This window comes from Tursiops truncatus, chromosome 9 (assembly GCF_011762595.2).
Source record: "Tursiops truncatus isolate mTurTru1 chromosome 9, mTurTru1.mat.Y, whole genome shotgun sequence".
NCBI classification, from domain to species: Eukaryota; Metazoa; Chordata; class Mammalia; order Artiodactyla; family Delphinidae; genus Tursiops; species Tursiops truncatus.
The window spans coordinates 9,401,296-9,519,059 of NC_047042.1; the positions used below are offsets into that span (position 1 = coordinate 9,401,296).

The window sequence follows — 117,764 nt, forward strand, 5'->3', positions numbered from 1 at the left end:
TACAGTTATTAAATTTGTAAAGTCTGACAACAGATCGAACACACAGTGAAGGTGAGGCTAGTGACTTGGCACTTTTGGTTATTGCTGGTGTCAGTGAAAAGAGTCGCAACCCTTGGGGAATCCATGCGTGTCCACCATCTGACCCCTTCACCCGACACCAATAAGCAAGAATCTGGTAATTAGTCAAGACATCCTAGATTAGATTAGCCCAAGGGGAGAGCTGATGAACTGTGTGTACTTAGGGCTGTAGACGTGGTACTCGTCAACACTCTCATCTCATCTCTAGAATCCTGGATTAAGGAAGATAAATACAAAATAGAGGAAATACAGTTCGGCACAAAGATATCAACCAAAAACTTCTTTATTGGAAGCAGCCGACCTTTGGCACTAGGAGAGCAGGCAATCCCTCACTCTGTGGGACACAGCCCAGTGACACACACAGTAGTCAGAGTCTGAAGGAAGTGTTGAGTCTGCGCTAAATGTCAGGAGATAAAGTGGGATATGGGAGTGTACAAAAACTGTGCTCACAACAGAAGTCTGTGCCCGGGGCGTGGCCTCGGAGACCCCACACATGCCCAGGGAGCCAGGTGGTGAGATTGCGGCTGAGAGTTTTCGTCTTTTACTCAGAGCTGGATACTGCTGCTTTCCCCCTGTGTGTGTTTCGGAGAAGATCCCAGAGGCCACACATCTGGGCTCCGTCTCTGTGGGCCTCCCCTAGGGACAAACTAGGTCAAGAGGGTGTGCCCGGGGACTCCACAAGTGCCAGAGGGGCCTGGGGCTGAAGCTGCAGAGAATGTCCTCAACCAGCGACCAAAGAAGATGATGGACAAGCACACATCCTTGGGGCACGCTCCGCATCATCTTCCGGAGGTTCCCCGTGAGGCTGTGGGTACTCAAGCCGGAGCCCACTCTTTTTTTTTTTTTTTTTTTTTGTGGGCCGCGCAGCACACAATGCGGGATCTTAGATCCCCGACCAGAGACGGAACCGGTGCCCCCTGCAGTGGAAGCATGGAGACCTAACCACTGGACCACCAGGGAAGTCCAAGGAACCCACTCTTCAATGCACTCTGGTTGCTTCCTTCCATCCCCTGGCTCATCCCCACTGTCTGCTGGTGCCCTCTGGGATCACCTTCCAAATCAACTCTTTGCACTGGAATCCCTGCCTCAGCGTCTGCTTCGGGGGATAGATATCTAGGAGAGAGGACAGAGCCTATCTGGGAGACGGAGCTGGATTCCCAGCATCTGCCTGCCATGGTGTATGAGGGCGGGGCCCGGGAGGTGCCGGATGGAGGTCACTGCACACGGCAGCCCCTGGGCCGTTGGCTCTCCTCTCCACCGTGGCTGACTGGGGGCTTAGGGGTCTGCCGGCACCTGCCCTGGCATCCCCCCTTGGCGTCTGGTTCCCCCGCTCTTGGCTTCTGTCTTCCCCTGTATGTGTTGGGTGGCTCCCTCCGAGTCAGGCCAGGGTCTATGAAGCAAACACAAGACCAGGGAGACAGCAGTTTCCTTCCGGCAGCTGCCTGTGGCAGGTGGCCACATGAGAGATAGCCGCCCCCCCCGGGCTGACCTTATCTGCTCAGCCTTGGCATGGGGGCCAAGGTCTGACCCATTCTGGTGATAGGGAGAGCCCAAGGGAGGCCTCAGAGCTCCCTATCTGGAAGGAGCAGAAGGTGAATGAAGTGTAACCTGGGCCCGGGGGGGCGGGGCTGCTTGCCTGGGGCTCCCAGCGACACTCAGCTCCTCCATGGTTGGTGGGGACAGACCCGGGCACGGGACATAAGGGAGGGGCCGGGGGCGGAGGAGCAAGGCTGTGTGTACCCTTCACACCTGGGGTCTCTGTGCACTGTCAGACCCCAGTGAGCTGGTGTTTGCCCCTCCACCCAGAGGAGACTACTGTCACTGTGTCACTCCACCCCTAACTGCCCCCTCTGTTATCGGGTTGTTAATATTAATTAACAACAGTTGCTAAGGATGACAGTGCAAGGGTGTGTCCCAGCCAGAGCTGGCCTGGACCCAAGAGGGTGCTGGGGAGACTGGGGGGTCTGAGGCTGGGGCTTGGGGGCGCGAAGAGAGGTTCAGAGGGCCGGTGCCCGGGCCCAGCCACGTCTTGCACTTGTCTCTGGGCCTGGGACCTCCTGCAGCAGAGGCCGCTTGGGGAGCTCACGGGAAGTCTCTGGCTCACTCAGTCCTCTGGCCTTAGTCACTTTGGGAAGTGGATGAAGGGGACACCCCGGGAGGCTCAACTGAGAGGGTGCAGCCAAAGGTTGGAGGGAGAAGTGAGGTGGATCATTAACCAGCTGGGAGCCCTGGGAGGTGCAGGGCTCAGCCCCATTGGTCCCCAACTCAATCGGGTGACACTGTCCCGGGTGGGGAAGCTGCCTCGTAGGCCGTCCCCAGTTTTAGTATATGTACGGCCGCAGTGAGCTCTGTGTGTTGCCAGGAGCCAGCCCTTGGCTGTCCCCAAGTCCTGGCCTCACTTACCCTCTGACCCCTTCCCAGTGCCAGGATGGTGGAGGTCGGCCTGAAGGGCTGGCTGCTCTGGGCTCTGCTCCTGAAGTCGGTGAGTCCCAGGCCCTATGTCCACCCCGGGCAGGGGGCTGCTTGGCAACAGTGAGAGAGGGCCTGGGGTCTGGGGAGGGGGCAGTTTCTAAACAGATGAGGGATCCCAGGCTCCCCAGAGGAGGGGTGCAGGTCGAGGGCCCTGAGCTGCTCAAGTCTTCAGGTCGTGGAGTTAGATGGACACAAGCGTTGAGCAGGGGGTAGCTGGACTGGGTGTGACTGAGTGCCTCCCATTCCTGGTCCTCTGTGGGTGTCCTGGCCTAAGACGGTTGGTGGAAGGTTAAAGGAGGAGCCAGTCCCGGGGTGCTGATGGCATGGGTTCAGGGGGAGAATCACCTAATGAGGATTTAGCATCTAGGTTTGGGAGGAGGTCTTGCCTCGCAAGTTTCTTGCTCATTTGCACGCCTGGGAAGGTGGGTGAAGGCTCTCAGCCCCCAGCAGGTAAGGGCAGGGGAAGCTCTGCTCAGAATCTCCAAGAGGGGCCCTGGCTGCAGCTTGGGCACGGTGGCAGCCGCCAGCAATGGCAATGGTGCCCCAGGTGCACAGGGCCTGCATCCACACGGCCCCTTGGAGCAGCCCTCCGCCTGTCCAGGGGTCATCGTTTCTCAGCAGGACCACACAGTGGCTTCCAGGGGTCCCCTGGGTGACCCCGTTCTCACTACTGTCCCCTTACCCTCCGGAGTGACCTTGCTAAGGCAGATGTGCCAGGTCACCTCTCTCTCCAGTGACCCTGTTGCTCAGGGTGGAGGCCTGGCTGTTCCCATCCGCTCACCACCCTCAGACCCCACTGGGAGCCCCACGTGCTGCTTCGGCGCCCCACCTCCTCCAGCACTCCCCCAGGATCCCTGGCGTCCTGGACCTGCCTGGCGTCCACCCCTCACCCGCCCTGCTCTGCTTCCTTCTCCATGCCTGTCCTGGCTGCCCGCTGCCCCATCAGCTACCCGGAGGTGCTGGCCGGCGCTGGGGCTCGGGGTGATGCTGCCCTGTTCCACAGGCCCAGAGCGAGCTGTACACGCCCATACACCGGCCCGGATACTGCGCCTTCTACGACGAGTGCGGGAAGAACCCGGAGCTGTCTGGAAGCCTGGCTTCACTGACCAACGTGTCCTGCCTGGACAACACGCCTGCTCGCCATGTCACGGGTGACCACCTGACCCTCCTGCAGAGCATCTGTCCCCGCCTCTACACCGGCCCCAACACCACCTACGCCTGCTGCTCCCCGAAACAGCTGGTGGCCCTGGACGTGAGCCTGAGGGTCACCAAGGCCCTCCTCACCCGCTGCCCTGCCTGCTCTGACAACTTCGTGAGCCTGCATTGTCACAACACCTGCAGCTCCAACCAGAGCCTCTTCATCAACGTGACCCGAGTGGCCGGGCAGGGGGGCAGCCAGCCCCGGGCGGTGGTGGCCTATGAGGCCTACTACCAGCGCAGCTTCGCCGAGCGGACCTACGACTCCTGCAGCCGGGTGCGCATCCCTGCGGCCGCCACGTTGGTGGTGGGCTCCATGTGCGGTGTCTACGGCTCTGCCCTCTGCAATGCCCAGCGCTGGCTCAATTTCCAGGGGGACACGGGGAACGGCCTGGCACCCCTAGACATCACCTTTCACCTGTGGGAGCCTAGTCAGGCCGAGGGCAGCGTGATGCAACCTCTGAATGGTGAGGTCGTGCCCTGCAACCGGTCCCTGGGCTACGGCGCGTCGGCCTGCTCCTGCCAGGACTGCACTGCTTCCTGCCCCGTCATCGCCCGGCCCCCAGCCCTGGACCCCACCTTCTACCTGGGCCGCATGGTAGGGAGCCTGGCCCTCATCCTCATCCTCGGCTCTCTCTTCGTCTCGCTCACCGCCTTCCTCCTGTGGTCCCGCCTGGCCAAGCGGGGCCAACGCAAGACGCGCAGCCCCGAGGCGAGCATCAGCCTCGCCCACCGGCTCAGCCTCTCCACCCACACCGTCCTCAGCCAGTGCTTCCAGTGCTGGGGCACGTGGGTGGCCTCGTGGCCAGTGACCATCCTGGTGGTGTCCACTGTTGTGGTGGTGCCCATGGCAGGGGGCCTGGCTTTTCTAGAACTGACCACAGACCCCGTGGAGCTGTGGTCAGCCCCCAGCAGCCAAGCACGAAGTGAGAAGGCATTCCACGACAAGCATTTTGGCCCCTTCTTCCGAACCAACCAGGTGATCTTGACGGCACCTGGCCGGCCCCGCTACAGGTATGACTCCCTGCTGCTGGGGCCCAAGAACTTCAGTGGGATCCTGTCCTCTGACCTGCTGCTGGAGGTGCTGGAGCTGCAGGAGAGGCTGCGGCGCCTGCAGGTGTGGTCGCCAGAGGAGCAGCGAAACGTCTCCCTGCAGGACACCTGCTACGCCCCCCTCAACCCGCACAACGCCAGTCTCTCCGACTGCAGCGTCAACAGCCTCCTGCAGTATTTCCAGAACAACCGCACGCGCTTGCTGCTCACGGCCAACCAGACGCTGTCGGGGCAGACCTCCCAGGTGGACTGGAAGGACCACTTTCTCTACTGCGCCAAGTGAGTGCTCGCGGGCGTGGCTGCCGGGGTCGGCGTGGGCCCCCTGGAGCCCAGGCCAGGTACACAGCCCAAACTGAGGGGCCCCGTGTGGCTCTGGGTCTCGGTCGCAGGGGCGGCGACGTGCCATTTCTCTCCGTGCTCCCTCTCGGACCCGCACGCCCTAAGCGGGGTGCGTGCTCACTGTAGCTGGTTTGCACCCGACCATCAGAGCCTCCACGCGGTCTTTCTGCAGCACTCCTGACATAGGGCCCATCCTTGCATGTTCTTGGTCTAAGGGTCGCAGAGCAATCCGAGGGCCCTGCTCATGGGTGTGCTTCGTTATTTTCCTTTCTGCTTTTGTGCTGGGCCTGGATGCACGCCAGCAGGGCCATGGGTAGCCCGTGAGGTGCCCCGGGCCAGGGCAGGGGCCGGGGCTGGTTTTAGGTCCTGCTCGCCTGGGCCGGGTACCCTTGTGCAGGCTGCAGCTACACCCCTTCACGCTGTTTGGGGTTTTGTCCCCGGCTGTGTCCACTTTGCCGTGGTGCAAACAGGAGGCCAGTGAAGCCGCTGGGCCTTGGGACCAAGAGCGAAGGTCTGAGAGCTACCAAGCCTGGAGGGGAGCAGGTGGGTGGGCAGGCAGCCGCTGAGGCTCTCTGGGGTTGGAACGGGCAGAGGTCCTCAAAAGCCTGGTCTCAGGGTCCCTTCACGCTCTGACAAAAGACCGAGGACTCCAGAGAGCTTGGGTTTGGATAGAGGTTATATCTACTGACATTTACCACGTGAGAAAGTAGAACGGAGAAATGATGAAATATTTCTTAATTCTTTAAAAAATAATAATAGGCCCATTACATGCTGCCACAAAGAACATATTTTTATGAAAAATAATGGTACTTTCTGTACCAAAAATATCTGGAGTGATAAGAGTAGCATTGTTCTGCATCTTTGCAAATCTCGTTAGGGTCTTGCTTAGCAGAAGATGCTGGATGGATCCTGGCATCTGGTTCTGCGTTTGGCCTGTTGGTTGAAGCTCAGCGAGAATGCTTGCCCACACACTCGTGTAGCCAGAGGAGGGAGGAGTGTTGTAATAGCCTTTCCAGAGAATTGTGGATTTGCTCTGATACGTCACCAAAGCTCAGCAAGTGATCTTTGTTTTTCTTTTTTGCGTTGGGTCTTAGTTGCAGCACGTGGGCTTCTCTCTAGTTGAGGCGCGTGGGCTTAGTTGTCCCTTGGCACGTGGGATCTTAGTTCTCTGACCAGGGATCAAGCCCGCGTCCCCTGCATTGGTAGGAGGATTCTTAACCACTGGACCACCAGGGAAGTCCCCAAGTGATCTTTTCTTAAATGTTAGCGGCAATATGGAAACTAGAGCAATGTCCGTGAACTGTCTGTACTCCACAGACTCGAGATCGAAAAAGGGTAAAAATTGCAAACAGCATCTTAGTGTTATTATGGAAATAGTTTTGACCTTGCAGACCCCTGAAAGGGTCTCCAGGGCTCCCGAGGCCCCCATGCCACCCTGAGAACCTCTGGATTGGACAGGGGAGCCAGGGCTCCCACCCTTCAGGTGAGCCAAGTTTGGGCTGCTTCCCAGAGTCTGTGCTTCAGCCCCAGGGCTGGCCCTCAGAACAGGCAGGTCAGGGAGGACGCTCTGACCCCAGGTTTCCAGTCCTCGAGTTGGCTTTACTTTGGTTTTGGATGCTCACAGCAATTCTTGGGTGGCCCGATTATCCCCATTTCAGAGACATGGAAACTGAGGCTCAGAGGGGTATGGTGAGCTGCTCAAGGTCACACAGCAACCAGCACTCCCAGCCAGCTGGTGACTGACGGACGCACTTGCTCACAATGAGCGCTTCGTCCACGCACGTGTGATGTGTTCGCAGAAAGGGCTCAGTGGAGGGCATGGAGACCTGCCCAAGGTTGCAGGGCTGGTATGCTGTCCAAGGAAGGAAGGAGTTCCCACCTCTGGGCCTGGAGGCTTCTGGGCTGGTGGGAGGAGGAGGCTAAGGGCAGCGTGAGGCCTGCGTGGCTCTGTTGGTGGTTAAGACCCGGGGGGCTTGTGTGCCAGACTCCGGCCCCCACCCCAGGGGAGCGTGTGTGACGCTCACCCACCCGCCGCATCTGGGAGGACATGATGGCGGAGCCGGGAGGGTGAGGCTGGGATGAGGGGAGAGAGAGCTTGAGGCCCCGCTCAGGGAGCTCCAGTTCACTCTGGATTGGGCCCAGAAATGTTCTGACCACAGGGACAGGCAATGGCGCTGCGGGTCCGGGGTGGGGCACCCGGGCCACGGAGATGGGAGTGGGATCAGGAAAGGTGCGTTCCTCTCCCTGCAGCGCCCCCCTCACCTACAAAGATGGCACGGCCCTGGCCCTGAGCTGCATGGCTGACTACGGGGCGCCCATCTTCCCTTTCCTCGCCGTGGGGGGCTACAAAGGTAAGCTGGGTGGCCCCCGGGAGGACAGTTAGGGGACATACGGGGCAGGAGTCAAGGGCAGAAGGATGGGAGTGGCAAAGGGCTTCCTGCTGCCTGGGGCTGGCTGCAGACCCGCCCATCCTCTGTCCTTCCTCTGCCACCCCGTTCATTTTCTCCCAGCCCTGCCCAGGTTCTCTGGTTCTGTGCCTGGGCCCATAGACTTTGCCTTTGGCTGAGAGAGGGAAGCGGGGTGTAGGCATTCGACAATGACTTGGATGAGGAGGGGAGGGGGAGGGGAAACAGCGGTGCGGCTGGGGTTGGGGAGGAAAGCAGAGGTGCGCTTGGAGGGTAGCTGAGCATTTCTCCTTCCAGGGAAGGACTATTCTGAGGCGGAGGCCCTGATCATGACCTTCCCCCTCAACAATTACCCTCCTGGGGACCCCCGCCTGGCCCAGGCTAAGCTCTGGGAGGGGGCCTTCTTGGAGGAGATGCGAGCCTTCCAGCGTCGGACGGCTGGTGTGTTCCAGGTCACATTCATGGCGGAGGTAGGGTCCCCTGGCTTTGGGGAGGACAGTTCAAGTGGCTCTGGGTGGGGTCCTGTGTCCCCATCATGTCCTCGCCCCTCCTGAGTGACCTTTAGCTAGCGTCTGCCTGCCCAGGAGGATGGGGTGATGCGGCAGCTGTTCTCGCAGCCTTGCCGGGGCTCACGGTGGCTCACGCACACAGTGCCCGCTGGCCGAGCCCTTGGGTCAGTGGGGCTGGTCGGGTGTGCATCCACAGCGCTCCCTGGAGGATGAGATCAACAGCACAACAGCCGAGGACCTGCCCATCTTCGCTGTCAGCTACCTCGTCATCTTCTTGTACATCTCCCTGGCCCTGGGCAGCTACTCCAGCTGGCGCCGAGTACTGGTGAGAAGCGAGGGGAGCAGCGAGGGTGGGGATGGCCCATCGGGGTGCTTAGAACCTTTCCAACCTGCTTTCCAGAGCACTTCAAAACAGCAGAGTGGACACACCCAGAGTGGCTCCCCCAAAGGGTGGAGCTTCTTGAGGTGTTCTGTTTCAAAAGTTTTCATTCTGCTCCCTGACAATACCCCACCCCCAACTTGTGCAAATGCAAAGCTAATATTTCCATTGTCTTACAATGCATGCTTGAGGAAGAAGTGGCGGGCTCACAGGGCCTGCCCTTGGGAGGATGGCTCTGCGGAGCGGCCAAAACACAGAAGCATGGAGCAAGCCTGCCCTCTGCCCTCCTCTAACTCGGGTTGGGGGCACATCGGGCAGCCCCGCAGCCAGGAGGCTGAGCCTGATCCCATTGCAGGTGGACTCCAAGGCCACGCTGGGCCTGGGCGGGGTGGCTGTGGTGCTGGGAGCAGTCATGGCTTCCATGGGCTTCTTATCCTACCTGGGTGTCCCCTCCTCGCTGGTGATCCTGCAAGTGGTACCATTCCTGGTGCTCGCCGTGGGGGCCGACAACATCTTCATCTTCGTTCTCGAGTACCAGGTAAGGGGGCAGGAGTTCTGCATAGCCCCAGCTGCCCCTACATGCCCAGGTGCAGCCCTGCATGGGTTTGCTGGGCTTCTTACGGCCTCTTCCTAAGCGCTGATGTCCATGTGTACAATTCCTGTAGAAAACAGTGCTTTGCGTTTATTTATCTTTCACATAAATGTATTCATACCATTTGTGTCTCCTGAACTTGCTCTCTGTCAGCCCCACATACTGTCTGGTAAGAGTGTCACACAGCACATACGTTATTGAGCCCAAGCTCATACTGCTCGCTGCATGACAAGCCAATAAATCGAGAGATGAGATGTTGAGGCAAGGAATAGTGACTTTATTCGGAAAGCCAGCAGACTGAGAAGGTGGTGGACTAGTGTCCCAAAGAACCATCTTACCCGAGTTAGAATTTAGGCTTCTTTTATACTAAAAGGGGAGGGGGTGTGGCTTGTTGTGACAAACTTTTTGGTGCCAGGAATCCTTTGTTCTTGCAGCTGTCCATGTAGGTCTGGTCACAATGTTCCTATAAACCTCCAACAAGACACATGTTAGACTCTGCTCTGCAACTTTTTTTTATCTCTGTGTGAATGGAAAAGTGTTCTACCTTTAAAGGTCAGAGCCTTGAGAATGGGCCATCATGTATATTTCAGGCCATAGGCAACATTCTTGAACGAAAGATTCAGAGCCAGCATGACTAAGCACAGGCAACAGAGCACAAAGGTTAGAGATCCAATATGGAGTCAGGTTTGTTCTTCTCTGTCCCACACACAGCCACCTCTGTCTTTGTGCTACTAGGTAGCATTCCATGGAAGGACAAGTCAGGGTCCGTTTAGCCTCTCCTGTTAGTGAACATTCAGGGTTCCACGATGGGTCAGAGCAAGGATGATCCCTAGACGTGCCACGCATTTCTCTGGGCCAGACCCTGAGAAGTGGAAGATGTGGCCGAGCACAGTGTTGGCAGGGTCTGCTCGCACTGGGGAGGGTGGGGCCATTTCCTCAGGCCTGGCTGGGTCTCCAGGCGATGGCCGTGCCTGGGGGAGCGGGTGGCACGCGCCAGCTCCCTGCTGGCCTGCAAGGGACAGAGCCCTTGGCTGGATCTTGACCGTGTCCCTGCCATCCCCACACAGAGACTGCCACGGAGGCCTGGGGAGGGACGGGAGGCCCACATCGGCCGAGCCCTGGGCAGAGTGGCCCCCAGCATGCTGCTCTGCAGCCTCTCCGAGGCCATCTGCTTCTTCCTAGGTGAGCCGGGGCAGCCCCTCCCCACCAGGTACGGGGAGTTCTTGGAGGCTGGCAGCCTCCTTTCCCTTTGTACCGTCTGAGCGGGTGCTGGGCCCTGAGATTCAACCCTGGTCCCCTCCCCCACCAGGAGCTCTGACCCCCATGCCAGCTGTGCGGACCTTTGCCCTGACCTCCGGCTTTGCGTTGCTTCTCGACTTCCTGCTGCAGATGTCAGCCTTCGTGGCCCTGCTCTCCCTTGACAGCAGAAGGCAGGAGGTAGGGGAGGTGGAGAGAGCCAGGGACCCCCATCTTGGCTGGGGCTGGGGTGGCTTTACTGTGTAGAAGTAAAGCCTCAGAGTGTGGCGTTGAGCGCGGCAACAGAGTGCTGGACTGTTTGGGCCACGTAGTCCCCAACGTCCCAAAGCAACCTCGTTTTGGTAATTTGGGGGAATATGATCAAACCTTCTAAAGTACACGAGGTCATGACATAAAATATAAATGAGAGACTGACAGGGAGGGAGTTCCTGTTTCCGTGATGGTGCAAAATTCAAAGGAGTTTTATCAAGGTAGAAAATAGAGATAAAGGCAACGCACAGTGGCATGTCCCCACTGGGTGGTGCTGGCACGGGCCACCTGTGGAAGGTGGCTCTCCCACCCCATGGGAGGGAGGTGGTCCCTGGGGTCTGTTTTGGGGCCACCTTGAGTGCCTGCCTCCTTCCAGGCCTCCCGGCTGGACGTCTGCTGCTGCAAGAGCGCCCGGGAGCTGCCCCCGCCTAGCCAGGACGAGGGGCTACTGCTCCGATGCTTCCGCAAGTTCTACGTCCCGTTCCTGCTGCACCGGTTCACCCGTGTGGTCGTGGTGAGTGGGGACAGAGGGGAAGCTGGGGGGGCCTCGCACCACCCGGGGACAGGGGTCTGCTCAGCCTGGACCCTCGCCTCGCCCGTCATCTTTGGAGGGGTGTCGAGCTTGCCCAGGTCCAGGAGCTGAAGCAAGAGGGAGGCTGAGATTCAAGCCTGCCCAACTCCAGAATGTTCCCCACGAGACCCCGCCCACACCCAGCCTGGGGAGCTGCTGGGCAGGAGGCCTTCACACAGCGCTTCCCCCCGCAGCTGCTGCTCTTCCTGGCCATGTTTGGAGCAAGTCTCTATTTCATGTGCTACGTCAAAGTGGGGCTGGACCAGGAGCTGGCCCTGCCCAAGGTGAGCGGGCCCTGGGGCCACCCATGGGTGCCCTCCCTCCCCTGCCCTCGGCCCCCAGGGACGTGGGGAGGGTCAGCAGCACACAACTGGTGGGGCGGCATGGAGCAGGGGCGTGGTAGGAGTGTGGGACCGCTCATCACGTGGAGCTGGGAAGAGAAGCCACGTCATGGATGGAAAGCGCAGGAGCTCAGCGCCAGCCCCAGGCCCCGAGAGAGAGATGACCAGGCACCCGAGGGGCTGGCCATGGGAGCCGATCGAGATGATTGTCAGGGCAGGCTCGCTGAGCACCTGCCTTCTGCTGGGCACGCAACATCCTCAGACCTGGGCTCCGCAGCAGCCCATGAGGGTCGGGGGCTTCTTCCTAGGTGAGCCGGGGCAGCCCCTCCCCACCAGGTACTAGGAGTTCTTGGAGGCTGGCAGCAGAGTGGAAGGAAAGACCTCTGTGGCTTGAGGGTCCTGGGCAGAGGAGAGATCAAGGGGCATCTGAGTATGAGTGGGATTTGCAGAGGAAGGCAGCAAGGGTGATGGCACGGACCCGTGGGAGGCTGGGGCTCACCCAGGTGCATTTCCTGGGTGTGGGAGTGACTGGGTGTGGGGAGGAGTGGCGGTAGAGCCCGAGAGCGGGAGGCCGGGACTCGGGGGTGGGGAAGGGTGCTGACTGCCAGGCTGGGGCCAGCAAGCACACATGGAGAGGCTCATCTGGACGTGCAACCAGAGCACGTCCAACCAGGTGTGGGCTGGTGGCTGGGGGAAAGCAAGTCTGCGTGCCTGCGCTCCAGGGGAGGCAGAGCGTCATGAGGGCTCGGACACCCAGGGCCACCCTGGGCAGGGTGATGGGAGTCCAGTTGCTGGCAGGAGCCCTGGGATGAGTAGTCTGGGTAGCCATCTGCAGGTGGTGCTGGCCTTGGAAGCAAGATGAGGTGGGAGGAGAGCTGACAGCCAGGACGGCACCTTCGAGCCACCATAGGGAGGAAGAGGAGGCAGCAAAGCCAGCAAGGGTGCAGAATGACCCTGCCACCCATGGTGGCCCTGGGGGCTGCTCACAGGGCCGAAGAGAAGAGGGTCCCCAGTGCCCCCAGGACGGGCATCAGGGACCTGGTGGGCAGAGCCAATGAGCGAGAAGGAAGGTGGTGATGGGCTGCAAGACCCAGCTGAGGTTTTGTTTATGCCCTTTGTTTATTTTTCTTTGGGGGAGATTTGTTTGTTTTTTATGAGGTTATAAAACTTATTTCTCTCCGTTTTTTTCTTCTGGTAAAATATACGTAACATGAAATTTGCCATTTTAACCATTTTAAAGTGGCGTTAAGTACGTTCACATTGTTATGCAACACTCACCACCATCCATCTCCACGGCCCTTTCATCCTGCAAAACTGAACCTCTGTCCCTATTAACCACTGACTCCCCATCCCCTCCCCCCAGCCGCTGGCACCCACCATCCTACCCTCTGTCTCTGAAGTTGACTAATCTAGGCACCTCATGTAAGTGGAATCATACGCTATTTGTCCTTTTGTGATGGGCTTCGTTCACTTAGCATAATGTCCTCAAGGTTCAGCTATGTTGTAACACGTGTGAGAATTTCCTTCCTTTTTAAGGCTGGAGAATATTCATATGTATACGAATGCATATACCTCACAGTTTCCTTAAGCATTTTTCTGTTGATGGATATGGGTTGCTTCCACGTTTTAGCTATTGTGAAATAATGCTGCTATGAACACGGGTTTACAAGTATCCCTTTGAGACCCTGCTGTCAATTATTTTGGGTGTATACCCAGAAATGGAATTGCTAAATCGTATGGCAATTCTAGTTTTTAATTTTCTGAGGAAGCTCCATACCGTTTGCCGTAGCAGCAGCTGTACCATTTTACATTCCTACCAACAACGCACAGGGTTCCAATTTCCCCACATCCTCACCGACACTTGTTTTCTGGGTTTTTTTGGTTGGTTTGTTTGTTTCTTCTTTGATAATAGCCATCCTAATGGGTGTGAGGTGGTATCTCACTGTGGCTTTGATTCGCCTTTCCCTAACAATTAGTGATGTTAAGCATGTACTTACTGTCCATTTGTATAGCTCCTTTGGAGAAATGTCTAGTTTTGAATTGGATTGGATTTTGTTGTTGAGTTCTAAGAGTTCTCTAGGTATCCTGGATAATCAATCCCTTATCAGATATGTGATTTGCGAATATTTCCTTCATTTCTGTTGGTTGCTTTTTTACTCTATTGGTAGTGTACTTTGAGGCACCAAAGGTTTTAATTTTCATAAAGTCTAATTTGTCTATTTTTCTGTCCGTTAACTGTGCCTTTAGTGTCATATTCAAGAATAAATCTTTGCCAGGAGTTCCCTAATGGTCTAGTGGTTAGGACTCTGGGCTTTTGCTGCCAGGGCCCGGGTTCAGTCCCTGGCTGGGGAACTGAGATCCCGCAAGCCTTGTGGCATGGCCAAAAACAACAACAACAACAACAACAAACCAATAAATCATTGCCAAATCCAATGTACTGAAGTTTTCCCCCTGTTTTATTCCGAGTTTTGTAGTTTTACCTCGTAAATTTAGATCCATTTTGGGTTGATTTATATATATATTTATGTATATTTTTGAAGGTCCAACTTCATTCTTTTGCATGTAGATATCCAGTTTCCCCAGCACCATTTGTTGGTGGGAATGGTCTTGGCTCCCTTGTCAAAAATCATTTGACCATATATGTGAGGGTTTAATTCTAGGCTTTCTGTTCTATTCCATTGGTCTATGTGTCTGTCTTTGTGCCAGTACCACACTGTTTTTTTTGTTTTTTTTGTTTTTTTGCGGTACACGGGCCTCTCACTGTTGTGGCCTCTCCCGTTGTGGAGCACAGGCTCTGGACGCGCAGGCTCAGTGGCCATGGCTCACGGGCCTAGCTGCTCCGCGGCATGTGGGATCTTCCCGGACTGGGGCACGAACCCGTGTCTGCTGCATCGGCAGGCAGACTCTCAACCACTGTGCCACCAGGGAAGCCCCAAAATTTCACTTTTTTTTTTTTTTTTTTTTGCAGTCACACTGTTTTGATTATTGTATCTTTGTGGTAAATTTTGAAATCAGGAAATATGAGTCATTCAACTTTGTTCTTCTTTGCCAAGATTATTTAATATTTGGGGTCCCTTGAGATTCCAGTATGAATTTTAGGATGGAGTTTTGTATTTATGCCAAAAAATCATTGGGATTTTGAGAGGGATTTCATTGAATCTATAGGTTGCTTTTGGTACTATTGACATCTTAACAATATTAAATATTCCAGCTCATGAATATTGGATGTCTTTCAATTTCTGTCTTCTTTAATTTCTTTCAGCAATGTTTTTTAGTTTTCAGTGTATAAGTCTTTCACCTCCTCGGTGAAGTTAATTCCTAAGTATTTTATGGTGCTATAGTAAATGGAATTGTTTTCTTAATTTCCTTTTTGGATTACTCATTGCTCACGTATAGAAATACAACTGATTTTTGTGTGTTAATTTTGTAACCTACAATTCTGCTGAATTTATTAGTTCTAACGGGTTTTATCTGGTGGATCTTTAAAGTTTTATATATGTATATAAGATCATGTATTTTATGAACAGAGATAATTTTACTTGCTTTCCAGTTTAGATGCCTTTAATTTCTTTTCCTTGCCTAACTGCTCTGACTACAACTTCCAGTATTATGTTGAATAGAAGTGGTGAAAGCAGGCATCCTTATCTTGTTCTCAATCTTAGAGGAAATTCTTTCAGTTTTTCACCACTGGGTATGATATTAGCTGTGGGATTTTCATATCTATGGCTTTTATCATGTTGAGGAACTCTGCTGTACTCCTGCTTTTCTGAGTTTTTTTTTTCATAAAAGGATGTGGAATTCTTTTTTTTTTTGTCCACGCTGCATGGCTTGCAGGATATTAGTTCCTCAACCAGGGGTCGAACCCGGGCCACAGCAGTGAAAGGGCTGAGTCCTAACCACTGGACTGCCAGGGAATTCCTAGGATGTGGGATTTTGTGAAAAGTTTTTCTGCATCAGTTGAGATGATCATGTGATTTTCTCTTCATTCTATTAATGTGGTGTATTACATTGACTGATTTTCATGTGTTGAACCACTCTTGAATTCTGAGATAAATCCCATTTGGTCACAGTGTATAACCCTTTTAAAATATTGTTGAACTCAATTTGCTAGTATTTTGTTGAGGATTTTTTTTCATCAATATTCATAAGGGATATTTGTCTGTAGTCTTTCTTTTCATGTAGTGTCTTTGTCTGGCTTTGGTATTAGGGCAATGCTGGCCTTATAGAATGAGCTAAAGGTGTTTCCTCCTCTTCAATTATTTGGAAGAGTTTGAGGAGTATTGGTGTTAATTCTTCTTAAAATGTTTGGTAGAATTCACCAGTGAAGTCATCAGGTACAGGGCTTTTCTATGTTGAGTTGATTTTTGAAAATGGATTCAAACTCCTTACTAGTTATGGGTCTATTCAGATTTTCTATTTCTTCTTTTCACAGTGTTGGTAGGCTCTGTGTTTCTCGGAATTTGTCCATTTCATCTAGGTTATCCAATTTGTTTGCATACAATTGGTCATAGTACTTACTTACAATTCCTTTTATTTCTGTAGAATCAGTAGTTGTGTCCCCACTTTCAATTCAGATTTAGTAATTTGAGTCTTTTCTTTTTTTCTTAGTCGACATAAGTAAATCTTTGTTGCTTTTGTTAAACTTTTTGAAGAACCAATTCTTGGTTTCATTGATTGTCTATATTGTTTTCCTGTTCTCTATTTTATTTATCTCTGCTCCAATCTTTATTATTTCTTTTGTCTTGGCAGCTTTGTGTTTAGTCATTTTTTTTTTCTGTTTCTATAAGTTGTATAGTTAGGATGATGACTTGAGATCTTTCTTCTTTTTTACTGTGAGCATTTATAGCTATAAATTTCCTCCTTAGCACTACTTTCACTGCATCCCATAAGTGTTGGCATGTTATGTTTTCATTTTCATTCATCTGTAAATTTCTAATTTCCTTTCTGATTTGTTCTTTGACCCACTAGTTGTTTAAGAGTGTGATGTATAATTTCTACAAGTTTGTGAATTTTTCAGTTTTCCTTCTGTTATTGATTTCTAACTTCATGTAGTCGTGGTCTGAGAATATACATAATATGATAACTATCTTTTTAAATGTTGAGATCTAATATGTGGCCAAACACATGGTTTATCCTGGAGAATGTTCCATGTGTATTTGAGAGGAATATGTATTTTGTTGTTGTTGGGGAGAGTTTCTGCATATGTCTGTTAGATTTAGTTGGTTTATTGTGTTGTTCGAGCCCTCTATTTCCTTAATTGTCTTCTGTCTGTGTGTCCTACCATTATTGACACTGGAGTATTGAACTCTCCTACTATTATTGTAGAACTTTCTATTTCTCCCTTCATTTCTATCAAGTTTTGCTTCATAGATTTTGATGGTCATTCATTAGGTGTATAACTGTTTATACACACTTACTCTTGCTTTGTTGAATCTTTTATTAATATATAATGTTCTTCTTTGTCTTTCGTACCCTTTTTATTTAAAGTCTATTTTACGTGGTAGTAGGATAGCCACCTCTCCTTTGGCTACTATTTGCATGGAATATCTTTTTTCTATACTTTCACTTTCAACCTGTGGGAAACTTTGGATATCAAGTGAGTCTCTTATAGACATCATGTAGTCGGATCATGTTTTCCTTATCCATTCTGTTAACCTCTGACTTCTTTCTGGAGAGAGTCGTCTATTTACATGTAAAGTAAGTACTGATAAGGAAAGACTTACTTATGTCATTGAGCTATTTGTTTTCTATATACCTTATAGCTTTTTTGTCTCTCATTTCCTGCATTACTATCTTCTTTTTGTTTAGTTGATAGTGAAATGCTTAAATTCCTTTCCCATTTCCTTTTGTGTATATTCCATGGCTATTTTCTTTGTGGTTACCAGGGAGATTACATTAAGTATCCTAAAATTTGTTGAATGTATCCTAGTTTAACATGAATTACATAGAAAAAATCTGTTCCTATACAGTTCCTTTCCATTTCCTTTTAGTCATTGCTATCACAAAATTACATCTTTATGTACTGTGTATCCAAAAATGCAGACTAATCATTTTTTATATATTAGTCTCTTAAGTTATGTAGAAATAAAAAAATGGAGTTACAAACCAAAGTTACAATAAAACTAGCTTTTATAATTTTCGATGTATTTACCTTTACCAGTGATCCTCATTTCTTTATACGGCTTTGAGTTATACCCTAGCATCCTTTCATTTCAACTTGAAAGACTCCTTTTAGTGCTTCTTGCAGGACAGGTCTTGTGGCAACAAACTCCTTCTGCACTTGTTTATCTGGTAATGTCTTAATCTTCCCCTCATTTCTGAAGTACGGTTTTGCCAGAAGTAGGATTCTTGGTTGACAGTTTTTTCCCCTTAAGTACTTTGAGTATACAAACCCACCACCTTCTGGCCTTCAAGTTTTCTAATAAGAACTGTGCTTATAATCTTATTTGGGATCCTTTGTATATGATAAGCTTCTTCTCTTTTGTTGCTTTCAAAATTCACTTTTTGTCTTTATCTTTCAACAGCTGAATTGTAATGTGCCTTGGTGTGGGTCTCTTTGAGTTTATCCTACTTGGAGTTTGTTAAGCTTCTTGGATGTTTAGATTCATATCTTTCATCAGATTTATGAAATTTTGGCTGTTATTTCTTCAAATAATCTTTCTTCCTCTTTCTTTCTCTCTCTTCTCTTTCTGGGATTCCCATGATGCGTATGTTGGTCTGCTTGATGATGTCCCACAGGTTCATTTTTCTTTATTCTTTTTTCTTTCTCTTCTTCACTTGGTAATTTCAATTGTCCTATCTTCATGTTTGGTAATTCTTCTTCTGACTGCTCAAATATGCTTTTGAATCCCTATAGTGAATTGTTTATTTAATTATTGTACTTTTCAGCCCCAGAATTTCTTTTTGGTTCTCTTTTATGTTTTCTCTTTATTGATCATTCCATTTTGTTCATACATCGTTTTCTTGACTTTGTCCATATGTTATTTTAGCTCTTTGAGCATCTCTAAGATCGTTGTTTTAAAGTCTCTGTCTAATAAATCCATTGTCTGGTCTTTCTTAGGGATGGTGTCTGTTGATTAATTTTTGTTCCTAGGTATGGGCCATATCTCTCTGAGTCTTTGTATGTTTTATGATTTTCGTTGTTATTGTTGTTGAAAAATGGACATTTGAGAGTCCACAGTAACTCTAGAGATCAGATTCTCTTCCTTCCCCAGGGTTTGCTTATTTATTTATTTATTTTTATAAATTTATTTATTTGTTTTTATTTTTGGCTGTGTTGGGTCTTTGTTGCTGTGCATGGGCTTTCTCTAGTTGCAGTGAACGGGGGCTACTCTTCATTGCGGTGCGCGGGCTTCTTACTGTCATGGCTTCTCTTGTTGCAGAACACGGGCTCTAGGTGCATGGGCTTCAGTAGTTGTGGCACGCGGGCTCTAGAGTGCAGGCTCAGTAGTTGTGGCACATGGGCTTAGTTGCTCTGCGGCATGTGGGATCCTCCTGGGCCAGGGTCAAAGCCATATCCCCTGCATTGGCAGGCGGATTCTCCACCACTGCGCCATCAGGGAAGCCCTATTTATTTATTTTTAAAAACTTAATTGTTACTGATGTCTCTGTCATGGAGATCAGCCTGAGATGTAAAGTTAAAGTCTTTCCAGATCTTTTCTGAGCCTTCACCTTTCCCTGGGCATGAGCAGTGACTGTTTAAATTCCCCTGTATTTGTGGTTGATTTTGAGTGTCATGTTTCTTGAACGTCTGGCTCTGAAAAGGAGAAAAAGGGAGATATGAAGGGGAAAAACAATAAATCAAGCACTTGCTCTCTAAATATCTTGGAAGTAACTTCAGCTTGAGGTGAAGGTTTTAATGGTGCCTGACTCTGTGTCTGCTCTACGGATATCAGAAGCAGCAATGAGTAATCAGAACACATATCCTTGATATTTAAGAGATGGGCCTTATAGCCTACCCTGGATCCTGCAAGCTGTGTGCAAACTGTTCCTGGAATGTGTGCATGGCTGCCTGCTTCAGGCTGGGAGGATAAAGGATGAGTAGCCAGTACCATGCTAAGAACCATCCAAGCCTTTCTCTGGAAGCTTCAAGCCCTCAATCGACCCCAGAATTCCAGAATAGTTACATCAGACAGATTCTGCCAGTGCAGTTGGAGTCTAGGTGGGGAGGTGGAATCCTGGTTCTTCCTATTCCAACATCATCCCTGATGTCACTTTGAGGTTTTACGTTATAGGAGAAGGGAACAGGCCATGCAGATGCCTGGCACATGGCCTTGAGGGTGTGCACATGGGTGTTTACATGTGCGTGTCTGTGCAGTCTGTGGTCACTTGTTAGACCTGTGGCTGTACCAAACCGGAGATGATAAGAAGGGGTAAAATTATGTGTATATGTTTGTGTGTGTGTCAGAGTGTGTTCATGCAGGCTGGCATGTGATGCTCTGTGCATGTACCTCCATGAGTGTGTTCTGTGCATGTACCTGTAATTATACCTGGATGTGTGTGCCTTGGAGTGTGTACCTCCATGGGCACACCTCTGACCATGTACATCTGTAATGGAACCGTATGTGTGACTCTGTGAGCACGTATATCTGTACCCCTGTGAGCATGCACCTCTGTGTGTGTACCTCTTGAGCATTTGCTGGAGTGAGGCTCTTGGGGTGTGTCTGGCCCTGGCCTCACTGACTGTCCTCTGTTCCAGGACTCGTACCTGCTTGACTATTTCCTCTTTCTGAACCGCTACTTTGAGGTGGGGGTCCCAGTCTACTTTGTAACCACTGGGGGCTACAACTTCTCCAGTGAGGCAGGTTTGAATGCCATCTGCTCCAGCGCAGGCTGCAACAACTTCTCCTTAACCCAGAAGATCCAGTACGCCGCCGAGTTCCCTGATGAGTGAGTGCCCCAGCCCACCCCTGTCTGTCCCCCTACCCTGCTCTGCTGCCCACCTGCTGCCATGTGCCTGGGGAGGCCCAGAGTGAAGGTTGGTCCGTAGGAAGGACCCGCCGCAGCCTGCCTGTGTGGTCCTGTCCCTTGAGCTCCTCTCCCCGACCCTCAGGTCTTACCTGGCCATCCCTGCCTCCTCCTGGGTGGACGACTTCATTGACTGGCTGTCCTCACCTTCCTGCTGCCGCCTTTATGTCTTTGGCCCCAATAAAGATGAGTTCTGCCCCTCGACTGTCAGTGAGTATGGGGCCTCTGGGGGCTCAGGGCCCACTACATCTTGGGGAAACTGGGGCTAGAAAAAGGAGAGGACTGGTGGAGGATCTCTTAGCCCCTCCCGCTCTTCGGCAGGGTCAGTCGGGGCGGGGGGGTCCCGTCTTGGTGCACAGGTGTGGGGGACTGCACCCGTATGTGTGGACGCCCAGCTGGCCCACCAGGCAATCACCCCCTCATGCCCCTGCTGAGTTGTGCCCACACCCGCTGGGCAGGCTGCTGCTCACATGCCGAGGGAGTCGAGTGAGAGCTGGGGTCGGCACGTGGCCCTACCCCGGAGCAGCTGCGCTTGTAGGCGGGGCGGGGAGGCCCCGTGGTGGCTGCTTCTCTGTCCCAAACTTCTCTTCCTCACTTGCTCATAGGTACCAGCTGTTTCCATAACTGAGAGGGGAACTCCTCCCATAGTTAGAGACAAACGCAAATCTCTCCAGAAGTACCCATGCCTGTTGCGGCAGTGGCAGTGCGTGGGGATCATGATGGGAAAGGACCACAAGGTGGGCAGTGGGGGCGCTGACTGGCCTTGTGGGTGCCGCCACCTGGAGCCTCTGCTCTCTCTGCAGACTCTCTGGCCTGCTTGAAGAACTGCATGAGACACACAGCAGGGTCTGTCCGGCCATCAGTGGAGCAGTTCCACAAGTATCTTCCCTGGTTCCTGAAAGATGAGCCCAACATCAAATGTCCCAAAGGGTAGGCTGGGGTGGCGGGTCCACCAGGGAGGACAGCTGTGTGGGCGCCCAAGGCAGGGGCACAGAGGGGCAGGAGGCAGTGTGGGTTCTCTGGGAGTGGCCATAGGCCAGGCACACGGAGGGGGCCCGATCCTTGGCTAACCTGCTCTGGTCTTCTCCCTGCAGCGGCCTGGCAGCGTACAGCACCTCCGTGAATTTGGGCCCAGATGGGCAGGTCTTAGGTAAGCACGGCCTCGACTGGAGGGGAAGACCAGAGTCAGCTGCTCCAGGGGCCCCACGAGTCCCAGGGAACAGCTCCATCTCGAACCTTCTCTCCTTCCTCCTTTATGGGGGACTTCTAACTGCCCTGGCCCTATCTTCAGAGGTCACGTTGCCCAGCTCCACAGCCTCAGACTTTACCCCATTTCTGCCCTGCTTCCTTCTCCCCACCCCCAAATCCAAGGTCAGTGTGACGTTCATGGACTTTTCAGTGGCTGATGCCACACCCGGGAGCCACCCACATCCTCTTCTCTCAGGCACAAGTCACACCCAGATGTGGGCAGTGGGCAGCTGGTTAAATGAATGACTATTGACTTACCCAGTGGGTGCCCTGATGCACAGCTCTGTTAAGTCAGCTGTTTCCATTTTTCTGACTCCCTTTCTGGTCCTTTCCTATAGGAATATGTACATTGGAAAAGTAATTAAATGAATTTTAAAAATCCAATGCATGTTTTGAAACCATACAGAGCAGCGTTTGGGTTCATCTGGGAGATCCCTTCTTTTTTTTTTCTTTTCTTAATTTAATTTTATTTTTGGCTGCGTTGGGTCTTCGTTGCTGCGCACGGGCTTTCTCTAGTTGTGGTGAGAGGGGGGTACTCTTCCTTGCGGTGCTTGGGCTTCTCGTTGCAGTGGCTTCTTTTGTTGTGGAGCACAGGCTCTAGGCACGTGGGCTTCAGTAGCTGTGGTGCATGGACTCAGTAGTTGTGGCTCATAGGCTCTAGAGTGCAGGCTCAGTAGTTGTGGCACACGGGCTTAGCTGCTCTGCGGCATGTGGGATCTTCCTGGACCAGGGCTGTAACCCGTGTCCTCTGCATTGGCAGACGGATTCTTAACCACTGCGCCACCAGGAAGTCCTGGGAGATCTCTGCAAGCTCTGTCCTTCAGAGGCAGGGCTGGGACTTGAGTCTTGCACGGCAGTAGGACCAGCTGCAGAGTTTGCAGGACTGGGGCCAAACCAACATGCTGGGCCCTTTGCTCAAAATGTATTAAGAATTCCCAAATGGTGGCGGCAGAGCCCTGAACCCAGCCGGGCGCTATCCCTTGGGGGTTCTGAGGGCACCTGGCACAGGCTCTGACCTTTGCAGCCTCGCGGTTCATGGCCTACCACAAGCCGCTGAAGAACTCTCAGGATTACACGGAGGCTCTGCGGGCAGCTCGGGCGCTGGCAGCCAACATCACCGCCGACCTGCGGAAGGTGCCGGGCACCGACCCAGACTTTGAGGTCTTCCCTTACACGTGAGTCCCTGGGCACTGGGATGCAGGGAGGTGGGCCCGGGTGAGGGTGCTGGGCTGGTGAGGGCGGCTGCTGGGTGGGGATGGGCTGCAGCAGGGAGGCTCGGGCTGCACCTGGGCCCGGGCCCCCCGACACCCTCCCCTAGCTGCATGCTCATCCTGAAGTGGGCGTGGGAAGCCATGGAGCGGTGACTGTGCCCTGCGACCCGCAGGATCACCAACGTGTTCTATGAGCAGTACCTGACCGTGGTCCCTGAGGGGCTCTTCATGCTCACCGTCTGCCTGCTGCCCACCTTCGCTGTCTGCTGCTTCCTGCTGGGCATGGACATCTGCTCCGGCCTCCTCAACCTGTTCTCCATCATCATGATCCTGGTGGACACTGTGGGCTTCATGACCCTGTGGGATATCAGCTACAATGCTGTGTCCCTCATCAACCTGGTCACGGTAACCTGCTGGCCGAAGGGGCGGGGCTCCAGGGCAGGAGGGGTGCTGGCCTCATAGGACGACCCCAGCTCTTTCTAGAGTCTAGGTGCTGCCCGCTGGTCTGGGTGGAGACCCCTGCCCCCGCCCTTTTGTGGCTGAAGCCCCCTCTCTCCCCACAGGCGGTGGGCATCTCTGTGGAGTTCGTGTCCCATATCACCCGCTCCTTTGCCATCAGCACCAAGCCCACGCGGCTTGAGAGGGCCAAGGAGGCCACCATCTCCATGGGCAGCGCGGTGAGTGGATGGGCTGCCTCACCTAGCCCTCGGCCGGCTGCCCCGTGCCCAGCCTGACGCCCACCTGTGACCCCCAGGTGTTCGCAGGAGTGGCCATGACCAACCTGCCCGGCATCCTCGTCCTGGGCCTGGCCAAGGCGCAGCTCATCCAGATCTTCTTCTTCCGCCTCAACCTCCTCATCACTGTGCTGGGCCTGCTGCATGGCCTGGTCTTCCTGCCGGTCATCCTCAGCTACCTGGGTGAGCGCCTGGGCTCCTCTGACACTGCCAGGCCCCTCCCTCATGACTCCAGGCCACAGGCAAAATGCCACGAACACACACAGCCCTGCTTACTCGGGACAGTCACTGCCCAGATTGTGAGCACACAGTTCCTCCTGGCTTGGAAAAACTGGGGTCTTTCACTTAACATGTGAAAACATCTTTTTTTTTTTTTTGTCAGATGTGTGTTTCAAACACTTTCAGTGGCCGTATGGTCTGTGCTGTGTGCTGTTGAACTTTTGATCGTGACTTTCAGCAGGAAATATATTTTCACACTGAGAGGTGATGTGTACAGGCACGGACACGGACAGGCGGAGTAGAACAAGCATTTTACAAAATGACACTGCCGGAGAAGCCTTGGATATTTTCTGTTCTAGTCTATCATTGATTTTTAAAAAAATGCTGGTGTTATCTGCGAAATTGATTTCATGACTCACTCATGGGTGACTCCTTGCAGTCGAAAAACATATCCTCTCCTATGGATCAGCCACAATCCATTTAACCAGCTCCCAGCTGCTGGACATTAGACTATTTCTGACTTCCCATGTTATTGCCAATGCCGCGATGACCATCCTTGTGGCTGAATCTTTGACCTCATCCTCCAATATTTCCTGGAGAAAGTCCAGTCTGTGAATGTTGATTATTCATGCCAATGGTTAACGCCCTCCAGCACGTTTTATCATTTAAACTCCTATCAGCAACACGTGCATTTCTGTTTCCTCATTGTTGAGCACAGTCATTTACACACCCCGTCCCCCAAAAGAGATTTTTTTTTGGTCGCGCTGGGCAGCTTGCGGGACCTTCGTTCCCGAACAGGGATTGAACCCGTGCTCTCGGCAGTGAAAGCACGGAGTCCTGACCGCTGGACCACCAGGGAATTCCACCGCCCCACACCCACAGAGATTTAAACTGGGCCCGCAGGGCAAAGCGTCCCCCCTGTTACGGTGGGCAAGCTGAGAGCAGTTCAATGCTGCACCATTCCCTGACACCCGGAATAATAACAATGGTAATTTTAGAGAAAACATTTACAGAAGGGTGTGTTTGTGCTCTAATATATGTGCACTAATCGTCTTATCACCTCTGGAGGTAGGTGATGTTTTCATCCCCATTTCACCGATGAGGAAACTGAGACTCCCACCCCAGTCACAGAGCTGGTCACACGCAGTGTATCTGGAGGCCACACAGCTCCAGCACCCCTACCTAAGGCACCAGCATCTTGTAGAAACTTCCTGACCCCCTTTGGAAGAGGAGAGTGTATTGGGGATGGTGGGTGGCGAGGAGGACAGCCCCAGGGGTCACCCAGTTGGGGAGCTACAGGTCCCACAGGTCGTGGCCACCCCTTGGAGATTCCGAGTGGCCGGGAGTGAGGAAGGAGCTCGCAGGTCCTGCCCCCTCAGAGTGGCCTGGGATCTTGACAGAGAGGCGAGGGGCAGGCGCAGAGACCCCCGGGCCCCTCCCTGACCTGAGTCTGACAACAGAGTGAGGAACGGCTTCTCTCGGCAAGGAGCGCTTGCACAGGGTGTCCATGAAGAGAGGAGGGGGTGGCAGTCACAGGCCATGGGTGTCTGGGGGCTTCCCCTGCAAGATCCCCGGATGGCAGGGGTCTGCACTGGAAGGCAGGTGGGCCAGGGGCTGGGTGCAGATGGCGGCTGAAACGGCTACTGGCACTTAGGTGTAGGGTGGAGCGAGGGCTGGGGCGAGGGGCAGTGGTGGAGGTGGAGGGCTTCGGGCTTAGCTCTCGCTCTCGGGAACTTCCTTTTTAGGTCACAGCAAACGCCTGCGCCCCGCATCCAGCACACGCTTCCCTGACCGTGGTCCTCTGTACCTATCCCTCTGCAGGGCCTGATGTCAACCCAGCTCTGGTGCAGCTGCAGAAGCAGGAGGAGGAGGTGACTGCAGCCAAGGCGGCCTCCTGGTCAAAGCGCCCTGCCCCGACGAGCACGGCCAACAGTGTCCATGTCAACTACGGCTTTGAATGTCCTGACAAGAGCGAGGGTGGCCTGGGTAGCTCTCCGCCTCACAATAGGCAGAAGCTCTGATGGAGCCGGAGCCCCTGTCCAAGCTCATCGGCCCTGACCTGAGGGGCCATGAGGGCTCCTCTGTGGGGGTCCCTTGACCCCCTCAGGGCCTGGGAGAGGCTGTCCCCACAGGAGTGCCCGTGACAGGTCACCCTCTGGCCATGAGGTCTCACCCACAGGGACACACGATTGTGATGGAGGTGGCGCGCGATGGCGTGGGTGTGATCTGGTCCTGACCCACCTCTTGAATTTGACGTGTGTCCTCCTCATGCAAGTTTTAAAACTTTAGTTCTGTGTATGTAAACATATAATATTATTGCACATTTAAAAGTTTTCCTTAATCGATATACTTGACCTATCCTTTTGCAATGAGGTGGTTTTTTTTTGCACGCAACATACATTGTTTTGATTTATTCATGTTGATACGTGGAGATCTAGTCCAATCATTTGAACTGCGACACAGCATTCCATTGTGTGAACGAACACGGTGTTTTTATCCATTGCCCAGCTAGTGGGCAATCACATTGTCCCCAATTATTTTTCTGCTATAAGTCCACAGTCACTTTTGTGGAATTCAGAGCTCCCAAAGCTCTGAAAACCTACTGTGTTTGTCTCTTTTTCTCCTGTAAGTTTGGGACAAACTCATTTGGTGGCAAAAACTGATCAGACAAGATGTATCTATTTATACTTTATAAATAGGATACTTACACTGTTCAACCAACTTGTTGTGAATAGTCATATGTTTCAGTGCATTAATGAGTTTGATTTCGTGTTGCTGCCCCAGATCCTCCTGGGGTCTAATAGCTAATGTACTGTAAGCATCAAATTACCTTTCTAAAAAATGTTCTAAATCCTGAAATTCAGCTCACCTATGGGATTTCAGGTATGGAACCATGGACCTTTGTGCTGAGTACGTGCTTACACGTCTCCTGTCTATGTGTGGGGAGCTACCATCGCTGTAGCACTGAACGGCATACAGTCAAATGCCTCCCAGAGAGGTTGCCCTGTTCACACCAGCAGTGGATGAGGGTGCCTCTCTCCCTGCACCAATACCAACAAAACGCTCCACTTACTTTTGAGAGGCAGGAGGGTACGATTATGGGTGATTATCCCTTTTTTAAAAACACTTTTTTAAAAGAAGACTTTTAAATTTTAGAATAGTTTTACAGAAAAATTGCAAAGATAGTACAGAGAGTTTCTGTATGCCCCCCACCCAGTTTACCCTGCTAACATATTACATCAGTATAATACACTTGTCAGTGTACAATTAATGAACCAGTACTGATAATTACTACTAACTAAAGCCCATACTTTGTTTAGATTTCTGTAGCTTTTATCTAGTGTCCATTTTCTGGGCCAGGATCCCATCCAGGACACCACATAATACTCAGATGTTATGTCTACTTAGGCTCCTCTGGGCTGTGACAGTTTGTCAGACTCTCCTTTTCTTTGTTTTTGATGACCCGGACAGTTGAAGACTGGTCAGGCATTTTATAGAATGTCCTTCAAATGGGGTTTGTCTGGTGTTTCTCCTGATTAAACTAGGGTGATGGGCTTTTGGGAGGGAGACCACAGAGGCAGAGCACCGTTCTCAGCATATCGTGCCAAAGGTGCCTGCAGTCGCCACCACTCATCGCTGTGATGCTGACTCTGACCACCTGGCTGAGGTTGCAACGGCCAGGCGTCTTCCCTGTACAGTTATCTTGCACCTGTTTCCACGCTGTGCTCTTTGGACGGAAGTCGCTATGCACAGCCCACACTTAAGGAGGGGGGAGTTATGTTCCACTTCCTGGCAGGTGGGGTGTTTACATAACTTATTCGGAACTCTTCTGAACAGGAAAACTGTCTATTCCTCTCCATTTATTTATTTATTCGGTATGATATCTATATCAGTATGGACTCACGGATACTCATTTTGTACTTTGGGTTCTAATATACTACTTTATTTGAGGCTCAAATTGTTCCACGTTTGGCCATTGGGAGCTCTTTCAATTGGCTCCTGGGTCCCTTTGGCATACTCCCATCACTGTGGAATTTTTTCCCCTTTTTGAGCACTTCCTTACTTTCTGGCATTATAAGATGATCCAGGCTCAACTTGTATATTTCTGCCCCAGTCCTAGAGTCAGTCGTTTCTCCCAGGAGTTCTAGCCCTTCTATTGGAGATGGGATTAGAAACCAGGATCTGGGTGTTCAGTGTGTGCGTTGCTGCTGGGGCATTGTTGCTTCTGGGTCCTCTCAGCTGAGAGAGCAAGGAAACGTGTGTACACTGACCCATGTATGTACACATTTCTATAAATATTGCTATATGTAGCCATCTGTATCTATATTAAGCTAAACAGGAGTTTATGCTGATGCCTCCACCTCTAACCCATAACCACGCGAATCATTCTAGACTGCTCTCTTGCTTATCTGTAGCTTCCCATGCCAATAGTGAGAAGCCCGGCTGTACCACCCTCACCGTTTACATAATTGTTCATTTCCTCTGTACATATGTAGTAGTCTCAGAAATGATAACTCATATCCCTGTGGAAAACCACCTTAGAATGAAGTGTCTACTATGTACAGTTCCTTTAGCCTTTAGTCTTCCAGACACCATTCATTTCCAAAGTTACTTAGGTCAGCATCTTCTTCTACCACCCCTTTCAGAGAGGCTGTTTCGTACATTTTTAATACAGTTAGATTCTTGCGTCACATTCTTCCTTCCATTCTGGTGTTACAAAATCATGTGTGTAAAAAAGATTGTTGGGGGCGGGTAATCAAGAGAACACTATCCCTGGTTGACCCTCCAGCTGGACCCAGGCAATAGGAGACCCCTCACCCCTTCTGCTGTCCTTGTAATGTACGCTCTGCCTACCATTCCCACAGTGGGAGCTGTTTTCAGGGAAACAGCCTTGAGAGAGTAAGGTGTTGATGAGACCATCCAGTCAGTGTAGGTGACTGAACCCAGTTAAGGCTTCTGTATAAACTTTTAAGATTCTGGCAGAGTGGCTGCCCAGGCAAGCCTTGTAAGTTACTTCCCTTGCTTATTAAACCTGCCGCCTACCAATCTGAAGTGGTTTGCCTCTTTCTTCGGTCTCTCCTTGCCCTGGGTGTACGGGGGCTAGATTGTGAACGAACAAAGTTCCATTCAAAGTATAGGATAGACCAATGGGTATTAATGTGACAAAGTAGGAAACATTTATTGATTGGGTTTTCAGCTTCCATATTGCAACTAACCACTGAGAAACTACAATCTGTCGAATTTTGGTGTAGTTTCCAAGAATAATACTCACATTTATTTAAAAAGACAAACTACTATTTGTATGAGACTGGGTTTCTTTTTTTTTTCTTTTTTTTGCGGTACGCGGGCCTCTCACTGTCGTGGCCTCTCCCGTTGCGGAGCACAGGCTCCGGACGCGCAGGCTCAGCGGCCATGGCTCATGGGCCCAGCCGCTCCGCGGCATGTGGGATCTTCCCGGACTGGGGCACGAACCCGTGTCCCCTGCATCGGCAGGCGGACTCTCAACCACTGTGCCACCAGAGAAGCCCCAAGACTGGGTTTCTTATACTTCAATCAAAACAACATATTGCAATGCAGTGAATGCAGCAGATGAGAGAATCTTGCTGTCTTCAATTAGCTAGATAGTAAAGAGATTTGCAAAATTTAAAAGGATGCTATGTTTCTCATAAACTTTTACTGTTTTGAAGAACATTATTTCTTCATAAAAATATGTTAATATGTAATGTGTTTTTTATGGTTATTAGAATGCATAAAGAAATATTTAAAAATTTTCTCAGTTTTAATTTCCAATGTGGTAACTACCGATAAGCATAATCTACATAAAATATTGAAGACTCTCTGGAGTCTTCAATAAATCTTAAGTGTGAAAATGGGTCCTTTTTTTTTCTTTTTCTTTTGGCCGCGCCTCACGAAATGTGGGATCTTAGTTCCCTGACCAGGGATTGAACCCGGGCCCTCGGCAGTGAGAGCTCAGAGTTCTAACCACCGGACTGCCAGGGAATTCCCAATAAATGGGTCCTAAGTCCAGAAAGTTTCAAAACCACTGCTCTAGGGCAATTTATCTGTTTGCCATTATTTACAATTCATTAGCGCCCATGCACTATGAAGATATATGTTAACGTGTAGATTTTAGGCCAGTAGAGATGCAAATCATTTCTATCCACTGGAAAAGATAATCTACATCATTCTGTAGGACACCAGCCAGCTTCATATCCCACCTAGCAATCTTACTCTGTTTTCTCAAAGTGTTGATAAATATCCAGTTTCTCCAAAAGCTTCTCCAAACTAGCTTTCTCATATCACTGGTTACTTTACTTAAAATGTATAAATGTTTCACATGTGTTCATTATATATTTGTATGAGTGTTATATTTTTAGTTTAAGATTATGCTTTGACAGACACTTAGGACACGTATACACGCTGGGTGTATACTACGCATACAATGTATATACTACACACAAATACATACGTATGTGTATATTTCACAGGATGGCACGCCAGATTCTCTACTCTGCGCCTAGCTCTTTCCATTTAATATTTGTGCATGCACCCACTTTACATTCTTGTCTTTTTGTATCTATGCACTTCACCTTGCATTTCACCCACGACTCCGTCATTAACAGGACAGACACCACCCGCAAGCGCTCGCATTTCCTCTTCTGACGCGCCAGCAAAAGGCTCCCGCCGTCCCGCCTGGGGCTCGGGACACCCAGTTGGGAACACAACCCAAAGACCACGTGACAAAAGCGAGGCTCACGTAATACTTGCCCGCGCTACACGTCTTCCGTCCGTTGCCAGCATGGCCACTAGGCGCCCTCAGTCCCGCAGCTCCGGGCTTTCTTGCGTTTATGGGCCCACGTCCGCTCCTCTGCGAGACCGCTCGGGAAGCCAGGGGCGGTGGGAGCGGGGCCCGCGTCAAGTCGGCTCAAACTCAGCCCAGCCGAGCCCTACCGCTGGGGCGAACTAGCGCGGACCGGAAGTTTCACGGGCGAGCTGGCTGCCGGAGCCCTAATCACAGCGCACCGGAAGTGGGCCCAGACCGGCGTCCGGGCCGCGCCCGCCGTGAGTGAGCTTCCCTCCGGCCAGCGACGCCATGGAGCCCGGGGCGGCGGAGCTGTACGACCAGGCCCTGTTGGGCATCCTGCAGCACGTGGGCAACGTTCAGGACTTTCTGCGTGTGCTCTTCGGCTTCCTCTACCGCAAGACGGACTTCTACCGCCTGCTGCGCCACCCGTCGGATCGCATGGGCTTCCCGCCGGGGGCCGCGCAGGCTCTGGTGCTGCAGGTAATGCGCGGCCGGCGGGAAGCTCGCGGTGGGGGGAGGCCGTGGGAGCCCCGACCCCGACCCCAGCGAGCGCGCCCCCGTAGTCCCCGACTCTCCGGGAGCCCAGACTCCTGTGAGACCGCCGCTCCGTTCGCTGCCGGCCTCAGTTCATCCTCTGGCGCTGCCCCGGACCAGCCTCCTGGGGCCGCGGCTTCAGCAGACATGCTCTTGGGGTATCAGGTATCAGTTTACTCCTTCCGTGCGAGAGGGGCTGGCTCTCGAGCAGCCTGGTACGACCGGGTGCACTTGGATATCAGAAGTAGTACATCGACGCTCAGGGCCAGGGTTAGCTCCCGCAGCGTGTAACCCCCTTCGAGGTGCCGGGGCCTGCCAGTCAGAGAATAAAAATAGTGCAGGCTAGACGGGGGAACGGGCGGCAGCACGGACACCTGCACCCCAGAACTGCGACGACTGGACGTGGAAGGGAGACTGTGTGATTGATGGGTGTGGTCCCCCTGTTCGAAGTGTGACTTTTCAGGTCAAAGACAGTCATAGTAGTACTTAATAAGTTTACATTTGAACATATATCTGTACATCCCAGGTTAAGTTTATTGTCTGTTTGAGGTACTAGTAATACTTATTCACTGACGTTGACAGGGTACTTGGAATGTAATAACCAAGAGTTTATGTACTGAATGTATTTATACTCTCAGCTGCCAGAAGCATTGGAGATACACTGGTAATGCAGATGGTTAAATAATGGTCTCTCTCCTTGGGATACTTATGCTCTAGTTAAGGAGGTAAAATACAGTAACAGAGAACCATGCAAGGCCAATTATGTGACAGAGCCCACTGGAAGGAAGGGAATAGAAATGATGGTTTGGAAATGGAGAAAAGTTTTATAGAGGAGGTGGGACTTTTTTTTTTAACATCTTTATTGGAGTATAATTGCTTTACAATGTTGTGTTAGTTTCTGCTGTATAACAAAGTGAATCAGCTATATGTATACATATATCCCCATATCCCCTCCCTCCTGTGTCTCCCTCCCACCCTCCCTATCCCACCCCTCTAGGTGGTCACAAAGCACCGAGCTGATCTCCCCGTGCGATGCAGCTGCTTCCCACTAGCTCTCTATTTTACATTTGGTAGTGTATATACGTCAGTGCTACTCGAAGAGGTGGGACTTGGATGGGATTGAAAGATGGTACTCAGTCAAGCATTGAGCCTGTTTCTAGGAACCTGAGAAGGTAGAAATGCTGGTGATAACCTCCTACGGTTCTGTAGCGTTTTACAGTTTATGAAGTGATTTCAAATGTTCATCTTCTGAAGACTTGCTACAAGCTGCAGGTTGGTCAGGTATTTTCCTCAGTGCCTGCATGAAGAAACAGAAGTTTACAATGTTTAACTACCAAAGATAACATGGTCAGGTGAGGAGTGAGGGTGGTATTCAATTTCAAGACTTAAGGCTGTTCCTCACCCTTGTAGTTGTTAGGTGCCATCTGAGTGATCAGAGAGCTGTGTGTCAGAGATGGTTTTTAGGAGGCCCTTATATCAAATTAATGCTTTCATGGAAGACTGTGAAATAGATAAGGTTGAATTTTATGTGGCAGATGAGGGTGCCAGTTCAGCAAGGTTAGGTGATTTGATGAAACTCATCATAGAGCTGGAACTCAAAACTTCATTTTTCGGATTCCAGATCTTTCTGTTCTATTATTTAGCCAATCCATTGTAGGTTGGGAACACTTTTGTCTAGGGTGATTTTTTTTTTTTTTTTTTTTTTGCGGTACTCGGGCCTCTCACTGTGGCCTCTCCCGTGGTGGAGCGCAGGCTCCGGACGCGCAGGCTCAGCGGCCGTGGCTCACGGGCCCAGCTGCTCCGCGGCATGTGGGATCTTCCCGGACCGGGGCACGAACCCGCGTCCCCTGCATTGGCAGGCGGACTCTCAACCACTGCGCCACCAGGGAAGCCCCTGTCTCGGGTGATCTTTTGCAGAAAAGATGTAAAGGAGAAAGGAACATTTACTGAGCACCTAGTATGTACCAGTTGTTATGTAATTTACATTCTAGGATGTTATTTATTTCTAACACAACCTGAAAGGTTGGTCTTTTCCCTTGTTTTACAGGTGAACTGACAGGTAATTCATGTAAGACACCTACCATGTTTCAGACACCCTTAAGGTTAAGACTTGGTGAACAGTTTAATAAAGTGGAGGTGGAGAGCAGGGCAGAGAGAGGGTTGGGATGGGCCAGAGGTGATCCAGGGTTTCAAACCTGGGCACTGTAATAATGATAATGCATTCACTGAACTGTCACCTGAGTTTAGGGGAAGAAGCTTAGTTGAATTGGAGATTGCAGGCAGAAGTCCCTTCCCACAGGCTGTTGAATTGTGGGGCTGGATTTTAAGGGAGGTAGAGGAATCTGAGTGGTTTGAAGGAGAGGAACTGAAGGTGGAGGATAGCCCTTTGGGGAAGGATCCCAGAGAAGGGATGGGAGAAGGAAGAGGCTGTGTGAGTGGGAGGGGGATGGAGGGAAGTGGGCAGGGCAGTAAGTTTCAGGGAAACCAAGGGGGACAGTTTCCAGCAGATGGTTAGGAGGGGTGTAGTGTTTTTTTAAAGTGGTTCTGAATCATCAGTATTGCCCAAGGAACTTTAAAAGAGCAGATATTCCCTGGGTATTTTGGTTGGGTAGATCAGGGTAAGTCCTGGGGAGCTGTTCTTTTATCCACAGAGGCATTTGGCAGTGGGGTGCTTGGGGGTCTCTTCAGAACTCAGGCAAAGAGGGTTTGGATGGGAGTATTGGGGTACTCAGTTCTGGAACCCAAAAGTTCTCCGTTGATATTTTGGGGTATGGGCTGTTGATGAGGTTTAAGCCGTCTCAGACTTTTCCTGCTCATTCTTAGGGCTTGCACAGTCTGAATGTACAGCTTGCCAGACCCTCAGCAGGAAAGATGCATGTAGAAATTGTATTCCACTCCATGATTTATTAGTATGTTTTAAGAAAACAATAATTTTGAATGACGTTCCATTCGTATCAGTGGATCCTCTGTGTTTATCCTGGAGTCCAGTTTGGCAAGCTTAGAGGTCCCCCCATGAGAGTCAGGAAAGCTGGCTCTATCTGTTCTGAGCTTGCTGGGAAGTCTTGGGAGAATCACTCTCCTCTCTGTCAGTTGAGAAGGTTGATTGGAGGTCAGGGACATCTCTTCCAGCTCCGCAGTCCAGGATTCTGAAATGAGTGCTGAGGTCAGTGGCGACATGAGAGGTGAAGCCAGGGGGCAGGCGGGGTGCTGAGTAAGCAGGGGTGGTGGGCGCCGCAGTGTAGTGAGGAACGTGAGGCCCAGGGTCCGAGGGAGGCCCCCGGCGTTTGGAGAGAGCCCCCCGGTGTTTGGAGAGAGCCCTTGCTGTTGCTTGTTTTCTGGAGTTAAGATGAAGATGTGTGGCGTCAGGAGGATGAATGGCTCTGAGGGCAATGGGTCTGGTGTCCGGTGTCACTGACGTGAGTATAAGAGGAGTGAGTCAGGGGCTCAGGTTCTCAGAAGAAGTGGAGAGAGATATTGCTTCCAGTTTTTAGCCTTAGAGCTTTACTTATCTTCCTCTGCCTACATCTCCTTTCAGTGTTTGGTGTGTTTCCTGTATAATTTTTTACTTTCTTCTTTCACTGGCAGGACCTTGGGCAGGTTACCCTCTCCGAGCTTAGTTTTCCATTATCTTTGAAATGTCAGTGCTGTCTTCCTCATGGCGTTTTCACGAGGGTTTTGAGAGAATGTCTGTAAAAACATTGGCATAGTCAGTAACTTCTTTGGTTCTGTCTTCCTGCCCAGTGCACGCAACAGTTATTTAGCACTTGTCTGCATTCTAGCCCTTTGGAAACTGACTCCTACACACGTTAAAACATTTTTATTTTATTAAGACTGTTTTTTAGAGTAGTTTTAGGTTCAGAGCGAAATGGAAGGGAACGTACAGAGATTTCTCATGTCCCCCCTGCCCACCCCCGCCTCCCCCAGCGTCCCCTATACCAACAGCTGCCACCAGAGTGGTGCATTTCTTACAGTTGATGGACTTACATTGACATATCATAGTCACCTAAACCCACAGTTTACTTCAGGGTTCACTCTTACTGTTCATTTTACGGGGTTTGGACAAATGTGTGATGGCATGTAATCCTCATTATGGTACCACACGAAGTATTTTCACTGCCCTAAAAAAATCCTGTGCGCTCTACCTGCTGCCTCCAACCTCCCTCCCTGCATCCTCTGGCAACCACTGGTCTTTTTATTGTCTTTAAAAGTTTGCCTTTTCCACAGTGTCATAGTGTATGGAATCATACACTGTGTAGCCTTTTCAGATTGGTTTCTTTTACTAATATGCACTTAAGGTTCTTCCATGTTTTTTCATGGCTTAATAATAGCTCATTTCTTTCATCACAGAATAATATTCCATTGTCTGGATGTACCACAATTTGTTTATCCATTCACCTGCTGAAGGATATCATGGTTGCTTCCGAGTTTTGGCAATTATGAATAAAGTTGCTATACACAATCCGTGTACAGGTTTTTGGGTGGACATATTTTCAACTCCTTTGGGTAAATACCTTGGAGCGAGGTTGCTGGATTGAATGTAAGGGTCTTCTCCCACCCACTTTTCAAGGTGGATCTCCCAGCTTTCCTGTCTCCGGGAGGAGATACCATAGGATATATCTCCTGATGACCCTTCCTCCTGTCATTCCCTCTGGAAGGTGTGCCTTTCATTCAAGGTCTGATGCAGAGCGCCTTCTTCCAAGAAACTTCCTTAGCTCTCTTTCACCGGAAATGCTCGTTTGCACCCTCATTCTGATGGCATCACATGTATTCGTCACAGCCTCTTCCTGTCAGAGTTGTCACATCTGGGTCTGTCCTGGCTGCACTTCAGGGTTATGTACGCCCTTGAATGGTGCATACAAAAGGCCATTTTCTTGTGCACTTTTTGGATGGAGAGTCCCAGCACTTTTGTGGGTGTGACTGTGGCCCCGAAAAGATTAATGACTGCTCCACACACCAGAAAGTGGAGTTCTTCGAGGTTGGGAGCTGTCATTTGGATTTTGGGTGCCCCTTGCACATTGTAGGCACATCATGGATGTTTGTTGAATTCCCAGGCTAAGACCCGCACCTTCCCGCAGCTCATGCAGTGTGGGAAGATAGCAGCAGTCCAGTGAGCCGGCTTGTATTTTGTGGATTGAAATTCAACTAATTCCCATCTTCTCTTCTTTCGTCTGAGTTGTTGGTGCCTTTACAGCTCTCAGTACCAGGACAGCGTGTTCTTTGCGTTTTGAACAAGGCTCTCTGGGGCTATAAAAGTAATGACAGGTGAGACCATTTAGTTATGCATCATTTAGACTTGAAAGTTGGCCTCATAGGCGTGTAAATATTTTGAGCCTTGGCTTGTAAAGGTTTCACTTCCACTGATTTTGGAACTCCCCTTTAAAGATTGTTTTCCTAGCGGCATTTGGTGAAGTTGAAGTGCATTTCCATTTTGCCAATGGGAACATTTTTTTAGTCTACTGCTTTTTCATTCTTTATTTACCAGATTTTGCTGTATTTCTGCAGAATGTGTGGTACAGTACTGGGCGGGTGAACTCATTGCAGGATTGCTGTTTGATTTTAGGTATTCAAAACCTTTGACCGCATGGCCCGTCAGGATGATGAAAAGAGGAGGAAGGAGCTGGAGGAGAAGATCAGGAGGAAGGAAGGGGAGGAGGCCGCGGCCGAGCAGGAGCCAGTCCCAGCCCCGGTTCAGGAGGTGGAGGTTGACTCCACCACAGACTCAGGCGGCCCTCAGGAGCCCCCCGGCCCGCAGGACGCCGTGCAGGAAGTGGCCCACCGCGCCAGGGAGGCAGAGCCACCAGGAGCGGATGCTGGCGCTGCTGAAGTCCCAAGGAGCCCGCCAGCTCTTCCCAAGTAAGAATTTCTACTTTGTGGCTTCTTTCTTTTCTTTTCTTTTTTTCATCATGGTTTATGACAAGATATTGAATATAGCTCCCTGTGCTATACAGTAGGGCCTTGTTGGTTATCGATTTTATACATGGCAGTGTGTATCTGCTAATCCCAGACTCCTAACTTATCCCCACCTCCCTTTCCCCTTTGGTAACCATAAGTTTGTTTTCTGTGTCTGTGGGTCTGTTTCTGTTTTGTATATAAGTTCATTTGTATCTTCTTCTTTTTTTTTTTTAAGATTCCATATATAAGTGTTATCATATGATATTTGTTTTTCTCTGGCTTACTTCACTTAATATGATAATCTCTAGGTCCATCCATGTTGCTGCAAATGGCATTATTTTGTTCTTTTTTATGGCTGAGTAGTATTCCATTGTGTGTGTGTGTGTGTGTGTGTGTGTGTGTGTGTGTGTTTGTATCTCACATCTTCATCCATTCATCTGTTGATGGACCCTTACGTTGCTTCCATGTCTTGCCTGTTGTAAATAGTGCTGTAGTGAACACTGGGGTGCATATATATTTTCAGATTAGAGTTTTCTCTGGGTATATGCCCAGGAGTGGTATTGCTGAATCATACGGTAACTCTATTTTTAGTTGTTTAAGGAACCTCCATACTGTTCTCCATAGTGGCTGCACCAATTTACATTCACACCAGCAGTGCAAGAGGGTCCCTTTCCTCCACACCTTCTCCAGCATTTGTTATTTGTAGAGTTTTTAAATGACGGCTATTCTGACCTGTGTGAAGTGATACCTCACTGTAGTTTTGATTTGCATTTCTCTAACAATTAGTGATTTGAGCATGTTTTCACGTGCCTACTGGCCATCTGTATGTCTTCTTTGGAGAAATGTCTATTTAGGTCTTCTGCCCATTTTTCATTTGGGTTATTTGCTTTTTTATTATTGAGTTGTGTGAGTTATTTGTATATTTTGAGAATTAAGCCCTTGTTGGTTGCATTGTTCGCAAATATTTTCTCCCATTCCTTAGGTTGTCTTTTCGTTTTGTTTATGGTTTCCTTTGCTCTGAAGAAGCTTATAAGTTTGATTACGTCCTATTTGTTTATTTTGCTTTTGTTCCTTTTGCCTTGGGAGACTGACCTAAGGAAACATCGCTAGTTTTATGTCAGAGGTGGCCTCTTTCTTGCTTGACATCTGGTGGTTGGGTTTGTCCCTAAGTGGGTCTTACTTGGTAACACACTGACTCTATTTCAGCATTTAGTTAGCTCTTCATGTTTGCAAACTGCCTTACAGTGTGTAGGATGGGAGGTCAGGTGGTTTCAGTATTCTTCCTTTTTCTCTCTATAGGGTAAGGTAATAATCTGCCCACAGTCAAACAGCCAGTTAAGAGCTAGACCAGAGTTAGAGCGCTGGGCTCATAGAGTTATGCATTCCCGTGAGACCTGCCTCTCTGTGTGTCTTGACTCTGTTTTTTCCCTGCAGGAGCGACTGCTGGGACATGGGCCCACAGTCCTCTTGGTCTGACGTACACCCGAAGAGGTTGTCTGGAATGGGGGACTGCGGACCCAGAGTCCCCTCAGAGCCTGCCACTTAGTAAATGTATTACCTTGGGCAAGCTGCATCACCTCTCTGTGTCTCAGTTTTCTCCTTTGTAAAGCGGAGGTGATAATAACAGCACCTCCCTCAGAGGCTGTTGTGAATATTGAATGAGCCAAGGGTCATGCAGCTGATGAGTGGTAGGGCTTAGATCAAGCCCTGTGCTGTACTTGTCCTCACTTTTCAGGAGTTCTGCTTCCTGGTGCTTCCCTGCCCCTGTTTGGGTGAGAAGAGCTGATGCCTCCTTGTGTATGAGCTGTGGCAGTGTCTGAAAGACAGCATGCTGCTCCTGGCCTGCTCTGTTCTTAGGCGAATTTGCTGTCTTCCCTCTTTCATGGGACTGTTCCCTGCCCTCTCCTGGGTTTTCTCTCCCCCTTGGCCCTTCTCTGACTAAACTTCCCTTCTGTTCTTCCCTCTCCTTGCAGTCTCCCTCTAACCTGTTTTGGGGACTCTTTGAATGTAGTTCCTAGTTAATGAAGCAAAGTGAACAACTTGGAGTGGCATAAAATGCGGAGTAGGGGGAAAATAAACTTTGTGGAGATAGGTTGGGGCAAGGCTGCAGAGTCTCAAAGTCCAAGTTCGACTGCATGGAGGGTCGGTGCCCCTAACCCCCTGTTGTTCAAGGGGGGTTAACTGTACATGCAGAGAAAAAGCCCAGAAGGAAATACATTATGAAATAGTGGTGGAATTGTGAGTGTTTTTCATTGCCATCGTTGTCCCTTACTGTATTTTCTAATTTTTCTACAATGAACTATACACTTTGCTTTACTAATTTTTTTGCATTCTTTTTATAATTTCTAAAAACTCTATTGAAAGGGGGGATTTGTTTTTAATTCCTGAGTAATAGATTAGAGTAGCTGCCTTGTTATCTTGTAGAGACCCTATTTTTTATTCTTGGACCAATGAGTTGTATTCCAGGTTAGTATCAGCGTTAGTTTTACTAGTCCTGCCGTGGTGTAAGCATAGACTGAAGACTTGGGTGTGTTCCAGGAAACCTTAGTTTGGTGCTGCAGGCTCAACGCTTCCATGGACTGAACCTTCTCAGCCTTCAGGTATTCACTGGTTTTCTATGAACAAAACAAGAAATTGTGGTCCACATCTCTCTAGTTCCATCTGAAAGGCTGTTCTGTGGCAGATCTGAAATGGAACATGAAAGCCATCCTTATCTTTGTTGTAGCTTTTGTGGCCCCCCAAGTCGCTCCAGTCAGTGCCCAGAATTGCTTATCCTATAAACTGTAGATCTGGGGGTTCTGTTAATTAAATAACTTAAGATAGTTGTTCTTCAGGTGACCACACAGAAGCACTGCCTTTGTGGGGCACCCTGTCCAAAAACCAGTTACATACCTAGAATCTGGGTCTGACGTTGCTGACTTCTGATTACTCCTGCTTGCTACCCATTTGCTGGTGGTTCTGCCCAGGATTAGGCAGTGGTGATGGCAACTTCGCTCCATCTACAGGCAAATCACACTTTGGAGTCAACCCCCTGTCCCCAGCCTAGGCCCTGCCAACCGTGGGTTAAAGTTTTTGAAGTGTACATTTTCATTTATACATAAAATAAAGTACAGATTTTTACACATAAAGCCACATGCCACCACCCTAGTGCTCAAAGTGCCCAGTTTTATTCCTTAGAGATGAGAGAATTTGGGTACACAAAAATTTCCTTGACCATACAAGATAGCTTTGAGAGGTGCACATACTCTGCAAAGGAGCTTCACAGTTTATGAGTTATCCGTAGTGAAGATATTGTAAAAAGTGCTGCTTAGAGCCCCAGTGTTTATATTGTACTTGACCCAGTGATCTGTGCTCAAAGGACTTCTAGGGAGCTGGGAAGCTTTCAGAAATGCTGATGACATTACTAGTGCTGTGGAAGGAGAGAGGGATGCAAAACCAACAGCATCAACGTCCTAATCCCTAAGTCGGGCACCTCTCAGAGCTGTTGGTGGGGTTTGCTTCTTGGGTTCCATCTGTGTCTGGTCCCGCTTCGGTGGCCATAGGTCCTGCAGTTTCCCTCTCGATCTGCAGGTGTCGCTGTAGGCAAAACAGTGATAACTGCATTTGCTTGTGCTGGGATGCACAAGCAAAATGTACAAAAGGCTGTGCCACCTCTGGCTTTTGCCCTTGTAAATCACAAACAGGATTCTTTAAAAAGAAGGAAAGAAAGTAGCACTGAGAGTAAATTACAGTTGGCGCTGAACAACACAACCTTGAACTGCACACATCCACCTATACATGGATTTTTTCCCGTAGTAAACGGTACAATACCACAGAATCTGTGGTTGGTTGAATCGTGGATGTGGAACTGTGGATACAGAGGAGCCGCTCCTGCGCTGTCGGTGTTGAATGGTGGTACATGCCCTGAGTCCCTCCCGAGCTACCCCTCTGTCCTGCACAGGGAAGCAGACAGCAGGGCCTCGTGAGAAGGGCGTGTCATGGAACTACTTGATGTGTTGACCCATCTGGTGAAGTCCTGGTAGAACAAGGGTGTGTTAGAAAGCTGCTCAGTGCTTTCTTTTATTTTGGGTGGCATGGCCTTTGTGTCCAGCTGTTACAGGGATCTATCTTAGGAAAGGGATGGTGTAGTTTGGAAGAGAAGTTTCAGATTTCTAATAGTATCCTCAGCAAATGCTTCATCTTCATCACACCTGGTTCGTTTACCCCAAGCACAGCACTGTTCACATTCTTCAGTGCTCTTGTCCATGCAGCAAGGCCTTCCAGCGCCTCTGTCCCTCTGCTCCCTGCCACAGGTAACTGCGTCTCCTCTGAGCCTGGGTTTCATCTTACATCTGTTTATGGCTAGTTCTTACATCTTTCATTTTTGGGGCAGAGACTTACTCAGCCCCTCTCAGCTCCCAGCTGTGTGTTAGGTGAGCATCCGATGCGTGCTGAGTTCATTCCTTAGTGCCTCTCCTTTGGTTCTACTCACCCATGTCTCGTGATGTCTGTGGCTTAGATGTCCCTTAGGCAGGCTGTCACAAGAGCCAGAAAGGTGCTGCTCTCTGCTGGGGCATCCTTTCTGTGCGCAGTCATGCTGCCTGAGAGCTGGCTTCCTGGATTTGTCTCTAAATGGGGTCCTTCCTTTGTTGGTCCCTGCTTTTTCAGGTGCCCGTTGCAGGAGGCCCTTTGATAGAGTCACGTGGACATACCGGAATGCTACCCCAAATACCCACCCTGTTGGCTTATGGTGAAGATTGACTGAGGTCAGTGTGTAAGACCTGGTGAGCAGGATTCCTGGCGCATAGTGAGCCCTCAAGTAGGTACGAGCTGTTCTCAGTATTGCTTTTCTTAACTTAAACAAGAACAAACTGTTTTTCTTCCTCATTATGCTCAGTGTAGACTATTTGGAAAATAAAGATAAGTGTGTAAAGAAGAGAAAACGTCCTACCACTCCCTATTAACTTTCTGGGATATTTCTACAGTTTTTTCTATGCATATAAACATGTGCGTGGGTGTGTTTGAGCGCGCGCGCGCGCACACACACACACACACACACACACACACACACACACACACACACACAACAAAGTATGCTTATAACATTGTCTTACACTGTGGCTTCTGTTTTGCTGAACATTGTATGCTGAGCGGTTCCTGCATCCCTTTTGCTGATTTTGAATTCATGTTGTACACTGTTGAGTGTTGTGTGCCCAAGAGGTTCTTTTGCTCAGATGAGGTTGTTGGCTGTAATCATGCACTCAAGAGAATAGTAAACAGAAAGCCAGCAGTCCAGGGATGTCTGCCAGCTTTCCCCCACTGGGGCTCTGCTGGGCCTGCCGGCCTCAGGGTCTGTTTTCAGTCTCATCTGTTATAGAAGCTGTTCTTTCACCCAATTCGCCCTGAAACTGCCCCTTCTCTAAGGAACCTCAGGTGTAAGTGGCCTCAGGGATTTGATTTAAATCACAGATGAGGAAAGGTTGTTTGTTAGAAGTATTTTTTTTCCTCTAGAAGCATTGTGTTTTTGTTTTCATTTTGCAGTTCATTTCTAGCTTATAGGCTTCATTTTTAGAAGAGATTGGCCTGTATATCTTACAGCGATGACTTATGTTGAGTTGGTTGGATACTGAAGCCGGATGGTAAAAATGACCTGGCGTCCTAGCCTGTGAGAGTGAGCATGTTTTTGGGCCGGAGGAGGAGGCCAGTGAGACTCCCCCAGGGTACTCTTCCCCCTGGGAAGTGTGTACTTCCAGATGCCAGAGCCCAGTCGGCTTCCTTTTAACAGATGGAGAAATGGAGATGAACAGTGGTGAAGTGCTTTGCTTGAAACCGTAGTTAGAAAGGAGGGCCAGAGTCATGGGGAACTGAAGCAGTTCCCAGTGCGCTTAGAGGCCCAGACATGGGTATGTTCGCTTTGCTGTTGTTAAGAAAAAGGAACTATTACCAGAACTATCTAAGAGATACTTTTCAAAACTAACACAACCAGTATCTAATTGAATATTTTTCTATGTCACTAAAGAAGTATAACTTTTTATGCTAGCTTTTTTTTTCTTTTCCTATTGAAAAAAAAGGTATATGCACCTTGTGGAAAATGTATTAGGTTGAATTTAAATACAAAGGTGAGTAGACAGAAGAATGCAGTGAATCCGCGTGTACTCACTGCCAACCCTGTGAAGTACACCCGGCCACTTCTCCCCCTCCTGTGTTATTCAGAAGCAAATTCTACCTCATCATTTCATCTGTAAATGTTTTCAACCAGTGTTTAAACTTCCAGTTTTCTCATAATGTCATAATTTTTTAAAAAAAAGTTTACATCTATAATAAGGCTCCAACCACATATCACTTTGTAGCTGACTCTCTGTTTCTCTTGCTTTTATTCTCTCAAAATTTATTTGTTAAGAAAAAAATCAGGTTGTTGGTATGTTGAGTTTCCCACTCTCTGACTGTTACGTGGTGTAGTAAATTGGCAGTTGGATTTAGGGTCAATACTTTTGAAAGTTATAAGCCTGTGTAATGAAAGTGAATTCTCCCTAAAGGCAGCCATTGTGCGTACTTTTGTAAAAGTTTTCTGTTTTATAAACTTTTTATTTTTCATATTCGTTTATGTATATGTTCTCTGTTGTATACAATATGCTGTGTGTGGACTTCTAGTTACATCCCCCCGAGCAGCTGACAAGCAGCTAACAAGGAGGCAGTCTCCCTGTTGCCAGGTGCCATTTTTCCTGCTGTGCGTTGTATCTGTCCTCACATCTGTGGGGCTTTAAGATGCTGATTCCTGGGCCTGCCCCTGGAGATCAGATTTAACTGGCCCAGGTGCGACCATGTGTCAGGATTTTCAGAAGCTTCCCAGGTGACTCTGGCTGTAACCAAGAGTCAGACTTGACTACAGTCTTTCTCTCGACTCCCTCAGAGTTCTATCCTGTGGATGTGGTGTCATTATTTAGTGAGTCTCCACAGGCAGTGTTATTAGGTTGTTTCCAATCTACTGCGGTCACAAATGATGCTGCAGTGACTGTGCTGTATGTGTTTCTTGGAACATGTGTATGAATATCTGTTGGACGAATTCCCAGAACAGGAATTACTGGGTCAAAGGGTATGAAGTGTGTAATTTTGATGGATGTTGCTAAAGTGGCCCCAGAGAGATTGTACCAGTTTGTTCTCTCACTGCCAGGCTGTCTGATGGTGGGTACCTGACCCACCCCAGGTGCCAGCCAGCATCCCTAACCCATTTCTTGGCTGCTCTTACTTTTGCTTCATTGGTTTTATTTGAAATGCCATTCACTGTGACGTATGTTGGGTTCTGATTGGCTCTGTGTATGTTTCTGTGTTTTTTTCCTTTTCTATTCCATTTATTCATAGATACTAAACCATTTGTTCTATTTGTTTGCCAGTACCAAGCTGTTTTATTTACCATAGCTTCATTATGATACATTTTAATACTTGGTGGGACTAGTGTTTAATCCCTTGCCCCCAGACTTTTCTGGAAACTTTTTCCATGTGAAAATTCTGTTGAAGTTTTCATTGGGAATACATTAAATTTATGTTTTGAATTAGAGAGAAATGACAGGTTTACATTCTTGAGTCTTTCTGTCTAAGAACAGGGTGTATTTTATTTATTCAAGTCTTGTTTTATGTTCTTCTGTAGAATTTTAATGTTTTTATTCAATAAGCCCTGTACACCGATACTGAATTCTCTATTTTCTGGTAGTTTCTCTGTTGATTTTCTTGGATTTTCTAGGAATATAGACTCTTCAGTTTTTATTATAGTATTTTAGTGACAAGTATATTTAGTAATAAATACATTTTTAATATTTTGAATTTTAAATGTAACTTCATTTTTTTTCTCCCTCTCAAAATGTGTTGCCCCGAGCACCTGGAAGGATGGAGCTGACACTAGCTGCAGAGGGAAGGGGTCGGGGGCGGCTGGTTCTGAGGCTGACAGGTTAGCCTTTGGCCACAGCGGTGTCTCCGGGGTCCGAGAAGCTGTGAGCCATGTAGGTGGAGTCCGAGGGGAGCAGGACTGGAGGTGGGAGTTTGAAAAACATCGGCATATCAGTGGGTTTAAAGGCACAGACTGGATGAGGTCACCGAGGCAGTGAGTGTATATGGAGAAGAGGTCCAAGGATTGAGAGCCGGGGGGTCGTACATGAGGTGAGGGGCCGTCTGCCTCGGGGGCCAGGAGAGCGGGGTGTGTGACCTGGGGGAGCAGGCCCGAGCAAGGCAACCAGGAGAGTGTCCTGTCACGCGGGAGGAGGCCAGTGGTGACACGCGCTGCACCGTCACATGCGCTGTTACTTCACCCTTCGCTTGCTCCCTGCAGCCGTCCAGCCCTGAAGTCCTCAGCTCGCTCATCACCCCTTTCCTTTGGGATACACTCCTGACCTGTCCTCTGGTTTCTGTTTCTGCTGTTGGCTCACCTTGTGGCGGGTGCTTCTCTGGCCTCTGGCTCAGACTGCACCCTTGTCTCTGGCCCCGGGTGGCGGCTCCCGTGTGTGTCCCCGTGTAAACTGCCTATTTTGTATCTAGTTCTCTCACCGGGGAAACCAGGAGGAGGGCAGTCGGCAGAAAGTGCAGCTTTTCTGTTACTGTGTGCACCTTGGTCTATTTATCTTGTCCACTGTGTGTCCAGTGCCTGGAACGTCCCTGGCGGCATAGTTGGCACTTAGTAACCAGCTGAGTGAGTGTGTGATTCAAATTAAAAGTCATGTGAAAAAATGATAAACCTTTGAATTTTAACATATCTAATGAATTCCATTCTCCAGTAACATTCAGTTTTTCTTGAATTTTCATAGTTAGGGCTTTCACATCTTCTATGTACTGTTCATCCCTGTCTTCTTTTAGGGCAACTCAGTGTTCTGTAAACTCCCTAATTGAGTCCTGTGTGGTCATAGAGCCCTGAGGCCTCTATCGTTTCCCTGTCTCTGTACTGAAGGGCCAGACACTCAGCTTCCCTAGTGGTGAAGAACCCTCTAGGGACAGAGCCCGGGACTGGGAGTCAAGAGCCCTGGTGTGAGCAGGCCTTGGGCCCTGTAGGCTGTACTGCAAGGGAGTGGGAGCAGGCCTGAGTTTTTTGTCTCTTTTTCTTAAGCCAGGGAACCTGCCCTCCTGTGGGTAAGTGGAGTCCTGGGAAGGCCTCTGCGTACAACAGGTGAGGGCTCAGCAGTTGGCTGACGTAGGGCTGCGAGGCACGGGTGGCTTCATCTCCAGGCTCACTTTGAGAACCCCTGGAGAAGGATGTCTGGGATGGCTCAGCTCTGAATCCTGTGTGTCTGGTTGGTTGTGAGCCTGGGTTCTGAGTATCTCTCGAGGGTCAGGTCCGTGGCTTCGACAATGTGATGGAATGGGGCCAGTCCTTAGCTGAGCAAGGGCCACCACGTGTTCTCGCATATAGCCCTCAAGGTCCATTTATTTTGTGGTCTCTAAAGAAAACTTTCATTTTTAGATAATTAAGATCTGCCCCCAAAAGTTGCAAAAATCATGCACAGGACCCCATACATCCTTCTCCCAGCATGCCAGATGTCTGTGCCTCCTGTAACCCGGGGCTGCTGTGAGCGCATCTGAAGACCTTGTTCCAGTTTCATCCATTGTTCCAGTAGTGTCCTTTCTCCCGGGCCAGCGTTGCATCCGTTGTCGTCACTGCATTATGGGCACGTCTCGTCAGTCTCCTCTATCTGGCACAGTTTCTTAGTCTTGTCTCTCATGACCTTGACCCTTTTAAGGAGTACTGACTTCTTTTTTTCCTTGGTAGAATGTCTCTCAGCGTGGTTGTGTCTGATGTTTCCTTGTGACTGGCTAAGGCTGCCGCAGTGGCTGCTTTTCTTCTGTGCTAAAGAGTTGCTATTTTCCCTTTTGTGATTAATAAGTGTCTTGTGTGGAGATACTTTGAGACTCTAAATATCTTGTTTCTTCTCATACTTTGCCCACTAATCTTAGCAACCATTGATTATTCTTGCCTGAAACAGTTATTGCTGTGGTGTCTGCCAAATTGCGATTTCCTGTTTATATCCTTCTTTCTACATTTATTAATTGGGATTATACTGCTAGGAATGGCTTTTCTTTCTCCTCCACTCACTCACTCATTCATGCACTTGTTTGTGTGTGTCATTGTGTCCTTACAGATGTTGACTACATAGTTATGGCCCCACTGTCTTGGGTTGTTGCTCAGGGTGCCCTTCAAATGGGCTTGTCCTTTTGACATGTTCACATCGTTTTTTGAGCACTCCTCTGTGTGCTTGCGCCACAAGATGTTCCATGTCATCCTGCTGTGAAGTCGGCTTTTTCTCCAAGTGGCCTTCGCTTTTTTTCTTAAATTTAAATTTATTTATTTATTTTTGGCTGCGTTGGGTCTTCGTTGCTGCGTGTGGGCTTTCTCTAGTTGAAGTGAGCGGGGGCTACTCTTCGCTGTGATGCGCGGGCTTCTCATTGCGGTGGCTTCTCTTGTTGTGGAGCACGGGCTCTAGGTGTGCAGGCTTCAGTAGTTGTGGCATGCGGACTCAGTAGTTGTGGCTTGCGGGCTCTAGAGCGTAGGCTCAGTAGTTGTGGCACGTGGGCTTCAGTAGTTGTGGCTCGCGGGCTCTAGAGCACAGGCTCAGTAGCTGTGGCGCACGGGCTTAGTTGCTCCTAGGCATGTGGGATCTTCCTGGACCAGGGCTCGAACCTGTGTCCCCTGCATTGGGAGGCGGATTCTTAACCACTGCTCCACCAGGGAAGTCCCCAGCCTTGGCTTTTGATTGGGGAATGGTCTGAAATCAAGGATCTGGGCACCAGGTGTGCTGTCGCTGCTGGTGTCCTGGCTTCTAGGCCTGTTTTATGCCCATTTCCTGGTTACTTTACCCTCTGAAACCATCCTGCCCAACTTTTCACTTCCAGTTTTCTTTCCTCCCTTTTGAAAAATTCATGGTATGGATTAAGAGTGTGAATCTCGAAGTCAGAAGCCCTGCATTCAAATGCCAGCTCAGACCTTGCTGAGTCATCTGGCCTTCAGGCCTTAGTTTTCCCATATGTCAGGTAGGGGTGATGATTCTCAGCTTAAAGGGTTGTTGTGAGGGTTAAATGAGAGAGTAAAATGAGAGTGGTCAGCACACGCTGAGTGCTCAGTTGGGTGCTTTCATTCAGCAAGTATTTATGGAATGAATGCTTGTGTAGGTTTGTTTCAGGGCCTGGGGCATGTGGGGTTTGGGAGTGCCAGCCTGGTGGGGCCTCTGGCCGGCTGGTGCAGGGGCAGCGCCTCCGACGCCTCCTTGATCCCGAGCTGCTCTACAGCTGGAGGGATGCGGGGAGAGAGGAGTGGGTGCTTTGCTGTCCCCAGTTAAAGGAGCAGTCCTGGTTCTAGCAGTATGTTCTGCTTCCGACAGCAAGCACCCCGCTCATCGCCCATCTCTGGGTGGCACTGTCCTGTGTGGGGTTGGAAGGAACTTCTCCTCCTCCTCTGGTGTAACCTTTCTGCCTTTCTTGGCCGGTTCTTCCGTAGAGTGGGGTGTGGCTCGCAGTAAGTGCAGCCTGGGGGCTGGTGAGGGGGGCAGTTGGAAGGAAACCAGCCAGCGCCCCTTAGTTTTCTGCAGGGGTGGCCACGAGCCCCCCAGATGCTTAGACAGAATCTTCTCTGCGGGGGAACGGCAGGAGGGGTGGGAGACAGGTCTGGGCTGGTCCCCCCACGAAGCCCTGTGCCTTGGGCACCCGATCCGCCCCTGCCAGTGTCCCCGGGCAGGAAGACAGGCTCCCTGAGAGCTTTCTGTTCTGCTGCTGCTGGAGCGTTGCAGTAAGTGGGTAGGTAGGACTAGCTGTGACCTAAAAACACTTGAGCATTTTCAGGGCGTCCCTGGGGAAAGCTGAATAAAGTAGGAGGAATGTCATTTCAGATGCTCATGTTCTCCCAGGAGAACAAACTTCCAGGCCTCTTCTTGCCTCTTGTTTCTGAAGGCAGTGCTGCTGACTCTGTGAGCCTGGTGCCTACAAGCTGACCTTGTGACCTTGGTACCTACGGGGTGACCCCATGACCCCAGTGCCTGCATGCTGACCCCATGACCCTTGTGCCTACATGCCTGGCAGGATGGGTGCTGCACAACACGGTGCAGTGACAACTGGTTTCCTAACTTGCTTCGTGGGACTGCCCACCCCTGCCCACTCTGTTGGGTCCGGAGTAAGAGAACAGAAAGAAGTCTCTTCTCCTTCCCAAGAAAAACAAGTCCCAAGCTCTCCAAACAACAAAAGCAGCAAAACTCATGGAAGTACCTCGCAGAGCTCAGAGTCAGGAAGGAGGGGGATGGTTGCCACACAGCGGATGTGGGGTGTGGTCCCTGTCCTCCAGCAGGTTGGCAGTGCCCTCTTAGCGACACAGAGTAGATCTCACTGTTACCAGCAGTTTTCAGGTTTAGGCTGAAATCTGATGAGGAGGATGGTAGGGAGAGCCCTGCGAGCGAGGGTGGCCCTGGGCCCTACAGTCGCAGTTGGCTGCAGGGTAGAGGCTGTGCCCCTGGGTCCCATGATCGTTTCTTTACAGACTCTGCCTCCTTGTGCCAGTCTCTTCCCCACTTTGTGGCTTTGTGGCCAAGCGCCTTTGATTTTGCTGCTGCAGCCTTTACTTAGATCTGTCTCCCTTGTACCCCTTTAGCCCTAGAACTTCCTTTTTCCTTAAAACCATTTTTTTACTGGTGTTTTGAAAAATGCCGCATGCAGATGTTTAAAGAGATCGCAATAGCAGAATGGGGGGCCGTGGAACATCAGTCCTCCTCTCACCATGACCCCACCTCCCTGTTCTGTCTGCAGAGAGGCCCCCCGGCGTGAGCCTGTCACCACAGGGACACCACAGGGGAAGTCTGTGAGGATCCGAGGGTGCTTATGTGCTCCTCTCCCCTACTTTTTAGAAAAACAGGTTGTATGTTTTAGAGGAGTTTTAGGTTCCCAGCAAAAGTGAGCAGAGCACAGAGTCTACACGCAGCCCCGCTCCCACACGCACAGCCTCCCTGTGTCACCATCGTGCCTTTCGGGGTGATTTCCTGGGGGGATAGCGCGCTGTGTACACGGCTCATCCCTGGCTTTTTTCACACGGTGAACCTTATAAATGTGTCCTCTTCGGTGCTCTGTGTGCTTTGGAGCGGCCACCTGGCGTGTTCCTCTGTGTAAACTGTGCTCAGTGACTCTGTCTGCTCCGTCGGCCTCGTTTCTCATGGAACTAGAGGAGAACAGTGACTAAACAGACTATGAGATTCTAACAGTCCTAAAAATACCTTCCGAAGTAATGTGTATTCACTGAGGAAAATGAATGAGGGGGCACAGACTGTCCAGAAGCCCAGGAGTGGGCGTTGCCTTTTTTCCAAAAGGCTTTTGGTTCATAGAATAAAAAAGAATGAAAGCTGACACGCAGATTTGGGCATCTCCAGTCGCGAATGTTTCTGTGGCAGGTGTTCTTGGAGCATCAGTGACTCACTGGTCTGCGCTGTGGCACTGTCACCTGGTGGTCCTGGAAGAGAGAAACGTGTGATTTAACCCAGCATTTACCAAATCAGTTAGACCACAGGGCCTTTTCCTTCCTTCCTAATTGGCCTGCTGTCACCTTGAGGGAATTTTTTTTCGGAGGAGCCTGAAAGGTTATAGAAGTACTAAGTTCTCATTTATTTCATCCAGAAAATATATTTCTTTGAAGTTTTTCATTAATTTTAATTTACACAATAGTTAAAGAGTACACTCAGAAGCATAGGTAAATCTCAGGCCCCCTTTGACCGCCCCGATCGCAGTTTGCTCCCAGAGGCAACTGCTCTTCTGGAGCTCACCTTTTGTGTTTGTTTTTTTAATTTCAGTGATCACAGGTTTTAGTTTCTCAGATGGCTGGTTAAGTTTTCGGAGTGCAGTGTCCCTCCCGTCACTTGGAAGGGTGATCGTGTCTGTTGTGGAGTCCTGGTGCCCGGTTCCCTCCGTGGCTCTCAGCAGCACTTCTTTCCCTGTAGAGTTTGGTGGCCTCCGCCCTGGGAAGCTGGCTTTTCCCAGGGTTTGGTGATTCCTGATTTTGTGTTCATTTTTGTGCTTGAGACTCCTGTTACCCTGTCTGTGAATGCTGTCACTGTTCCACACCTGGTCTCTAGAAATTTTTAGGCAGTGGCCTAGGGTGTCCTGCGCTGGTTGCTGTTCTGCAGGAATGGAGTTCCACTTCCCGGCTGTCACCAGACATGTCCCCACACTCTCTGGGCTGGGTGCCACTTGGTTCAGATTTTGTATGTGTTGGGAAGGGGGCAGGAGGTGGACTCGTGGCCCTTCTGTTGTCCTGCCTTCAGCACGCTGGCCCTCCTTATTTGGGAGAGACCAGAGCTGGGTCCATCTCTGCATCTTTGACCCCTCCACGCAGACCGGGGCTTGAAGCCTCCTGCTTGGTCTGTGGCCTTTCTCCATTCCACTTAGTCTCATACACATTCATGCAGGTATGTAAAATACTTCCCTGAAGCCTGGTGGCCTCCTCCCTCCCTCCCTGAGGCTTCGAGTCACTCAGCCCCGTCTCAGGACCCAAGCTCGTTGGGTGCTTTCTCTCCGGTCCCTGTCCTCCTGCAAGCCTCATGCTCTGCACTTCAGACTTCTGCCCAGGGGGGCGTCTCCTGCTGTTCCTCCTCCATCCTCGGCTCATCCCCTGATGTCTCTGTGGACCTTCCTTCCCCTCACAGGAGGATGCTGCCCCTTGCGCGCCGGCTCCTTTTCTGTCGGCCTCCCTCTCCGGCCTGTGCACGCTCGCTCTAGTGCTGTCCAGGCCGGGCCTCCCTGAAGTCTCTCGGGTGCATTTTCCCAGCATGTATCACTTTCTGCATATCAGACTTCATTCGTGTGCGTAAGTACGACATAGGCTTGAGGGGTGTACCCTGCAGCTAATTATCCGAAGCAGGTTGTAAGTTAGAAACCCAAAAGGTTATCCTGCCTGAACTGCCCCCTCCACGTGCAGCCTGGCCTGCTCTCCTGATTCTGGGGAGGGAAGTACTCTGGGCACCGGCGCTGCCTCCGTCCACCTGCTCAGCAAGGTACCATCTCAGCACAGGGCTCACCCCCGTCTCTGCTGAGGAGTCGGGGCCACCCCTGCATGCTGCTGAGGGCCCCCCGACCCCGTGATCTTCCCTCTGTCCCTAGTCACCAGCTCACCTGGGCCCAGACCTGGAAGGCCCCTGGAATACTTGGTAGATTTAGCCACATACTGCTTAGTAGTGGTTCTTGCAGGCCTGATGGTGGTCTGTTCAACCACCAGCAGGCGAAGTAATACTAGTTAGCTCTAAGTCATGAGGTTGAGCTGGAGCCCACCAGACACCCCGGGCCTGTCTTACAGTTGAGGCTGCTACCCCCTCAAAGCTTTCACTTCCATCCCTGGGCAGCTTCTGGCCGACTCTAATTCAGAACCGCCTGGGGAAGGGGGTTCGGAGAGACGGGCCCCCTTAGCCAGGGTGGCACAGCACACACATCTGTTATGGGTGCAGTTTTCAAGTGCAGTCTGGTGTATTTTTACAAATGAGCATTGCCGTGAATCACCACCCAGAACAAGATATTCCCAAACGAGAAATAACTGGAAGTTTCCCCACGCGCTCCTTCTGTGTGCCACCCACTCCCTTACAGTCGCTGCATATTTGTGTGTCCGTGATTTTGTTAGATAAGCCAATGACATTAAGGCTGCGCCGTCTGCATTCCTACTGCGAGCCTGTCCCCACAGCTGGGCAGTGGACTGTGTGTGCCGAGCTTTTGAATTTTTACTCTTTGGAAGATGAGATACACTCATATTTTAATGTTTATTTCTTTTATCATGTGTGAAGTTGTATGTAGTGTCATGCATTTGAGGGCTGATTGTATATCTTTTTTCTGAGAATACTGTATGTCTTTTGCTCATTTTTCTGTTAGGGTTTGTTACTTTTTTCAACTTTTAAGAGCTCGCTCTCTGTATTGGGGAAATTAGACCTCTATCTGTAATATATTATAAATATTTTCCTCCAGTTTGTCTTTAGACTTGGCTTATGATAGGTTTTGCTCCAAGCAAAACTTTTTTTTAATATTTAAAATGTTTGTTTCATAAACTTTATCAGTTTTTTTTTTTTTTTTTTTGATTTTGAGTTAGAAAGCTTTCCCTGTGTTGAGTTCAGGAAGGATTTCACCCATTTTCCTGTGGTACTTGTGTGCTTTTTTTCTATAGTTCTGTGAAAATAACCCTTGTGTAGTATCATTTTTTATATCTATGCCTCTGATCCATTTGCTCTCTTTGTACGTGTGAGGTGTGGATCCAGTGTTACCATTTCCGAAATGGCTGTTCAGGTGTCCTTATGACATCTGTTAGGGACCGCGTTTTGCAAGAGGACTTGACAGGTCTGAGCCCCAGGGGATGTGAACCTTTGGCTCAGCCTTGGTCCTCCCGGAGGCACTGGTGACACTGCCCGGGTCCGCACATCGTCCAGAAGGCGTGTCCCACGGGCCACTAGACTCCTGCTGAGCGGTGCTCCTGCCAGGGAAAAGCTCCCTCACTTCCCTCTTTTAGGGTGCCTCTGAGGCACCGCTTCAGCACCTACTCCCCGAACGTGTCTGAGCGGACTTGACTGCTGAACCTGGGTCAGGGACAAGGCGGTGGCAGAGCTGTGTGCCTGTGGACAAGTCACAGTTCTGTCCTGGATAAATGAGGGGATGGTGCCGGATGATCTCTGCGGTCCTTCCAGCCTCCGCTCTGTAATGCTGGGGGCACAGCATTTGCACAGAGCACTTGTCCTGCATGGAGCCACAGCGTCCCCTGAGTGTGGCCCGAGCCCTGTGCGTGCTGCTCGTCGGGGGCACAGGGCCGGCGGGTGGCTTTGTCTGTGGGGAAAACCTGTGTGGCTTGGAGCCTCACAGCCAGCTCCTTGTGTTGTGTTTACTTTTCAGACCCGTAAGTTTATATCAAGAGGTGATTCTCTGAAGAGTTGCTAAGCGTTCATTTATTTAAATAGTGAAAACTAGGTTTCCTCCTAAACTTCTTAACCTTGCCAGACCATGCTCCATGTTTGTAAGAAATATTTTGTGCCACTGCATTTGACTATTCTAGGTGAAGTCTACCAGTGTCGCTTCAGTAGCGCTGTGCTGGTCATGAGTTTTCAAAAAGGTGACTAACTTTGAGCCCAGAATCAAACAGATTCACACACGGTTGTGTGCCTGGAAAATTCACAGTGTGATGAGACCAGGCAAAAGATTGTTAGGGTTTGTATCTAAAATTGAGCTCTTTTCCAGGCTCAGATTAATTATAAACATGCTGCCACCTGCCTGCTGTCTAGAGGGACGTGTAGAGGGGTGTGGGTCAGAGGACAGTGCATAGGGCCCAGTGTCACCAGCTCCCTCCAGGCCGCCAACACTCCACGGTGTCCCTCCCTTTGAGAGCTGCCCATCAAGTAGGACTTCCTGGTTTCATGTACATTTAAACAAGTGGAGTAATCTGCTTTAGGGTTTCTTTATTCCACTAGAAGTTAAGCTTATATATTGATCAGTTTTTCTTACCTAGGACTTTTCCTGGAGACATGACCATTAGAGGATTTTAGCAGGTGAATTGCATGTGTGTTAATTTATTATAGGTTACATTTGTTCAGTAACTGTGACTAGAACCCTGGAAGTTAGTTTTTGTTGAAATTTTAGGGCCATTTGTGAAATGTTTGTAAGCAAAATATATCCAGCCCTTTGACTGAGTAACTTGAAATATGCTCAAGGATCTGGAGGTAACACACATTTCTCTTTGTCTTTCCCTTTCTCCCAGGGAGTGTGTGTGTGGCTTTATTTTTACAATGGTACAGAAAGTCTCCTAGGGAGGCCACCTGTTCACGGACATCTGCCTGCACAGCTGACTGGTCTGAGCACTGATGTTGTTTGCTGTAGAAGTTGTCCTGTCATCACCTGTTCATTGCAAGTGTGGACAGCTTCCATGGGGTCACGGGTTCGGGGCCGGCTGCCGAGGAGGGTGGCAGTGCCCCCAGGAGCCGCCCTGTCCCACCTGTCTGGGCTTGGCTCCCAGGCTTCCCTTTTCCTCAGTTTCCTCTGTTCCGGCTGCTGGGGCTAAAGGCATGGCCACACTCCATTCAGAGCATGGCCCAGTATGCACTCACAGCTGTGGGCGCCGGGTTCTGACCCTCAGCGCTGAGGGTGGGTTGTCCTCTGCCTTCCCACACACCCCCAAGGGTGGGAATCAATCAGGCCAGTGATGGGAAACTCCAGTTATTTGCAACGCCTCTTCCTTTCACAGGCCGCTCTGATGTTAGAGGAGGTGTGTCTGTTCACGGGCCTACCCTTCTCCCCTCGCATCCGACATGCGTGTTGTGTCTCTTGTGTGCTGTACCAGGCCCTGCTGTAGGTGCTGGGGGGACAGGGGGTGCTTGCAGGCTCACGGTGTGGGGACGGGGACAGACAGCTGTAGTCCAGTGTGCTGAGTGTAAGGAAGAGGTCAGACAGCTCCCTTAGACATCCGAAATGCTTCCTGGCGAGGGTGTGCTGGCCAGGGCTCCAGGAGCCAGGGGCGGGGGCTTCCCAGTCCTCCAGCCTGTGTGTCGGCAGGCAGGCAGGCGGGCGGGCGGGCGGGCACGCCAGGGCCCTTCCCCGGAAGGGTGCAGCCTTGAAGGAGCGTGTGAGGCGGGTAGAGTTGTGGCCAGGCTAGTCCTTGGGTCTGCTGTCTGGGGCCACCTAGGATGTGTGGGCGTGGAAAAGAATCATGATGCAGTTCAAATAGACTTTAACAAAGACTGAAAGTTTTTCCAAGAAAACTAAAATCCCTTATTGCAAATTTTGTGAAAAGTATAACGGTCACAGGTTGGGTAGTGGAATTACTTCATGTGGAGTGTCTTGTGGTGTTTATGAATTCAGTGTAAATTGCAGTTGTTTCATCCTCCATCCAGTACTTAAACTTTTGATCTCCCTTTTCTTTTTTCCCCCAAAGTTAAAGCATCAGGTTCTTTTCACCTTTATTTTCATGCCACAGTCATATTTTCCTCTATTTCTTGGAGGTAGTTGGTTCGTTAGTGTCCTTTGGGGAGAGTGTGTATGGGTAGATTTGAAGCCTTAGGGGTCATCAGTGGTGAAAGTTTTTTTCCTGTGGTTAGTCTAGCTTTGGTGGTGGTGAATATTACACATACTGATGGTTTTTTAAAAAGGGCTTGTGGTAGAGTCTGGTATGCTGTCTGTAGAGAGTCTTGTGGTGACGGGATGGAGCACGTTCCTATTTCTCTGTTTTGCCTCTTCTGGGACAGGCCTACTTGGTCGTCATGGATAACAAGCAAGTTTTAAATTTCAGTTAAACATGTGTGATAGTACCTTACACCTTAATTTGCATTAATTTAATTATAAGAAAGATTACATTTTCTGTGCAGTGATTTAAAATTGGTGTTTCCTTCTGTTAACTACTCCAGTACCTGGAATCTGGGTATTTCCCTTCTGTAGAGTTTCACAAATAAAACTTAATGTGTCTTCTTATTTGCTGCTTTTCTTTTTCCAGTTGATTCATTGAACTTTGTGCAGGGAGTTTGCCACATCTATTTTGTGTTCAGTGATTTCCTTTATGTTGTTAGATTTTAGAAATTTCTCTCTCTTTTCAAGTCGTAGGTTGGATGTACCGTTCCATTGTGTACAAGGGGCTTGAGACTGTTCTTTAATATTGTTTGATTTCTTTAAAATGAATTTTACTGTGACTTGATCAAGTTCTGTGTTATACTCCTTTGGGTCTTTAATTGATGTTATGGTAAAACTGCATATTAACTTGCAGTATATGTTATCATTATACTCCCATTAAATACCCTGTTAAAAGCAGGTATATCATTGCTTTGTTCATGGCTTCCTTTCCTTCTCTCATTAAATTCAGTTACAGAAAGTTGCCCTGGAGGGTTATAGACAGATTTCATGTATCCTGAGTTCAATTAATATCCACATTTTTAATGTTCGTGTTGCATTTAGGAATGGCATTTTCTTTGCCACTGTTTGTTATAGCTTGTGGCAGTTAGGAAAGCAGTTAATTAATTATAAAAGTAATAAAGGCAGGCTTTAGAAAATTTGGAAAATAGAGAAAATTATTCAAGTTCCATCAGTATTACTATACTGTTGAATTTCCTTCCAATTAAAAAAATTACATTTGTTATTTCTTTTTTTAGATCATTTTAACATTAGAAAATACTTGGCCACTATAATAGGTGAATTACAAGTATATTTAAAAGTAAACTCTTCCTCCTAATTCTGTAGCTAATGTTAATATACCGCGAAATATATTCTTGCATACCTTCCTCCATGCTCACAACACACACACACACACACACACATACACACACACACACACACAGTTTTTAAAAATTGAGATACAATTCACACATCATAAAATACCTATTATCATATGCTATTTAGTGTTTTTAATAAATTTGCAAGGTTGTGCAATCATCACTGCTATCTAATTCTGTTCCAGAATATATTTATTATCCCCAGAAGAACTTTATACCCATTAGCAGTCACTCCTCATTTCCTCCCAAACCTCCCAGGCCTAGGCAACCAGCATCCTACTTTCTGTCTATATTTGCTAGTTCTAACATTTCATTTAAATGGAATCATATAATATTTGGCTTTTTGTGTCTAGCTTCTTTCACTTAGCATAATGCTTTTGGGATTCATCAGTGGTATAGCATGGGTCAGGACTTCATTCCTTTTATTGGCTGAATAATACTTCCTTGAATGGACGGACCACATTTCGTTAAGTCATCCATTGATGCATATTTTGGTTGTCTATTATGAATAATGCTGCTGTGAACATTCACATACAAGTTTCTGTCTGGATACATGTTTTCGTTTCTCTTGTGCCTATTCCTAGGAGTGGAATTGCTGCGTCACATGGTAACTCAATGTTTAACCTTTTGAAGAACTGCCAGACTGTTTTCCACAGCGGCTGCATCATTGTACACCAGCACTTTATGGGGCTCCAATCTCTCCACGTCATTGCCAACACTTGTTATTATCTATCTTTTTGATTGTAGCCATCCTAATGATTTTGATTTGCATTTCCTAGTGACTACAAATGTTGAGTGTTTTTGCATGTGATTATTGACTATTTGTATATCTTCTTTGGAGAAATGTCTGTTCAGATCCTTTAATACAGTTTTTAATTGTGTTGTCTTTTTATCATTAGATAGAAGAGTTCTTTACATGTTCTGGATACTAGGCCCTTATCAAATAAATGATTTGCAAATATTTTCTCCCATTTTGTGGGTTATCTTTTCTCTTTCTTGAAAATGTCCTTTGAAGCTCAAAAAGGTTAAAATTTTGATGAAGTCTGTCTAGTTTTTCTTTGGTTGCATATACTTGTGGTGTCATATTTAAGAAATCATTGCCTAACCCAAGATCACAAAGATTTACTCTTATATTTTCTTAGAGTTTTATTATTTTAGCTCTTGCATTTAGGTCTCTGATCCATTTTGAGTTCATTTTTGCATATGATATGAGCTATTGGTTTAACTTTATTTTGCATATCCAGTTATTCCAGCACCATTTGTTGAAAAGACTGTTCTTTTCCCCATTGAATAGACTTGATACTCTTGTTGAAAATCAGTTGACCGTGAATTTGAGAGTTTCTGGACTCTCGGTTCTGTTCTGTTGATCTCCATGTCTGTCCTTACGCCAGTACCGCATTGTCTTGATTACTACACCTTTGTTAGTAAGTGAGCTTTGAAATTGGAACCTTTGTTCTCCTTTTTTAAGATTGTTTCGGTTATTCTGGATCACTTGCATTTCCATATGGATTTTAGAATCAGCTTGCCAGTTTCTGCAAAGAAGCCAGTGGGGGTGTTGATAGGTATTGCATTGACTCTGTATATCAGTCTGGGGAGTATTGTCATCTTAACAGTATTTAAGTCTTCCAGTCCTTGTACTTGAGATGCCTTTCAATTTTATTTAGCTCTTCTTTAATTCTTTTCAACAATGTTTTCTTTTTGGAGTGTAAGTTTTTATCATTTTTTTGTTAAATTTATTCCTAAGCATTTTATTCTTTCTGATGCTGTTGTAAATGGAATTGTCTTAATTTCTTTTTCAGATTGTTCACTGCTACCGTTATGAAACCCAATTGATTTTTTCATATTGATTTTGTAACCTGCAACTTTGCTTAACTCTTTTATTAACTAATAATTTTTAGTGAATTCTTAAGCATCTATCTGTCAGTCTATCTATCTATCTATCTAGATCATGTCATCTGCAAATAGAGATAGTTTCACTTCTTCCAGTCTGGGTGTCTTTTATTTATTTATTTTCTTGCCTAATTGCCCTGGCTAGCACCTCCAGTACAACACTGACTAGAAAGTATGAGAGCGGACATCCTTGTCCCGTTCCCAGACTTGGGGAAAAGCATTCAGGCTTTCACGCTTAAGTGTGATGTGAACTGTGGGCCTTAGTCTTTCTTTACTCTCATGTTTTGGTTGAGAACACCTCCTAGTAACTCCCTGGGAAGGTGACCATTGAGAGAAAGTTTTTGAGACCTCACCAACCTTCCTGATTTTCCTGGGATTAAAGGGTTCTTGGGATCAGGGACTTTTAGTTTTATGGGCAAACCATTGCCCATGACTGAGCAGGTTCCCAGGATGTGAGAATCCAGTGCTGAAGCAAAGAAAGCCCCAAGGAAACCACGGCAAGCCGGCCACTCTACCAAATGTGTGAATGTGTCTGTGTTTTCTTTATACTTGATTGATAGTTTGGCTCTATGTAGTGTTAGGTTGGCAGTGTGCCCTGCATTCCCTTGTTTTCTTCTGGCTCACAGTGTCACTCTTAGGGAGTTGGAGGGCGTTCGGATTCTTGCTCTTGGTGGGAAGCTTACTCTTCCCAGTGTTCCTGCTCTTCCAAAAGTGTATCCTGCTTCTCTGAGTTTGGCTCTAGTTCAGTTTGATGTGCTTTGTGCCTGGTGGGCCCGTCAGACTGATGGGCACACTCTGCAGATACTGCAGGTTTGGTTCCAGACCGTTGCAATAAAGCAAATGTCAAAATAAAGCGAGTCACTCCTCGTGCATAAAAAAGTTAGGTTTACACTATAAGTCTGTTAAGTGTGCAATAGTATTATATATCAAAAACAATACACATGCCTTAATTAAAAATACCTTATTGCTAAAAAATGCTAACCATCATCTGACAATGAACATAAGGTTGCCATAAACCTTCAATTTGTAAAAAAAAAAAAAAAATGCAGTATCTGCAAAGTGCAATAAAATGTGGTAAGCCTGTGTATTCTGTCTCTGACTTTTTTCTCTTTTTTTCTGGGAAACTCATGCACGATCTCCTCACCTGTATCCTCCAGTCCTTGTATTGAGTTGGTTTGTACTCTGCTATCAGTATTCATTTCCACAAGTTCTTTCTTTGTTTTCTGAAAGGGGTTGTTTTTTACATAATATTCTGTTATTGTTTCAAGGCTGCGGTGTCTTCTCACTGTTGTGAGAGGATGGACACACACACGAGGATGGAGATGTGTGTATGTGTGTGTGTTTATCTGTCTCCAATTCCCTGTAGAATAAACCTCTAGGGTTTTGGAGGGTGGGGGGGGGGGTAGTTGCCTCTTCGTGGAATAGAAGAGGGGGCTGACTTCTTCCTAGACAGATTCCTTAACCTGTCCTCAGTATTTAGCCCCACTTCCTTACTTCCTAAGGTAACTTGTGTCCCCAGCTCGAGAGCCTTTGGGGGTTCTGTGGTATAAGAAGTGTGTGTTTGGTTTCAGGTATGAGGTGACTGGGACATGTGAGTGGAAGCGGTTAGCTGACAGGGACATGTCAGTCTGAAGTTTAGGGAGAGAAGCAAAAGCTGGAGCCAGGTGTGAGAGTCATCATCTTGGCAGTGGTGGTTGTAACCGTGGAAATGAAGTTTTGTCTCTGAAGGGAGTGAGAAGGGCAGCGGCCAGTGAGAGACTGGGGGAAAGCGTTCTGAAGCTCTGGGGACTGTTGAATCCGGTGGAAGAAAAGGAATCCCTGAAGAGGGGTAAGACAATCCCTGAGGCTGGAGGGGGAATCTGAGGGCGGTTTGGGAAAGACTTGCTGGCCTGAGCTGGGACAGTGGGCAGAGCCGTCTGGCGGGGGCAGGATGGGACTCGGTGGACTGAGAGTGAGTTCGAGGAGTTGAACTCACCCATTCAACCATGTGGCCACATTTGGGATGGCAGGACTTGGTAGATCAGCAGATCGTTCTGTTCATGTGCTCTTTGCATACAGTTTTGACATGGAAGAAGATTGATTGATTGATTTATATTACAATGTATTTGACTTACAATATTGTATTAGTTGCAGGTGTACAACATATAGTGATTCAGCATTTTTATAGATTATACTCCATTTAAAGTTATTGTAAAATATTGGCTATATTCCCTGTGCTGTACAATATATTGTATTTTATTTTGTACATGGAGTTTGTACCTCTTAATCCCCTACCCCTACCTTGACCCTCTCTCTGGTAACGATTAGTTTGTTCTCTATCTCTATGAATCTGTTTTTTGTGTTGTTATATTCATTCGTTTTATTTTTTAGATTCCACATATAAGTGATAACATACAGTGTGTGTCTTTCTCTGACCTATTTCACTAAGCAAAATCCCCTCAAGGTCCATCCATTGTTGTTGCAAATGGCAAAATTCCATTCTTTTTTATGGCTGAGTAATAGTCTATTGTGCGAGTGCGTGTGCGTGTGTGTGTGTGTGTGTGTGTGTGTGTGTGTGTGTGTGTATGTATCACATCTTTATCCATTTATCTGTTGACGGACACTTAGGTTGCTTCCATATTTTGGCTATTGTAAATAATGCTGCTATGAACACTGGGGTGCAGATATCTTTTCGAATTAGTGTTTTTGTTTTCTTTGGATATATACCCAGGAGTGGAACTGCTGGATCATATGGTAACTATTTTTAGTTTTCTGAGGAACCTCCCTACTGTTTTCTGTAATGGCTGCACCAATTTACATTCCTACCAACCATGTACTAGGGTTCTCTTTTCTCCATATCTTTGGCAACATTTCCTTTTTTCTTTTTTTTTAAATAAATTTATTTTGGCTGCGTTGGGTCTTCATTGCCACGCCGGGCTTTCTCTGGTTGCGGCGGATGGGGGCTTCTCTTCGTTGCGGTGCGTGGGCTTCTCATTGTTGTGGCTTCTCTTGTTGCGGAGCATGGGCTCTAGGCACGCAGGCTTAAGTAGTTGTGGAGCACGGGCTTAGTTGCTCCATGGCATGTGGGATCTTCCCGGACCAGGGCTCGGACCCATGTCCCCTGCATTGGCAGGCGGATTCTTAACCACTGCGCCACCAGGGAAGTCCCCGTGAAGGCAGAACTAGTTGCTTTTCATCAGTAGCCTGAGTAGATGTGCTGCATTTGAAAGGCTGTCTGTCAGAGATGCCTTTCTGACACTAGTTTTGTTTGTGACTCTTGTTATAGTAAGAAAGACCTTTCTCTATAAGCCTCTACATAGAACTCTCCAGTCTACATTGCCAGAAACCAGGCTGCATTCCTCAGGCGTTGTTAGTCCAATGAGGTAATTATGTTTGGTAGAGCATCTAGTTTTGCTTCTTTAAAGGGTAAAATTACAGAGATTGCAAATATATACCGTAGTCTAAGAGGCTCCTCTGAAGCACTATATATATATATATTTTTTGCGGTACACGGGCCTCTCACTGTTGTGGCCTCTCCCGTTGCGGAGCACAGGCTCCGGACGCGCAGGCTCAGCGGCCATGGCTCACGGGCCCAGCTGTTCCGCGGCATGTGGGATCTTCCCGGACCGGGGCACAAACCCGCGTCCCCTGCATCGGCAGGCGGACTCTCAACCACTGCGCCACCAGGGAAGCCCTGAAGCACTTTTTAGGAGGCAGTAAAGTTAACAGTTCATGCTGTGTGGGGACAGGCAGCAGAAGCCAAGCAGCAGAGTAGCTCAGCGAGGCTGGGTGGCATCGTGCTGCAGCTCGCTGCCGGCGCTGCGGGAGGACCTGGCCAGTCTGTGGCCTGGGTCTTGTCCAGCCATCCGTTCAGCCCCCCTCAGAACAGCACTTGCTGGAGGGTCTCAGCTCATATATATGGGGGGAGGGGGCTGTTAGAGAGGATCGAGTCTGACACAGAACTTCGTAAATAGTAGGAGTGTTTCTCCAGCCTGTCTTCACTCTCTTCACAGCTAAAATTCCCTGGCAGCCTGTAACTATGAGAACGGAAAGTACTATTTGCAGAGACTGAAATCCAGCAGGCGTTAGTGCTCCCATGGCACGTTGTTGCTTTGGCTGTGCTCTTGGGCCGTCATCTCTTCCAAGCTGAGCTGTTGTCAGGAGGCAGAAGCAGCCACACAAGACCCTGGACATGTATGGAGAAGTGCGTTTTGTCAGCGTGAAAGTCTGACCACACACTCTCAGGGCTCAGGGTCGTGTGGGTGGGCAGGTGGATGGCACCCAGAGGTCACAGCTGGGCCTAGAGCGTGTGTCTGGACCTGAATTGTGCAGCCTCATGTGTGTAAACTGGGGATAAGGATTGGATCAACACAACCCGTAGGTGGGTTCTGGGGGTGTCAGCCATTGCCGGTCTGTTAGCTCGCAAGCCCGTGCTGTTTCCGCAGTGAGGGGTTACATCCCTCATTGCACTGATGAGCACACCAAGGCTTGGAGAGCGGGGCCAGCTTGTCCAGGGTTCCACTGCTGGTCTGTGGCCCAGCAGGGACTTTGACTCCAGAGTCTGTGTCCTCGAGCACTAAATTATTCTGCTTTATTTTTTTATCTGAAATCCTTCGAAGACCTTCCTTCCCTTAAGGAGGTCTGACATTTGAACCCCTTTGCCTAGTCTTTCACTTTCTCACTAGGGTCGGGTACTCATTGCTTCTACGTGTCACATCAGCTCAGAGCTGCTGATTCCGGTCCTGACACCGTGTGGACCGCCTATGCTGTGTTAGAGTCTGGAATGCACCTTCTGCTGTGCACATGTGTGTGCGCACACGCTCACAGCAGCAGTCCTCCTCCCTTCCAAAAACAAAGCAGACAGGAACACCAGGAACAGTCGGTGGGGAGACTGCGCCTGACTGTGGGGGAGATGGCATGGGAGGTCAGCAGGCTGAGAAGGGCAGGCACCCTGTCAGGAGGAATTCCTGTACTGTCAGTGCTGGAGTTCTTGTGGTCCCGCAGGAGGTCGGAGGAGAGAGGGCTTTTCTGTGTGCCTGGGGGGCTGGGATGACGCGGTCAAGTACCCTGAGTGTCATGCTGAAGAATTGGGTCTATCTTGTGGAGAGTGGGCTACCCAGTGGTTTCTAACTCCAGAGTTGTGTACTCTGGCTTGTTTGAAAGTTAACAGGGAGCAGACAGAGTGGATGAGGTTGGGGATGCAGACAGGATACCTCACTGTTGCAGTGTTTCCAGGTGTGTGTGTGGAAGAGGCAGGGTTATTGCTGTGTCGCCTGGAGCTTATGGGGAGGAGAGGTCAGCCAAAGGAGACCAGGTGGTGGTGGGTGTGATGGTGGAGGAGAGAGGGGGAGACCGGGTGTGTCTAGGGCAGGATGTTGATGTCAGATGTTGTAGGGGAAAGCAGGTTCTGAAACCTATGAAAGGCCAGTTTGGCTTTGGCACTTGGAGGTCGCTGGGCTGGCCAGAGTTTCACAGTGGGGCGTGCTGGAAGGTGAGGTGGAGAGAAAGTGACTTCCTGAAGGGAAGGCAGGGTGGGAGCAGGATTTCGAGTCCTTGTTTGTTTGTCTTTAAGGTTGGGTGAGGTGTGAGGGCTGGAGCAGTGTGGCTCTGAGGGACAGGGGATATCTGTGGGAGGGGTCGAGCAGGAGCTGGCCAGGGGGCCTGGCCCATTGACCTTGACAGCAAGAAGCAAGAGCACAGCCCAGGTCCCCAGGACTCAGCATTTCTAGTTGACGTCGAAGTTCCGTGTTATATAGTGTTCAGTGAGAAGTGGAGCTTTGCTGTGTCAAAATAATGCTTCACTTTACCAAAAGCATTTACCCTAAGATTCCATTCAATAGCAGACTCCTTAGTTCATTGGAGATTTTCTCTTTGCAAACGTAGATACACGCCACGCCGCACCCGAGTGAAGGTCTTCAGGGGTTGGTGCACCTCCTCCCGCGGTCAGCCTGGCCGAGGGTGGAGAAGGTGTGGAGGGAGTGATGCGAATGCCTGGCTGAGAAGAGGGCTGCTTCCCCCGCCTTGACTTTTTCTGTTTGGATTTACAGTCTAGGGGGCGGGTGAGAGCCAGGCAGCTGGAACCTGAGGTGGGGATGGAGGAGCCAGGCCAGTTCCATCTCAGGGAACTTGAGAGCAGAGAGGATAGAAATGGCCGGACAGGGCCTGGGCCTGCAGCTGCCCTGTGCTGGCCACCCAGTCTTATGCCAGGGTCCTGTTTCAGTGCACCGGGCCTTCAGTTCGTGATCGATATTTACTTACCAGAATTTAATGGATTATGATCTTAAATTCCAGGTGTGCATTTTTGCCTGCAGAAAAGACATTCTAGACTTTACTGAGAGGAAGCTGGTGCATATGTAGAAGGCTGACCTGAGGGCTGACCCGCAATAGGACACCTTCAGGCTGGGCCTTAGGCTGCAGTGGAAACCCCTCTCCACCCCTGATAACTCCGGGCCTTCACAGCTGAGGAGATGGACTACATCTCTACTTAGAGTTCCAGGGTGTTCTTGTGGGATTGAAAACAAAACTCAGACATTGGTAACTTGAAGCTTTTTGGATGGATTTAAAGGAAACGGGGAGAAGTTCTTCCATAAGATTATGATGTATGTATTTCGTTAAGTTCTGTGGTTTACGTTCAGTTTGTTCAAAATTTGTCCCAACTGTATACCAGTGTGTTAGACCCCATGTTAGGTGTGGTTTTTCTTCTGGAAGATTGTGGTCTCATATGGGACCCCATGACAGCTATGCATGTGGCTGCCTGAGTGTAAGTGCAGGATGGCCTGCTCTGGGTGTGTCTGCGGTGTCGTCTGTGTCCTGGTGTTGATTGTGAAGGGGGAGATTCGCCCCTCTTGTCATCAGGGAGGAAGCCTGGTCCTGGTAGAGGTTGGCGGTGAGGGGAAAGGATGGGATGAGCGGGCTGAGAAAAGCGGGTGGATGAGGTGAGGCAGGCCTCCAGGGGGGGTCACCCCGCCCTCCACCCTCAGCCCCCACATTCTGAGTGTCGGGCTCTGCCAGCCCTCCAGGTGCTCGCCCTCCTGCCACCCTTCAGGCTCCTGTGCCGCCTGCAGGCTGGGCCCCCAGCACCCTCGCCTCCACAGGTCTTCCCATCCCTGCCGACACCCCACCAGCCCGACTCCCGCCGGCACTGACCAGTCTCCTTTCCCATGCAGTGGGCGTCCTGCCATCCGATTGCCTCCGCACGGCAACCTTGCAGGGACCTTTTAAAACAATCAAATGATGTCACTCCCTGTTCCAATGCTGTGGTGACTACCTGTGACTTTTTGATTAAATTGTGAACCCTGCCTGGTTTTAAAAGCCCAGGTCTTGCCTGGCACGACCGCTTACTCTCTTTGACAAAACAGTGGCAGTGTTTACAGGACTGATGATCCAGGTGAGTAAAGATGTTGATGATTGGGACACCTGCTCTGGGCCAGGCTCTGCTCTGAGTGCTTTATATATATCTCTACCCATTTAATCCTCACATCTCTGAGGTCGGTACTAATGCGTCCCCATTTTACAGGTGAGAAGCTTGAGGCATCCGCTCAGGGTCATACGGCAAGTCAGTGGCAGAGTTGGCTTGGAGCTGTGTGCCTCCCTTGCTCACCGGGGTCATAGGCACCCTCCTCCTACCTGTCAAGCCTCCGAGTGGCTCCCTTGACCAGAGTTGTGGCTCTGTGACCTTTCTGAGCAACTCTTAGTTGCGGCATGCATGCGGTATCTAGTTCCCCGACCAGGGATCGAACCCGGGCCCCCTGCGTTGGGAGCGTGGAGTCTTACCAACTGGACCACCAGGGAAGTCCCTATTCTCTGCATTGTAATCCAGTGCTGTTTTATATATTTAGCCACTTGTATCAGTTCCAGCTCTGCCCATTGGGAGCTCTCCGGTTGGCTTCTTTGTCCTTTTGACATTCTGCATCCTGTGGTTTTTTGAGCACTTCCTTACTTTCTGGCACTGCCAGGTGCTCCAGGCTCATCTCGTATTTTCTCTTCCACCCATTCTCCAAGGAGCCTGATTGCTTTGTGTGAGGACAGTGTTTAGAAGCCGTATGTGGCAGTGGATGAGCTCACTGCTGCTGGGCGCCCCTGCCTCTGGGCCCTGTCAGTGTACATGCTTGTCTCCTTATTTTTATATCTTTCTTTCTGGAAATATATTAAAATCTTTGTACCTTTCTCTGAGAACCAGAGCATGGCGCCTGTCACCTGCACCTGTGATGCAATTAGCAAATCCTTCTAATAGGTGAATTCTGTGTCCCAGCTTGGAGGTGTGCTGGAGGAGGTGTTCCTACATTTGTGATTGATTGGTTGACTGTGAGCCCCCAGCTTCTTCTGTCTCTCTCTCGTGATGATGGGTGTGTCCTTCCCCCAACGCTAGCACCACTTAGTCGTTACCCTTCATCTTTAAGCTCTGTTTCCAGTTATTCAGCCTCATACACCGGGCCACTGATTGAACCTGTTGTCATTTGTTTGTTCACCCTCACTGGCTACTAGATAATCTCTGATGTGGTGCTCTCCTCACTCTGTGACCCCCTTTCTACCCCAGGACCCTCCTCCCTCCTGGCCCTTGACCCTCTCTCGACTCCCTGACCTCTCCTGACCATGGTGCAGTTCCTCTCCTGCGTGTGTGATAGGTTCTCTTAGGCAGCAACTTGCACACTGTCTTGGCTGTGCCCTCAGATTCCCGGTACCAACATGGGGGCAGCGCCGTGAAGCTGTGCTGGCTCTTTCTCTGCAGTACAGCTTTCCATTGTCTGTTCCATTTTGTGTTCTGTTCCACATGTAGATTTTATGCCCCGTGCTCTGAGAAGTGCTGTTCTAGGGTGTGCACCCTCCAGTGGTGTGTGCAGAGTTACGTTCCTCTTGCCCTGCTCTCTGATTACCTCAGTGGTTTCCTTTCCTTTTTGTCAGTCGATGGGTGAGTCCGTCATTTTGGTCATGATTGCAGTTACTCGGGAGACCATGCAGCCCTATGCTCAGTGGCAGTTCGGGTTCCTCCTCTCTGAATGTCCTCTTTATATAGCCCTTGCCGACTTTCCTATTTCTGTTACTGATTTGTAGAAATTGTTTATATGTTCCAGTTCTTTGTTGATTATGTGTCACAGATCTTCCTCCTCTCTGTGGCCTACCTTTTTTTTCCCCCCCCAATTCATTTATTTATTTATTTTTGGCTGCATTGGGTCCTCGTTGCTGCGCGCGGGCTTTCTCTAGCTGTGGCAAGCGGGGGCTACTCTTCGTTGTGGTGCGTGGGCTTCTCATTGCGGTGGCTTTTCTTTGTTGTGGAGCACGGGCTCTAGGCGCACGGGCTTCAGTAGTTGTGGCACACGAGCTCAGTAGTTGTGGCTCACAGGGTCTAGAGCGCAGGCTCAATAGTTGTGGCGCATGGACTTAATTGCTACGCGGCATGTGGGATCTTCCCGGACTAGGGCTCGAACCTGTGTCCCCTGCATTGGCAGGCGGATTCTTAACCGCTGCACCACCAGGGAAGTCCCTGTGGCCTGTGTTTTAACTTTGTGTACTCATGGGGCCTTCTCATACGGAAGTTTTACATTCAGTTTAGAGTTTTATTTTAAATTTATTTATTTTATTTTTGACTGCGTTGGGTCTTTCTTGTTGCGCGCGGGCTTTCTCTAGTTGCGGCGAGCGGGGGCTACTCTTCATTGCGGTGTGCGGGCTTCTCATTGCGGTGGCTTCTCTTGTTGTGGAGCACGGGCTCTAGGTGCACAGGCTTCAGTAGTTGTGGCTTGCGGGCTCAGTAGTTGTGGTGCACGGGCCCTAGAGTGCAGGCTCAGTCGTTGTGGCACATGGGCTTAGTTGCTCTGCGGCATGTGGGATCTTCCCGGACCAGGGCTCGAACCCGTGTCCCCTGCATTGGCAGGTGGGTTCTTAAACCACTGTGCCACCAGGGAAGCCCACATTTAGTTTAGATTCAAATGATCGGTCTTTTTTTTTTTTTTAGCGGTACACGGGCCTCTCACTGTTGTGGCCTCTCCCGTTGCGGAGCACAGGCTCCGGACGCGCAGGCTCAGTGGCCATGGCTCATGGGCCCAGCCACTCTGTGGCATGTGGGATCTTCCCAGACTGGGGCACGAACCCGTGTCCCCTGCATCGGCAGGAGGACTCTCAACCACTGCGCCACCAGGGAAGCCCTAACTGATCGGTCTTTTCTATGCTATAAGGTGTCTTGTTAATACTTCTCTACTTGGATTTAATAAAAATATTTCCCTATAAAATTTTTAAAGACAAGTGTGTTTTTCACATATAGGTTTAGTTTTTTGCTCTTTGTCAGGCAGCCATTCTTTCCCACCCGTGTGCCACCTTGGTCTCCGTGGGAGGGGCTGGTTCAGGGCTGGGTGTTCTCCCTGGTGGCCATATTTGCTCCGAGTGCCAGGATCACACTTGACATCAGCAGGGGCTGTTCTCCCCCCTTGTTTTTCTTCTTCTTTAGAATTATCTTGGTGATTCTTGGCATCCTTTTTGGTCTCTATTTTAATTCCCCTACCTCTCTTTTTTCTGGGCCTTATCCTCCTCTCTCTATGGTCTGGACTGGAGAGATGCAGGCATGCCATCTCGCTCTGTGGGTGAGGTCGTCCAGTCGGTGGGACGGGCAGGAAGATGTTGAGAGAAGAGGACAGCAGACAGCTTCCAGGATGAAAGGGCATTTGGTTTCTTCCTTGAGGAGTTGTGGGTGGTGGTTTATGGGAGGGAAACACTAGATAAAATCACACAGAGCATGCCTGTTACCAGGTGCACTGTGTGCATGCACTTCCATATGAGTCTCACCTAAGAATCCTGGGAGGTGAAAAGGAGATGAAGAACCTGCAGCCCAGAGAGGGTGTGAGCGGTCGTAGCTAATCATCCTGAATCCCTGTGCGTCTGCTGTTCCATGCTGCCCCTTCCCAGGATGGAGCCCCTGGGAGTGGAGGAGGCCCCATCCCAAGTGACCTGACCACATGTCCCAGTGATAGGAGTTGCCACGCCTCGCCTTGCTCCCCGTCTCGGGGTGTCCACGTTCTCCCTGCCCCCCCCGCCCCCCCGAAGTCCCTCAGTGCTCGCAGGTACTGGGCAGCCTAGCGCTGGCAGCTAACACTTGGCACCTTTCATCTTGGGCTGGGCACACGACTTTCCCGGATTGGGCTGTAAATTCTTTGACAGTGATAGTGGTGGTGTCATTAACCAGTTCATTTTGTCACCAGGACAGAGGTGGCCAGCCGATTGTATGGCCTGAGGCTTGCCCCTCAACCCTGACACTTTCACCGCCTCTTCACCTGGGCCCAGGGAAGCCCTCCTCAGCCCTCCCAAGTTTCCTTCTTTCCTATTTTTTGATTTTTACTTTCAATAAAAGTAACGCCGATCTCTTTCCTCCAGTGTGGTACTTTTCATTCATCACAACCTGGTCCACCTGAAGCAGGACTTGATGAACTTCACTTATTATGGGATGTCAGCATCAGAAAGAGCAGAGACCCTGTGGGTTCAGAGCCACCCTGCTGTGTCCTGACATGCACATCACATGTGCACATTGCATGCCTGCGTACGGCAGCCCCAGAGACCACCATGTCATCTGTTGGTGAGACAGCTAAGTACTGCTCACCTCGGGAGGGACAGCACCACCTCCAGAGCTCTGACAGCCTCTTGGAGGGGGTGGTAAGGCCAGAACTTGTTGAGAATTAGAAGTTTGATATAAGGTGGGTCTTTCAACGTGAGAACGTGGGGTGGGAGTCTTGATTAGGACTGGGTGAGGACAGTCAGGATTGGTGGAAACTGCAAGGCTACGATTTTGAGGGATTCAGAGGCTGGGTGTAAAGTGGGGGTTGAGTTTACATTCATGGAAGAGTTGAGGGCTCTTTGGGGAAGTTGCTGTCACGAATAGTCAGTGCTAGTGACGGCAGGGGCTGAGTGCTGAGGCTTGTTGATGTTGCAGCCAGGTGTGGCTTCTAGTCTGCATCTGTGGTGAGCGTGTGGCAGTGCTCGGTTCTCATGCACGCATCTGGTTTGGGTTCCGTTTCATCCCCTCACTGGACCTCTTGCCCCTTGTTACGCTGTCTCCACGGGCAACTTCTGATGCAGGCGTTTCTGACAGGTGGCTGTGTTGCTGGGTTCACCCCTTCTGAGGTTTGGGTGTTGTTTCCCTCTGGTCTAATTGCAGGCTGTACCTCACTTTATTGTGCTTTGCTTTACCGTGCTTCGCAGATAACTGTTTCCTACGAGTTGGAGGTCTGTGGCAGTCCTCTGTCAAGCAGGCCTTGCAGCGCCATTTTCCCAGCAGCGTCTGCTCACTTCAGGTCTCGGTGTCACATTTTGGTACTTCTCCCAATATTTCAAACCTTTTCATTATTATTATATTTGTTATAAATATAAAACTTAACGGATGAGGAGTTGCTTCTTATGGATGAGCAAAGTGATTTCTTGAGATGGAATCTACTGGTGAAGATGCTGTGAAGATTGCTGAAATGACAGCAGAGGATTTAAATATTACATAAACTTAGCAGCAGGGTTTGAGAGGATTGATTCCAATTTTGAAAGAAGTTCTCCTGTGGGTAAAATGCTGTCGAACAGCATTGCCTGCTGTAGAGATCATTTGGGAATGGAAGAGTGAATCGATGCGGCGGACTTCATTGTTGTCTTTTAAGAAATGGCCACGGCCACCCCAGCCTTCAGCACCCACCACCCTGATCAGTCAGCAGCCACCAACACCAAGGCAAGACCCTCCACCAGCACGAAGATTATGCCTCGCCAAAGGCTCAGATGATGGTCAGCATTTTTTAACAACAAAATATTCTTAATTAAGGTATGTACATTGTCTTTTTAGACATAATGCTGTTGCACACTTAACAGACTACAGAATAGTTACATGGTATAGTGTAGAGGACACATAACTTCTACATGCATTAGGAAACCAGAGAATTCATGTGACTCACTTTATTGTGGTGGTGTGGTGGTCTGGGACAAAGCCCACCATATCTCTGAGGTGTGCTTGTGTTCCTCAATTGGGAAGTCTGTTGGGACTTGAAATAGTAAAGCTGGTCATAACTGTCCTGATTTTGGATGACTAGGAATAGAAAATTGAGTTAAAGACTAAGAATTCAACATATTTATGGAGTAGATTATCTAGTTTTTGTTTTAAAATGTATATTTCATATTTATATACTTGTAAAAATTGGAATGCCTTCTTCCCTTGTTGAAGTAATTAACACGATTTAAGAAAAAGTTTCACTATAACCAACTTATATCTTTAGTTAATTAGAAGAGTTCATAGTAAATATTGATTATGTTTTTGTTGGCTGACCATCTGATACAGATTGTCAAAGACGTTCCCTAAATTTGCATTTTTACCTGTCAAATGATTCATGGGCTTATCATGAGACTCCAATCACCTTGCCTCATTTATTTTAGGTAAATATAGAATCGTCTCATATTTTTAACTGTGCTACAGAATTAATTTTACAATGTTAAAAGCACATTTTCAAAATATACTTTTTGTAAGAATTTTTTTTATTAAACTGAGCCTTCCTGACAGTGTCTTGGCCATGAGTGGGCGCTAAGGAATGGAAGGCATCCCGGAGGAGCTAGGCTGGTGCACGCAGTGACCACGGGCCAGTCCTGTCACCAGCTGGCCCCTCTGTGTTCCTCAGCTGGACTTTCCCTTTATATTTAGACAAGCTCCTGGTACAACTGGTCAAGAGAAGAAAAGACTACACAAGGAAACCATGTTGAATGCAAAGGGAGCAATAACTCCAAAAAGTAGAGATTAAAAAATTAGAGTATTCCTGTTAGAAAATAGGCGCGACGACACCCTTCAGACCTCGAGGAGGTGAGGAGCTGTGAAGATCTTTTGGTGGTAGTGATGGAGCTTGAGTTAATCAAACATCTGGAAGGAAGTAGGAAGACAAGTTAATAAACCAGGAGAAGTCGTTTGTAAACTATGAAACCAACGAAGAATTCTTATCAGTTTATAGAGAACTTCTTCAAACCAGGGAAAGCACAAGCAAAAGCCATGGCAGGAATTTCACAGAAATGAGTCGCATATACGGCCAGTTAACATTAATACGCAGGGAACTGTGAATCAAGACCATACGGAAATACTATTTTTTACATATTTTTACTTCATAAAACTTAAGAAAGTGTGACAGTGTTGAACATGACCCCATGGGTTGACGGGACCCCGTGCACACCACTGGTGCATGGTGAATTGGGGCAGCCCTTGGAAATGAGTTCGCACTGCCTCTTAAGGGTAGGTTGCTTACTTTTACACTCTTGACCCAGCAGGCCCACTCCTGGGTGCATAACCAAGACAAACCCTTCAGGTTTTGTGACACAAAAAGGAAAGCGTAGCATAACGAATGTCCACGAGGTTCCCCCCCTTCCTTGTTAGCAGCATGTCATGATTCGTGTTTCATTTCTCTCCCTAATCCCAGACTTTTTTTTTTTGATATGGCAAATCCCAGAAATCACAGACTTCACCCATATATATACTTCAGTAAAAAAAAAAAGGGCTTAATGTAATTATCATAACTTATAAATTTATGGTTCCTTATAATCATCTAATGTCCAGTCTGTGTTCACTCTTTCCTGATTGTCTCAAAATGTCTTTTTTCAGTTAGTTTTTTCAAAATAGTATTCCAGCAGGTCCAAACATTACATTTGGTTGCTGTTATCTTCTAAGTCTCTTAATTTAGAATCATTTCCCTTCTCTTTTTTCATTTTATGCCATTTATTTGTAAAGAAACTAAGTGTTTTGCCTATTGTAATTTTCCAGATTCTGGACTTGGCTGGTTTTATTTTTTTTTTTGGTGTTGTTGCTTTTCTGGCTGCGTTGGGTCTTCGTTGCTGCGCGCGGCCTTTCTCTAGTTGCAGTGAGCGGGGGCTACTCTTCCTTGTGGTGCGCGGGTTTCTCATTGCAATGGCTTCTCTTGTTGCGGAGCATGGGCTCTAGACGCACGGGCTTCAGTAGTCGCAGCATGCAGGCTCAGTAGCTGTGATACGTGGGCTCTAGGGCACATGGGCTTCAGTAGTTGTGGCGTGTGGGCTCAGTAGTTGTGGCACACGGGCTTAGTTGCTCTGCAGCATGTGGGATCTTCCCGGACCAGGGATGGAACCCGTGTCCCCTGCATTGGCAGGCGGATTCTTAACCACTGCACCACAGGGAAGCCCCAATGTACATGGTTTTGATGAAGATGTTCTCTGTCCCTTGTGCTCCCTATAGTGATTAGACCTGTGGGGTGGGGTGGATTTAAGGCCCAGCGTTGGTGCAGGACTACAGCAAAGGTGAGGCTCTCTCAGGAGGTGCCTGGTATCTGGCTGTTGCGGACATAGGTGATTTTCTGATCCTTCCGTGGGCAGACTCCCATCTGCCGCTCACCTAGCGCTCAGCGTCTGTCAAGGGATGCTGCCCAGCCTCACGTTTCCATTGTAGTTTACACAGTGGTGATTTTCTCATTCTGTTATACCTTCATTTATTATCTTATAGAGGGACTTGGCTTTTCTGGAATCCTTATAGAGGGACTTGGCTTTTCTGAAATTCCAGTTCCTGTAGAACCTTTTTTTTTTTAAATTAATTTTCAGACTGAGCTGTGCTCTGCTCACCAGAGGTGACCACTGGGGTTTTATGAACTCATGGATCTTTAACTATTTCATGTTATTCTTTTTGATGCTCAAATTGTCCCATCTTTGGCCAGCAGGAGCCCTCTGGGGGTCTCGTGTGCCTCTCGTGGGACCCTCCTCACCTTGAATGGCATCTTTGCTCTCAGGGAACTACTTAGCTTAGGCCGGCTGGAGACTAGCCGCCTCTCCACAGGGGCTCTGGTCCTGTTGGTGAGGCAGGCCCACTACTATCTGGGGAGACCGATTGGTGGCAGATGCTAAACTGGTGAGATCAGTGTAGATAAACTTATTGATGTGAGATTTTTAAAAAGAAACTCAAGGGTAGAACTGGAAGCTTATTAGGCAGAATGCATAACTTCCCTCCCTGAATGCCCCAGAAGGTCAAGAAATCTCTATTCATAAAAGTCACTTGTTGAGTCCTGCGTCCGTAGGCAGACTTTCTAACTGGGTGGGAAGGCACTGAAGAGGGCAGTGATCCAGCACGCGGAGGGCGGTGACCCTGAACATTTTCCCGTTTGGGCCATTTTACACGTTTGTCTCGCTTATTCTTCTTGGCCACTCTTTGGGACAGAGCTGTCAGTGTTCTGGTTTTATGGTTGGGGAGCAGGGACCGGAGTGCCATGACCTGCTTGAGGTTTCATGGCTGGCACCCAGTGACATGGGCTCGGCCTCGGGCCTTGAGTGCTGTGGACATGGGGTTTTCAGTGACCACTGGGCCTGGTGTAGAGGGCTCTGAGCCCCGCACCTGGGGCCCGGTGGTGTTGGCTCCTGTTGCCTGAGGAGCTGAGAAGAGGCAGGTACTAGAAAGGATCCTGCAGGTGGGGGGCCCCAGAGGAGACTGGGCAGGAGGCCGGGGAGGATGGTGGGCCGTCTGGTGCAGAGCGCCCTCTGGGCGGGTCATGTGGACCGACGCTGCCATCTGACCCTTTCCTTTCTAAGCTGCAGAGGTGAAGTGTGACATGGTGTGGCGTGGTCATCCCAGACAGTCACAATGGCTAAGGATCCAGGCCCCGACAGTCACATTGCAGTGCTGAGAATGCTGCCCGGGGACCTGCTTCCAGGAGGGCACAGTTGGTGCTGGGCTTCCGAAGCAGGGAGTTGGGACTCCGAGGTGGGCAAGTGTTCTAACAATGCTCACTTTGTATAGGTTGGAAAATGCAGAAATCCAGAGGAAAAATCACTGTGTTTCCAATGGCTCCCATCCACATGTGGGATATGGTGGGATCAGTGAGAAGAGAAGGAAGTCGATGAGAGATGGAGCTGGTCTGTGAAGAGAGAGGATGAGATGCTGTCTACTGACCACCTAATACACCCCGTACACACACACACACCACAAACATGCATATAACACACGTGCACACCACACGTACACACCATGCACATGCTTACAGCACACATGGTCACATGATGTGCTCATGCACATGTACCCATGCACGACACATGTGCTCGTACACGCATAAGCCCTGGCCCCTCCCACTGGATTCAGGGGCAGTGGCATCTACAGGTGGGTAGGGAGGTGTGGCCAGAGCTGTCACACCTGGGCACCACTGAGGACAGTGGAGAGGTGGCCTTTGCCTTAGGTCATGAGGGGCAAGTGTGAGTGTGTGGAGGCAGGATGTTCCAGGGTGAAAGCAGCTCTTTCTGGCTCTGGGAACCTGGTGAGCACTGCCCAGCACCTGTCTTCACGTAGGGGGAGCCACCGCCAACCCCGGGAGCCTGGGAAGGGGCCTGAGAGCAGCCCCGGCTTCTCCCCAAATTATAACCCATTCCCTGTATGGGCTCCAGCCTGCTGCACAAAAGCCTTTATCTGGGGGCTGTGACCCCTTTTACCCGCAACGACTCCTACTTGCCACTGGCTGTTCTAATTTCCATGCTGCCGTGGCGCAGGGGCGTGGAAGGGGAGAGTGGGGGCGGCCTGAGCTCATACCCCACCTGTGCAGGTGATGCTGGCTGTGGGCGTCTGCCCAGCAGAGCCGGTCCCTTGGAGACACAGGGCCTGGCGTTTCCTTTAACATGGTCGCAGCCCTGTAATCCGCTGCTGCGGCTCCAGGCGTGGGGGCTGCAGTGAGGCCTGTGGCCAGCGCCACCCGCCACCGCCGCGGCGCCCTGGCTGCTGACTCACGCTCCTCCTTCCCCCTTCCCCACCTCCAGCGCTGGCCAGCAGCTGCAGGGGGGTGGCCGCAGGCTGGTGGGGGACAGGGTGAGGGCGGGGACCCAGAGCACCTGCCCATGGCAGGAGACTTACTGTTGCACACTGTTGGCTGGAAGTAATCAACTGTATTTAAAGAGAAGGTGGATTTTTAGAGTTAAAAATGCCCAGCAGCTTGCTGATCTGTGCTGGGAGTGACTCTCCTGGCTCCACTGGGAAGAGGCTGCAGGTCTGGGGGGAGGGGGGCAAGCGCCTGCTGAGCCGCCCCCCTGCGATGCTGCCTGAGCAGCGCCCCTCCTGCTCTGGGGGAGGGGGTTCCCTGAGCACAGCCGCCCGTGGGGTGGAGGGTGGCCCCTTGAGGAGGTGTGACCTCATGGCATCTCCCATCCTCTGCTCGTCTGCTGGCCGTCCTGGTTGGAGGGCCCACGTGGATGGCAGCCGATAAGGGCTTAGCCGTATGTCATGGGAAGTAGCTATCCCCCCACTTTGAGGGTTCTTAGGTTTATTTCCTAACCTCTGCCAGTGCCAGGCCACATAGGCTTTTATTCTGTGTGTGGGTATTTTATTTCCGTGTTTTCATAACCTTGATTATTTCACACAGGTAACGTACACACACGATTCAAAAGGCCATGCAGAGAAGATGTACGGGGAGGGTCAGGCCTCCTCCCACCCCTCCTGTTACTTGGTGCTCATTGGCGGTATTCTGTGCACGTTCAAGTGTTTGTCAGATGTGAGCTTTACAGCTGCAGTAGGTGCTAGAGCGGGGAGGAAGCCTGTGGGTCAGGGACACGTGGGTATTGGGCCACCCTGTCCCCTGGACCTGTTTCAGGGGCTCAGCAGGCAAGCAGGCTGGCGTGGCCACTGGAGAGCTCCCGGGAGTGGGGGCCACAGGGCAGATCACCGTCTCCTGTCAGTGTGTTCTTAAAGAGAGCTCTTTTTCTCCTGGTGGTAAAGTGTCTGCATGTTGTAGGGAATTCGGACAATACCTAAAGATACAGAAAAGAAAATCAAACTGCTTGTGATCCTGCTACCCAGAGACAACCACAGAGGCTTAATGGACTTCCTTTTATACATACACACACGTCTTTATGTGTGTGTTTTCTTAGAAGACTGAACCTGTACCATGCAGAAAAGCTGCATGTCCTCTGTCAGTTCTATAGTATATTGAAAGCTTACCTTGCATCACTGAAGCCCCTGTGCAGACGCTTGCGTTTGGTGGCATCCGCGTCAGGCTTACTCTGACCACCCTGTGGCCAGGCTTTGGCCGTTCCCGTCTCCTTTGCCCCACCCTGCTTCCTCTGTGGCTCTAGGGCCCCACAGGGGCCCGCCATCCCTCCCCGGCTGCGTGAGCAGGTAGTTTGGGGCTGGCATCTGTTCTGATTGGTCAGTGCCCAGCCCTGCCCCTGACCTAAACTGCTGCAAAAAGTACCACAAACTGGGTGGCTTAGATCAACAGAAATAAATCTTCCCGTAGTTGTGCAGTCGTAAGTCCAGGATCAGGGTGTTGCGGGGCTGCATTCCCTTTGGGACTCTGGGTAGAACCTTTCCTTGCCTCTTCCAGCTTCTGGGGTGGCTGACAGCCCTCAGCGTCCCTTGACTTGCAGCTGCCTTGCCGTCGCCATGTGGCTGTCTTTTCCCCGAGTCTCTACACGTTGTCCCTCTGTGCGTGTGTCTTCGTGTCTGGATCTCTCTCCCTTTAAGGACACGGTCCCATTGGATCAGGGCCCACCCTAATGACCTCATTCTAACTGGATTACCTCTGTGTAGACCCTGTCTCCAAAGGAGGTGCTGAGAGTTAGGACTTCAGTGTATTAATTTTGGGGGACATGGTTCAGCCTGTAGCAGCCACCAGTTTACCAGCCCAGAGAGCCTGGGCTGTGATGGACGCCCAGCCTCAGATACAAGGTGTGTAAAGCATACCCACAGGAGGTAAACATGTTCTTGGCTTAAAACTTTTGCCAGAAAAAGTGAGTCCTCATTAACCACCGCTCCCAACTCCTCCTGACCAGAGGTGAGGGGCTGATGGGTACATGTGTTCTTGACCCTTTTCTGGGTGTTTCCATCTGCACACATGCAGATGCTCACGGTGAGTGGAATCTCATCCGTCGGCCTCTCCCTCCAGGTGCATCTGCTGGGCTCTCCGAGGGCAGGAGAAGGTGGCCGAATGAATCTGTTTTGGGGGATGTCCTTCCTCATAGGTGTTGCCTCCTCCCCGACTAAGCTTCTGTCTTTAATTTAGATCTAAAACTCACTATGATGGACTCTACGCTTATTTTTGTATGGTGTTCATACTATCATTAACACTGTTAAATTCTGTGGCAAGTATTTTATTGTATTTTATTTTTAACATCAGCTTCTTGGCCATGCCTGTTTGCATCTGTGCTGGGTTGGTAATGCGTGTACAGGAGGATTTGGCTGACTGGGTTTTTTCTAGGCTGTCTCATAAGCACACTGCTCGCATCTTAGGAAAGCCTGCAGTTTAGTACATTGCCTTGGCTTTCATTTATTTACCGAGAGAAAATGGAGGCTGGTGTTGGATTAGGATTGAAGTTGAGCAGCTGTAGGCTGAACTTGTTTTGCCTTTTTTTTTTTTTTTTTAAGAGATACGTCCTGCCAAGTAGTTTATGAGAAACCAGGCACCCACAAGCCCCAGGATTTTTTTTTTTTTTTTGGCTGTGTTGGGTCTTCGTTGCTGCACACGGTCTTTCTCTAGTTGTGGTGAGCGGGGGCTACTCTTCGTTGTAGTACGCAGGCTTCTCACTGCGGTGGCTTCTCTTGTTGCGGAGCATGAGCTCCAGGTGTGTGGTCTTCAGTAGCTGCAGCACACGGGCTCGGTAGTTGCGGCACTCAGGCTCTAGGGTGTGCAGGCTTCAGTAGTTGTGGTGTGTGGGCTCAGTAGTTGTGGTTCTCAGGCTCTAGAGCGCAGGCTCAGTAGTTGTGGCGCACAGGCTTAGTTGCTCCGTGGCATGTGGGATCTTCCCGGACCAGGGCTCGAACCCGTGTCCCCTGCATCGGCAGGCAGATTCTTAACCACTGCGCCACCAGGGAAGTCCCTTCAGGATTTTATTAATGAGGCTCTTTGGTTTGTGGGCTGGCCTGGTTTCTAAGCTTCATGAAGACCAGGAGGACCAGGCTGTGCCGTGGTCTGTGGTGCTGGATACTTTCCCTAACCTTAAGGGTGCTGCACTCAGGGTCTTCTCCTTGGCTTTTCTCTTTGTTCCTGTGACCTCCCAGGAAGCCCGAGCTGGGGGGTCAGAAACGAAATCGCCCAGAGAGAGGGAGAGTTTTAGATGCAAAACCAAGTGAGATTAGGTGAAAATTCTCACAACCTAGAGACAGTATGTACCTGGGTTCCCCTGTGGCCTTCCTGCCCTGTGTGTGGGCCTGGGCTGTCATCTTACTTCTTGTTCTTTCTCAGGAGGCAGGAGCAGTTCCAGAGAAACCCCGACAGCTACAATGGTGCTGTGCGTGAGAACTACGCTTGGTCCCAGGACTACACTGACCTGGAGCTCAAGGTGCCGGTGCCCAAGCACGTGGTGAAGGGCAAGCAGGTAACCTCGGGGGTTCTTCCCAGCTTCTCTGCTCAGCTTCTTTCCTTGGGGCATAGGCTTCAGGCTGTGGGCTGCACTGGAGCTGGTCTCCCCGTTTTGCCACCAACACAAAACCGCTTCTTTTCTGCAGTCACAAGCCTGCCACCCCATATCCTCTTTAACCACGTCAAGTATGAGACCCAGCTCAGCCCCCTATGTGAATAGAACCTGAGCTTTGTTGTTGTTTTTTAATGACAGTATTTTCATATCATTTATTGCCTTTAGTCTCTGCAAAAGCACTACAGAGTAGGCAAAGCAATTATTGTTATACCCATTTCATAGATGGAGAAAGTGGAGTCCCAAGAGGCAAAGCAAAGAACTACAGGTTCTGTAGTGACAAGTGGACTTCCAGTCCTGTGCTCTGCGAAGTTGTAACATTTACAGCTTGAGTTGATTTCTCCATCTTAATGAGCTTGAGTGAGTAGAAATTTAATCTTTTAGCAGGAGAGAGATGTTTACTTGGGGACGTTGTTGAGAATAACATGATTGTAGCTCGTTGGAAATAGGTAGGCATCACTTTAAAGGAAAAACTCTCACGTGAAATGGGACATTGTTACTATAATCCGTAATATAAAAAATTCCGATATATGCCAGAAACTGTTTCCTTATTTCAGTCATAATGAGAAACTACAACGTGCAAAGTAAGTAGTATCTTTTATGTTTTATAGATGAGAAATTGAGGCCGAGAGAAGTTACTTGGTTATCCAGGTGACATGGAAAAGTCACCATGTGTCTCCGTCACTCTTGCTGTGTCGGGGCCAGTGAGCACTGCCCAAATGTTTCTGAAGGAGTGAATGGCTGAATGGGTGCAGTGGTAAAGCCGTGGTTTGATTCACGTGTGTTTGCTTCTGAAGCTCATGCTCTTTTCCCTGTGTCCCACTCCTCACTTGATAAAGCGAAATAACTGCTGGCTTCTTTCAAAGAGAAGGTCCCAGAGCATGTAAAACAGAAGTTGAGTTTCATATGCATTTTCGAGAAACGATGCCCTGTAAAGTGGCTCCTGCTGGTCTGGGTACGTGTGTGGATCCAGGTTCTGGGCAGTGAGTGAGCCCCTCCAGGCCTCCCCTCCACCCTGCCCCCGTCCTGAGGCCCCTGCTGCTCCCTCCCTGGTTCCCTAGGCTCTACCTAAAACAGGCCTGCCCTGTGCAGGAGTCCGGGTGGGGCCCAGGGAAGCCTCTAAGAATACGGCTACTTTCCGCCAGTGTCAGACGAATGCAGTTCATTCTGCAGCACAGAAGACAGAGCCGGACAGGAGCCCCTGAGCCTGCACGGCTCCACGTGGGTGTGCGCCAGGGTGTCATGGAGATGGTGGCTGCAGCAGCACTGTCTGCTCGTTCCTCCCTTTCTCCCTTTCCCACCCCATCCCAGGAGATCTCACCAGGGCTCAGTGACCAGTGACCCAATGGACTTTAGGATCCAGGTCAGACCAGGTAACTAGGGGTCATCACTACAGAGTCCTACTTTTGATGACTGTGTTCCCTCTGATTGTGGTGGGTCATAGTGGGTACAGGCTGACCTTCCTTGTCAGAATAGTTTGTTCAGCATCCTGTAGAGTTTTAGTGGGTCAGGTGTTGATTTTCATTTTGATTTTTGGTAGGATTGCCTTGTGTGTAGGCGAATAAATTATGAAAAGCGTTGGTAACTATACTTCACTACTTGGCTAAAAATGTTACAGCTTCCTGGTCTAGTGTCTGTCTTCTAACTTCTCCATGAACTTCTGGAGCTTTCTCTGGAAGGACTTGTGTTAGGCCCAACCTAAAACTAGTTATTTTGGGGACTTCCCTGGTGGTCCAGTGGTTAGGACCCCGCGCTTTCACTGCCGGTGATGAGGGTTCAATCTCTGGTCGGGGAACTAAGATCCCGTAAGCTGCGCTGTGCGGCCAGAAAGAAAAAAAACCCAACTAGTTATTTTCTCTTTCTTTGACTTAAGAGACACAGGTTACCTGGCATCTCTTGCTGAACTTCCCACAGCCATCTGGGAAACCTTCCCATTGAAAACAGCATCTCAGATGTGCACCCTGGTCATGGGGGTGTCAGTCTCACGATGCTGCCCTGCCATGAGCGGTGTGTTGTGAGGGGCCTGTCCTTCGTCTCATTGCGCTGAGGGACAGACTGTCATGCCTCAGTCATATCTATACCTCCTAAATCCACTTGTTGTGACCTCTGGGAGGAGATGGCCTCGCTTTCACTGAGGATAACCCTGGGTTTTGCTTATTCCTGCATTAGACGTTTACTGACCACATGATGGTCCCCAAGACTCAAACAAGATCGCTGCTCTGGAGCTGACCTGCGTGGGGCTCAGCTGATGACAGCAGGTGCGCCAGTACAGTTCCAGGGTGTGGCGGGTGCCGTGCGGAGCATAAACAGGCTGTTGGCTCAACCAGCTCTGTGCAGCCGGGCACCCCTCGGGCCCTTCTTCCCAGCAGCCCTTCGAGGCGTTGCGGTGTGCACAGGGGGAAACGCGGAGACGGTGAGGGTCTCTCCAGGCTGGCTTGCTCTGGAGCCAGCGCTCCCGCCACTCGCGGGGTGTGGATGAGCCTGGGTGTTTGTGACGCTGGGATTGGAAGAGGCGTGTTCCCCGTAAGGCATTTATTTATCTAGTGTTGGCGCTTTGTGACACCTGCTGACTTAATTTACACTAGTCTCCTACGTGGTTGAATTTTTTTTCTCCTTCAGTAGTATTTTTCCCCATATCATTAAAAAATTGATGTATAATTGGCATACAATGTTATATTAGTTTCAGGTGTACAGTATAATGGTTTGATATCTGTGTGTGCTGCGAAATGATCACCACAGTAAGTCTGGTTAACATGCTCACCATATTACAGAACTGTGTGTGTGTGATGAGAACTTCTAAGATTTACTCTCTTAGCAACTTTCAAGTTCCAGGTCGCTTTTATACTGCAGCCTTTGAAAAATGCATGGTCTCTCTAGTTCTTGGTGATCTAAAGAGTTTTAGGCATGCCTCACTTTAAACCTAGGGATAAGTTTATTTTGTATCTCTCGGCTTTTGCTGGCCTAAGGGTTTTTTCTGAGTTGCCACTTTCTGGGCTGGCTCCTTTCCAGCTCTTGCCTGTGGTACCTGTCACAGCTACCTGTCAGCAGTGTTTATTTTTGGTTTTTGTCTGTGGCACCTATCCGATAGCATCATGCTGGTAGCTGTGATTGTAGCGGCTCAGCTGATGATGTCGCAGTTGTTCTGGATTTGTTGTTAGCTCTGTGTGTGAGGGGCCAGGGGTGTTGGGGGTTATGGGTAGATGTGGGAGCACTGAGGGTTAATGCAGGGGGGTCCTGGGCCCCCTCTTCTTCAGCTGTAGCTTGGTGCTTGAGGACTCGGAACATTGCCCCTCCTTTACTCCTTGCCGATTTTTTCCCTGTGGAAAACGTATTTGCCTCTCAAGGGTAGTGGGGGACAGATAAACGCATGTGCGTAACGCTTTAAGTTCAAGCGTTCTTATTTTACATGCGACTGTTTTTTTGTCTGTGTTGTTTTTATCATTTTGCTGGTGCATCTAACGGAAAACTTCTCGAAATGAAGCTTTGGTTTCATTCATCAGTGAAATGTAGTTAGGTCTTTGCTTCATCACGTTCTTTGTTCTGTCCGCTCTGCACAGGAAAAGCAGCCGAGTTCCCCATTCTTTCCTCAGTGTAGCCATGGGGTAGGGAGAAGGAACTTTTCCATCAGGACGTCATGTGTGTGATCGCTAATGTCAGCTGGGGCTGGTTATAAACCTGGCATTTCATTGAATCATAGGATTTTAATGGAGGAAAATTGAACTCCAGAGAGTTTTAGTCTGACTCTCATTTTGAAGATGAGAGAGCTCTCCTGGAGACATAAACCTCTAGGGCGCCACACTGTCCGGTGAGACGGTGGTGGAGCGGAGCGCAGGACCCGGCTCCCACCTCCACCCTGTCTGATCAGTTGTCTTTTGCGTGGAAAATGTCATGATATTGTTGCACACAGTCATGACTGGATGACATTGAGTGACAAGTGAATTACTTTCCTTCTCAGTATTCTCTTTCCTCTCGGAGATTGTGCAGGGTCTTTACTGACGGATGAGGCCCTTCCTGCTGGCTGGTGGGCTCACGGCCATGCTGCATGCCATCTCTTGCCTCACCATGGGAACCTTCCAGAACAGCACCAAGGCCCCTGGGCATGTCTTGTACAGTGACGCTGTGCCCCAGAGCTTGATTCAGCTGTAGGAATTTGTGCTTAAAAGCTCTATTACACAGTGTTCCCTTCTTAGAAGGCGTTTAGAAAAAATGTAGGAAGACTCTTTTTTATAGGAAACTTCCATAGCAGAAAAGGCTAATAGGCTGCATTTATATGTTAAAAAATTGTTTTTGTTTGAATGCATAGGACATTTACCTGTTCAAAAGAATAAAATGTACAAGGAGAGGTTTCTTTCCTGCCTCTGCCCTTTTATCCTATACCAGCCCCCACCCCAACCTCAGAAATCACAGTACTAGTTCCTGGGATCTTTGGGCAGATATTTTCTATGCATATGTTGTCAAGTTGTCAACTATGAATAAATAGCCTCGCAGCCCCACCTTCAGCACAGATGATGTGCGCCCCCCACCCCGAGTTCCCTCTGTCGGCCCCACTAGGGCGGTTCTGGTCTCTGGTGTTTGCCGCCATGCCCCCAGGGCCTCAGCCGTGCCTGCCAGCCAGAGTGGCTGCCCGGGAAAGTCTCAGGGGACCTAGGATTTCCCATGTCATCTGGCTTAGGCTGTCAGGACGCTGAGAGTGCAAGTGCCCTGAGCCCACCACCCCTTACACTCAGGGCTCTGGTCTCTGCTGCTCCTCCCGTCAAGCTGCTTTGCAGGTCCTTATTCCATTTTCATTACATCCTTTTGGATCAGTAGTTTCTTGTATAGTTTTTTGTTTTTCTGGAGTTTCTGGCTGTCTTTCTTTTTTTCTTGTCAAAAAATAGTACACTTTCATCATAATCTCAGAATTATTCACACTCTCACTAGTACTGTGTATTGTCTAGAAATCACTTCCTGCAGACCCTCTCACCTCTGACTCCCATCCGGACTGATTATTTTCTAGTTCGGTTGTATAGCTTGCATCCTGGAACTTCTTTTCACTGCACTTCTAGGTTAAATTCATTGTGGTTTAGATCCTTGTTGGATCTTCCTCTTTTTTTCCCCTAGTTTTATTGAGATATATTTGACATATAATGTTGTATTAATTTCAGGTGTACAGCATAATTATTTGGGGTGTGTATATTTAGCAAAATGATTACCACAATAAGTTTAATTAACCTTCATCACCTCACATAGTTATAAATTTTTTCTTGTGATGAAAACTTTTAAGTTCTTCTCTCTTAGCAACTTTCAAATGTACCGTTTAGTATTGTTCATTACAGTCACCATGCTGTACATTAGATCCCCAGAACTTACTCATTTTATGAGTGGATTTTGACCCCCCTCCTCCTCCAGGATCTTCCTCTGTTTTCATCCTCATTTTGTTGTGGTATAGACGCAGGTAACTTTCTCGAAATGATGTGTGGTAATAAATGCAGTGTTCTTGAATGTCTTAAAATGCGGTTATTTTAAACTTCCGCTTATTTTGTGGTTTGAGTTTTTATAGAATTCTAACTTTAAAAAATACTCTCTTGGGAGTTTCCTGCTGGCATAGTGGTTAGGAGCCTGGGCTTTCACTGCTGTGGCCCGGGTTCGATCCCTGGTCGGGGAACTGAGATCCTGCAAGCCGCGTAGTGTGGCCAAAAAAAAAAAATCTTCCCTAACAAGATTGAAGGCATTATTCTCCTGTCTTCTTACATCCGCTGTTACAGCTTCTAGAAATGTCTTCCATTCCGGTTCTTTGTGAGTAAACTTTTTTCCTCCTATTTGGAACTTTTAAGACCTTATTTTAAATACTCAGTGGTATGAAATGTCATGAGTTTGTGGAAGTCGTCTTTCATTCGTCCTGTTCAGCCCTCAGTGGGTCCTTTTAAACTGAAGCCATATTTTTCTTAAGCTCTGGAAAATTGTCTTGTTGCTGTCACAGTTTCTGGAATGCCAAACTGATTGCCTGGATTGGTTCCTGGCTCTACCTTGATTTCTTTGACTTTATCTTCCAGCTTTTCTGTTGAAAATCTTATTTTCACTCTCTTTTTTTCTAAGCGTTTGTTTTGTCTAGTTCTGTTTTCATGTTTTATTCTGGTTCTATAGATACCGTATCTTCTCAGATCTCTCCGAGGGTATAAATTGGAAATATTTTAGAATTCCCTTTTTTCCTAATTAACTCTGTAATCTTTACTTTTTTTTTTTTTAACCTAAGTCTGTCTTTTTGTGCTGCTGCTTTTTCTCATAGAATGCAATCCTTAGTTCCCTGTTAGTTTTTTTATTTTAAAAATACATTGGGAATTCCCTGGTGGTCCAGTGGTTAGGATTCCACACTTCCACTGCAGGGGGCACGGGTTCCATCCCTGGTTGGATCCCGCATGCTGCGTGGTGCGGCAAAAAAGAAAAAAAAATCTTCCCCATTCTTTGGAGTGTGGGATGAGGTTGATGGTTTTCTCCTTTACGTGTCTGAGGTCTGCCGCTCCCATTGCTGCTCACAGCTGAGGAGTTGACTGTCTGGCTTTGCCATGCGGTGTGTTGGGCTGGATGTCCACCCAGTTCCCTCAGACTGCAGGCCAGTTTTTCTGGAGCAGGGCCCCCTGTAGCTCCGTGGCACACAGTGGGTTCTTATCCCTTCTCACGGGGTTTCCGCTGGCACGGCTGCCCGTGGACTGACTCAGCCACTCTGCTTCCATGCTCCATACCTGCTAACTGCCGGCCAGAAGCGCCACTCGGCTGTGCTTGTCCCTGCTCCGTGCTGTCTCTCGCCACACACCTCTCCTTCCTCTCCATAGAGTTGTTGAAAGTTTCTCTGTCCTGGCCTCTCCCTTCTTCCCCGTGTTGCCTGGGGTTTTTCTCTGCGTGCTTTCTTCCTGTCATCTCTGTGGGTCATGGAGTTCAGGAGACAGCCGCCTGTTCCCAGAGTGACGTCTTGAACTGTGGAGCTCCTGGAGGCATCTCTGGTCTGGTTTCCCCTTGGTGCTTGGGTACATCGCTTTGTATAAGAGACGAGCCTTGTGAGAAGCTCACCCAGGTTTGGAAATTATCCTGTTACATAAAGTTGGCTGGAGGATTTTCTTTGTTAAAGTGAGCTTGTTCCTGGGAGGCCAGGACTGGTGGAGCCTTGGTCCGCTCTGTCAGGTGTTCACCACACATCCGAGTTCGTGGTCAGGGACGCGCGATTCGGCCAGCGATTGTCTGCATCTGTCTAGGAGTGCGCTGGGCCGCTGTTGGGCAGCTGGGAGTGAAGTGAGTTGTGCCCGTGCCTTAGCAGAACCGAGTTAAGTGGTACATTCTCTCAGAAATTGGGTGCAATTGGAGCTGGGGCTCACAGGACCCCCCTGGGGCCTGCATGTGGACACGGTGTGTGCAGGCATCTCTCTCCTTTCCATCGCTTATTTATGGTTATTTAAAATACAGGTAGGTTATAGTATCAGATTCCACTGACAGGTGTAGACTCCAGTTTGAAAATTCTGTGACACTGAGGGTTTCTTTTCAAGTGCATTTAATAAGCACTTCGCAAGTGACATGGGAGGGCCATCTCCAGACTGTTTTGACGCCTTGACTGACACCACCCACCCGTGAGAAAGTCCTAATGCGGACATTATGCAAATACTATTATAAAAGATTTTTACGTTATAAAACACAAAATTTAGAATTTAGAAGAAGTGGGGGAAAAATAAACCCGGAGTTCTGTTTTCTTTCCTCTCTGTTTACTGATCTGCTGAACGTCCTGGGGTCCACGTGCTTGGGATCCTGCTGGCCGGGGTACACACACGAAATAAGGCCCCCAGTCCAGCAGCTCCAGCGCTGTTGTGGAGACAGACGGTGAGAGCAGGGAGAGGGTGTGTCCAGCGAATGAGGAGATGGGAGAACAAAGACAAAATATAAAACCAGAGCACCTGGCCTCACCGTCCTGGGTGAAAGCTGAGCTGTGGCCACAGGTGGCACAGCAGCTCCTGGCAGGCAGCAGAGCCGGGCTCGCGGCTGCTCTGCCCCCCCGGGCGTGTCCTCCAGGGCAGGGCTGCTGTCCACGCCAGACAGCAGGGTGGGCATCGGGGGAGCACAGCCCCTGCTGCCGGCCCTGCTTGCCCTCTGCCCAGGGAGTTGGCCTCCCCTAACCGGAGTAGAGTTTGCGGCGGGAAACCAGCGGTTCCCACAAACCCCCCGTGTTACCGTTACGTGTATCGAGACATCTTCTAGTGCGTTTCCTTGAAGGAGATGATGATGCAGAGGCTGCTTCACGTGTGAATTGGATGGTATGGTTTTCGTCATTCAGAAAGCCTGATGACCTTCAGGCTGGTTTTGCATCTTGTTCTCCTGCAGTGTGTGGTCAGGCGCCTTGGAAACTTCCGTTCCCTCCCACCCTGGAGCACGCCGGCCACCACCTTCCCAGCGCGAGATGATTCTCGTCCGCTCTGTTCCAGGTCTCTGTGGCCCTCAGCAGCAGCTCCATCCGGGTGGCCGTGCTGGAGGAAAACGGGGAGCGCGTCCTCATGGAAGGAAAGTTCACCCACAAGATCAACACCGAGAGCTCCCTCTGGAGCCTTGAACCCGGGAAGTGCGTTTTGGTAAGTGTGGGCAGTGATACTGTGAGGATGTTGATTTCTGCCAGCTGGGGAGTTTCCTCGGTGTTTTCCGAGCAGCTCGAAGGGCACCTTGTGGGCCTCAGCTGACTGTCACTGCTGCATCTACAGCCTTGGCCTCTCGGCGTCCCACTGCTTGCTTCCTTAAGGTGGGGCCCGTGTCAACAACAAACGGAGGGGCGCTGGAGTGCAGTGTTTCTCACTGCTTCCTGTCCTGCCCATGCACAGACCGCATGCAGTGACCACGGAGGAGGTCCTGCTGGGGCATCATCCCCAGAGCGCGGCTCTGCTCACACCGGACATGTCCCCTCAGTTCCAGAGGCTTCTGCTCTCCAGGGATTCAGTTACATCTATGGCAAAACCAAAGAAGTTAAAAATTAAAAGGCAGGTCGCTTTCATGAATGCCAGTCTGGGGGATGCAGAGTTACTAAATTCAAACAGACAGCCTATTTGACAAAGTGGGTCTCAACTGGCTAAGCTAGCCGAGGGTGCAAGATCCAAACGAAGGGGTACGTGTTCCAGTTACTAGAGTCTTCAGTGGCTCCATCCTCCCTCGTCAGAGCCTTGCACCTGGTCAGTGGGCAGCACCCAGGGAGGCTTCATACAGCGAAGAGAGGCTTCATACAGCGAAGGGAGACTATATATTTGGGTTCGTTCCTTTCCTCTTCCTTCCTGCTGGGATGCTTAACCAGGGTGTGGTGAAAGGGGTAAAGATGAAAAGAAAAATACTAAGTCTTTGGGCACAAAAGACCTCAGAATTTTATATAGGCATGTTCTTTATATGTGCAAAGTGTGCCGTTTCTTCGTGATCCACTCTCTCTGGGAATAGGTGCCCATGGGCCTGCCTGCTTGGTCCTGACCGACAAGGCCCGCGGCGCTCTCTTCTGGCTGCTCGCAGCTCGCAGACACACAAACCCGGTGGAGCGGAGAGCATTCCATCACTGCTGGGGGGGCTGGAGGTCTCGGCATGCCCGGGACCCCCGAGCACACACAGGCCCCTCTGTGTGACAGGAACACCCGGTGGCAGAGCGCCGGCCAAGTCTGCCCGAGTCTTGCTTAAACCGTGCTCTGTCGCACCTCCCCTGCCCTTCCCAGGTTTCTGCTTCTCGCCACTAGTGTGCAACAGTCATGATTTCCCCCTTATCACCCTGGGGTTAAGTCGCTCGTCTGTTCACCCCCGTGCCTCCCCACCCCCAGTGCCGCTCCCCAGACTACGGCCCATGCTCTTAACCACCAGTTCCATTTGCAGAATACCTTCATGGGCATGGTCTCATTTGCACCTCCCACGATTGTGGGGAGTAGGAAGCCAGGGTCTCATTATCCCCCCGCCCCCCGAGGTCACGCAGGCAGCCAGCGGGAGGCCGCGGCAGGCAGCCCACCCTCTCCCGGCGCCGCTGTGATGGCTCAACTGGTCACAGGGAGCGTGGACCCGTGATCCTGGGTGCCCCATTGTCCACGGATGCCGGGCCTCACTCCTCCTGTGTGGGGTTGATGGACCGCCCAGAGCTGTGCACGTAGAGCTTGTCCCGGCAGACAGCTGGTTGTGCTTTCCTCTCTCTGAGGGGTGCTTCTGTTGTCTTCAGCCCTGTTGTCTTCGAGTCCCCACCTGGGACGGAAAGACTGACCTCGTTGCTGGACGCTGAAGGTCCACAGCCACTGTTTACACACAGGTCTGTCGGGGTTGTGATCAGGGTACCGAGGATTCCCTGTACTTGACGTGGCTTCTGCAGAGATGTGGTTGTTAAGCAGGTACCTCACTCTTGGGATTTTCGTTGCCAGAGGTGATGTTGACTTCTTCATGCCTGTTCCAGAGCCATGTCACCTTTTTTGCGTGTTTTGTGCAACTTGCGTCTGAATACAGACGTGGCTCGTGGCCAGGGCAATAACTCCTTGTAATTATGGCCTCCATCTATTGGGTACACTTTGGCCCTGGCTCTGTGAGGTGCCTGGTGGTGCTGTTTCGTCTCTGCAAGCCTGTTGTACAAATCAGGATGCTGGCGCTCAGAGAGGGTGAAGAGCTTGCTCAGGGTGGAGCCAGACCCCAGACCCAGAAGCCTCCCATTTCCCTCCTTCTCTAACTTTCAGCTGAAAGGCACCCAGGAGCGAGTAGGCGCGGGGAGGAGAGCTGGCAGCGGCGCAGCGTAGCTTGTGACCAACAGCCCCGGGCCAGCAGGGAGACTGGTGCGTCGCCTTCCCTGCTGACCTTGATGAGACGGCCTCGGTGTCCGGTCATGTTCCCAGGCCCCGTGGTCGTCCCAGGCCCTCCTCTGGTCCAGGGGGAGGCTTGTGCCCTGACTGCCTTTTAGTTTTCCAGTTTGCTTTTGCCAAGCACCTGCTGCTCGAGGAGTTATAAAGAAGCAGAACGGGCTGCGGTGCACCTGTCACTGCCTGTGAGCGTGGCTTCTGGCTGTTCTGCTCCTGCGTAACCCTGCGAGGTCCACGGAGACACCTCTCAGAATTGCAGGTGCTGGGCTGGTTCTTTCCCGAGGTTCCTTCGAGTGGCTTTCATCATCTGTGGATGGCATCACATTTCTAATGCTGCTCCACCACTTGTAGAAAAAGAAGAGGACTTAATTTAGAGCATCACATCCTCTTCCGGAGCTTCCCTGCCAGCCCAGCCCCCTGCACACCTGGCGTGCACCTTCTCAGGAGTTGCGGGGATCCTGCCTGTCTCCGCCTTCCTCCTGACCACGGTCCTCGGGTACAGCCGATGCCAGTGTCTTAATGGAGACATTGCTGCTTATGGAGCTGAAGGTTGGGTGTGTTCTCAGTGTAATTATTTATTTACTGGTAACATTGAGGACCACGTATCTGAGATGATATTGTAGCTCAGTAAGCACATGGCTTTGATGTGTGAAGACCCTGGGGCCTTTGCTGACCAGAACAAGTGCCATTCCCTCGAGCCTCTGGAGGGGGAGAGCGTGGCTGCCCAGGTGGCCAGGCCTGCTTTGTGCCTCAGCCCCACTCACTGTGGACCTCCGTTCCTCGATCTTAAAGTGAGGCCCAGAGCCTCGGTTGGTCGATCCCCAGACGTTTGTTGGTTGCTTATCACTAAGTGGCAGACCCTGTGCTGGGCACTGGGGCGATTAAGGAAAATAGCCAAGGGCCCTCCTCCTAAAGGCTGCATGGGCCGAAAAGGGCCCCCAGATGTCCTCGCCAGATCCCAGAACCTGCAAATAGGTCCTTATTTGGAGACGGGGCCTTTGCAGATGTGATGAGGTTAAGGACCTTGCGATGATGAGACCATCCTGGATTATCCAGGTGGGCCCTAAATCCAGTGACAGGTGTCCTTACAAGAGGAAAAGAGACAGACACAGAGTGAAGTGAAGGCAAGGCAAGGTCGCCTGGAAGCTCTGGAGGGAGTGCAGCCCCGTCCAGCCTCCAGACGGAGAAGAGTCTTGTTTGAAGCCCGCAGCGCGTGGCGCTTTGTTACGGCTGCCCCAGGACACTAGCCCAGGCCTTACGTGGCATGATCTCTGTGGGGGCCACTTGGGACAGGAGGGGTCACCCCAGGGGTGCCTGTCACCTTACCAGAGTCCATGGTCCGGGTCCTGACCTCCCAAGCAGGCCAGTGCAGACATGCCCCTTGATGCCCAGCCACCACTCCCTCCTTGCCAGAGCCGGATCCACATCAGACACACCCGGGCAGGCTTTCAGAGCAGGCAGGGGTGGCAGCTAAACCCGGATGACAGCTCCTGCCTCCCTCCCTCCCACACTCGAGAATGTTAAATGAGGCTTCTTGATTCTGAGGCAAGCTCCTTTCTTGGTTCCCGAGACGCGAAATCGGGGCCTCCCCCCGTGGCTTGTTCTGTCCCAGAACCCGCCTCGGCTCACTGTCCTGGTTTCTCCCTGCAGGTGGGGCTAATGGCCCTGCCGTGGGCACCTGCAGGCCGTGGCCTCGAGCCCTCGAGGCTCCACGGTCTCGGCGTTTGTAGCCATTCGTGAGGCGACGCCAGTCCACACACTGACACGATCCACACTCGTCATTTAAAGCTGGTACAGTAGCTGCAGAGTGTTCACAGACCTTCATCTGCTTGCCTTAAAGCTCGCGCTACTGGGTGTGTCTGGTGCTTGAACCTATGAGTGTTTTTATATAAGCTGCGTGCCCCGTATTTAGATTATATATTTAGATTACAGTTCTCAAAAGTAGAGTTACAGGCTGAGTGTAGTCCTCGGCCATTGCCGTGGGCTCCCCTAAGAAGGATGTCGGATTTCTGTGACATCAGCAGATCCCTGTGTGCCCTGGCACTGGGCTGTTTTCGAGTGGGGATGTGTGTTTCTCTGTGAAGTGGTTCACCACTTCTGTTTTGTCGCTGGTGGCCACCGGCCCCCTGCCTGGCTCTGAGGGGCCATCGTTCAGCTTAAAATACAAGTTAAATTACGTTAGTATTTTGGCAAGAGCCCAAAGCCTGGAAATTAGTCCAGGGACTGAAATGCGAGTTCTTGGCCTTCAGTGCTCATGTCTCCCAGGACCCGTCGTGTTTCTCAAGGTGGTCACATTTTTGGCATCATCACCAACCCCTGGATCTCCACCGGGTGTTGAGAAGCAGGTAGCCCGAGTCCGCGTGTTCTGGAGAAGTTGCCTGTGAATAGAAGGGATGTGTCGAGCAGAACTGGAAGACCACGCTCCTGGTGGACAGAGCGCGTGTCCCGTGGGGGAGGAGAGTGGAGACGCAGCTTGGCACTGCGTGGCCACCTGCCTCGCATCCACAGCCCACCACGGCCGGGTTCTGTCTGGCCCTACAGTGCTTTAATGTTTAAGCTTAAAACACTTGTTGACGACATTAAAACCAGGAGGTTGCCCACTGCAGTGCTGCCTCTGGCAGAGCCCTGAGAGGCCAGCGGTCTGGCCGGGGCCGCGTCCTCCCCGCAGAAGCGCCTGGAGCTGAGCAGGCCCCTGCTGCCTCTCCCTGTCCTCTGTCCTTGTTTCAAGGCGCCTCTCTGAAGCCCCATCCCACAGCTTTCACCTGCATCTCCTTGGCCCAAGCTTGATCCCACGTACGGGCAGCTGCGAGGAGCCGTCCTCCTCGCCGGGCGCACTGCCTCCCTCTCTGAATAGAAGCAGCGTTCTGTGACAAAGGAGGGGAGGGAGATGAGTGTGGGTGAGTCATCATCACCACACAGATCGGGGTGCTGAGGTGAGCTGAGCCATGTGGAGTTGGAAGTTTCTCTGAGGACATTTTGGGAAAACTGTTCAACCAGCACTCTAGGGGTTCCCCTGAGAAACTGATTCTAGGTCTGGGACCGATTGCTAAAAGGAACCTGGAGGAAAGCCAAGGAACGAGGGTGTGTTATCAGGTCACAGCAACCACCCGTGACCAGCCGAGATGGGGCACTCTGAGCGCTGTGTGATCAGGGATGGGAATGAGTGAGCCATTGAGATGCTATGTGTCCAGGAGCCGGTGCTGACGACAGAGTGGCTGCATCATGGAGGAGAAGGCCCCTGCTGGCCCCTGCACAGCACCTGTTGGGGCTGGAAGTGTGTCCCTGCCATACTGTGGGGCAGATGGGGTCAGGGAGGAACCCCGGGAATGTGGCACGTGACTTCTGTGCCTGCAGGGGGATTATCCCAGGAGGGCTGCAGCATCATCTGTGCAGGTCCTGCGGGGGCACATCCCTGAGCTTAATCAGGAGGAAGCAGCAAACAAACCCCAAATGAAGGATGGTCCTTAACAACAAAAGGCAAAGGCAGTGGAATGTTCCACATGAAAGGGGACAGGCCCACTAAGATGTAGTCAGGACCCTGGACTGGATCCTGTGCAGGAGGGAAGGTGAGCTGAAGTTACTATAGTAAAGAACTTCCATACCTTCAGGAAGGAGACACTCACCGAAATATTAGGGGTAAAGGGCCAAGATGATTCCAAAAAAATTCCGGTAATTTACCCCATATTATAAACTTACACACATAGGGTGAGAGCGTATGTGCAGACACACATACACGTGATGAAGAAAAGGCGTAGCATGTTAACAGTGGGTGACTCGAGGAAAAGGTATTCTTTGTACTTGAATAATTCTAATAACTTGTAAGTTCGAAATTATTCTAAATTGAATGTTTTAAGAAATGAGATGGCAAATAAGCCCATGAAAAGATGCTCAACGTCGTTAGTCATTAAGGCAGTACCAATTAAAACCACGGCGACATGTCACTTCACGCTTATTTGATTGGCTCCTGGAAAGAATCGACAGGAGCAGGGACTGGTGACAGTGTGGAGCCCCTGGGGCTCCCCTGCACTGTGGATGGGAAGGCCAAACCGTGCAGGTCGTTTGGAAAACAGTTTGACAGTTTTTATAAAGTTACATGTGCACTTACCATAGGACCTAGCAGTCCCACTGCTGGATACCTACGAAGGGGAAAGGAGACCACAGAGCCCTGCAGGCAGCCTGGTAGCTGACCGCTGAACCCTGGAAACACCCACCTGTCCACCCACAGGTGCGTCGGCCTATGTCGGGGTGACCCCCATGCGCGCGTAGCATGGCTGAACACCAGGCCACTGCGCTAAGAGAAGAGCAGACCAACGGACACAGACCAACGAAATGGCAAAGCAAGTGTCAGGGGCTGAGGGGATCGCCGTCGAAAGGGGACCGCGAGCTTTGGGGTGTGGCTTGATAGCAGTGGTGGCTACGTGGCTGCATTTGTCAAAACTCATAGGATGCACCCTCAAGAGAGTGAATTTTACTGTGTGCCAGCTTACGCCTCCACAAACCTGATTTAAAAAAAAATAAAAAAATGTTAAAATAAAAAATCAAAACCAAATGTTAAAGCATCAGACTGCTTTATCAAAGATGTTACTTTTAGACCTGAATCCTTGAGCTCCATTCCAAGAACATTTCACCCATGTCCTCTTGCTGCTGCACTCTGTATTATTCCACCTGAAACAGGAATGAAGTTCTGACTCACTAGCATATGAATGGACCGTGAGGACATCGTGCTGAGTGAAAGAAGCCAGGCACAGGACACATAGCCTGTGTGTCCGTTTTTGGGAAATGTCCAGAACAGGCAAATAAATGATTTGTTGCCAGGGCTGGGGGAGGGACAGAGTGGGGAGTGACTGCTCATGGGCACGGGTTCTCCTTTTGTGGTGATGAGAGTGTTCTGGAACTAGATAAGAGGTGGTAATAGCTCAGACTCTTGTGAATGCGCTAAGTGCATTGAACTGTTCACCTTAAAATGGCTAATTCTATGTTAACGTGAATTTCACCTTAAATTATTTTTACTGTGGTGCTGGGCTCATCTTGATGTTTACTGGGTCTGCAGAGTGCCCATGCGGACTTGTTCTGTGGACACACGAGGCCCGGGCAGCGAGGCCCACCAGGCTCCTTGTTTTCAGGGTCAGTCCCGTTGAGCCCCCGAGCTGTGTCGGGCCTGGATGTGTGTGTGGACCTGGCTGGGACACCCCGTGTGTGGTTCGTACGCGCAGAAGCAGCAGCAGAGCCCCGGGGCGGGGATTGGGCTGGCCCCACAGTGCTGTCACGGGCTGCTGGTCCGAGCATGGCTCTGTTCTGCCTGTAGCGCTGGGCGATCCAGGCGAGGCGCTGAATTCCAGGTAGAGGTAATAGTGGGTATTTTACAGAGGTTGTGAGCGCTAACAGTACATGTTAGAGAGATCTTGGCCATGATGACGACTAACGAAGATACAAGTAAAATGAGTCTAAAGGGTCTGTTGTCTCTGGAGATTTACAGTCGTCTCTCAGTGTCCTCAGGGGATTGGTTCCAGAACCCAGCCCTCCCCCCACCTCTCCCCGCCCCGAAGGATACCAACGTCCAAGGATGCTCTAGTCCCTTACATAAATGGCGTAGTGTTTGCATGTAACCTGCGTACATCCTCCTGTTTACTTCACATCATATACCTAATGCAATGTAAATACTATGTAAACAGTTGCTGAAGTGTGACAAGTTCAAGTCTTGCATTTTGGAACTTTCTGGAAATTTTTTTTTCCAAATATTTTTGATCTGGAGTTGGTTGACTTCAGTGGATGCAGAACCTGTGGATACAGAGGGCCGACTTCCTCAGAAGTCTCTCCTGGAATGGTAAGAGAATGTATTTCCCCCGTGGAAGGTTTCTGTGGCACTGGCGCAGTGATCTGCAGCTCTGTAAAGACGGGGCTCAGTGCTCGGCACTGGGGCCTCTGAGGGCCAGGTCAGGTCTGCGCATGCAAACAGGAGAGTGCAGTTGGCCAGAAGCTGGCTAGACAGAGCATCTGAAAACAGAAGCTGCACCCTGAATGTAAACAGTGGCATTGGCAGGGTAGAGGTCATTCATCTGATCAGGTGGGCAGGGGGTGCTCAGAACCCCTGCCATCTCACCCCTGCGTCCACCCAGGACGCCCGCGTCCACGCAGGATGGTCAGAAGTGGGGCGACTTGCTTTTGTAATGTGCTGAGATGCTGACATTCATGCTGTGCTTGTGGTTTCCTGGAGGTTGTCTCCACTGTGTGACCCGCCCTCATCACTGCCCATGCCTCAGCCGCTCTCAGGGCCGAGACTTAGCTCTGCTGTGACGCTGTGGGACCCGGGCTCCGCAGGGGCTCTCCGTGGACTCGGGCAGCAGGGCTGGAGCTGGCAGCACCGCTCCCCGCAGCCCGTGAGCCACGGGGCCGACTCCTTAGGCCCCATGGGCCTGCGGTGTCTTCACAGATGTCGCCTGTGGGCCAGCTCGCACTCCACTTTGTCAGGATTGCCCGCTGGCCAGTGAGCCTCTCCTCACGGTGCTCCTGTGAGGAAGCGCCGCTCTCACTGCTGGCTCCGTCATCTCTGTGTCACCTCCCTGCCCCTCTGGGCATGAGTGGGGGTTACATCCCGTCTGAGAGTGGACAGAGTGAGGGAGCGTGGGCAGCCCTCCTGTCAGTTCTTGGCCAGTCAGTAAAGAGTTTCCCGATGAGCCGGCCAGTGACCATAGGGAGGAGGTGGCCTGGGCCCTCCCTGTGTGGTCCCTGGGATGCGTGTACTTGGCATCAGCTTCAGGCAAAGCCCTGCTATTCTGCAGTCCCCGTCTCTGAGTTCTTGTGTTCCCCCGACTCCCCCCGTCCCTCACTGGGCTGCACCATGATGCTGAGTGGCAGGTGAGTCACATGCAGCGGTCGCAGGGCTGGGGAGCCACTCTTGCAGCCGCCTGGCCAGGAAAGAGAATGGGACAAGGCGCCTGGGCGTCTGGCTGGCGGGTAGTCATTGTCAGACCGAGTGCTTGGTCCCCCCAGCAGGCAGGAGCCTGGGTGCTGCACTTGGAGGCGGCAACGGTCAGCAGGAGGGAGAGGGGTGAGCTAGCGGGGCCCGGGCAGGTGGATGTTGACAGAAGCTCCTGTTTGGGCTCCAGCTTCCCTCGGCAGCTCGGGAGACCGTGATGGGGTCTGGATACCAGCGGATGGGGCAGCTCGGAGTGCTGGGAAACGCCCCACTCTGGTCCGAGTGGGCTGGGCTTCTGGTGACTGAGCAGTGCGGATGCTGATGCCTACGGGGGTCAGTGTCTTCTGAGAGGACCTGGGGGACAAGGACCGCAGGCACCGCCCAGTCATGGTGGTGGAGAGTGGAATACTCAGTGCCCGGGGTCTGGACAGCCCCGCTGGGTCCCCGGTGCCACTTGCCCGACACTGACTGTGTCTCTGCCCTCGTGTGCCAGGTGAGCCTGAACAAGGTGGGCGAGTACTGGTGGAACGCCATCCTGGAGGGGGAGGAGCAAATCGACATCGACCAGATCAACAAGGAGCGCTCCATGGCCACGGTGGACGAGGAGGAGCGCGCCGTCCTGGACAGGCTCGCCTTCGACTACCAGCAGAAGCTGCAGGGCAAGCCGCAGAGCCACGAGCTGGTACGGGCCCTCTGGGGTCGGAGCGGGGGCGGGGCGAGCTGCTGTGGGCTCCTGGCGCGGGCACGCCGGCTTGCTGGCCGCCTGGGACGGGGCGCCCAGCCAGCAGAGCCAAGAGCTGTCTGTCCTCGGGGTCCCAGTGGTATCGCGTGTTGCTAGCTGACACGCTGGGGCCGTGCGGACGGATCCCTCCCCTTAGCCCCTCCAGGACCCTCAGCACAGGAGGGAGAGTCAGGCCCAGCCCTGCCTCGGGGCGGTGCGGGTTTGACCACAAAGGGCCAATGGGAAGAAAGTCCTTCCAAGTCACTTCCAAATGTCAGAGGCGTGAGAAGTGTGCCTGCGGCTGTGGGGGGACGGGAGGAAGTTAGTGACTAAAGAGGAGGCTCGTGCCTGAGCCTGTGGTGGCCACAACGAGGAGGATTAGTTAGATGTGTACCGTCTTCCTTCTGCTTTAATACTCCCAAGAGTGACTCCCTGCAGAAGTGAGGGTTGCTTTTCTCAGGTTATTTTTAGTTCCCAGTGTCCCACGTGAAGAGCGCCGGGAGTTTGAGCCATGGCACCACGGCCCATCTCCAAGGCTGCTCATGTGTCAGACACGAGGCCCGCCCTCCACCCCACCCCCAGTGCCATTCAGATTCTCAGGCGTCCTGTTTTGTCTCCCAGGGGCCTCACTTTGTGGCTCCTGTGAGTGTTCTAGGCCTGGGGCCGTCGAGCGCCCCCGCCCACTGCCCCGTGCCTGTGGTCCTTCCTTTCTGTCTCATTCAGACCTTGCATGCAAACGGCCTGCCTCGCTCTTTCAACGGCCAAGGAGCCATGGAGGGGAGTGCTTAGTGAGTGCTTACTGCACGCAGGTTGGGTCGGGTTGGCTGGGTCATGGTCCCTGTTGCAGCACCCCTGAGAGGGGGGTCGAGGTTTAGACGTCACAGCACGTGTTCAAGGTCCCACAGCCAGACAGCAGGGCTGGGGTTTGAACCCTGAGCTGGTTCCAGTCTTGTCTGTCACCCCTCCCCGAGTCTCTGAATCGCCTCTTGGTCTGGCTCCCTGACCCACCTGGGCTTTTGGGGCTAGAGGCCAGGGCTATGGTTGACCACTGGATCACAGGCATCTGCTGGTCTTGTCTACGGAAACTGGCCCCTGGCTGTAATCGCTGAGCTCGCAGGGCACAGGACGCGGAGTGCAACCCACCTCTGTGCACGTTTAGGCGGCAGTTTTAGCCAGTTGTGCTGCATTTGCCTGTGGCCACCAGGTGAACGAGCACTCTGAACGCTGGCCTGACGGGAGGGGACCTTGTGCAGCCGTCGAAAGTGTGGGTGTCGCTGCCCCGAAGTGGGCAGGCACCTGGCTGTGAGACCCAAGTAGGAAGCCGAGTCCCTGTTGATGAGCTCAGGGATGGGGCCGGCTGATCAAGAAGGATCTGAAGAAGAGCCTGGAAGACCCTGCAGTCTAATGGAAAGACCTCTGTGGTTTGAGTCGAAAGGGATTCTGGAAGGGCTTGCCATGTGCCAGGCAGTGTGCTGACCATGAAGGGGCGTGAGTGCCTGGCCGAGTGCAGTGCCCTGTGGAGACCTTCAGCAGACACACAGGAGCCCATGGCTGGTGGTGCAGGCGGCAGGACTCGGGGGTGACCCCTCGCCCAGCTGACCTGCTCCTGGACGGGCAGGGGCCTCCAGCTCGCCGGCCCTTGCTGGAGATGGTAGAGGACTGACACCTCAGGGCCGTGGTGGTAGAGGGGGAGCACCAGCACTGCTGTCTGGGACTCATCTGGGCTTAGCAGACATTCGGGGCCTCCCAGGCTTCCACGTGGACTGTCCTCAGTACACGGGGCCTTGAGGGAAGCGCAGTGTGGGGAGCAGGATCTGGACGGAGAGAAGAGCTTTGGAGGCGCGAGGAGCCAGTAGAGCTGGCGTGGCCTGGCGGTGAGGGAGCTGGGCTTCGCGGTGCTGAAGCCACGGACAGTCTCTGGAGTCCTCGGAGGAAAGCGTCCCCAGGAGAAGAAGGAAATCGGGGCTGGAGAGTCAGCAGGACTGACTGGTGGCTTCAGATGGGGGCTACCGGGAGGAGGGGCGGCTTAAGAAAGCAGGTGGTGGCCATGAGGGGCGTGCGGCAGGACCAGCGCAGGCAGCGGGCCGGGGCCCCATGGAGCTGGAGCGTGAGGGGCCCGTCAGGTGGGTCAGGGCTCACTCAGCAGAGGAGGTGCTCAGGTGAGGGGCACAGAGTGAGTTGAGAGACTGGGAGGAGGGGGCTTCAGAGGGGTAGGTGGGCGAGAGCTAGAGGAAGAGGGATGGGACGGAGGAGGAGGCCTGGCCCAGCAGGGCTGCCAGGAAACCCCGGAGTCAGGCTGGTGGGCGGGGCCGGCCTCTCTGGCCCCTTCTCCACGGGGGGCGGCCTGCGGGCAGCACTGCCCGCTCCTCCAGTGCCCTTCCCAGCGTCCCTGGCGTGTGTCATCTGTACCGAGTTGGGAGTAATATGGATTAATCCCTGAGATGTACTACCCATCTTTGATGTGTTTGCTGCTGCACCACGTAGGTTTCATAACAGGGAAAAGAAGGCCCCCGTCAGGAGGGGAGTCCTGCAGCCTCGCCAGACACCGGGAGTTTTCCCCTCAGCTCAGTCTGTCAGCCTAGAGGCCAGAGGTGGACAGGGCTTTCTGGCCCCGTGGCAGTGAGTCTCTTTGTTTCTCCTGGTCAGAAGGAAGGGGAGATGGTTCCCAGCCTGATGTATTCGCAGGGAAGCACAGAGGGCAGACCCGGGGACCCGCGGGGAAGGAGGGCCTACAGCACCGCGAGGGACCTCCCTCATAGGCGCAGCCTCCTGCCGTGCCCTGGCCCAGGCCACAGTGCTTGGCCTGCTGCTGCCCCTGAAGGCTGGATGGTCCAGGCTGCCCATGTGCTGGGATACGTGATCCAGCAGCTTTGACCTCTGCCCCCCAAGGGCTGCAGGGGTCGGTGACTGGTGGGTCCACAGCCAGACTCCCTGAGGTCTCTCTGAGTCACAGCCTGGGTCATTCCCAGACTATCTGAGGGTGCAGGCCTCGAGGCCACCAGCCTTCTCCCTGGGAAGGGGGAGCAGAGAACCCCTCTTTGCACTTCAGTCAGCCCTGTGGGCTGTAGCCCTCAGGCCATTTGGAGTTCGGATAGGTATTTCTGGTGAGAAGGGACAGCATCTGAGCCAGGAAGATAGCCGGTGCTTCGCTGGGGACAAGATGGGGATGGAATCTGCATGTGGGAAGCACAGTTTTGCGGAGGGTCTGCTGTCACCCTGGGCAGGTCCTCTTCCGGAGGAAGCAGAGCAGAGTCCTGCTCTAGGACATGCGGGCCTGGTGACTACAGTTAACCTCTCTATTTTCTGTTTGTAGAAAGTCCATGAGATGCTGAAGAAGGGGTGGGATGCTGAAGGCTCCCCCTTCCGAGGCCAGCGATTCGACCCGGCCATGTTCAACATCTCCCCCGGGGCTGTGCAGTTTTAATGACCGGAGTAAAGGAAGCCCTCGCCGGCGGGGACTCGCTCGCCTGGTTCACCCTTGCCATCCTTCTTTTCAAGGGGGAACCCGGCCTCCACTCTGGCCCTGCATCTCCAGACTGTTGTAGAGCAGGGCGGGGGCTGCGTGGCCCGTGCCGGGCGGGTGTTAGAGAGCAGGGGGTGTCCTGGCAGGCGCAGCTCCGGCCCCTCCTGGCCGTTAGCCACCCCCTCCCTCCGCTTGCTGCTCGTGTGCTCTCTGCTTGCTGTTCTCACGCTTGGGGCGGGCGTGGGTGCTGCTCGGCTGTTGAAGCGTGGGCAGGACTGTGCAGCCTGAGGGCCGAGCTCCTGGCCAGTTTGGGGAGAGCGCAGCCTCGACCTTTTGCTGGGTGTGTTCACGTGTGGTCTTGCCCGCCTGCTTGTACGCGTTCACCGCCTGCCTCAGCCTCGTTGAGGAGCTGCGGAAACTGGGGTCCTGCCGCCGGATCTGGACGCTGGAAGAAAGTGTCTTGTGGCCTCGGGGGCAGGCACGGCAGGATCTGTCCCTCTCCTGACCGGGCTGCTCTGCTGCCACCCAGCCTAGCACTTTTCTCTCGGGGGATCCGGTTCTTGTCAAAGTGAGCTGGGCCAGGCACCCTCAGGAGGCCCCGTGGTGTGTCAGCTGCTCGGTGCAGCCCTTGGTCCTTTCCTGGCTGAGGCCAGACTGCACCGCACAGAGCTCGTGGCTCTGCTCCCACCGCTGTCCCAGGACCCAGAGCCTGTGCCCTTCACCAGGACTGTGGGGCTGCCCTTCCGGGCAGTGACCTTGCAGGTCTCTGCACTCTGGAACCTGCCCTCGTGAGCTCTGTTCTCTGGTCTGGGGGAGGAAGGAGCCCTGTCTGGGGGGCGTTCTTTCTGGAGCCTTCCCCCTTTAACTGCAGAGGTGGGAGCTGCTTCATCACAGTCTGTGGGGGCAGGTTTCTGGCTCACAGCGCCCTGTAGACACATCCCTGGGTCCCTGGGAAGCGTTTGCTTGCTCTGATGCCACCACAGGAGGCGTGGACACCAGGTGGCTGGGGGAAGCGCCACCATGGGAGCACAGGGCCCTGCTGTTTGCACTTGTCACCGAGGCTGGCCACGGAGCTGCTGGAGGCCCCTCTGTAGCGCCCTCAGGATTTGCACACCTGTCCCACATAGTGAAAGGTCTCACTGGCACGTGTCTGTGAGAGAACCATTCTCAACACGCCCCTGTCTCCTCCTCCCCTCCGCCGCCCCCGTGGGGTCTTCTGCTGCGACCGGCAGGGCTGTGGTGCCTGCGCCTCAGCTGTTTGGGAGACTTTGGGAGCTGTGGACTCAGTGGCCAGTTGTCTTCCTTTTGCCCGATTTGATTTCCAGTGTTGGTTTCTCCCCACCCCGCCCGCTGTAACAGCAGCTCGCAGGCATCTGGGAGTGCGGGGCTTCAGGGGAGGGAGTGCTCGTTCGCCCTCGCCGTGTCGTGGGAGACCTCTGCCCCTCGCTGCCGGCCTGGGCCCTGGAGCCTGTGCACTCTGCCCATTTTCTCTCTTCAAACCTGGCAGCAGCAGTTTGGCCACTGAGCTCCGTCAGCTGAGGTCCAAGGAAGTGGGGTACACACCTGCGAAATCACCCTGTCTCCGGTGTTGGTTTGCAATAAATCTGTATTTAAGCACTTGTGGGTCTGTGTGTGACGATCGTTGCCAAGACAGTTCTCATTGTGTGGTCATTACCCGAATTCTAGCCCTGAGGCCCGCGTACACAGCAAACGCCAAAATGGGAAATTCCTAAATATCTCCCAGAGGTGTTTCTCATCCAGCCTGCATCCTGGCAAGACTCCACACAGATTTCAGAAATCTAATAAGCTTTTGGTCAGGAGAAAAGATTGTAGCTCTAGAGCTTGCGTGCATTTCCAAACAGGAGTCAGAAGGCTGCAGCCCGAGGGTCCTCAGTGCCCCATTTACCTGCACGGGTCCCGGAACGCTGGGTTCACGAGTCTGCCTGCACCCGCTCCGGACATAACAGGTGTGTGACACATCCCCTTCCTCAGTCACATGGCAGCCTCTCCAGAGCCCCCCCGCCCGTTCCCCCATTCCAGGGGCCATGCTCAGTGGGCAGGACCTGGTGAGCATTTCTTCATAAGCATTTCTTGAATGAGTGAAGAATGTGCAAAGGGCTCAGCAGTGGAATTACCAAGCGAACTGCAAACTCCCAGGGCAGGAAAAATCTGCCAGGAGGGAGAGGCACCATCTCTCAACAGTTTGCCTCCAAAGTGTGCGGGAGGGAGAAGAGTCAGGAGTAGTCTATGTGCCAGTGTGTCCAGGAGGTGGCAGCTGCCTTACAAAGACCTGACCACCCAGAACACAGTCTGGGGAACAGACCCAAACCCCCCTCCGTTCTGCTCCCCAGACGGCCAGCTGGCAGCAGGCTCAGCCCAGGTTGGACGACTTGTTTCCGTGAATAAAGAATGGTGTGTGGACTCGCAATCGTCAGTCCTCGGTAAGCGCTCTCTCCCTCTTCATCAGAGGGCAGGCTCCAGAGCAGAGCTCCTGCCCTCGACAGTGGCGCACACGTGGGACTGGTCCCCCCTGGTCTGGGAGTCGGGTGGTTGCAGCCTGGCCGCTGCTGGGCATACCTTTCCTGGACACCAGGTTGGCACGCTCTCTCTCAGCTCCCTGATGCGCCCGTGGGCGTGGTTAGGAATCCCGAGGCCCCTCCTTCAGGTCCCTGTCACAACATCAGGGGCAAGGAAAAATTCATATATTCTGTAGTCTCAGACTCAGCTCACCCCTCAGCCAGTCCACACGAGCATGGTTTTATCTGGTCTATTCTGTCTTACGTCCTTGGTTTTATTCTTTACAACTGAAGGTTGGGTCACCGGCTTCCCTTCAGAGGGAAGAAAGGACCGTCGGGTGCCAGCTGGGGGTCCTAGATCCTCCCCTTTTAACCCGGAGCCCTCAGCTGGACGCCACTCTGCTGTCCTAGCCCCACTCTGCAGGCTCGGGCACCTGCTGCTGCTGGCGTGGGGAGGGCGGGGCTGGGGTCACGCACTGCAGCCCACCCTGGGAGAATCTGGGGACTGACTCGGACTTGGTGGTGCGGAGAGGGGCCAGCCTGGTAGAACAAGCGTCACGCCAGCTGTGGACAGAGAGCCAGTGGGCCTGACGCGGCCATCCTCCTGCAGGGCAGGCCCGAGCCTGTCCCCTGGAGATGGAGGCCGTCGCGAGAGAGGTGCCTGGACCCCAGAGTGAGTCAGGGCTTCTCCAGGGAGCTCGAGCCAGGCCTTCTACCACCTCTGTCCTGGTTCCTCCTGGGAGGGATCCTAGGCTTTTTGGCCAGCGCTGGATGGGGCATTAGGGACATTTTGGTTCAAACCCCCACTGTGCAGTGGTCACAGAGGAAGTGTCACCCCCGAGGCGTGAGCTGGGCCCCCGCTCCTGCCCACATTCCCAGCGTCACCCCGGAGATGGCCTGGCCCTGGCTGATGCTCTGCAGGTGGATGATGGAAGGAGGGGGGAAGGCCCCCAGCATTCGCCTACTGAAACCCTATCAGCCCAGACGTTGCAGAGGAGGACCCTGAGGGGTGGCTAACTCTGGACGGGACCACTGGAGGTCACGGTGAAGCAATGGCGCCGCAGGGGTTTGGGGGAGGTCCCTCCTGCAGGGATGGGGAGCCTGCTCCTTGAGGGGCCGCGTAATTGGGAAGCTGCCCAGGTTATGACCTTGCAGGGACTGGGGTCAGGAGCATCGTGTTACGGTTAGGGTTAGAGCAGTGTCCCCTGGTGGGCCTGGACTTGGGAAGATCGCCGAGCTGCAGCACGGGAAGTCAGAGGCCCCAAAGATGGTGTGCCTGGCCCACACAGCGTCTCACAGGGGGTTTGGGGTTAACAAGAGGCCAGGGAAGGGCTGCAGAGCGGGGGCTTCAGGTGGGGAAGCTGCCAGCAGCCTCAGTGACCACCTGTCAGGGCTGGGCCGGTGCAGAGGGCGCAGGGGCAGGAGACCACGGGCCAGGGTGCAGGGTGCCGGCAGAGGGTGGAGGATAGCAAAGGGAAGTGGAAGCAGGGGCAGGAAGGAGGGGAGAGGACGTGCCCTGCTGGGCCCCGTACATCCTGTGTGTCCTCAAGGTGAACAGCCCCATCGGTGTCTGGGAGGGCAAAGCATCAACGCGGGCCACCCCTAGTCTCCCAGGTGCAAGGTTTGTGCCAACTCCTCGGGGGAGCCCTTAGCCCTTGGTCGAGGGGGAGGCAGGCGGTGTTTCTGGAGCATTCCGTCGCAGTGTGTTGGACTGGACAGCATCAGGACATCCTGGGTGCCCCCTCGGACTGTGGATCAGCACCTCCCAGCGCCAGTCACAAGATGGCGCACCCTGTGTTTACGCTGGATGGAGACAGCACGGCCTCTGGAACCCCCGGCTTCCTGGCTTAGTGACCCATATAAAGCACAGAGATCTGGGGCGGGCGGGCAGGCCAGGTGGAGCCCACAGCACGCCCACATACCCCAGGGCCTGGGGCCAGGGATGGGGGAGTGGGCGTCCAAGGAGTCCAGGTCTTGAAGGCCAGGGTCATGCCTTGGATTTCACCCCAAATTCCTGAGGATTCGAGCAGGGAGAAGCTTCTGATGTGTGCTGAAGAGGAGCAGGCTTGGGGAAGGGGAGTGGGGTGGGGGTGGGTGGCGGCCAGGCCCCTTAGAGCCCCCATCAGCTTCTGCGTCCTATCTGCTTCCCTTCCTCCCTCCTTTACTACCCCCCCTCCCAGTCCTCCCTCCTTATTTCCCCGCCTGACCCAGCTGGTCCCAGCTCACCTCGCATGGTCCCAGGATCCTGGCCCACGACCTGCTCCACTAGGAAACTTGAAACCCTGTGCTGGCGGAAGGTGCAGGCCCGGGCCCAGGTGTGCAGGGTGACAGGTCCTGAAAAGGCACCTGTTGACCCCTCCAGGGGCGTCGTAACCCCATGGATCCCCCTAGCCTGCCCCCTCTCACCCCCACCTCCATGGCTGGAGGTGCACCTGTGAGTCTCCCCAACCTTGCCTCAGGCTGGAGGCCACCACTGGGAGGTGGAGGGTGCCTGGCTCCTCGTGCCTCAGTTTCCTCAGCTGCAGAATGACCCATGCTTGCGAAGGGCCTTTGGTGCCTGCAGCTCCTCTGGGGTACCACCCCATGGCAGGTCAGCAGTGGGGCAGGGGAGGAGCACCGCCTGCCAGCCCCGGCCTCCTAGAGCCGGGCCTCCTGCCCACCCTGCACCTGCAGATCCTCCCGCTTCTCCTGGCCTTGGCTGGCCCCTCACGATTGCCTTCAGAGACCCTGACAGAGGTCACCACCCTGCCCTCCTTCAAGGAGCCCCAGCCCTGGGGGGACAGTCCCTGGCCAGATCCCCTCGACTCCCCTCTTAACTCTTCCATTTTTCTCCCCACCCCTCCCCACTCTGCTCCTCTCCCCCCCTTCCTCCATCCCACTCCCCCACCTCCAATTTTCTCTCCTCTCTCCCCTCTGCTTTCGTCTCCCCTGTTCCCATCCCTCTTTCCCTCCTCCCTCTGTTCTCCTCCCCACTTCCTCAGGCCTCCCTCCCTCTCCTGACCTCAAGGTGGGAAGGTGACCTGGTCGCCAGGGCAGCCAGGAGGTCCACATCCTTCAACATGTTTGTTGTGGTAAATACGCATAACACAAAACTTGCCATCTTCACGATTCTGAAGCGGCGTTGGGTGCATTCACCTTGGTGTGCAATCGTCACCACCGTCCGTGTCCAGAACTTTTTCATCTTCCCAGAGTGAAACTTCATACCCGTTAAAATATTTTTCAAGGACTTCCCTGGTGTTCTAGTGGTTAAGACTCCGTGCTTCCACTGCAGGGGGCGCGGGTTCAGTCCCTGGTTGGGGAACTAAGATCCTGGATGCTAAGATCCCCGATGCTGCATGGCGTGGCCAAAAAAAAAAAATTTTTTTTTTTAACTCATTGCTGGTATTGGAAATGAGATTTTACAGAAGTCTCAGTTTCCAGGCTCTCCTGAAAGCTTGGGAGCCCAGGCAGATGGGATCCGGGCAATGGCTGTAGCAGGTGGGCAGTCAGATACTGCAACCCCAGCACTCTGCACTGCCCACCACGGACTCCCTCTGCATCCAGACATTGGAAGTGGGGGACAGAAGAGTTTGTGTCAGAGTGCTGTAATGATGGAAGGACTTGACCAGCAATTGCAGGTCGAGGGGACCATGGGCCAAGGAATGCAGGTTGGGTCTGCGAGCTGGAAAAGGCAAGGAAGAGGATTCTCTCCCAGAGCCTCCACAAAGATACAGCCCTGCCAACATTGATTCTCGCCCCACGAGACCCATCTGGGGCTTCTGACTCCCAGGACTCTGAGAAAGTAACTGTGTTTTTTTAAGCTACTGAATTTGTGGTAATTTGTTAAAGCAGCAGTAGGAAATTAATACAGGCACTGCCAATATTTTGTACTTTAACCAGTTTAATAGGTGGGTGCTGGTATCTTGTGATTTAATTCGCATTTTTCGGCTGGCTAACTATGGTAGACATCTTTTCGTGTGCCTTTTGCCATCTATATATCTTTGGTGAAATGTCTGTCAAGTGTGTTGCTCATTTCCTAATTGGATTGATTGTTTTAATGTTAAGGTTTAAGTTTTTAAAATGTATTCTAGGTAAAAGTCCTTTGTTTGATACGTGATTTGCAAATATTTTCTCCCAGTCTGTGATTAATCTTTTTATCCTTTTAGCATAGACTTCCCAAGAGCAAAAGTTTTTAATGTTGATGAGGTTCAATTTATTAAAAAATTTTTTATGAATCATGCTTTTGGTATCAAGTCTAAAAAATCTTAATGTAGTCCTAGATCTCAAGGATTTTCTATTTTTTTCTAGAAGTTTTATAGTTTATGTTTTACATTTAAGTCCATGATCCATTTTGAGTTAGTTTTTGTATGCAGTGTGAGGTATAGGCTGAGATTCTTATTTTTACCCCCTGGTGGCTCCAGCACCATTTATTGAAAGGGCTATCATTCCTCCACTGAATTGCTTTTGCTCCTTCATCAAAAATTAATTGGACATATTTCAGTGGATCTATTCTGGGTTCTCAGTTCTATTCCATTGAGTTATGTGTCTACCCCTCCGTCAATACCACACTGTCTTGAGTTCTGTAGCTATATGGTCAGCTTTGACATTGTGAATCTTTTTCTCTTTTATACTTGTTTTGGTTATTCTAGGATCTTTCCCTTTTCATACAAATTTTAGAATAAGCCTGTCTAGACTACAAAAAATCTCATTCGGATTTTGGTAAGAATTGCACTAAACCTGTAAATCAATTTAAGAAGAATTGACATCTTTACTGTGTTAAATCTTCCAATCCATGAATGTGGTATGTCTCTCCAAGTATTTACATCGTTGATCTCTCCATCAGCATTTTGTAATTTTCTTCATATAGATTCTGCATGTGTTTTATTAGATTTGTACCTAAGTATTTTTTAAAACATCTTTATTTTAGAGTATAATTGCTTTACAATGGTGTGTTCGTTTCTGCTGTATAACAAAGTGAATCAGCTATATGTATACATATATCCCCATATCCCCTCCCTCCTGCGTCTCCCTCCCACCCTCCCTATCCCACCTCTCTAGGTGGTCACAAAGCACCGAGCTGATCTCCCAGTGCTATGCAGCTGCTTCCCACTAGCTATTTTACATTTGGTAGTGTATATATGTCAATGACATATGTACTTAAACACTTTGTATTCTTTGGGTCCATTGTAAATGGTATTGCATCTTTTATTTTCCTTTCCTCTTATTCATTTTCAGTATATAGAAATGAAATTGGCTTTTTTTTTTAACATCTTTACTGGAGTATAATTGCTTTACAATGTTGTGTTAGTTTCTGCTGTATAGCAAAGTGAATCAGCTATATGTATACATATATCCCCATATTCCCTCCCTCTTGTGTCTCCCTCCCACCCTCCCTATCCCACCCCCTCTAGGTGGTCACAAAGCACTGAGCTGATCTCCCTGTGCTATGCGGCTGCTTCCCACTAGCTATCTGTTTTACATTCGGTAGTGTATATATTCCATGCCACTCTCTCACTTCATCCCAGCTTACTCTTCCCCCTCCCTGTGTCCTCAAGTCCATTCTCTATGTCTACGTCTTTATTCCTGTCCTGCTCCTAGGTTCTTCAGAACCATTTTTTTTTTTTTAGATTCCATATATATGTGTTAGCATACGGTATTTGTTTTTCTCTACAACTCAATTTCTTTAATGGTTATGGGACTATTCAGGTTATTATTTCATCTTGTCTGAGTTTTGGTAGTTTGTAATTTTTGAGAAATTGGTCCATTTCTTCTAAGTTGTCAAATTTATGTGTATAAAAGTGTTCATAGCATCCTCTCATGATCCTTTTAATGGTTGTAGGATCTGTTATGATATCCTCTGTTTCATTTTCAATATTGGTAATGTGTGTCTTTTCTCTTTTTATCTTGTCAATCTTAGTAGAGTTTTATTAATTTTATTGATTTTTTTTTAAGAATCAGCTTTTTACTTCATTTATTTTCTCTGTAGTCTTTGTGTTTTTTATTTTGTTTATTTCTGCTCTTATCCTTTGTATTTTCTTCCCCTTCCTTTGGGTTTATTTTTCTCTTCTTTTTACTGGTTTCTTGAGGTAGGAGCTTAGGTAATTAATTTGCAGTTTTTCCTCTTTCCCAATGTACGCATAATGCTATAAATTTCCCTCTCAGCACTGCTTTAGCTGCATCCAACAACTGTTTTTTAAATTCAGTTTTCTATCTCTTACTTTTCTTTGAGACTTCCTCTTTCAGATATGTTGTTAAATTTCCAAGCAAGTTTTGTAGAGTTTCCTACAAACTCTTGTCTTTCTACTGATTTCTACTTTAAATCCATTATTGTCAGAGGACATACTCTGTGTGATTCAATTCCTTTAAGTTTGTTAAAGTTTGTTTTATGACCCAGGATATGGTCTATCTTGGTGGGTGTCAGTGGGCACTTGAAAAGAATGTGTATTCTGCTGTTGTTGGGTGTAGAGTGTGTTCTGTAAGTATTAATTCCTGTTGGTTGATGGTGTTGTTCACTTCTTATATCCTTGTCCGTTTGGTAGTTTTATCAATTGCTGAGAGTCCTCCACTTTTTTTTTTTTTTTCCAGCTGTGCCATGTGGCTTGTGGGATCCTAGTTCCCCGACCAGGGATTGAATGTGTGCCCTTGGCAGTGAAAGTGTAGAGTCCTAACCACTGGACTGCCAGGAAATTCCCTGAGAGTCCCCAACTTTAATTCTGGATTTTTCAATTTCTCCTTTCAGCTCTACCAGTTTTGCTTCATGCATTTTGAAGCTCTGTTGTTTGATACATACACACTTAAGATTGCTATACCTATTTGGTAGATCTTTTTATCATTAGGTAAAGTCCATCTCTGTCCCTAGTAATTTTCTATGCTCTGAATACTGTTTTATCTCAACTTAATATAGCCACTCCTGCTATATTAATATAAATCATAAAAATAATAAAAAGTATATGTTTTGATTAATGTTTACATGGTATACTTTTCCCATCCATTTATTTTCATTCTATTTTGAACTGAGTTCCTTGTAGACAGAATGTAGTTGGGGCATGTTTTTTTTATCCATTCTACCAATCTCTGTCTCTTAATTGGTGTAGCTAGACCATATATAGTTAATTATTGGTATGTTAGGCTTTTATTTGTTATTTAAATTTTCTGTTTTTTCCCTTTGTTTCTCATTCCTCTGTTTCTTTTTCCTTGGCTTTCTTTGGATTTCTTGAACCTTTTTAAATAATTCCACTCTGATTTATTTGTAACATTTTTTAGTATATTGCCTTGCATACTTTTATTTAGTGATTGCACTAGGTATTTCCATATACATATATAACTGATCACAGTCCATTGGTGTTGACATTTTATCACTTTGAGTTGAGTGTAGACACTTTTGTTAATGTCTCTTTATCCTTCCAAATTTTAAAATACAACTGTCTTCAGTATTTCCTCTACGTTGAGGAACCACATTAGATGGTATTAGGATTTTTGCTTTAGCCATAAAATGTGATTAAAGAAATTATGAAGTGAAGTAGTCTATTGTGTTCATCTTTATTTACTTTTTGGCCACACCACGTGGCTTGTAGGATCTTAGTTCCCTGACCAGGGATCTAACCTGGCCCCTGGCAGTGGAAGCACAGAGTCCTAACCAGTGGACCACCAGGGAATTCCCTGTTTATCTTTATATTTGTCCTTCCATTGTTCTTTTTTTGAAGAAGTTTCCAGCCCTCTTTTGTTATTATTTTCTATTTGGAGAGCTTCCTTTAGCCATTCTTTAAAGATAAGTCTGATAGCAACAAATTCTCTTAGTTTTTCTTCATCTAGGAATATCTTTATTTCCCCTGCCTTCCTAAAGGATAATTTCACTGGATTTTGCAATTGACTATTCTTTTCTTTCTGCACTTGAAAAATGTTGTGCCACTCACCTCTGACCACCTGGGTTTCAGGTGAGAAATCTGCTATCATTTGAATGGTATTCCTCTATTATAAATATATTGTTTCTGTCTGGCTATTATTAAGATTTTCTTCTTTGCTTTTAGCTTTCAGAAGTTTAATCATGATGTGTCTTGGTGTGGGTCTCTTTAGGTTTTTCCTATTTAGGGTTTTCTCAGCTTCTTGAATCTGTACATTTATGTCTTTTGTAAGAATTGGGATTTTTTAAAAGACCTTATTTAATTACTTTTTCACTCCCTCATTCTTTCTCCCTGCCTTCTGAGATGATATGAATGATATGATATGAATGTTGGATCTTGTGTCGTTGTCCCATAGATCTGTGAGGCTCTGTTCATTTTATTTTTCAGTCTGTTTTCCTCCTGTTGTTCAGAATGAGTAAATTCTATTGATCTTTCTTCAAGTTTACTGATTCTATATCCTCTGTCATCTCCAGTCTACTAGAGAGTTCATCCAGCAAAGTTTTTAATTTGGTTAGTATATTTTTCAGTTCTATCATTTTTTTGTTTTTTAATAAGTTTATTTATTTTATTTGTTTATTTCTGCTTCGTTGCCACGTGTGGGCTTTCTCTAGTTGCGGTGAATGGGGGCTACTCTTCATTGCAGTGCATGGGCTTCTCATTGTGGTGGCTTCTCTTGCTGCAGAGCATGGGCTCTAGGTGCGCGTCCTTCAGTATTTGTGGTGCCTGGGCTCAGGAGTTGTGGCACGTGGGCTCTAGAGCGCAGGCTCAGTAGTTGTGGTGCATGGGCTTAGTTGCTCCGCGACATGTGGGATCTTCCTGGACCAGGGCTCGAACCCGTGTCCCCTGCATTAGCAGGCGGATTCTTAACCACTCCACCACCAGGGAAGTCACCTATACTTTTTACTTTATAGAAAATATTTATTTTTAAAACATTTATTTTATTTAAATTAAAAAAAATTTCTCCAACCCCTAACCCCACCTCTGGCAACCAACAATCTGTTCTCTGTATCTATGAGCTTTTTTTTTTTTTTAAAACTTTCCACTTATAAGAGACATTATATGGTATTTGTCTTCCTCTGTCTGACTTATTTCACTTAGCATAATGCCCTTGAGGTCCATCCATGTTGTCACAAATGGCAAGATGTCATTCGTTTTTATGGCTGAATAAAACTGTATGTGTATGGCTGTATGTGTATACCACAATTTCTTTATCCATTCATCCAGCAGTGGGTATTTAGGTTGTTTCCATGTCTTGGCTACTGTAAATAATGCTGCAATGAATATGAGGGAACATATATCTTTTTGAGTTAATGTTTTCATTTTCTTTGGATAAATACTTAGAAGTGGAATTGCTGGATCGTATGGTACTTCTATTTTTAATTTTTTGAGAAGTTTTCATACTGTTTTCAATAGTAGCTGTACCAATTTACATTCCTACCAACAGTGCACAGGAGTTCCCCTTTCTCCACATTCTTGCCAACACTTGTGTTTCTCCTCTTTTTGATAGTAGCCTTTCTAACGGGTGTGAGGTGATAGCTCATTATGGTTTTGATATACATTTCCCTGCTGATTAGTGATGTTGAGCACCTTTTCATGTACCTATTGGCCATCTGTATGTCTTCTTTGAAAAATGTCTATTCAGATCTGCCCATTTTTAAATTGAATTTTTAAATTTTTATTGTTTATTTATTTTTTATTGCTGTTGAGTTGTATGAGTTCTATATGTATTTTGGTTATTAACCCCTTATCAGACATTTGACTAGCAGATATTTTCTGCCATTCAGTAGGTTGCCTTTTCATTTTGTTGATGGCTTCCTTTGCTTTGCAGAAGCTTTTTAGTTTGATGTAGTCCTGGTTCCAGTTCAAGACTGTGACTTAGGAAGATCCTAAACTCCCCTCCTCCCACAGAAATGCTGACTCTACAACTATATGGAAAAATTTCCCCTTAGAGAAACCTAAGGGCTGGCTGAGTGATAACTGTACTCAGCAAATGAGAAGAAAACCACATCGAAGTGGGTAGGAACGGCTGGGAAGGAATTCAAAACCTGGAGCTTCTCTCTGATGAGAGGTGCCCACATCAGGCATCCCAACTTTTAAGACATGCACTTGAAAGACGAGCCCCTAAAACATTTAACTTTGAAGACCAATGGGACTCACACCCCTAGACCCACAAGACTGTAACGATATGAGTGGAGACTCTTATAAAGGGCTGGTGCACTTGGACCCACACACTCTAGGGCCCAGCTCACAGGCAGCCGATCACACCCAGACTTAGAGTGAAGAAGGCTCATCTGCTTATATTAAAGCACTGGCCTGCGAGGCAGGCATCTAATTTAACACACACCTCTAAGAGCCTGCTAGAACACGTTCTGGGGATGGAGACTGGTGGTGCTTTGTGCTTTCCCTTTGCCATGCTCCAGAGCACCGGTATCTCCTGGAAGGGAACTTCTACACACATCTGATTTTTGTGGCTGCTGCCGAGGGGATGCCTCTTGATCACCTGGCTCTGGAGGTCAGAAGAGCTTGCATTCCTCGTCCCATAGGACTGTAATAACTGGCGTCACCCAGAAAGGAGCTCATACCCTTGTCTGGTGCCCTGATTTTTGTGACTGCTTCCAGGGGACACATCTATTGATACATTGCCTGGCCTTGGTGGCCAGTGGGGCGTACACTCGTGGGTCTCACAGGACTGTAAGCAATGGAGAAAGAGTTCTTAAACAGCCATCCTCAGGTACAGCAAGAAGTAACAGACCCAGGAGCTTTGTCTTTCTATGAAGAAGACCTGTTGGCTAATCATCATGACTGAGGCCTGAGGGGCAGGCTTCTAATTAGGTATGCATTTAGGGGCTAATTATAATCTTTTCTAGAGATCTCGGAGGGTGGATGTTATCTTTCTGCTTATCCTCTGCCATGCTACAGAGTGCCATGTCTTCTGGAGGGTATCTTTACCTGCATTGGTGCTCTGTTATTTTTGTGTGGTGCCCATTTTTCGGTGGCGGCCACCCAGGAAACACCCCTTGATCACCTGGTTCTGAGGACCAGGAGGGCTTGCATTCCTGAGTCGCACAGCACTGTGGCAATTGGAGAGATGGTCCTTGGCAGGCTGCCACCCCCGGGGCACAGTGGACTGAGGCATACCCTCCAGTCTTTCTGTGAAGAAGCCTTCTTTGCTTATCTTAGAGCATCAGCTTGAGGGACAGACTTCAGGTTTGGCCCACAGTTAGTGGCTTATAGAGCCACTCTCAAGGCGTGTAGGCTGTTGACACCATCTTGGCACTCTCCACCTGCCTTGCTCCAGCTCACTGGTATCACCAAGAAAAGAGCTATGCTCATCAGGAGCCCTGATTTTTGTAACTGTGGCCCAGGGGATAACTCCAGATCACCTGGCTCTGGTGGCTAGCAGGGCTTACGCTTACAGTTCCACAGGACTGTGTGTATTTGCATACTTTAAAAGCTGCTGCCTGAAGGTCAGACTTCCAGTCAGCATGAGCATGAATCTAGGTACTGAGATCCTCTTCTTTGGGACATTGACAGGTCTTGGCACATTCTTAACTACTGGGAGCTATTAAAAATAGAATAGGCTGTTTGGACAAGTACAAAATTTGAGGGAAAATCAAGAGTTGGGGCAGGGTTGAACAAGTTTTATCTTCTAGACAAGGTTACTCCTTCAAGACTGGGAGAGGTGGTTGTTTCATCTACTGAATAGAAAGCTACACAAAGTCAAACAAAATGAAGAAACAGAGGAATAGTTTCCAAATGAAAGAACAAAATAAAAACCCCAGAAAAAAACTTCAGTGAAATAATTAAATGATATTTAATTATTTACCTGATAAATAATTTTCCTGGTAAAGAGTTCAAAGTAATTGTCATAAAGATGCTCACTGAACTAGAGAGAAGAATGGATAGACACAGTGAGAACTTCAACAAAGAGATGGAAAATATAAGGAAGTACCAAATAGAAGTAACAGAGCTGAAGAATACAATAACTGAACTGAAAAATACACCAGAGGGTTCAACAGCAGACTAGATGAAGCAGAAAAAATAATCCGTCAACTTGAGGACAGGGCAGTGGGACTCACCCAATTACAGCAGGAAAAAGGAAAAAGAATGAAAAGAGTGAAGGTAGCTTGAGGGAATTATGGGATAACACCAAATAGACTAACATTTGCATTATAGGAGTCCCAGAAGTTGAAGAGAGAGAGAAAGGGGCAGAAATCTTATTGGAAGAAATAATGATGAAAACTTCCTTAACTTGGGTAAGGAAACAAACATCTGGAGCCAGGAAGCCAAAGACTACCAAAAGAGAGGAATCCAAAGAGACCCACACCAAGCACACTATAATTAAAGTGTCAAAAGTTAAAGACGAGAGAATTTTAAAAGCAGCAAGAGAAAAACAACTTGTTGCATACAAGGGAACCCCCATAAAACCATCATCAGATTTTTTTTCTTAGCATACACTTTGCAGGCCAGAAGGGAGTGGCATGATATATTCAAAGTGATGAAAGAAAAAAAAAAACTTCCTACCAGAAATACTGTACCCAGCAAAGTTACCATTCAGAATTGAAGGAGAGATAAAAGAGTTTTATGGACAAGCAAAGCTAAAGGGATTCATCACCACTAAACTACCCTTACAAGAAATGTTAAAGAACCTTCTTTAAGCTGAAAGAAAGGCTGCTAAGTAGTAACAAGGGCACATATGAAAGTATAAATCTCATTTGTAAAGGTAAATATACAGTAAAGGTAGTGGTTTGATTACTTATAAAGCTAGTATGATGATTAAAAGACAAAAGTGGTAATAACGAGTATAGTAATTAGCTAAGGGATACATAAGATAAATATATGTAAAATGTGACATCAAAACCATTAAGCAGTGGGAGGAGAGGAGTAAAAATGTTGAGTTTTAGAATGGGCTCAAACATAAGTTGTTATCAACTTAAAGTAGACTGTTATATTTACAAGT

The 117,764-nt window shown here is 50.0% G+C and overlaps 2 protein-coding genes across 2 annotated transcripts; both read left to right on the top strand.

Annotated features, from left to right (window-relative positions):
• The first annotated feature begins 1,844 nt into the window (after positions 1–1,844).
• On the top strand, positions 1,845–28,883 carry NPC1L1 (NPC1 like intracellular cholesterol transporter 1). The gene is made up of 19 exons (XM_033862849.2): positions 1,845–2,560; positions 3,554–5,079; positions 7,390–7,490; positions 7,842–8,014; positions 8,250–8,378; positions 8,788–8,970; positions 10,092–10,206; positions 10,334–10,461; positions 10,907–11,044; positions 11,296–11,385; positions 20,141–20,331; positions 20,495–20,619; positions 21,213–21,339; positions 21,504–21,559; positions 22,682–22,832; positions 23,042–23,273; positions 23,432–23,545; positions 23,623–23,785; positions 25,643–28,883. The coding sequence occupies exons 1-19, from the start codon at positions 2,507–2,509 to the stop codon at positions 25,840–25,842; spliced, it is 3,996 nt and encodes a 1,331-aa protein (XP_033718740.1). The 5' UTR covers positions 1,845–2,506; the 3' UTR covers positions 25,843–28,883.
• Positions 28,884–30,914: 2,031 nt separating this feature from the next.
• On the top strand, positions 30,915–104,025 carry NUDCD3 (NudC domain containing 3). Its single transcript, XM_033862850.2, has 6 exons — positions 30,915–31,106; positions 36,721–37,013; positions 80,275–80,407; positions 88,945–89,088; positions 98,718–98,906; positions 102,259–104,025. The coding sequence occupies exons 1-6, from the start codon at positions 30,915–30,917 to the stop codon at positions 102,367–102,369; spliced, it is 1,062 nt and encodes a 353-aa protein (XP_033718741.1). The 3' UTR covers positions 102,370–104,025.
• The last annotated feature ends 13,739 nt before the right edge of the window (positions 104,026–117,764 follow it).

Coding starts and splice junctions, on each gene's coding strand:
- NPC1L1 (XM_033862849.2), top strand. CDS start 2,507: ATGGTGGAGGTCGGCCTGAAGGGCTGGCTGCTCTGGGCTCTGCTCCTG. Junction 23,546..23,622: donor CCATCTCCATGGGCAGCGCG/GTGAGTGGATGG, acceptor TGTGACCCCCAG/GTGTTCGCAGGAGTGGCCAT. Junction 23,786..25,642: donor GGTCATCCTCAGCTACCTGG/GTGAGCGCCTGG, acceptor ATCCCTCTGCAG/GGCCTGATGTCAACCCAGCT.
- NUDCD3 (XM_033862850.2), top strand. CDS start 30,915: ATGGAGCCCGGGGCGGCGGAGCTGTACGACCAGGCCCTGTTGGGCATC. Junction 89,089..98,717: donor AACCCGGGAAGTGCGTTTTG/GTAAGTGTGGGC, acceptor CTCGTGTGCCAG/GTGAGCCTGAACAAGGTGGG. Junction 98,907..102,258: donor AGCCGCAGAGCCACGAGCTG/GTACGGGCCCTC, acceptor TTCTGTTTGTAG/AAAGTCCATGAGATGCTGAA.